The sequence below is a fragment of the Carcharodon carcharias genome, chromosome 1 (genome assembly GCF_017639515.1).
Source record: "Carcharodon carcharias isolate sCarCar2 chromosome 1, sCarCar2.pri, whole genome shotgun sequence".
Taxonomy (NCBI): Eukaryota; Metazoa; Chordata; class Chondrichthyes; order Lamniformes; family Lamnidae; genus Carcharodon; species Carcharodon carcharias.
The window spans coordinates 97,024,196-97,140,377 of record NC_054467.1 but is presented as its reverse complement, the minus strand read 5'-3'; the positions used below and the strand labels follow the sequence as shown (position 1 = coordinate 97,140,377).

Here is a 116,182-nt window from a genome sequence, read left to right as displayed (position 1 = left end):
TGAGTCATCTGTTCTGTGTGTAACGCAACTGCCAAGCGCTAATAATCACCACTTTCTCTCCTAGGCACATCTGCCACATCACCCTCAGGCAACCTAGACCCCGATCCAGCGCCGAGAGCGCCTTGGATGAGGACCCTGAGGGCAGCAACCATGAAGACCCATCATGGCACCCACCCACACCCTCCATCATCGCAGCAACACACACCTCGATGGGAGCTAGATATAGAGCAGCCTCAGGATCATAATCTGGTGAACACAGCACACAATCTGTTCCACAGCAGTGGGAGGCAAGGACATCCTTTTTTTTATTCATTCATGTGATGTGGGCTTCGTTGGCTGGGCCAGCATTTATTGCCCACCCCTAGTTGCCTTTGAGAAGGTGGTGGAGCTGCCTTCTGGAACCGCTGCAGTCCATGTGGTGTAGATACACCCACAATGCTGTTAGGAAGGGAGTTCCAGGATTTTGACCTAGCGACAGTGGAACAGCGATATATTTCCAAGTCAGGATTGTGAGTGACTTGGAGGGGAACTTCCAGGTGGTGGTGTTCCTATCTATCTGCTGCCCTTGTCCTTCTGGATGGTAGTGATTGTAGTTTTAGAAGGTGCTGTCAAAGGAGCCTTGGTGAATTCCTGGTCCAAGGTACTTGGAGGACTGCAGGAGGCAAAGAATCTGCTGAGTCCGAGTAAGATGATGAGCCTCTGGACTCGGTTCTCAATTTGGGGGAGGCGGCATTGTCACTGGACTGGTGTTCCAGTCTTCTCTGGGGTCCCAGGCTTGAATCCAACCATGGCAGATGGTGAAATTTGAATTCATTGAAAGTCTGATGATGACCATGAAACCATTGCCGATTGTTGTAAAACCCATCTGGTTCACTAATGTCCTTTAGGGAAAGAAATCTGCCATCCTTATCTGGCCTGGCCTACATGTGATTCCAGAACCACAGCAATGTGGTTGACTCTTAAAAAATGCTCCCTGAACAAGGGCAATTAGGGATGGGCAATAAATGCTGATCTACTCAGCAACACCCACATCCCACGAATGAATAAAAAAAAGTTGGTGGAGCTGCAAAGTCAATCACAGGAACATCAGGAAGGGATGTCTGGTGCACTCCTCAGATTGCAAGGGACAATGGAGGAATCTGTCCACCTTCAGTCTGAGGTGATAGCACTGGCATGTTGATGCACTGAGGTCAACACTGGCAGGATGGCAGCTGCCATAGAGACCTTGGTCCAGAACATCGGTCCTGCACTGTTGCATAGGCTGAACTCCATCACTGATGCCATACTTGGCCTCCAATAGTGTCAACGCGAGAGGGCTGCAGGGCAGCTCGCTCTCACTCCAGCTTCCCTTTCTCCTCAGGAGTCAGCCAGGGGCTGTTGGACACCCATAGGGAGGTGGACCAGCAGCTAGACATCCCGGGGCCATCTACCCAGGTGATTCCGGGAATGTCTGGCCAATCTAAATCCTCTCTTCCTGTGATCCCATCTTCTCCAGCTCCACAGGCTGAGGAGGATGCACCTGGTCCACAGCAGGACACCCAAAGCAGGCCAGGGTCCTCCAGGTCTCAGCCCTCCAGAGGATGCCCGCCAAAGTCATCACAGGCAATAGGGCGTAGCAGTCAGAAGGCTGCCTCCACCTCCACTGTGGATGTCAAGGGACCACCAAGACATAGCAGCAAGGTTAGGAATGTTAAAATGTAACTCTTTTGTTATAAGATTTGAACCAACCTGGGGAGAGCCCAATGGATTTCAAAACCATCAATTTAACACAGGTGTTAATCGCTTGTACATAACATACACTATTGTAAATAAACTCCCAAGAATTTCTCCTTGTCTGTTTCTCCTTGTTATAATGAGCCATCTACATGTCTTTCAGATGTGAAACCCCATTGCCTGCACAAGATAAGGCAGGTGTCTCAGTCCAGGGCCTCTTCCCTGTGCAGTGTGTAACCATCAGAGCAAAGTGATGGTCCGGCTTCACATTCACTGGACACATCAGTGATGCCTGTACCTCCATGGTGCTTGCCACTGCTGCCAGAATATTGTGGGCAGGCATCACATAGTTCCATCATTCTTTCTGCGGCTCTCAGCACCTTTGAGGTGGAGCTGGCTCCCCATCTCTTCAGCATCTGTGCCCGCTTTATGTGTGTTCCTGAAGGGGACAGGTGCTAAAGGCTGCCAAAGGATAAGGTGTACTTAAAGTTTCACAGCTGTGTCTCCATGATGTGACCCTGATCACAGAGAGCAAGCGAGCAGCCCTCAGCCAGGCACGAGTCAGACATTCACAGAGGATCTATAAAGATCTATGGAGTGTCGCCACTGCAGATCATCATCATCCTCCTGGAATTTTGCAACTATTAGGGCCTTTGCTGTGCCTCCATGACAAGAGCCTGAGCACAATTAATATGCATGCTACCTGCCACACAGGAGTCAAAAGTTTACAGATGCAAGGTGAGGATGTCAGGATTGTCTTCATTGCATCTCGGCATCATCCTCCATGAATCTTGCAGGTATTGCACGCCTACCTCATTTGGCCTTTGAGGGCCTCATCACCCTCATCCACTTTGATGTCCTCTTCAAGTGAGGAGATATGCAGCTCTTCCATCTCCCCATTAGCTAGGTCCCCCCTCCAACCTGCCCCAACCGCCCCCCCCTCAACTGTTGCAGGTTGTGTGGCAGGTAGCAACTATGATGATGTGCAACATACTCTGGGGACTGTATTGCAGTGATCCACCACATATGTCAAGACACCAGAACTTAATTTTCAAGATGCCTATCATTTGCTCCACCAAAGTTCGAGTTGCAGCTTGAACCTCATTGTAACGTCTCTCTCTTGCAGTCTGAGGCTGCCACATGAGTGTCATCAGTGATGTCCTCTGGGTAGCCCTTGTCCCAGGACCCAACTATGCAGCCTTTGTGGACCCTGGAAGATGCCAGGGACCTGCCGCTGATGCATATGTCCATGACAGTATTAGTAGGAATGTCACCGCACATTCCTTGTGGAGATGAAGTCCCGCCTTCACATTGAGGATACCTCCATTGTGTTGTGTGGCACTGCCACTGTGCTAAATGGGATAGATTTCGAACAGATCTAGTGACTCAAGACTGGGCATCCATGAGGTGCCATGGGCCATCAACAGCAGCAGAATTTTTAATCAACCACAATCTGTAACCCCATGGCCCAGCATGTCCCACACTCTACCGTTACCACCAAGCCAGGGGATGGCTTGAAGAGTGCAGGAGGGCATGCAAGGAGCAGCACCAGGCAAACCTAAAAATGAGGTGTCGACCTGGTGAAGCTATAACACAGGACTGTTTGCATGCCAAACAGCATAAGCGCAAGTGATAGACAGAGCTAAGCGATTCCACAACCAACAGATCAGACCTAAGCTCTGCAATCCTGCAACATCCAGTCGTGAATAGCGGTGGACAAGGAAACAACTCACTGGAGGAGGAGGCTCCATAAGTATCCCCATCCTCAATTATAGAGGTGCTGAGTGGTTGATCCATTTCGGCCTCCTCCGAAAATCCCCAGCATCACAGATACCAGTTTTCACCCAACTCAATTCACTCTACATGATATCAAGAAATGGCTGAAGGCACTAGACACTGCAAAGGCTATGGTCCTGACAATATTCCGGCAATAGTACTGAAGGCTTGTGCTCCAGAACTTACCACGTCCTTAGCCAAGCTGCTCCAGTACAGCTACAACACTGGCATCTACCTGGTTATGTGGAATATTGCCCAAGCATGTCCTGCACACAAAAAGCAGGACAAATTCAACTGGACCAATTACCACCCCAACAGTCCACTCTCCATCATCAGCAAAGTGATGGAAGGGGTCATCAATAGTGCTATCAAGCAGTACTTGCTTTGCAATAACCTGCTCACTGACTCTCAGTTCGGGTTCTGCCAGGATAACTCAGCTTCTGACCTCATTTCAGCCTTGGATCAAATGTGGACAAAAGAGCTGAACTCCAGAGGTGAAGTGAGAGTGACAGCCCTCGACATTAAGGCATCATTTGACCATGTATCATCAAGGAGCCCTAGCAAAACTGGGGTCAGTGCAAATCAGGGGAAAACTCTCTGCTGGTTGGAGTCATACCTAGCACAAAGGAAGATGGTTGTGGCTGTTGGAGATCAATCATCTCTGTTCCAGGACATCACTGTAGGAGTTCCTCAGGGTAGTGTCCGAGGCACAACCATCTTAAGCTCCTTCATCAATAACCTTCCCTCCATCATAAGATCAGAAGTGGGCATATTCGATGAAGATTGCACAATGTTCAGCAGCATTTGTGACTCCTCAGATACTGAAGCAGTCCATGTCCAAATGCAGCAAGACCTGGACAATTCCAGGTTTGGGCTGACAAGTGGCAAGTAACATTCATGCCACACAAGTGCCAGGCAATGACTATCTCCAACAAGAGAGGTTATAACTATCGCCCCTTGACATTCAATGGCATTACCATCACTGAATCCCCCACTGTCAACATCCTGGGGGTTACCATTGACCAGAAACTGAACTGGACTAGCCATATAAATACTGTGGCTACAAGAACAGGTCAGAGGCTAGCAATTCTGTGGCGAGTAACTCACCTCCTTACTGCCCAAAGTCTGTCCACCATCTACAAGGCACAAGTCAGGAGTGTGATGGAATACTTCCCACTTGCCTGGATGAATGCAGCAACAACACTCAAGAAGCTTGACATCATCCAGGACAATTCAGCCTGGCTTGATTGGCACCCCTTCCACAAACATTCACTCCCTCCACCAACGACGAACAGTGGCAGCAGTGTGTACCATCTGCAGGATGCACTGCAGGAACTTACCATCGGGTGAGTGTCCCGCGATATTTAAGTAGGCGGGCGTGCGATGTTCTCAGATGCGCGCCCGCCATTAATTAATCAGGTACATAAGGCCCTTGAGGCAGCAATTGTCTGCAATTTTCTGGAGCCAGTACAATCTTCAGGACATAGCACAGGCACAACGGGCAGGCGAGTAGGAGACATTTGTATAATCCACAGACCGGATAAGAGGGGTGAGGGGGGTTTCAAGTGGTATCTGTTAGATATTTAATTGTGAAAGTTTCTGATACTTGCCTGTGTGAGCAGGAATACTTCAAAACTCAGACCAGCTGCTTGGACAGGAGTAATAACCTTCTGGTCAGGACTCTACAGTAAAGATCATTTTTGGGGCCTGCATGTTTCAGGAAGCCTTCCCTTAGCCTGGGGATGGGAGTTGTGCTTTCTACTGGAGGCACCTCCTCTGAGGATGAAGAGAGAGCCAGAAGAGGAAGGAGGCCAGGAGTGCACATTCAGCCTCCAGGGAGCCACCTTTGGGAGGAGAGTGGCAGGCACAAGGGCCGCAGGGCCAAGAGGTAATCCAGAGCGGAGGCTGCAGAAGACGCCACTATCCTGCTGCCAGGGTATGCAGGCGATGAAGCAGCTAGCTTAATATGTCTGAGGTACAGTGCCACAGGAGGCTTTGTCTCTCAAGGGAGACAGTGACCTCCATCTGTCAGATGATAAGCTCTGAGATCTGAGCCAACTGTGTGGGTGGACACCCCATGCCAGTGGCTCTGAAGGTCACAGCTGCCCTCAACTTCTATGCCTCCGGCTCTTTCCAGGGTATGGCAGGTGATCTTTGCGGAGCCTCCCAGTCAGCTTTCCACACTTGTGTCAAGCAGGTGACAGACACTCTGTTCAGGCGTGCTGTGACTTTCATCCACTACCGCTGGGACGAGGCCAGCCAGACAGAGCGAGCCAGAGGCTTCACGGCCATTGCTGGCTTCCCCCGTGTCCAGGGTACAATAGACTGCACACATGTGGCCATCAAGGCGCCAGTAGGTGAGCCCGGTGCCTTTATCAACACTCCATGAACGTGCAGATAGTGTGTGATCACAAGATGCAGATTCTGCAAGTCTGTGCAAGGTACCCAGGCAGGTCCCATGATGCTTACATCCCCAGACACTCCCAGGTGCTGAGGCTCTTCAGTCCTCCAGCCCGGATGGATGGCTGCTGGGTGACAAGGGCTATCCCCTCAAAAGGTGGCTCATGACGCCTTTCTGCCATCCAAGAACAGAAGCTGAGCAGCGGTACAATAGGAGCCACGCCTCCACAAGGGCTGTGGTGGAGAGAACCATCGGTCTTCTCAAGATGCGATTCTGATGCCTGGACCACTCAGGGGGCATACTTCGATACCACCCAGATCGTGTGTCACTGATAGTGGTTGCATGCTGCGCTCTCCACAATCTGGCGTGGGAAAGGGGGGACGCTGTGGAGGAAGAAGATGTAGACACAGTTGCTCCGGCTGCACACGACGAGTCCAGCAGTGAGTTTGAGGATGAGCTTGCACAGGAAAACACTGAGGGGGTAGACACTGACCCGGGCATACTCCAGGGGGGCAGGGACACCTGAGGGGTTTTAATCCAAAGAACCTTCAGCTAGCCCACCACAGATGGACCTCCAATGCAGCCAGGGCTGCAGGTTCCATACTCGATACCTAAGTGCTAAATCTGCCTGGATAGGAACATTAACTGAGGTCCTTGTCAATAAAGCTCAATGTCAAACAACTCACTCATAACATCACGGGTTCCCTTTCACCTGCAGAAATAAGGAATCACCCTGAGCCATACTTACATATCAAAACTTAATAATATAACAAAATGAACTTCATAAACCAAAAAGAAATGTTGCACATCACGCCAAGTCTTAATGAACTAATAGTGGGGCAACATTAAAGTATTAGTGAGAAACCCATGGTGTGCCTAAGTCCCTTAAATTTACACTTATGGTTGCTACGCCTACATGCTGTTCCCTCGCTGGCATTGGCATCGGAGACAGCCTGCTCACTGTGCTGTCCTGTTGGCTTCAATGACCTTGACGGATGTCCTCTGGCCCGTGGAACCTTTGATGGTCCTGCCTGGGAGGGAGCGGCCAGTTCCACAGTTGGCATCTCCCCAGTCACCGCAGCGTCATCGGATGCCACGGTCACTAGCAGAGGAGCAGAGTGGCTACTGCCCTCAACCGGAGCATCTTGAACGGAGCCCACAGAGATGACAGGTAGCTGCTGCGCTGACATGAGGTTGCTTCAGACCTCCCTGCTCACCGTAGATGAATCGGCACGGAGCTGGGATACATGGTGCCCAAACCATCTCCCATACTGACACTGAGCAGCTGAGGTCAATGCCGCCATGAGGGCTTGCAGGTCAAAGCGCAACCCCAGGAGGCCCAGATAGGTCTCCCGGAGGAGTCTCTCCGTGAGATTCCCCACTCTCTTCATGGAGGAAGCATGGCGCTTGGCCATGAGGCTTATTGCATCGGTGATGCTCCGCGTAGACTCCTCCAGCATGGGTACCATGCCGTGCACTGCCTCATGTATCTTCTCTAGATCCTCCCGTATATCCTGCTGCATTTGCTGGCTCATGGACGACTCCAGAGGCACATCATCAGTCACCGACTGAGCATGTGCCTGGTCCCCAGCAGTCCTCCGACTGCCGGCGCCCTGGGCACTCTCTGTCTTCACCCGCACCTCAAGCGGATGTGAAGTGCCCTCACTGCTGTGCCCCGGGACACTAGCCGAAGATCTAATTCCCACCGAGGTGCTAGTATCTGCGCTAGTGCCTGCCTGGCAGAGATGATGTGATGCTGGTGAGTCAATATGTGAGCCATATCTAACTCCTGCTTGAAAACTTACAATGTTTAGGCCTCAGCTATTTTCTGTGGTAGTGAATTCCACGGGCTCACCATTCTCTGGGTGAAGAAATTTCTCCTCATCTCAGTCCTAAATGGTCTACCCTGTATCCTAAGACTGTGACCCCTGGTTCTGGACTCCCCCACCATCGGGAACATCCTTCCTGCATCTACCCTGTCTAGACCTGTTAGAATTTTATAGGTTTCTATCAGATCCCTCCTCATTCTTCTGAGCTCCAGCGAATATAATCCTAACCAACTCAATCTCTCCTCATATGTCAGTCCCGCCATCCCAGGAATCAGTCTGGTATACGTTCGCTGCACCCCCACTATAGCAAGAACATCCTTCCTCAGATAAGGAGACCAAAACTGCACACAATATTCCAAATGTGGTCTCACCAAGGCCCTGTACAATTGCAGCAAGACATCCCTGCTCCGGTACTCGAATCCTCTGTCTATGAAGGCTAACATACCATTTGCTTCTTTACTGCCTGCTGCACCTGCATCTTTACCTTCAGCGACTGGTGTACGAGGACACCCAGGTCTCGTCTCACATTCCCCTCTCTCAATTTATAGGCATTCAGATAATAATCTGCCTTCCTGTTTTTGCTACCAAAGTTGGTAACCTCACATTTATCCACATTATATTGCATCTGCCATACATTTGCCCACTCACTCCGCTTGTCCAAATCATACTGAAGCATCTCTGCATCCTCCTCACAGCTCACCTTCCCACCCAGCTTTGTGTCATCTGCAAATTTGGAGATATTACATTTAATTCCGTCATCTAAATCATTAATATATATTGTAAGTAACTGGGGTCCCAGCACCGATCCCTGCGGTACCCCACTAGTCACTGCCTGCCATTCGGAAAAAGACCTGTTTATTTCTACTCTGTTTCCTGTCTGCCAACCAGTTTTCTATCCATCTCAATATACTACCCCCAATCCTATGCACTTTAATTTTACACACTAATCTCTTATGTTGGACATTGTCGAAAGCCTTCTGAAAGTCCAAATAAACCACATCCACTGGTTCTCCCTCATCAAATCTACTAGTTACATTCTCGAAAAATTCCAGTAGATTTGTCAAGCATGCTTTCCCTTTCGTAAATCCATGCTGACTCTGTCCGATTCTGTCACTGTTTTCCAAGTGCTCAGCTATTAAATCTTTTATAATGGACTCTAGAATTTTTGCCACTACCGACGTCAGGCTGACTGGTCTACAGTTCCCTCACATTGTGCATCAATGGTCAACCCACGTTGCAAACTTCAATCACTGAACATTCAGCAGTGGCATCGCTGCTGGAACACACATGGTGACCTCAGTGCTCGGCAAACATACTTCCCCTTGGCATCCCAGCCTCACTGCCTCCGATGGACCTGGGCGCATGGTATCTCTCCAGATCCATGGCCTGCTGTTCAAAAGGGGTCAAGGTGGCCAACTGGGCCTGGCTTCCGCCAGTCCACATCTGCTCGGCGAAATTGTGTGCAGCCTTCTCCTGAAAAGGAGAGAAGAGCATTGATTAACCCAGCCTGCACCTGAATTCCCATCGCATCCCTGCCAACCCAGCCAGAGTGGGACCTTGCAGGGCTCTAGTTCTTCGTCACCCCGTAGCTGCCAACCACTCACACAAAGAAGCCAGGGCTAAACCCCCCCTTGCCTAAATGCTGCCTCCATCATATTTGGCAGCACAAGGTGTAACATTGCAAAGCAAGGGGGCACAAGCACATGGAACACAAAAGCCAATGGATGGATTGGTGCCCCGCCACCTGGAAGCTCCCCTCTCAGCATGTTAGCACCCTGACTTTGACCTGTTACGCAGTTCCAGCACTGCGCCAAAGTGCAGATCCTTGGCTTTCACCCCCCATTCTATACTGTAGGTGTCAGTGTCACACATGCTGCAGATGCAAAACCCATCTCAGCACAACCCTCTTAGGGTCAACTATGCAAGGGCAATATCTGCTGGCCCACCGAGTGAGGGAAACATGCCATAAAGGGTTCAATGCTGTAACTGAACTCAGAGTTTGTGAGGGTGGGGGTATGTGGGTGGGTGGGTGGGTGGTGGAGGTGGTGCACTTTGGGGTAAAGGGTGAAGGCTGCATTAAGTGACCTCAGCCAACATGGTACTCACCCTTCCCAAGTGCAGGAGGCCATTGAATCTTTTGCGGCACTGGACCTATGTGTACCGCACCACATCATGGGAGCTCACACTCTCAGCCACCTCCTTTCACACACATTGGTAAGTTAGGCAGCCCTCCGCCTCCCATCCCTCAGAAGCAGGACCTCTCGCTGTGCTGCCACCTCCTCCAGGAGGGCAGCTGGGCACTCATCCGAGAAACAAGGGGCACACTGCCCCGCTGCCCTACCCTCCGATCTGGTCTGCTCTGCTGGCCTACCCTGCAGACTTGCCTTCTGGTGAGCCTTTCTCCCGGCCATTGTGAGCAGCCTTGCAAAAGCTGCCAGCGTTTCATTTAAACAGGCTGCCTGGTCGCCATTGGACCCAACGGTCAGTGCACTCCCACCACCGCCCATCCACTCCCGCTATCCTCGGGAGTTGAGAAATATGCTGGGCGGGCCTTGATTAGCCAACCCACGTTAAATGGCGGTGCGGATCTGATCGTGTGCGGCAATCAGGTCCATGCCCACCCAAGCTCGACCGCACCCTCTCCTGCTCAGCCCACCCGACATGGGGAAGTTTCTTGCCCAAAATTCTGGAAAGGTCCCAACTGATTGGAAAACCGCAAATGTAATATCATTATTCAAGAAAAGAGGGAGACAGAAAGCAGGAAACTATAGGCCAGTTCGTCTAACAACTGGAATGCTGGAATGCATCATTGAGGAGGGAGTAGCAGGACATTTAGAAAATCCCCATATAACCAGGAGAGTCAATAGGGTTTTGTGAAAGGGAAATTGTGTTTGGCAAATTTATTAGAGTCCTTTGAGGATGTAACAAGCAGGGTGGATAAAGGGGAACCAGTAGATGTAGTAAATGCCTTCCAAAAGGCATTTGATAAGGCTGCTACATGATGTTGAGGATGATATATTAGCATAGATAGAGGACTAGCTAATTAACAGGAATCAGAGAGTTGGATATATTTTAGGTTGGAAAATTGTGGAGTGCCACAGGGATCAGTGCTGGGGATGTAACTATTTATGGTCTATATTATTGACTTGGATGAATGGGCAGACTGTGTTGTAGCCAAATTTGCTGATGTACAAAGATAGGTAGAAAAGCAAAATGTCTGAAGTATACAAGAGTCTACAAAGGGGTATAGATCGGTTTAGTGAGTGGGCAGAAAATTGGCAGATGGAGTAAAATGTGGGAAAATGTGAGGTTATCAACTTTGGCAGGAAGAATAGAAACCAGAATATTATTTAAAGGGAGCGAAACTGCAGAATGCTGTTGTTCAGAGGAATCTGGATTTCCTTGTACATGAATCACAAAATGTTAGCATTCTGGTACAGCAAGTGATTAGGAAGACAAAAAGAATGTTGGCCTTTATTGTATGGGGGATGAAGTATAAAAATAGTGAAGTCCTGCTACAATTTTCTTTATTCTTCCATGGGACATGGGCGTCAATGGCGAGATCAGTACTTTTATTGCCTATCCCTGATTGCCCTTGAGAAGCTGCTTCCTTCTTGAATTGCTACAGTTCTTGTGGTGTAGGTACACTCACAGTACTGCTATGGAGGGAGTTCCAGGATTTTGAACCAGTGACAGTTGTACAGGGCATTGGTGAGACTACACTGAGAGTACGGTGTTCAGTTTTGGTCTCCTTACTTCTGGAGAGATAAACTTGTCTTAGAAGAAGTTCAGAGAAATTTCATTCAGCTAATTCCTGGGATGAAGGAGTTGCCTTATGAATAAAAGTTGAACATGTTGGGCCTATACTGATTGGAGTTTATAAGGAAGAGAGGCAATCTTACTGAAATACGTAAGATTCGGAGGGGGCTTGACAGGGTAGATCCTGAGAGAATGTTTCCTCTCGTGGGGGAATCTAAAACTAAGGAACATTATTAAAAATAAGGTGTCACCCAATTAGGACAGCGATGAAGAATTTCTTCACTCAAAAGGTTGTTATTCTTTCGAATTTTCTTTTACAGAGAGCAGTGAAGGCTTTTATTGCCCATTCCTAATTGCCATTGAGAAGGTGGTGGTGAAACACCTTGTTAAACTGCTGCAGTCAATGTGGTGTGGGTATACCGACAATGCTGTTAGGAAGGGAGTCCCAGGATTTTGACCCAGCCACAGTGAAGGAAGAGTGAAATAATTCCAAGTAAGGATGTCATGTGGCTTAGAGGGGAACTTGCAGTTAATGATGCCCATTTATCTGCTGACCTTGTCCTTCTAGGTGGTAGAGGTTACGGGCTTGGAAGTTTCTGTCGAAGGAGCCCTGATGAGTTGCTGCAGTGCATCTTGTTGATGGTGCACACTGCTGCCACTGCTGTGGATCAATAGTGGAGGTGGTGGATGGGGTGCCAATCAAGTGGGCTGCTTTGTCCTGAAAGGTGTCAGGCTTCTTGAATGTTGTTGGAAATGTGCTCATTCAGGCAAATGGAGAGTCTTCCATCACACTCCTGGCTTGTGCCTTATAGATGGTGGGCAGGCTTTGTGAAGCCAGGTGATGAGTTCCTCACCACATAATTCCCTGCTCTTGTAGCCACACTATTTATATGGTTGGTCCAGTTCAGTTTCTGGTCAATGGTAACCCCCAGGATGTTGATTCAATCAGCTATAGTAATTCTATTGAAAGCCAAGGGGTGATAATTAGATTATCTCTTGGAGATGGTCATTGCCTGGCACTTGGTGGCACAAATGTAACTTGCCACTTTTGGACACAGACTGCTTCTGAATCTGAAGAGTCAGGAATGGTCCTGCACATTGTTCAATCATCAGCGAACATCCCCACTTCTGACCTTATGATGGAGGGAAGGTCATTGATGAAGCAACTGTACATGATTGGGCCTAGGACACTATCCTGAGGAACTTCTGAAGCAAGATTAACCCCCAAGAACTACAACCATCTTCCTTTGTGTTAGGTGTGACTCCAATCAGCAGAGAGTTTTTCCCCTGATTCCCATTGACTCCAGTTTTGCTAGGGCTCCTTGATTCTGGGCTCGGTCAAATGCTGTCCTGATGTCAAGTGCAGTCACCCTCACCTTACCTCTTGAATTCAGCTGTTTTGTCCAATTTTGGACCAAAGCTGTAATTAGGTCAGGAGCTGAGTGGCCCTGGCGGAACCCAAACTGAGCACCAGTAAGCAGTTTATTGCTGAGTAAGTGCCATTTGATAGCACTGCTGATGACCTCTTCCATCACTTTTCTGATGATCAAGAGTAGATTGATGGTAAGGGGTGGTAATTGGTCAGTTTGGATTTGTCCTGCTTTTTGTGAACAGGACGTAGCTGGGCAATTTTCCACATTGGATGCCAATAATGTAGCTGGGGCACAGCTGGTTCTGGAGTACAAGTTTTCAGTGATATTTGAGGAAGATTGTCAGGGCCCATAGCCTTTGCAGCATCCAGTGTCTTTAGCTGTTTCTTGATAGCACGTGCAAACAAATGAATTGGCAGAAGACTGGCATCTGTGATGCTGGTGACCTCAGGTGGAGGCCAAGATGGGATCATGCACATCCACCCCTCTGGCTGAAACTATTGTAAATGCTTCAGCCTTGTCTTTTGCATTGATGTGCTGGGCTCCCCCATCATTGAAGATGGGAATGTTTTTGGAGCCACCTCCTCCAGTGGGTTGTTTAATTATCCACCACCATTCACAATTGGATGTGGCAGGACTGCAGTGCTTAAACCTGATCTGTTGGTGGTGAGATTTCTTAGCTCTATCTGTTGCATGCTGTTTGGCATCCTGTTTTGTAGTTTCACCAGGTTGACACCTCATTTTTAGGTATGCCAGGTGCTGCTCCTGACATGCCCTCCAGCACTTTTCATTGAACCAGGGATGATGCCCCAGCTTGATGGTAATGGTAGAGTGGGGGATATGCTGGGCCATGAGCTTACGGATTGTGGTTCTGTGTAATTCTGCTGCTGCTGATGGCCCACAGTACCTCATGGTGTTTTGAGTTGCTGGATCTTGAAATCTATCCAGTTTAGCACTTGATATTGCCACACAGTATAATGGGTAGTATCCTCAATGTGAAGGCAGGACTTTGCCTCCACAAGGACTATGCGCTGGTCACTGCTACCAATACTGTCGTGGACAGATGCATCAGCGACAGATAGATTGGTGAGGATGAGGTCAAGTAGGTTTTCCCTCCTTGTTGGTTCCCTCACTATCTGCTGCAGACCCAGTCTAGTAGCTGTGATGCTACCAAGCTACTCTTGGTGATGGACATTGAAGACCCCCACCCACAGTACATTCAGTGTCCTTGCTGCCACCCTCAGTGCTTCCTCCAGATAGCAGAGGAAGGAGGGGTACTGATTCATTAGCTTCGTGGAGGAGGGGTGTGTTGTGGTAGGTGATAATCAGCAGGAAGTTTTGTTGCCTATGTTTATCTTGAGACCATGAGACTTCATGGCATCCGGAGACAACGCTGAGGACATCCAGGGCAACTCCCTTCCGACTGTATAACACTGTGACACAATCTGTGCTGGGTCTGTCCTGTCAGTGGGAGGGACATACCCAGGGATGGCGATGATGGTATCTTGGACAATGTCTATAAGGTATGATTCCGTGAGTATTACTAAGTCAGGCTGCTGCTTGACTAGTCTGTGGGACAGTGCTCCCAATTTTGGCACAAGTCCCCAGATGTTAGCAAGAAGGACTTTGCAGGGTCGACAGGGCTGGGGGTGTCTTTGTCATTTCCAGTGCTTAGGTTGATGCTGGGTGATTATTGGGTTTTATTCCTTATCGACTTTTCTGTGGTGGTGTGGCTCGCTAGGCCATTTCAGAGGGGAGTTAAGAGTCAATCACATTGCTGTGGGTCTGGAATCACATGTAGGCCAGACCAGATAAGGGCAGCAGATTTCCTTCCCTAAAGGGCATTATTGAAGCAGATGGGTTTTACAAAAATTGACAATGGCTTCGTAGTAACTATTACTGAGACTAGTTTTTAATTATAGATTTATTAAATGAATATAAATTCCACCAGCTTCAATGGTGGGATTTGAATCTATATCCCCAGAGCATTAGCCTGGGCCTCTCCATTACTAGTCCAGTGACATTATCACTGCACCACTACCTCCTAGGTCATCCAATATTTTCAAATTTGAGTTAGTCAGATTTATGATCAACAAGGAAGTTAAGGGTGGCAGATAGGCAAGAATGGGGAGTTAATGCCACTATCAGATCAGCCATAATGTTATTGAATGGCAGAGCTCGATGGGCTGATTGGCCTACTCCTGCTCCTATTTCTTATGATCTATGATTTCAGATAGGGTGACAGTAAAGTTCCTATAATATAGTTTCAATGCCCCTTAAATGAGACGGGTAACCTGTCAAGGTTCAATTCTTGATAGCTATCCAAGACTCTTTTTGTAAAGGGCATTTATATGAACATTACTTAAGCACTGGATTTGCATTGGGTTTAGTTGTGTCTGTCTACGTTCTAGGTCCTTGTATCTTATGATTCTCATTAGCTATTTGAGGTAAATCAATAAAGTATTAAATTATTTTCTTGGGAGTCAATTTCAAACAGCTACTTTGATTTATGCCTCAATGATTGTGAAAGCCAGGGGAATGCATTTAACGTGCCCCTGCCGGGTGTGTTTTCGGCAGAGGGGTGGGATGTAAAATAGGGCGGGTGCCCACGGGTGCCCACCCCCCCACCTTCACACCCACCCCCGAGCTCACCCCCATAATACAGGGGTGGAAGGGTGCCAAAATCAGCAGCCCACTCACCCTATTTAAATAAGTAATCAAGGGTCAGTTGGCTTGGTAACAAGCTAATTGACACTGATAACACACGGTCCATGCCATAAAATGTGGGCAGTCAGGCAGGCAGCCTGATTTTTTTTTACATTACCTGTTCAAAGAATGGGAAGGAAGGGGGGTTCTGTTTTCAGGGGCTGCTCTTTGCGTATCAAGGGGTTGTACCCCCTAAGATGAAACCCCCCTCTTCCTACCTGCCCACAGCCTTAAATCCACCCCCGCCCCCCAGCACCCTCCTCCCTGACCTGCCCCAACCCTTACAGTCCAAGATGCCAGACTTACCTGTCTCCGGGGATCCATGGGCCTCCTTCTTCCTCCTCTTGCAGTCCTGGCAGCAGTCACTAACATGCTCTTGGTGCTGCTGGGCCTGATGGCAAGGCTCCCTCCCCAGTGAGGGATGGAAGTCCCACTTGTTTACCCTGCCTGCTGGGCATTATGACTGTGGGCCAGGCCAGTGTAAAGTGTGCCGGATTTTGTTTCCACGGGGGCGGGGGCGGTGGGGAGCTGTCAACCCCTGTATTATTCAGCCCAGGTTTCGCAGTTACTTTTATTCCAATAAACTGTTGTATATTTGGAGCCTTTTGCTTACTGTATTAAAACATCTACTGTGCCCTTTCATCTCTAGAATTTGAGTTCAACACTTTTCAAGACAAAGGGAATAACAGCTTATTCTGTTCAATAGAGCAGTAAGGGGCTGCAAGTGCTAAGTTTGTGAAACCTCAATCCAGTTCCCAGTAGATATGAAATTACAGCTTAAAACTATTTTCAAATTTTGCATTCCTGGGAATGAGCAATCTCGCACTTAGCATCCATTGCTACCATTGACAAGGAGATAAAAAATCAGATCAGCTGTGCCAGCGCAGCCTCTTACAAACTATGACAGAGTGTTTGACAATAAAAGCATTCACAAGTCACCAAAAGTCCTTGAGTACAGAGCAGTGTTGTCACCACACTCCCGTGCTGCAGTGAGACCTGAACTGTGTATCAGCGACACATAAGGGTGCTAGAGAAATTCCATTAGTAATGCCACTGCCATGTCCTCCTAATACAATTGAAAAACCCATCAAACAAATGCTAGTGTCTTTCTTGAAGCCACTTCCATAAGCATTCAGACAAAATTCCTGAAAAATCAACTTCAATGGACCTGACACTGTGTCCCAAATGTTGAAAAGAGTCTCCCTTGCCAGGTCCTATTTTCTCAACTTTCAAATGGCCAACGTTCTGGGGAAGTCAAAGGAAGCACTTCAGAGACACTCCGAAGCTCCCCTTGAATGATGTCAGTATTAACATTAATGACTGGGAGAAGGTTACTATCAATCCTTCAGTCACAGTGTCTTAATGATGAGGAGAGTGGCGGCAGAGAGGAAAACAAAAGGAAGCAAACTGGGAGAAGGTTGCTATCAATCCTTCATTCACAATGTCTTAATGGTGAGGAGAGCGGCGGCAGAGAGGAAAACAAAAGGAAGCAAACCATGCACTCCAGATACCACTGCCTAGTGGGACACCCAAAACCCATGTGTACAAAGATTTGTTGATTGAGAATCGGCCTGTTCAGTCACATGAGGACCCAAGGCAGAAAGTTGTGACCCTGATTAGATATAATCCTCCAAAGGAGGGACAGCCAATGACATCCATATGGACAATGAGTGGGTGGAGGGATAGAAATATCATGATGTTATTAAAACTTTCTCTTCAGAAGTTTAAGTTAAACTGCATTGTTCATCTTTCACTTTTCCAATCACAAACCGCACATCTCAAGTTCAACTTCAGCATTATTCTACGTTGTGGTTTTTCTTATAAAATCTTCCTTTGTCCTCAATTTAACTGTCTTTAATTGTTTAAAAATTTATCTTTGGGTATTAAGATAAACAGATTTTTGTTTGCCACAAACCTCGTGTCTCAATGTTTTTAGCAAAATGAATGTTGTCTACTATACAAGCTGAATCTTTCCAAATAAAGATAGATATAATAAGGAAATAATGCACAGAGCTTTCATTTGAAATGTATTTGTTACTTGTTTCTTTATTAAGATAAAACAGAGATGTTACAAAGCAAAATATGAAAAGTGCCGTTGAACAGAACTAAAGTTGGCATAACTTTGAAGTAAAGATATCTCCAAACAAAGCAAATCATTAATAGTTAATAGCTATGATTCTGAAGAAGCAAATTGGTTATAATTAGTTTAGCAGCTTACTAAAGATATGCTGCTACAGATTAATTTTTAATTTCAAAATGAACGCTAGAATACCTATGAATTATTATAAAGTGGTCAACACCAATCAGTAGGTGTACACCTGATTACTTTACCATGTTTGACATGGCAAAATATGATAGGCAAAATTTTATCAGCATGAGTACACTATAATACCATCTTATGTAATTTATTGCTTTCCACAACTCTCACATGATCTGGAGACTCACTGAAATGGATATAGTTCTTCTACTCTACACGAAGACTGTATGCATCTCAGGTCTTAGGACAAAAAAATTAAGGCAAACAGCTTTTTAACATTTAGTTGTGGTATAACAATTTATGTAGTTCTCACTCTATCAGGTACATTTTATCCCACGTTTATTGACCTTTACATATCAGTTGATCATTAGTACAAGTCCAATACTGACTATATTATTGTAAAATGATCAATAGGGGACTCATTGTATGAGGCTGAAGATGTTGGATAAAGACATTGGATTTGCAATGACAATGACTGGCCTTTACTAGCATAGGGATTGAACGAAAAATTGGAGAAAAGACATTTGACTATCCAGATGGTAATTTTCACCATCTGTATGCAATGATAAGATTATAGAAAGCAAAATCAAGTCTAATAGTTAAATGATGGATAATGTAACTGATAAATTTTGCTAATCTAAAAATAACAAATGGCATACACAACACTACCTGTGGTTTATATCTAATTCCAGGCAACAATTTCTACACTCCCCTATTTAGATCAATCCTAAAATGGGAACACTTTACAGCAGAACTCCCAGAGTCAGAGATTAGAGTAAATAAAAGATCTGAACATTAAACTCCATTCTGTAATCTGATTTAACATCCTTCAGAGGAAGCAGAAACCAATCTGTCTGTTATCACACTTGTAAAACTGAGCAATTTAGATACAATATTGTGGATTATTGCTAGACAATTAATTGTTATTTATTTCATTCTAATTAAATATTATATAAACTCATCTATTCTCTACATTAAAGTCTAAGTGGAACCATTAATTTGTTCATCTGTTTAATGGCTGTCTAATTTCCTGTTCCGCAGAGTTTAAGCAAAGTAGTCCCGTAATCTCCAGAAGTTTCATCCTAAAGCCAAAAATAGACAGTAAGATATAATTTAGTTATAAATTTAAAATCAGTGTTAAAACAGTTAAAATATACTCACCAAAACTTATTTAATAGTTAAATGCAAAATTAAAACCCTGCACATAAAAGCCCTTCCTTTTTTGCTGTTTTTCTTTCATAAGAGTATATTACCCTCCTAAATCTCAATTCCATTTATATTGTTCAAAGAATTACCTTTATGAGCCGAGTGAGAGCAAGTTCAGGCTGGAGAGGGAAATGCAGAGTTCCACAGTGGGTTGTGAAGAGTGAATGGAACTGGAGGTGAATATTTGGGGTACATGATGGAAGGAGAGAACAGACAGCTGGACCTGGGAGGTAAGCCCAGCACCACAGTAGTGGCTGATGTAGGAATGATATGAAGTAGAGTTTAATTCTCCTTAATTTAAGCTTACGGCTTGTAGAAGTCAAGGCATCTCTACATCAGCATGTCGTAAAGGGAGTTGCAAGTTTGTGCAGATAATTTCACTGCAAATTTCACTGCAGTTTTATTCCTTAGACCAAATGAAATAACAATCATCAAAAACCACAATATTTAAAATGACACTATTATTAATAGCTTTCCTCGCAATTTAAGCTATGTTAGCAGCTATGTCTCAAAGAAAGTTTACTATGCTGCATGAAATTTGGTAAGCAAAAAATGTGTTTGGGGAGAAACTTGAAATGAGAAGGAAAATTTTGCATAACTTGATTGCCTATTTTTACCTTTTCCTTATTCATCAATTAGAAAAGCACAGAAACTTAATTAATGAACACTGACTGAAGGCTCAATGATCACAACACAGATGCCAGATCCAACTTACATGTCAGGTAAAAGCAATTTCATGATGAAGACACAATATTAAACTCAGATATCTTGCAGCCCTAGTAGTCAGGCTCATTCAATAAGCTGGATTTTACAGCTCCTACCGGCTTTTTTTGGTGGGGTACACATAGAATATGATGGGTGGGTAACTCACCGCCTTCCTGCCCACCCCAACCCAGTCCCCAATATATAGTGTGTGGGTAAGATGTCCAGTAGGCTCATCGCTCTTAGGCATATTGAGGCCCTTACTGGACACTTAAGGATCTCAATCCGCCTCCACTGCCATAATACGCAGGGCTGTGGAGGTAGGTGAAAGAAGGAAGGCTGTTTTTCACCAAAATTAGTAGAAGGTTGGAAGGAACAAGGGGGAGGGGTACATCTGTTTTTGGGTGCCCTGTGCGCATTGAGAGTGCCCTCCCCTCAGATCGTAATCCCTCTTTGTGCCTTCCCACCTGGCCTCCAGTGAAGCACTTCACTGAGAGAACAGGATCACTGAATAATTCTATACAGAGAATTTTAGTTATTTTTGACCCATCTGAGTGTTGTCATTGCTGTTGCTATGTGAAACTCAATGAGATATATTTTCTGAGTAGGCTCCAATAACAAGCCAACACCGATGTGTATTTCAAAAGGTTTAGGCTTATATCTTGGTATGATGATGTTTACATTGAGAATTTAACGATTAAGAGGTTATTGTCCGTCGTCGTTATGGAACAATTTATAGCTGATTGCCGAGAAATCAATGGCAAATACATTGTACATTGATCTGTAAATAAACAAAGTAATAAAATAAATTCTATCCTGAATAATATTGCTCAGTTTTGTCCCAAATTATTAAACATCAAGGGTTTGAATTCATACTTTTTACATGATCATCAATAAATACATTACGTTACTCATGAGGGAGCAGGAATGTGAAAATTAATATTAGCAACAATAGATCATACTGTTCTATTGTGTATGTGTAACTGATCAATAAGCCTTTTTGAGTTTTCAGTTAATGTGAGCAGTAACAAATATTGATGTACTGAACTTTCAATAGGAACTATTTCCCTTATTCAAGTAGCATGAAAACTCTAAAAAAAAAATGCTTCCTGGTAAAATATGTGCATATTTTCCATCTATGCTCCTCTTTCTTCAGAGTTCTGTCATTATCTCCACTCTCTGTGTAAAGTAGCTTATTGACACCAATAAGGGCTCCCTATGAGTAGCTCTACAGGATCCATGGGGTTTCCTGTGGAATTACTCATCGATCAGCTTCAATGCAATTTTTTTGTGCAGTGACCTCCTGTAAACAGGTGAAAATTGAAATAGGGAAGAGAAGTTGGAAAAATGGTGAATACTTCTCATCAAATCTTCTTTACCACAGTGTTTAAATGAGGGAAGATTTTTTATACTGAAAGCAATTTCCCCCACAAACACAAGTAATTTCCTTCTCTAAGGAATGAGCTAAAAACAGAGGAAAGCCAAGAAACTTGAAAAAATCATGTAAGAGGATGAAGAAAAGAAAAATAATGGAATAGATTTAATTAAGCTGAGAGCAAAGAGAAAAGCAATTAAAGGAAAGAATGAAATTAACTTCATCTATTTGAATTACGTTAATGCTAATACTATATAATAAGGACAGTTATATGTAGTTGTATGGTCAGGTGCAAGCAAACTCAGGGAGAGGGGGTTCCACCCTGCAGCCAGGTGATGCTTTAAAAAAGGACTTTTACTCATTTCATACATTACTGTGAGATAGGTGCTGAGGCCTGGCAGAAGACATAACCTAGTGCTCCAGTTAAGTAATTCCTCAGTGGAAGGAAGAAATTTGGTAGCATTTTGAACTGTATTCTTGAATGATGATGCTCTTGGTTGTAAAAAAGGCAGCCCTCCTTGGCAGCAATTTCTTGGGCGAAATCATCCCAGATTTGCATTAAGTGCCGTAGAGCGTGAGAAAAAAGACGTTTTACCCGCCAGCCGCAGTGGTGGCTTTTCACACCATTCCCTTCTCATTAACTATGCATTCCCAGGAAACACGCCGGGGGCAGCATCTGATTCACCTGCCCCACCGTCATCTTGGGCCTTCAGTAAACCATAGTAAAAGGCCATCCCTGCACAGAGCTGGCACTCTTCAAGGGATAGGAAGCTGCTGGGAACTGATGGCTGCCAAAGAGAGGAGACATGCTGGCCCCAGAATTAGCGATGCTTCCTTCGAGTGCCAACTGGACACAGTGGAGGCCCGCCACAAAGTCCTCCACTCACACTGTGGGCGAAGACCAGCAAGCAAGATCACCAATTCAGCGGGAGGTCAGCGCCAACACCCTGCAAAAGAGAACAGCCACCCAGTGCAGAAAGAGGACGGATGGTCTCATCCGTTCTGCCAGGGTAAGTCATTCTTCTCATCACTCTCAACTCACACTGAAACCCATCACACATCCACAGGGATCTCACACCTCAAGGGATAACACCACTAACTCTCACACACACCTTCATATCTCCATCAGGCTCCTATCCGCTGGAGCTCGCATCCTCATCCTGTCCATGGCTCACCACACAAACATTCCAAGCAGTGCCTTGTGTCCTGCTCACACTCTCTCCATCTGTTTTCATGTAGGAGAAGCTGGCTCACAACAGCAGGGAGAGATCCCAGAACAGGGGTGAAGTGCCCTACATTCAACCCCTCGCTTAGAGGAGTGTGCCATCGCACTGACTTGTGAGGACGTGGACCCTGCCTGCGGTGATGGTGAGGTTGGTGGAGAACACCTACGTGAGGATCCTGCACCACATCATCCCTCTCTTAATGCAACTGTGAGTGCTCTCTCTCCTGCTTTTGACTCTGCTGCTATGCATTAATTGTCACTTCTTTGGTTCACAGGGAGCTCTGCCAAGCAATCAACACCCTCATCCAGCCAGTCCCTCAGCTCCATCCAGGTCTGCACCCCCAGCCAAGAGGATACCTCCTCCATTGAAGAGCTGGAAATAAGCAGCCTGGAAGACCAGTCACAGTACTTAGCCACAACCTCCAACAGCAGAGACACACACCTTGGTGGGACCTTGATCTAGAGCAGGCTCGGGTTCACAATCTGGTTGTCACCGCTCTGACACGTGACAGCAGGAGGAGGCAGGTTCAGCCGAGCTCCCCAAAGTTCGGAGGACTGCTGGGAAAGAAGCATCTGTGAGGTCCGAGTCAGATGACAAACCTCTGGATTTGGCCCTCCAACACATCATGGAGAATCAGCAGAAGGCGGGGTAACATCACGAAGCCTTTAACAGACTGGAAGTTAGAGGAGTGCATCCGCCTGTACTGTGATGAAATAGTGCCCACATGTGCATGTATGGATGTCTCCATGGGAAGGGTAGCGGATGCCATGGAGACCCTGGTCCAGGAGAATGTGGAGACGCATGCAGACCTGCACTCCATCGTTGAAGCCATGAGTGAGTCCCTGCAGTAGCAATGTGAGAGGGAATCAGGAACCTTGGCATTCCTCCGGGCGCGCTCCTTCCCTGTAAGGAATCAAGTCGGGGCCCTTGGAGGGAGGAGCGGCAGCTGGACACCCCTGGGTCATCCACTTAGGAATCTCAGAGGCTGTCCTTTCCCTCTGAGTCCCCTCTGCCTGTGGCCCCCTCAACCTCATCCTCTGTCACCGCAGAGGGAGCAGGTGGCCCACAGGATGAAAGCTGAATCAAGCCGGGGCCATTTAGACCTCGGTTCTCCAGAGACCCACACTGACGTCATCAGAGGCAACAGGGCCAACCATTGCACAGGCTGCCTCCACTCTGCTGTGAAGGTCAGGGCAACACCTAGAAGTGGTAGACCTAGGAAAGTTAAGAAATTCTGATCACAAGTTGTTGCGTGGGTGAACACATTTTGAAACTTTATAATCTGGAAATGTATTCACTTTCACTGATGATGTGTAATGTTGTCTTAAAGTATCATTTACAGGCTTTGTGAGTCTTCTCTTTCTGCATTCCTCACCACTAGCAGTTCAGCAGCACACAGCCGGACCAGAAGTGATTCTAGAGGGAGAATTGCATGTGTGGCAGGGTCTTTCAGAGTCTCATGCACACATTCTCCCATGGAGGCTTCCTCCTTCACACCCATTTCAATGTCCCAAGCATTTGCAATGCTGCCTGCTGGTGCTCTCTTTAAGTTGTCTGTTGCTGTCCACCCATTGAGCGCACTCCCCTGCAGCACCTGTGCCACCCAACACAAGGCTCCTCTCACTTTGATTTCAGAAGTATGGTTGTTATAAAGTTGTTGTTTTCAGCTCCCCATCCTTTCCCCTCCCCCAGTCACCCATGTTCTTTCCACCTTCACTGTTGAACCCTTGGCATCCCCTTCCCCACTGTCATCTGCCAGCCTGAACCCTGTTCTTTTCAGGAAGTCCAGATGAATGTGCATGTTCTCTATCTGCCCAAGAATCCCAACCCCATCCACATTTTCTTCCCCGACATCCTCCTTCCCACCCCCAACGTCAGTGTGTCCCCACCAAACACCTTTGCCATCCCTTCTACCACTGCCGTCGCATCATAACCCTCCTACCCTACTGGCTCACTTTGCCCTCTCTCATACTCACCCATTCCCTCCTACCACACCCACCCTCAGTTCGCTCCGCAGGAGGCAGTCATTGACTCCACAGACCTCTCCGTTGCATGTTCACCTGGAAATCCCCCCCTTACTCCCTCCTCCATCCTTACTCCCTCCTCCCCCTGGACACCTCCCCCTGAACTCTCTCCTCCCACTGGACTCTTTCCTCCCCCTGATGTCATACCGCCCTCCAAACTTCTTCCCTTACACCTTCCTCCTCCCTTCATCCACCTCCTCAGTTTCTGCCTTTTCCCCCATTACACTGTCCTCCTCTGTATTCCTCCCCTACCCTGAGTACACCTTCCTCTCCCAGTCAAACCTAGACCTACCTCTTCACCCCCTCGACAATTATCCACAACAGCCCATAGCCAAGACCTTGATGTCCCAAAGCAGACCCCAGACATCAACAATGACCTTCCATGAGCTGCCTTGTGGGGAAGTCATGTCCATGAAAATCCACCTAGCATGCGTTACACATATCCCGCCAGGGTCTGGTAGTTCTAAAGCTTCAGCATCTTCTGCTCCACAAATGTCTCCGATGTGAGCAAGGCCCTATGGCAAGTCCTGACTTTTGCACGTCTGCAATGTCAAGATGTGTTCTGGGCCAGTGTGCCCGGATGATCCAGCATGGGGGTGGTTCATTCTGACAAGCAGGGCTTATAATTATGTGCACATATATTAAAATGACATTCACAACGTGCGGCGGCAGGAAAGGCGGCCTGCCATTGACGGATGGAGCGGCCATTTGCAAACTGATTTCATGAATTTTTAGCCTTCTCGCCATATTGTCCGCTCATGCCCTCCATGACGCCTGACACCAATGGAGATGCAAAATTCCAGCCTTTGATTTGAATCCCTAGAGCTGTATTTTCAAAAGGATCTGTCCTGCTCTTTTTCCTTCTTGCTGCTATCCTGACCTCCTGTTTGTAAATGTTTTAAATTGGCAATGTGCAGCTCAGCATTAATTGTGAACAGCAACCCTTTGAGAGCTGCCAACTTGCCAAATATTATGTACACACACTCAATGCACCTCCTATTTATCAATCATTTTACACCTGCAATATGTATGGTGAGCAACCTTGCAAGAGCATGCAATGTCATCTTTCACTCAGCTTGTGTGCTGTATGCGAAACTGGCATGATGGGATCATATAATTAGCCTCAATATGAATGTATCTTTAAATGTATTTTTAAATTTATTAACCATGTGATCATGTAAAAATAAATCAGAGTTTATGCCCTACTCAAATCCATCATCAAATTCTGAACTGAATGAAATTATGTTAGGAACTGTAATTCTCAGTAAAGTAATAAACAGCATTTAACTCTGAAGTAAGTTAATCCTGGCATGCACTTACAGCAGTTTGCTGTTGGCTATCTGAAGCACTCATTGTGAGCTATAAAAGACTCAATGATTATTTACAATTTAAACAGAAAGGACCAACATTGTAGCATATTTACATTCATGTCCCAGAATTATTGTGAGTGATAATGAATCATTCTAAAGTTTTATTCAGTTTATTCAATTGCTCATCTTAGAGAACTCTAAAGCCCCATTGTATCAGCTGAAGCACATGGAAGCTAAACAGGAGGCTTCGAAGGCAGAGACTGAGAAGGAAAACAGTTGAAAAAGAGCTATATTTACCGTGAATGATTGCAGACCTACCTTGATAGTAGCGTACAAGGATCTGCCATACAGTTTCAAATACTCGTCTTGAATATCCAAGAGGTCAATTTCTGACCTGCTGACCATGATTCTTGAGAGAGCATTCTCATCAGTGCCAAGACCCTGTAAAAGAATTTCATGCTCTTACTTTATCAGCGTCACTGGTTGCATTACAATGTGAATGTTAGTTAGATACATGGGATATTTGCATGTACTGCTTTTGTACAAGCACACCATGCATCCTTTGTTGATCACCATTGATCTTGTCTGAATGCTGGAATTTGCAATTTTAAATTCACCACATTAAAATCATGGTGTCTTTTAGTTCAACATCATTCAGCATGGTATAAATGAGGACGTATGCTAGAAAATGGTGTGGATTGACTTAATTGCTCTTTTCCCACTGACTGCCCAGGCATCCATTTCTCCCCTAAGGTCCACTCTCAGTAGTCCGAGGGTCCATGTGGCTTAGCTATTTCAATATTCAAATTGGTGTCCTATGACATAAACAGGACTGCTGGTGCTAGTTTAAGGCAGTGTATACTGTGTATTGTGCACCTGCCAACTCATATCAATTGGTCCAGTTGAAGGTGAGCCCAGATGATACATCTTCATTTATTTTCCTGGGGCTGGAGGAGCAGGGGTACTCCTCCTGGCTCCACAAAAAACAATCTGATCCACTGCCACACTGGGTCCACCCTTTCCTAAGAACAAACTCCACTCCCACCTCTCTTCCCTCACCTATCTTTTTTGACTTGAGTCAGCCTCAGGGTCACCCGATTTTCAGCTCACCAGCTGAATGGAAATGAGGCCTGTCCACTGGGCCTCCTATCAGGATGCATTATCTGTCCATCTGTCCACATGGTCTGTATTACTGCAAAGTAGTTTTCATCTTGTAGTGATTCAAGATAAACAGCAGAATTGTAGCTGGGCTTACATTAGTTAAACATTTTGTGGAGGAAGTAGGTTTGCACCACTTCAGGTCTCCAGTTTCAAACAGCATGAGCCAATTTTTTAAACTTTAAGATTAAAGCATCTTTAATCTCCAGCATTAGTGAATACCAGCTTGCATCTTTGGCTCTTCTCTTTTTTAGAGTTCAAGTTGATCTTGGGCTTTAGTGCAAAATGAGTGCTCACAAATTGGACACATACTTTACGCCCTGATAGATATTTGTTCCTTTATTGAAACCAATGGAAAGGAATACCCAGTGGGATTTAAAACTGACTTGCTGATTTGCATCTGTCCATGCTGTGCTATTTCCCAAGATCACAGGGATTCCCTTTATTTTTGGAATTTTTGAATTAGATAGTAATAGTTACAACGCATGAGCATAATGAATACAAACAAAAAAAAAAATAAATTAAACTGAATTATGAAAAGATTAATATGACATTATAGTAGTGGCAGCAAGTATGATATACTTGGGCACACACACTGCATTATTTTCAAATGACCACATATATATTGAAAATTGCTGTTGACATGTTTCCGAATGGAAATTTAGAGGGCTGCTGTCAAATTCCTCTCTCCTCAATAAATGGAGGCAGTACTCCATTTTAGATAAATAGATTAATGTCTCTGTTCAGTTGTAGAGAGAAGAATTTCATGTGTACATGTTAACAATCATAAGATGACACTGCCAACAGAAATTTCCCAGCTCATATATATATATATAGCAAAATGGCAGTAATCCAATAATAACAAACTTAATTTTGTGTGACTAACAATCAAATGCTTGAAGTATGATTAAAACAATCAACACTAATATCAAAATCATTTAAGCTAAACCAAAATGCATTGACTTCAGAGTGTAAACAATGAATAAACCCAAGAATCTTAGAAGCCCTCTTGCAGATTGTATTCCAAGGGTGGGCCAGAAGAGCAAGGGAAAAATCACTTCAAAAAAGCATGAAACAATAACTTGGGACAGAGAATGAACATTGCACAGGGAGGGACATAAGAGTCAAGTGCACTTAGACAAGTGATTGCGACAGGTACAAGAATGCGTGAAGCATTCAAAATAAGATAAAACGAATGATGGCACAAATAGATCTAAATGGTTCAGATCTAAGCACCATTAGAGAGATATGGTCATGGTTACAAGGTTGGAAAATAAATATTGCAGTGCACATAACATGTTGAAGGGGCGCGAGAGGAGACAGACTACTACACCGGACTGAGCCGGAGACTGAGTGAGTAGCGAATTAGGCTCCCATGGTAATTCGGTGTGCGGGGAAAGAGGTATGGTAGATACAGGAATTATTCTAAATCAGGAACAGGAGCAGCTGAGCAGAAATGGCCCTGGGCGTAAACCTCAACTTTGGCGCTATGTTTGAAAAAAAAACATCGAACAGTGACATCACAGGAAAACCGTAAGTTCATTGGTTGTTAAGAAACTGTTCTTAGAGAGTGTCTTTAAATAACTGTAAATTAGAAAAGTGTATTATTTTTAAAGAAGTAGCTACTTGGATTTGAGTAAGAAACACTAGGAATAAAAGGAAGTTAGGGCCAGTAATGTGAAGTAATATAAGTAAGCCAAAGTAAAATAAAGTTAATGAAAGGGAAGTAAAGTTAATACATGGCAGAGCAGCTGGGTCATGTAGAATGCATGTCCTGTAATATGTGGGAAGTCATGGGCTACTGGTTACCTAGATGACCACATGCAGCAAGCGCTGGCAGCTGCAGAAACTTGAGCTCCGGGTTTCGGAACTTGAACGGTGGCTGGAGTCACTGTGGCGCATCTGTGAGGCTGAAAGCTCTGTGGATAGCATGTTCAGAGAGGTGGTCACATCACAGGTTAGGAGCATGGAGAGAATGGGTGACCACCACAGAGTCCAAGGGAACCAGGCAGGTAATGCAGGAGTCCCCTGCGGCTCCACTTGCTAATCAGTTTTCCATTTTAGATACTGGTCGAGGGTGTTGGTTCTTCAGAGGAATGCAGCCAGAGCCAAGTTGGTGGCACCACGAGTGGCTCAGCTATACAGGAGGGGAGGAAGAAGAAAGGAAGCGTAATTGTGATAGGATGTTCAGTAGTTAGGGGAATAGACAGGCATTTCTGCAGATGTAGACGTGACTCCAGGATGGTATCTTGCCTCCCTGGCGCCAGGGTCAAGGATATTACCAAGCGGCTACAGGACATTCCTTAGGGGAGGATGAACAGCCAGAGGTCGTGGTCCACATTTGTACCAATGACTTAGGTAGGAAGGGGGATGAAGTCCTGCAGACAGAATTTAGGGAGCTAGGTAGAAAATTAGCAAGCAGGACCTCAGACGTAATAATGTCCGGATTATTCCCAGTGCCACATGCAAGTGAGTACAGAAATAGTAGGATAAGGCAGATGAATGCGTGGCTGGAAAGATGGTGCAGGAGGGCGGGGCTTTTGATTCCTGGGACACTGGGACTAGCTTTAGAGGAGACGGCACCTCTACAAGCCGGACAGGTTGCACCTGAACAGAGCCAAGACTGAGTTCCTTGTGGGACATTTTGCTAGTGTTGTTGCGGGGGTGTGGGAACCAGGAGAGAATATTAGAGAGAAACACCCAGGTGCACAAAATACTGGGAGAGACAGATAGCAATAGAATAGCAAATAGTAAATTAATAGGCGGAGTCAGAGTAAGGGAGAAAGTAATGCAGTCTAAATCACGGTTATGCTGCATGTATGTGAATGCACAGAATTTAGTAAATAAGATTGGTGAGTTACAGGCACAGATTACCATGCAGATTTATGATGTCATGACAATTACAGAGACTTGGCTCAAGGAATGGCAGGACTGGGTGTTAAATATTCCTGGATATTAGGTGTTCAGGAAAGATAGGCCAGGAAGAAAAAGATAAAAGATGGCTGTATTGGTTAATGGGAGCAATGCAGTGCAGGAGAAAGAGGATGTCCCAGAGGGTTCAAGGACAGAATCAATTTGGCTAAAGCTAAGGAACAAAAAGTGTGCAATTACATTGCTCGGTGTAGTCCATAGGCCACCAGCTAGTGGGAAGGATGTAGAGAAACAAATCTGCTGGTAAATTACAGAGTAATTACAATGGGGGACTTGAATTACCTGAATATAGATTAGGATAAAGATAGCGTAAAGGGCAGAGAGGGGCAAGAGTTCCTAGATTGTGTTCAGGAGAATTTTCTACAGCAGTGTGTGTCCAGTCCAACAAAAAAGGAGGCACTGCTAGACCTGGTTCTTGGAAATGAGGTGGGCCAAGTAGATCAAGGCCAGGATGTTACTAATGTCGGGTGGGCTGGGTGGGAGTGGGAGTAGGCGCAGGCGTGGAGCCGGTCGCTGCCTGCAATCGGCTCCACGCCTCCATTTTGCGCAGGCGGGCCAATTAAGGCCCACCCAATGTAAATTGCGGCTCCCGAGATCAGCGGGAAGGGGCGGGCCGCAGCAGGAGGCCAATGACCACCAGGTCTAAGGGCGAACCGGCAGCCCATTCAAAAATGGCGCAGGTAGCCGCCCATAGGCTGGCACTGATGCTGGACAGGAGGATGTCGGATAGCATTCTCAGAGAGCAGGCCAGGCAAAAGGGCAGGTCAGCGGGGCAGTTGGCCCCGAGGTTTTCAGATGAATGTCTTGTTGCCCTCCTCGAGGAGGTGGCAGCATGCCGCAAGATCTTTGTGCCAAGGGACGGGAGGAGGAGGCCCCCTCCCAAATAACAAAACTTGCCTGGGAGGAGGTGGCAGAAAGGGTCAGCTCTCACGATATGGTGCGACATACCTGGGTGCAGTGCCGCAAGCGGTTTAATGACCTCTTGCAATCGGGAAGGGTGAGTACCATGTTGGCATGGTTCACTTAGGTTGCCCCCTCCAACCCACCCCCAGCACCCCCCCAACTCAGAATTTTGTTCTTGTATTCATTCATTCACTGGATGTGGCCTTCACTGGGTAGGCCAGCATTTAGTGCCCATGCGCTGCATGTGGTACAGGTACACCCACAGTAATGTTTGGGGGTGAGCTCCAGGATTTTGACCTAGCAACAGTGGTGGAGCACCGAAACATTTCAAAGTCAGGATGCTGAGTTACTTGGGGGGGAACTTCCAGGTGGCGGTGTACCCACCTATCTGCTGCCCTTGTCCTTCTAGGTGGTAGTGCTCGTGTGTTTGGAAGGTCTTAGAGTGTGAATGGCAAATGTGATGGAGGCAGCATCTGGGCAAGGGGGTCAGCCCTGGCTACTTGGAATGAGTGTATGGTGGCTCCAGGGTCACGAATCGGATGAGCCCTGCAATGTTTCACTCAAGTGGGGGTGGCAGGGCTGCAATGGCAATGGAGGTACAGGGTGGGCTAATCAATGCTCCTCTCTCCTTTCAGGAGAAGACAGTGCACAATAATGCAGAGCGACTGTAGACTGACAGAGGGTAGCCCCACCTTCTCATCATGACCAGATACAACGGCTGTCGAGCTGGAGAGGCGCCATACACCCAGGTCAACCGGCCGCGGTGAGGTCACAATGTCTGTCAGTGCAAACATTCACTGTTGTCTGTACATTGATTTCAGCATCCGACATGGGTTGCCCATTGATAATGGAAGGAGGAGCGCATTCTGATCCGGGTGCCAGACATGCACATTAACAGTGTAACGACTTCTACTAATCAAATGTCCTTGTTCTTCCTTTCAGCCTCACTGGAGGGACTTCCGGACTCAGGAGTCTGAGGGACTGCCGCTGACCCCTGAGGGTCCAGAAGATATAAATGCACCAGCATCACACCCTCTCAGCCAGGCAGGCACCAGCGCAGATACCAGCACCTTAGTGGGGATGAGATCGTTGGCTAGTATCTAGGTGCACATCGGTGAGGGCACTTCACACTCTGTTGAGGTGCGGGTGGAGGCAGAGAGTGCCCAAGGCAATGGCAGTCAGAGGAATGCTGGGGACCAGGAACATGCTCAGTCGGTGGCTGATGATGGGCCTCTGGAGTCGTCCCTGAGGCAGCAGATGCTGGAAGTCCAGCAGGGTCTGTGGAAGGATCTGGCGGAAGTACAAGAGGGAATGCGTGCCATGGTCTCCGTGATGGAGGAGTCCATGCGGATCATGAGCAATGCAATGACCCTCATGGCCAAGCGCAATGCCTCCTCTATGGAGAGAGTGGTGACTCTCATGAAGAAGGTCCTCCAGGAGAACAATCAGGGCTTCCTGGGGATGCGCTCCGACCAGCAAGCCCTCATGGTGGCATTGACCTCAGGTGGTCAGTGTCGGTGGAAGATGGATTGGGCACCCAGTGTCCCAGCTTGGTGTCCATCCATCAATTGTGAGCAGGGAGGTCCAAAATGACCTCACGCTGGCGCACGAGCTGCCTGTCATCTCTGTGGGCTCCTCTCAGGGCATTCCGGATGATGGCTGCAGCTCCTGTGCCCCTCTGCCATTGACTGTGGCATCTGATGAGGCTGTGGCGACTGGGGAGATGCCAGCCATGCCCCTGGGTGCTCCCTCCCAGTTGGGGCCAGCACAGGCTCCATGGGCCAAAGGATGGCCACCAAGGTCATCAAGGCCAACAGGACAGCAGAGTGAGCAGGCTGTCTCAAATGCCGTTGCCAGCGAGGGGGGAACACCTAGATATAGCACCCGCAAACATAAACGTAAATCACCTTAGGCACACCATGGGCTTATAACTGGTGGTTTTCTTTTGCACCCCCCCCCCCAGGTTTCAGTTGTTTTTCAGTAAGTGTGCTGTTCAATGCCTTTTAAAAGACTTTGATTTCTGTATGCAAGTTGGAAATCATTAAATGTTTTGGTTCTCAACAAGCTTCTGGGTTCTTCATTAATTCTGCAGGTGTAGGGGAACCTATGATGTAATGAGTGACTTGTTTGTCATTGAGCTTTATTGACAAGGCACATAGTTAATGTTCCTGACCAGGCAAACGTTACTCATAGGTATCGAGTATGGAGCCTGCGGCCCTGTTATGTGTTGGTGGTTCATCTTTGGTAGGCTAACTGAAGGAGTGTTGGATCAAAGCCTCCCAGGTGTCCTTGCCTCACTGGAGGTTTCTCAGGTCAGCGTCTATCCCCTCAGCGTTTAATCCTGTGCATGCTCATCCTTGGACTCACTACTGGACTCATCAACTGCAGCCAGAGCATCTGCGTCTACATCTTCTTCCTCCACAGCATCCGCCCTTTCCAGCACCAGATTGTGGAGAGCATGCAACTACTATCCGTGAAACACCATCTGGGGGGTATTGGACTGCGCCCCTGAACGGTACAGGCATTGGAAGCACATCTTGAGAAGACTGATGGTTCTCTCTACCATGGCCCTCGTGCAGGCATGGCTCCTATTGTACCGTTGCTCAGCCTCTGTTCTTGGATGGCGGAGAGGCTTCATGAGCCGCCTTTTGGGGGGATAGCCCTTGTCACCCAGCAGCCATCCATCCAACCGGGCTGGAGCACTGAAGAGCCCCAGCACCTGGGATTGTCTCCGGATGTATACGTCATGGGAACTGCCTGGGTACCTTGCACAGACTTGCAGAATCTGCATCCTGTGGTCACACACTATCTGCACATTCATGGAGTGAAATCCCTTTGTGTTGACGAAGGCACCCGGCTGACCCGCTGACGCCTTGATGGCCACGTGTTCAGGCGATTGCACTCTGGATGCGGGGGAAGCCAGCAATCGCTGTAAAGCCTCTGGCTCGCTCTGCCTGGCTGGCCTCTTTCGAGCGGTAGTGAATGAAAGTCAATGCACGCCTGAACAGAGAGTCTGTGACTAGCTTGACATAACTGTGGACAGCTGCCTGGGAGACTTCACCTGCTGACCCCTGGAAAGCGCCAGAGGCATAGAAGTTGAGGGCGCCGCTGGCATGGGGTATCCGCCCACACTGCTGGAGCTGATCTCAGGGCCGATCACCTGACAGATGGAGGTCACTGTCTCCCTTGAGAGACGGAGCCTCCTTCCGCACTGCACCTCAGACATATTGAGGTAGCTGCTTCACCGCCTGTATACCCTGGCAGCAGGATAGAGGCGTCTTCTGCAGCCCCTTCTGCCTTGGATTTCCTGTTGGCCCTGCACCCCTTGTGCCTGTGCCTGTCCTCCCACAAGTGGCTCTCCTGGAGGCTGAATATGGATTCCTGGTCTCCTCCCCCTTCTGGCCCTCCCTTCCTCCTCAGAGGAGATGCTTTCAGCGGAGACCACAATCCTCATTCCTAAGGTAAGGGAAAGCTGTCTGATACCTGCAAGGCCCCAAGTACTATGATTCCTTCAGAGTCCTCAACTGAAGCCTGTTATTTCTGTCAAAGCAGCTCTGAAGAGAATTGAAGTTGCCCTGTTCACACAATCAAGTTGCAATAAGTTTAAAAACGAAAGTACTAACAACTTGCATCAATAAGCCCATTCACCCCTCTTATCCCGCCCGTGGGTGAGGCTTTTAAAAATCTGGCCTACCCATCTGCCCATTGTGCCCGTGCAACGTACTGAAAATCACATGGGGTGCGAAAAATCATTGTCAATTGCTGCATCAAGGACCTTAACTGGCCATTAATTAATGGCGGGCATGCCTTGCAACTCACACAATTGAGAACCAAGCAGAAGGCTCAGAGGAGAGGTGAGGAAGCATGCAAGAGAAGCAAAGAAGGATTATGAGAAAAAACTGGCAGCCAACATAAAGGGGAATCACAAAGTCTTCTATAGGCACATAAATAGTAAAAGAGTGGTGAAAGGAGGGGAATAGACCCAATTAGGTATCGATCTCCCTCAGCTGATGAATCAGTGCTCCTCCATGTTGAACATCACTTGGAGGAAGCACAGAGGGTTGCAAGGGCACAGAATGTTCTCTGGGTGGGGGCCTTCAATGTCCATCACCAAAAGTGGCTCGTTAGCAGCACTATTGACCGAGCTGGCCAAGTCCCAAATGACATAGCTGCTAGACTGGGTGTGCGGCAGATGGTGAGGGAACCATCAAGAAGGAAAAACATACTTGACCTCATCTTCACCAACCTGCCTGCTGCAGATGCATCTGTCCATGACAGTATCAGTTGGAAATATCAGTTGGAGTGACCGTCGCACAGTCATTGAGGAGACGAAGTCCTGCCTTCACATTGAGGATACTCGCTATCATGTTGTATTGCACTACCACCGTGCTAAATGGGATAGATTTCGAACAGATCTAGCAACTCAAGACTGGGCATCCATGAGGTACTTTGGGCCATCAGCAGCAGCAGAACTGTACTCAAATACAATCTGTAACTTCATGACCCAGCATATTCCCTCACTCTACCATTATCATCAAGCCAGGAGATCAACCCTGGTTCAATGAAGAGTGCAGGAGGGCATGCCAGGAGCAGCACCAGGCATACCTAAAATTGAGGTGTCAACCTGGTGAAGCTATTAACTGGACTGCTTGCATGCCAAACAGCATAAGCAGAAGGGATAGACAGAGCTAAGCAATCCCACAACCAACGGATCAGATATAAGCTCTGCAGTCCTGCCATATCCATCATGAATGGTGGTGGACAATTAAACAACTTACTGGAGGAGGTGGCTCCACAAATAAGTCCACCCTCAATGATGGAGGAGCCCAGCACAGCAGGGCAAAAGATAAGGCTGAAGCATTTGCAACAATCTTCAGCCAGAAATGCTGAGTGGATGATCCATCTCAGCCTCCTCCAGAGCTCCCCAGCCTTCATCCAATTTGATTCACTCCACGTGATATCAAGAAACGGCTGAAGGCACTGGATACTGCAAAAGCTATAGGCCCCGACAACATTCCAGCAATAGTATTGAAGACTTGTGCTCCAGAACTTGCTGCGCCCCTAGCCAAGCTGTTCCAGTATAGCTACAACACTGGCATCTACCCGATTATACGGAAAATTGCCCAGATACGTCCTGTACACAAAAAGCAGGGCAAATCCAACCCGGCCAATTACCACCCCGTCAGTCTACTCTCAATCATCAGTAAAGTAATGGAAGGGTCATCAACAGTGCTATCAAGCTGAACCTGCTTAGCAATGACCTGCTCACTAATGCCCAGTTTGGGTTCTGCCAGGGCCACTTAGCTCCTGACCTCATTACAGCCTTGGTTCAAACATGGACAAAAAAGTTGAACTCCTGAGGTGAGGTGAGAGTGACTGCCCTTGACATCAAGCCAGCAATTGACAGAGTGTGGCATCAAGGAGCCCAAGCAAAACTGGAGTCAATGGGAATCAGGGGGAAAACTCTCCGCTGGTTGCAATCATACCTAACACAAAGGAAGATGGTTGTGGTTTTTGGAGTTTAGTCATCTCAGCTGCAGGACATCACTTCAGGCATTCCTCAGGGTAGTGTCCTAGGCACAACCATCTTAAGCTGCTTCATCAATGATCTTCCTTACATCATAAGGTCAGAAATGGGGATGTTCACTGATGATTGCACAATGTTCAGCACCATTCGCAACTCCTCAGATACTGAAGCAGTCCACGTCCAAAAGCAGCAAGACCTGGACAATATCCAGGCTTGGGCTGACAAGTGGCAAGTAACATTCATGCCACACAAGTGTCAGATAATGACCTTCTCCAACAAGAGAGAATCCAATCATCACCCCTTGATGTTCAATGGCATTACCATCACTAAGTCCCCCACTATTAATATCTTGGGGGTTACCATTGACCAGAAACTGAACTGGACTAGCCATATAAATACTGTGGCTACAAGAGCAAGTCAAAGGCTAGGAGTCGTGCAATGGGTAACTCACCACCTAACTCCCCAAACCTGGCCGCCATCTACAAGGCACAAGTCAGGAATGTGATGGATTACTCCCTACTTGCCTGGATGAGTGCAGCTCCTACAATACTGAAGAAGCTGGGCACCATCTAGGACAATGCAGTCCGCTTGATTGGCATCACATCCACAAATATTCACTCCCTCCGCCACCGCGCACAGTAGCATCAGTGTGTACCATCTACAAGATGCACTGCAGGAATTCAACAAGGGTCCTTTGACAGCACCTTCCAAACCCACGACCACTACCACCTAGAAGGACAAGGGCAGCAGAAAGATGGGAACACCATCACCTGGAAGTCCCCTCCAAGCCACTCACCATCCTGACTTGGAAATATATCGCTGTTCCTTCACTGTCGGCACATGTTTTTAATTCAAGTGTAAGAATTTTATTTTATTTTTATTTGCTTTAGGAAACCTCATTCCGCCCATGGATGAGGTTTCCTGAAAAATGCAAAGGCCACTTAGCCTTATCGCCTGCCCGTCAACTGTTAGGTTGAATGGGCAGTGAAAAATTCAGCTCAATTGGTAACTTAATGGCCTTAATAAGCCTTTTAATTGTTGGCAGGCACGCAGCCAGCACCTGCTGACCGAACTATCATGAGAGTGCACACTGACGTTGGCACACTCAGCCTTGTCAATACACTTTATTTCACGCTCGGGCATGTCAGGCGTGCGCCTGCACACCAAGGGAAAAATCCTGCCCTTAAAGTTGACAAGGCACCAGGACTAGATGAGGTGCATCCAAGGATATTGAAGGATGTAAGGGTAGAAATTGCAGGGGCACTGGCCATAATCTTTCAGTCTTTCAGGGGAGGTGCCAGTGGGCCGGAGAATTGCCAACATTATGCCCTTGTTCAAAAAAGGTTGTAAGGATAAGCTCAGCAATTACTGACCAGTCAGTTTAACTTCAGTGGTGAGGAAGGTTCTATTAACAATTATTCTGGATAGAATTAGTAGTCACATGGAAATATGTGGTTGATTAGGAACAGCCAGCATGGATTTCTTAAGGGGATCTCATGTTTAACTAACTTGCTGGGGTTTTTTGAAGAGGTAACAGAGAGGGTTGGTAAGTGTAAAGCTGTTGATGTGGTGTCCATGGACTTCCAAAAGGCATTCAATACAATTTTGCATAACAGACTTATGAAAAAAGTTACAGCTGATGGAATAAAAGGGACAGTAGCAATGTGGATACAAAATTGACCGAGTAATAGGAAACAGCTAGCAATGATTAATGGACATTTTTCAGGCTGGAGGAAAGTTTATAGTGGAGTTCCCAGGGTTTGGTATTGGGACTCATGCTTTTCCTGATGTATATTAATGACCTAGACCTTGGTATGCAGGGGACAATTTCAAAGTTTCTGGATGATACGAAACTTGGAAGCATTGTAACATGTGAGGAGGACAGTGTAGAACTTCAAAAGAGCATAGACAAATTGGTGGAATGGGCAAAAAGGCAGCAGATGAAGTTCAATGCAGTAAAGTGTGAGGTGATTCATTTTGGTAGTAAAAACATGGAATGCCAATACAAAATAAGGGATACAATTCTAAAGCGTGTGCAGGAGCAGAGGGACCTGGGTGTATATGTGCATAAGTCAGTAAAGGTGGAAAGACAAGTGGAGAGAGCAGTTAATAAAGCATTCACTATCCTAGGCTTTATTAATAGGGGCATAGAGTACAAGAGCAAGGAGGTTATACAGAATTTGTATAGGACACTAGTTTGACCTCAGCTGGAGTATTGTGTACAGTTCTAGGAGGCCACACAATAGGACAGATGTGAAAGCAATGGAGACAGTGCAGAAGAGGTTTATAAAAATGGTTCCAGCGTTGAGAAACTTCAGTTATGAAGATAGATTGGAGAACTTGGTGAGGAGAAAGCAAAGAGGAGAGGTGTTCAAAATCATGAGCGGGCTGGACAGAATAGATAGGGAGAAACTGTTTCCGCTCATAAAAGGATTGAGAACGAGGGCACAGATTAAAGTGATTTGCAAAAGAAGCAAATGCGATGTGAGAAAAATCTTTTTCACACAGCAAATGGTTCAGGTCTGGAACGCACTGCCTGGAAGTGTGGTGGAGGCAGGTTCAATTGAGGTATTCAAGAGGGCATCAGATGATTATTTAAATAGAACCAATGCGCAGGGTTATGGGGAAAAGGCAAAGAAAATGGCACTGAGTCATAATGCTCATTTGGAGAGCCAGTGCAGACACAATGGGCCAAATGGCCTTCTTCAGCACCATAACAATTTTATGATTCTGTGAACAGATGGACAGAATGGAAAAGGAAGAGGAGTAATCCTGATAGTAAAGGGTGACATCAGGACTAGCGAGAAAGGATCTTGGCTCTAAAGATCACAAAGTAGAATCAGTTTGAGTGGAGATTAGGAATAACAACGGTCAGATGCTGAAGGGTGTAGTTTATAGGACCCGAGCAATAGTTATACTGTTGGACAGACCATTAAGCAAGAAATAATTGGAGCTTGTAAGAAAGGCAATGTAATAATAGTGGGGGAATTTAATTTTCATATAAACTGGACAAATCAAGTTGGCAAAGGGAGTCTGGGAGATGAGTTTGCAGAAAGCTTTCATGACGGTTTCCTGTTACAATACTTGTGGAACTAACTAGAGATAAAGCTATTTTAGATCTAGTGTTGTGTAATGAGACAGGATCAATTCATAATTTCATAATAAAAGATTCTCTGGGAAAAGTGGTCATAATATAATTGCATTCCATATTAAGTTTGAAAGCAACATACTTCAGTCCGAAACAAGAACCTTAAACCTAAGCAAAGCCAATTACATTGATATGCGACAAAAGCTGGCTAAAGTTGATTTGGATAAAGAGATTAAAAGGTATAGCAGCAAAAAAACTAGCCGGAAATATTTAAAGAAATGTTCACCAAAAATATATTTCATTAAAAAACAACTCAGCAAGAGATATCCATCCTTGGCTTACTAGGGAAGTTAAGGATAGTATTAGATTAAAAGAAGAGACTTAAAATGGTGGAAATGTTTTAGAAACCAGCAATGGGTGACCAAAAGTTGATAAAAAGGGGAAACAAATAGAACATGAAAGTAAATTAGCCAAGTATGTAAAAAAGGATTGTAAGAGCTTGTACAGGGAGATAAAAAAAGAGTAGCTAAAGAAAACATTGGTCCATTAAAAGCAGAAATAGGATGACTTATTATAGGAAATGAAATGACAAAGATATTGAAGAAATATTTTGTGTCTGCTTTCATGGCTAAGCACGCAAATTACATACCAAAAATAGAGGGTAACCAAGGGACTGATAAGAGTGTCTTAAGATAATTAACATCAGCAGAGAAAAAGTATTGGATAAACTTAAGGGACTAAACACCAACAAATTCCTAGGATCTGATGGGCTACAAGACCCTAGATTTCTAAATGAGATAGCCACAGAGATAGCACTGGTTACGATTTTTCCAAATTCCGTAGATTCTAGAACAGTCCCAGAAGATTGGATGTTAGCAAATGTAATGCCGCTGTTGAAGAAAGTAGGGAGAAAGAAAACAGCAAGTTAAGGTATGACATCAGCTTTCCTCTCGTATCTATGTAATTGGCTTTTTTTAGGTTCAAGGTTCTTCTTTAGGACTGAAGTATGTTGCTTTCAAACTTAAAATGGAATGCAATTATTTGCTTGCTGGAATCTATTATTAAAGATGTCTTAAAAGTGCACTTAGAAAATCATAGTACAATCAGACAGAGTGAACATAGAAATTGTGTTTGACAAATTGTGATGGCCATGTCCTTTGGGGGAAAAAAATATTTCATCTTGAGGTGATGGAACCTTTAAGAACTAGCTCTGAATTTTCTGGCTGGTGGGGGTTGGAGCGGAAGTGGGTGCACCACCATTTTACGCGGGCGGACCAATTAAGGCCCGCCTAGCATGAATCGCGGCTCCTGAACTCAGCCAGAGTGGGCAGGCCGTGGCAGGTCTGCAATGACCACTGGGTTCAGTGATGACCCGACGATCTGTTTTAAAAAGTTGCTGCAGCCTTTCCAAGGCTGCGAATTATGGCCAATGGAAGGGCTCCCCAGAGTGCTGCTGATGATCAGGCCAGACAGGAGGGTAGGGCATGGGGCACTATGCCCCTCATTTTTCTGATGATTGCCTTGCTGCCCTTCTCGAGGAGGTGGCAGCATGGCGGGAGTTCCTGGTACCCCAGGATAGGAGGAGGAGGCCCCCCCCACATGACCAAACGTGCTTGGGAGGAAGTGGCAGAGGTGGTGAGCTCCCGCGACGTGGTGTGGCGCACCTGAGTCCAGTGTCGCAAGCACTTCAACAACCTGTTGCGCTCAGGAAGGGTGAGCACCATGGTGGCAATGGTCACTTAACCCAGCAGGAAGGCTTTCTCCCCTGGTGACCCCCCCACCCCCCACCCCTCTGAAGTCTGAGTATAGTGACTGCATTGAATCATTGACGGCATGTGTCTTTCACTGGGTGGGCCGGCAGATATTGCCCATACTGAGGTCACCCTGAGAGGGTGATGAAGAGATGGGTTCTGCCCCAGCAGCCATTGGTACACTGTGATCCACATGATTGTTTTGGGGGCAACCTGGAGGAGCTGCACCTAGGTGCAGTGCTGGAACTCCAGAGCATGTCAAAGTCAGGGTGATGACATGCTGGGAGGGGAGCTTCAAGGTGGCGTGGCACTGATCAATCTGCTGCCCTCTGCGCTCCACGTGCTTGCGCCTCCTTGCTATGGAAGGTTAGACCGTGTGGTGCTTAATGTGATGTAGGCAGCATTTGGCCAAGGGGGTGGGTGGGGGGGGGAAGGCCTGGCATCTTTGTGTGAGTGTTCAGCAGCAGTGTGGTGTGAAGACACTGGAGCACTGTAATGTCCCACTCTGGTTGGGGTAGGCCATCCACGAAAGGATCCAGGTACAATTAGCACTAATCAATGCTCTTCCCACCTTTTCAGGAGAAGAATGCACATAATGCCGCCGAGCAGGTGAGGACTGGCGGAGGGCTGGCCCTGATAGCGATTCTCAGCCGCTTTGAGCAGGAGGCTCTAGATTTGGAGAGGTGCCATGTGCCCAGGTCCACCGATGTCAGGGTTTCACGGGCAGGTATGTTTGCCCAGCAGTGAGGTCACCATTGTTCTCCCAACAGCCATGGTAGTGCTGAACGTTCAGTGATTGAAGTTTGCAACATAGCTTGACTATTGCTTATGGAAGCATGAGTGCATAATGATCCGGGGACAGGGATACACATTGACATTGTCTCCACGTTAACTGATCCAATGTCCTTGTTCTTCCTTTCAGCATCAGCAGAGCAGGGCCAGGAGGAGGAGCAGCACAGGGGCCCCCTCTCACACCTGAGGGGCCTGAAGTCACAGACTCACCAGCATCACACCATCTCTGCCAGGCAGGCAACTGCGCAGATACTAGCACCTCGGTGGGAATTAGAACATTGGCGAGTGTCCTGGAGCACAGCGGTGAGGGCACCTCACAGTCACTTGAGGAGGTGGCAGAGACAGAGAGTGCCCAAGGCGGAGGACTGCAGGGGACCAGACAGATCCTCAGTCGGAGCCTGATGATGTGCCTCTGGAGTCGTCCACAATGCAGCAAGCGCAGGAAATGCATCTGGGTGTGCGGGAGCATCTGGAGGAGATACATGAGCCTATTCTTGGCTTGGTGTCCATGGTGGAGGAGTCTGCGCCGACTATCACTGAAGCAATAAGCCTCATGTCCGAGTGCCACGCGTCCTCCATGGAGAGAGTGGTGACTCTCGTGGAGAGGCTCCTCCAGGAGACTCATCCGGGCTTCCTGGGGATGCACTCAGACCAGTAAGCCCTCACATTGGCATTGACCTCAGCTGATCAGTGCCAGTGTGGGAGATGGTCTGGGCAGCAAGTTTCCCAGCTCAGTGCCCATCCATCTATGGTGAGCAGGGAGGCCCGAAGCAACCTCACGTCGGCATAGCAGGTGCCTGGCGTCTCTGCGGGATCCTGTCAGGGCGCTCCGGATGAGGGCAGAAGCTCCTCCGCCACTTGTTGCATCCGGTCAGGCTGCGACCACTGGGGAGATGCCAGCTGTGGAACTGGCAGCTCCCTCCCAGGCGGGGCCAGCACAGGCTCCATGGGCTAGAGGACGACCGACAAGGTCATCGAGGCCAACAGGACAGCAGTGTCTCAGATGCCACTCCCAGTGAGGGGGCAGCACCAAAATGTAGCACATGAAAGCATAAACAAAAGGCACCTTAGGCATACCACAGGTTTATCATTGGTGCTTTTATGTTGGCCCGCAATGAGGTCTTTATGAGTTGGTGTGATTTTTAAGACATTTTGTTTCACTAAGTTTCTTTGGTTGCAATATTAAATTCAGGGATAACCTTGTTGGAAGTAGGCAGAAGACCCAAGAAATTTCAAACCTTATACAAATCTTAAAAGCAACACTGAGACCAAGCGGTTAATCTTCCAATTTGGATAAGTATTTGACTTGAGTTTATTGGAGGAGTAGAAGGAAATCAAATTTAAGGAGTTCAGTTTAAATTATAAGTAACTGGGTTCATTGTACTTGTAATGTCTTTTACTGCAGAGATAGTAACTTGCTGCTTAAGATAAAGCGTAGTTAGCAGCGTTCATGTTCTTTGATTTTTGTGCAGTAATTTTTAAAGTTTAAACTGTAAACCTTATGACTTCATTCTGGGTTTTCAGATTTTAAAAAATAATAAACCTGTTACCGAGATCATCAAAAAAACTAAAGTATTTTGAGGGTTTAACTAATAGGGTAGACAAAGGGGAGCCAGTAGATGCAGTAAACCTGGACATCCAAAAGATATTTAATAAGCTGCTACACAAAAGGTGAGTAAGAATGATAAAGATTCATGGAGTTGGAGGATTGGTTAATGGACAGAGAGCAGAGTGTAGGGATAGATGGGGCATTTTAAAGTTCATTGGTTGTAACTAACGGATTGCCGCAAGGATCAGTGCTGGCATCTCAGCCATTTACAACATACATTAATGACATAGACGAAGAGACCAAAGAGTAAAGTATCCAAGTTTGCAGATGCTACAAAGCTAGGTGGGAATTTAAGCTATGAGGATAACACAAAAAGGCTGCAAAGAGATATAGGGTGGAATTTTATGGCCGTGTTGAGGCGGTGGCAGGGCCAGAAAATACGGCAAGCAGTTCAAAATTCCATTGACTTCGGCAGGTCCAGAAGATCCCACCGGTGGGAGAGGCTGTAATATTCCACCCATAGACAGGTTAAGCGAATGGGTAATAAAGTGGCAGATGGAGTATAATGTGGAGAAATGTGAGTTTTCACAATGGTCTTAAGAATAGAAAAGCAGAATATTTTTAAAAGGTATGGAACTTCAAAATTTTGACGTTCAGGAAGATTTTGGTGTACTTGTAAAAGGAACACAGCAAGTTAGCATACAGATACATCAAGCAATGAGGAAAGTAAATGGCATGATGGTCTTTATTGCAAGGGAAATGCAGTATAAAATAAGGACATGTTGCTACAATTATATTGGGCTTTTGCGAGATTACACTAAGAGCAGTTTGCCCAGTCTTCATCTCTCGTATTTAAGGAATGATACTTGCATTGGCAGCAGTATAGCAAAGATTCACTGGACTGGTTCCTGGGATGAGAGATTATCCTATGATGACAGGCTGAGTAAATTGGATCTATATTATCAAGAGTTCAGAAGAATCAGAGGTGATCTTATTGAAACATAAAAGATTCTGAAGGGATAAGAGCAAAATGTTGCAGATGCTGAAAATCTGGAATAAAAATAAAAAATGCTAGAAAAACTCAGCCGGTCTGGCAGCATCTGTGGAGAGAGAAACAGAGTTAACGTTTCGAGTCCATATGACCCCAGATGGCTCTGAAGGGTCATACCGACTCGAAAGATTTGATGGGCTTTGAAAGGGTAGGCATTAAGTGGTTGTTTCCCCTGGCTAGAGAGTCTAAACCACAGGGGCACAGCCTCAGGATAAGGGATCGATCATTTAGGACTGAGATGAGGAGAAATATCTTCACTCAGGAAGTTGTGAATCTTTGAAATTGTCTACCTACAAGACCAGTGGGACCTAATGTCAGAGGAGCACCCTAACTGCATCAACATTACATTTGGAGGACAGGTGGCAGTGGCCACTTCTGCAAGGATGTCAAAGTGCTACTCAGCTTTAATTAGTAGTGAAAGTTAGGATAAAAAAAAAAGAATGCTGTTACTTGTTCACATTAGAAATTGATCATTTAATCCCCCTCTCCCGCTATGCCTTTTTAGGCAACTAGGGAACATAAAAACTGACTGTAAAAGTTTCTACAGGTATGTGAAGAGAAAAAGATTGGTGAAGACAAATGTAGATCCCTCACAGTCAGAAACAGGGGAATTTATAATGGGGAACAAAGAAATGGCTAACCAACTAAACACATACTTTGGTTCTGTCTTCACAAAGGAGGACACTAATAACAAAGCTGAAATGTTGGGGAATTCAGGGTTTAGTGAGAGGAAGGAACTGAAATAAATCAGAATTAGTAGGGAAATGGAGTTGGGGAAATTGATGGGATTGAAGGCTAATAAATCCCTGGGGCCAGATAATCTACATCCCAGAGTACTTATGGAAGTGGCCCTAGAAATAGTGGATGTATTGGTGGTCATCTTCCGAGATTCTGTAGACTCTGAAACAGTTCCTACAGATTGGAAGATAGCTAATGTAACCCCACCATTTAAAAATGAAGGCAGAGAGAAAACAGGGAATTATAGACCAGTCAGCCTGACGTCAGTGGTGGGGAAAATTCTAGAGTCCATTATAAAAGATTTAATAGCTGAGCACATGGAAAACAGTGGCAGAATCAGACAGAGTCAGCATGGATTTATGAAAGAGAAATCATGCTTGACAAATCTACTGGAATTTTTCGAGGATGTAACTAGTAGATTTGATAAGGGGGAGCCAGTGGATGTGGTTTATTTGGACTTTCAGAAGGCTTTCGACAAAGTCCCACATAAGAGATTGGTGTGTAAAATTAAAGCGCATGGGATAGGGGGTAGTGTATAGAGATGGATAGAAAACTGGTTGGCAGACAGGAAACAAAGAGTAGGAATAAACGTGTCTTTTTCCAAATGGCAGGCAGTGACTAATGGGGTGCCACAGGGATCGGTGCTGGGACCCCAGTTATTCACAATATATATTAATGATTTAGATGAGGGAATTAAATGTAATATCTCCAAATTTGCAGATGACACAAAGCTGGGTGAGAAGGTGAGCTGTGAGGAGGATGCAGAGATGCTTCAGTGTGATTTGGACAAGCTGAGTGAGTGGGCAAATGCATGGCAGATGCAGTATAATGTGGATAAATGTGAGGTTATCCATTTTGGTAGCAAAAACAGGAAGGCAGATTATTATCTGAATGGCTATAAATTGAGAGAGGGGAATGTGCAACAAGACCTGGGTGTCCTTTTACACCAGTCACTGAAGGTAAGCATGCAGGAGTAGCAGGCGGTAAAGAAGGCAAATGGTATGTTGGCCTTCATAGCCAGAGGATCCAAGTACAGGAAACGGGATGCTTTGCTGCAATTGTTAGTGAGACCACACATATTGTGTGCAGTTTTGGTCTCCTTATCTGAGGAGGGATGTGCTTGCTATAGAGGGAGTGCAGCGAAGGTTTAACCAACTGATTCCTGGGATGGCGGGACTGACATTATATTCGCTGGAGTTCAGAAGAATGAGGGGGGATCTCATAGAAACCTATAAAATTCTAACAGACTAGATAGGATAGATGTAGGAAGGATGTTCCCGATGGTGGGGAAGTCCAGAACCAGAGGTCACAGTCTAAGGATATGGGGTAGACCATTTCGGACTGAGGTGAGGTGAAATTTCTTCACCCAGAGAGTGATGAGCCTGTGGAATTCATTACCACAGAAAGTAGTTGAGACCAAAACATTGTATGCTTTCAGGGAGGAGTTAGATATAGCTCTTGGGGTGAAAGGGCTCAAAGGGTATGGGGAGAAAGCAGGAGCAGGTTATTGAGTTGGATGATCAGTCATAATCATAATGAATGGCAGAGCAGGCTCGAAGGGCCGAATGGCCTACTCCTGCTCCTAGTTTCTATAGGCAGAATTTTGCCCTCAGATGGCAGGCGGACAGCCGACCCCCGCCTCCGAAACGGGGCCCGCCTCCATGTTGAGTGAGCGGGCCAATTAAGGCCCGCCCAGCTGCCGGCCCGACAGGAAGCTTCATCTGTCAAAGACTGCTCCCTGAGGCAAAGTCCTGTCTCAGGGAGATTAGTGACAGGTAAGAAAAGTCAAAAAATAGAAAAATTAAAAAATTATTAACATGTCTCCCTCATGTGACAATGTCACACTTGATGGGACATGTTAATAAAAATGACATAAACTTTATTAGACTTTTTAGAAACGGACATGAAACCTCATCCCGCCAATGGATGAGGTTTCATGCTTTATCAGAAGCCCGCTGGGGCTCGTGGCCTGCCCGTCCTACCTTAAGGCTGACAGGCAGGTCTTTAATTATCTTGATTAGCCTGTCAATGGCCTCAATTGGCCATTGACAGGTCAGCAGGCAGACAGCTGATTTCGCTGTCCGCCCGCCTTCCTAAAAATATAAAGGGACCGGGATGACATCGCGGGTTCCTCCTGACATCATCCCGCGTCATTTTCCCGTCAGCGAGTGGGCTCCCACCCAACTCGCCGACGGGAAAATTCAGGCCTATGTTTCTATGTTAACCTTTATTCTGCAGGTGTGAAAACATTTTCCTGTTCAGTGCTCTCTCAAATGTTTAGATTAGCGTGTGGCAGATATTAAATAGCTTAAAAAAATTCAGCCCAAAATTTGTAAATTTTATCTGTTTTATTTGTTTTCGTTAAAATGTCTGCATGAGCAAACATGAATACTGGGTACTTAAAAGAAATCCAAATCAAAAACAATGCAGGAGTGATGAGTAAACTAACTGAACAAAAGGTTTCTTCAACCCATTTTGCAATTCCAGTGACAACATATGTTCATATAGCACCATTGACCTAGTAAAACATCACCAGGGGCTTCACAGGAGCTTTACAAGACAAAATTTGGCACCGAGTCACATAAGGAGATATTCTGTTAGATAGCCAAAAGCTTGATCAAAAGGATTGGTTTTAAGTTGTGTGTTAAAGGAGGGAAGCGAGGTAGAGAGGTGGAGACATTCAAGGAGAGTATTCCAGTGCTTAGTCCCAAGGCAGCTGAAGGCATGACCATCAGTGGTAGAGTGTTTAAAATCAGGGATGTCCAACAGGACAGATGTAGATGAGTGCAGATACCTCAGAGGTTTGTCTGGCTGAAGAAGATTACAGAGAAAGGGACAGGTGAGTCAATTAGATGGATTTAAAAACATAAATAACAATTTCAAAATCAAAATAGCTTAATCAAAAGCCTATGTAGGTCAGCTGGCATAGGGGAGATGGGTGAACCTGATGCAAGTTTGAATACAGGCAGCAGGGAATCTTAAGATTACAGAGGATATAACAATTCCAACATACCTTAACACTTTGGTGGATTCTTTCTGCAAAGTAGGCAGGTGTAGACTTCGAACAACTAACTAAAACAAAGTAAATAAAAACAATCATTTAAGATAATATCAAAACCCTGTTTAGTGATCTCCTTTTCCCACTATACACTGGTCCATTTACCAGCCCAGCCAAAAACTAATAAACCAATGAGGCATGTTAGTTCTTATGGTGGAAATACAAGAACTACAATCAAACTCTTCTGCTAGAGAGCCAAACTTCCTTTTACATGTGCTTCTGCACAACTAGAGAATAAATTGATTCCAGATTCCCACCTCTGCTTGTAGAAGCACTCCATAATTAAAGATGCAAACCCTGACCTAAACCCTTGGAATGGGATTGTTATCTTAGTTGAAGCACATTGCCTGTACCTGCAAGAAGGTACAAAACATGAACACGTCAACAGCCGTATGAATGGTACTGAGTGGTGTCATGCCACTCAGAAGGAAGAGGACACTGAAGACTAAATAAAAGAATTGACAAAATAAAAGAAGTTATAACCTTCAGGAAAGATTTAACAGAATGGGACTCTTTTCTCTAGAAAAGAAAAGGCTGAGAGGAGACCTAATAGAGGTATTTAAAATTATGGAAGAGTTTAATAGGCATATTCATAGACAAAATATTCCACTTGTATATAAATCCAAAACTAGGGGTATAAATAGAAGTTAGTCACTAATAAATCCGATAGAGAATTCAAGAGAAACTTATGGAGAGTGGTTAGAATTTGGAACTCGCTACCATAAGAAGTAATTGAGGTGAATAACATAGATGCATGCAAAGGAAAGCTAATTAAGCACATGAGGGAGAAAGAATGGAAAGGTATGATATTAAAGTTAGATTAAATAGGGTGGGAGGAGGCTCATGTAGAGCATAAACCCTGGCATTATAACCCTGGCATTGTCCAGCTGAGCTGAATTGCTTGCTTCTGTGCTTTACGTTCAATGCAATGCTACGTAATTCATTCCCTCCAGGATCAGCACGGACAGACTCTGGAGCATTCCTAAGAACCTCAATGAAAGTCACACACGTCTTAGCTGCCAGCTGTTCCATATCATGAATTGGGCAGTATTGGGTAGAATTCTTGATTGTAGTCTAGGAACGCCAGTGGAGACAACAAATTGATGTACAGACAGGAAGCTTTCAGTAGGTCTTCACAGAAGATAATTGATCCCTGGGAAACAAACTGCCAGATCATGCAGTGAGTGTGGATTGGCTAAACAAGAGATGTGCATCTTGGTCACTGTGGTCTCCTGGAACTCATTTTAATCATTTTTGGGGATAAAATGGTAAAACTATTACCTCTACTAAATTGACTCTTTTAAAAATCTGTTTTTGTACCCTTTCTGGAAAATTTTTTGTTGCTGGGTCAGAGCATTGCAAGTCATCATACTTAGTTGCAACATGACTGTCTGATTCAGGTTTGCTGAATCAATCATATGTTTATATGTCTACCCTGCCATGCACAACCTCATCCCCCAACAGGAATTTATTGGTGAGGACAGGGTTGGAACTACTCCAGCAGAACCAAGTTCCATTTGCAGTTCCAAGTCCCAGGTGGGGAACTGAACCTTTCCACATATTCTCCGACTACCACAATTTTGGGTCCTACTTTTCCTTTTGTCCCTTTAAAAAATTACTATATTTATCATGAACACATAAATCCTGTACTGCAGCTTTTAAGTTCATCAGATAGACTTAGTTTCATACAAAAATATTAAACTACTGTACCACAATGAATTAAATTAGCTGTTCATTATTCATTACACACAATGGACAAATACTATGCCTCTTTACTACAACTAATACCACTCGCTTTGTCTTTTGTTCCATGACGTATTTGTCATCTAATCTGTGCCATCCTCCACCCTATCCCAGACTTTCCCTTTTGTTCTTCCTCCTCCTCCCTCCTTTCAATGGCATAAAACTCATCATATTTCTAACATCCTTCAGTTCTGAAGAAGAGTCATATTCAACTCGAAATGTTAAGAACAGAAGAAATAGGAGCAGGAGTAGGCCATTTGGCCCCTCAAGCCTGACCCACCATTCAATCTGCCCCAACCCTCAACTCCTCTTTCATGCCTGCTTCTCATTGCCCTTAACTCCTCAATATTTCAAAAATCTATCTACCTCTTATTTAAATACTTTCAGTGATCTAGCCTCCACAACTCTCCGGGGTAGAGAATTCCAGACGTTTACTATCCTCTGAGAGAAGTAAGTCCTTCACATCTCAGTTTTAAATCCGTGTCCCCTTATTCTGTAACTATATCCCCTAGTTCGAGATTCCCCCACTGGTCGAAACATCTTCTCAACATCTACACTGTCAAGCCCCCTCAGAATCTTCTACATTTCAATAAGATCACCCCTCATTCTTCTAAACTCCAATGAATAAAGGCCTAACCTGTTTAGCCGTTCTTGATAAGGCAACCCCTTAATTCCAGGAATCAGCCTAGTGAATCTCTTTTGAACCAGTATATCCTTTTTTAAATACAGGAACCAAAACTGTACACAGCACTCCAGGTGCTCACTAACACTCTGTGCAATTGTAACAAGACTTCCTTATTTTTAAACTCCAACCCCCTAGCAGTACAGGCCAAAATTCCATTTGCCTTCTTAATTACTTGCTGCACCTGTTTTGTGTTTCATGTACAAGAACACCCAGATCCCTCTGTGCTGCACATTTTTGGAGTCTCTCTCCATTTAAATAATAGTCTGCCTTTTGATTCTTCCTACCAAAGTGCGTGACCTTACCCTTTCCTACATTAAACCCCATCTGCCAAGCTTTTGCCCACTCATTCAACCTATCTATATCCCCTTGCAGATTCCTTAAGTCCTCATCACAACATGCCCTCCCACCTATTTTTGTATCGTCAGTAAATCTGGATACATTACACTCTGCCCCTTCCTCTAAGTCATTAATATAGATGGTTAATAATTGAGGCCCTAGGACTGATCCTTGTGGCACTCCACTAGTTATGTTTTTCCAACCTGAAAAAGACCCATTAATCCTGACTCTCTGTCTTCTGTGTGTCAACCAATCCTCAATCCATAATATATAACCCCCAATACCGTGAGCTCTTATCTTGCGCAATAACATTTTATGTGGCACCTTATCGAATGCCTTCTGGAAATCCAAATACATTATATCTACCGGTTCCCCTTTATCAACTCTACTTGTTATATCCTCAAAGAGCTCTAGCAAATTTGTCAAACATGATTTCCCCTTCACAAAACCATGCTGACTTTGTTTGATTGTGTTAAGCTTTTCCAAATGTCCTATTTCTTACTTAATAATGGCCTTTAGTATTTCCCCAATGATAGGTTTTAGGCTGACTGGCCTATAGTTTCCTGCTTTTTGTCTCCCTACCTTAATAGAACAAAGAACAGCACAGAAACAGGCCCTTTGGCCCTCCAAGCCTGTGCTGATCATATTGCCCATCAACTAAAACATTTTGCACTTCTGGGGTCCGTATCCCTCTATTCCCATCCTAATCATGTATTTGACACCACTTCTTAAACACCACTATCATACCTGCTTCCACCACCTCCTCTGGCAGCGAATTCCAGACACTCACTACCCTCTGCGTAAAAAAAACTTGCCCCACACATCTCTATAGTTTTCTCCTCTCACCTTAAATCTATGTCCCCTAGTAATTGACTCTTCCACCCTGGGAAAAAGCTTCTGACTATCTACTCTGTCTATGCCACTCATTATTTTGTAAACTTCTATCAAGTCGCCCCTCAATCTCTGTCGCTCTAGTGAGAACAATCTGAGTTTCTCCAACCTCTCCTCATAGCTAATAACCTCCAGACCAGGCAGCATCCTGGTAAACCTCCTCTGCACCTTCTCCAAAGCCTCCATATCCTTCTGGTAATGTGGCAACCAGAATTGCATGCAATATTCCAAGTATGGCCTAACCAAGGTTCTATACAGCTGCAGCATGACTTCATAACTTTTATACTCAATACTCCTGCCAATGAAGGCAAGCATGCCATATGCCTTCCTGACAACCTTATCCACCTGTGTTGCCACTTTCAGTGACCTGTGGACCTGTATATCCAGATCCCTCTGCCCGTTGATTCACTTAAGGGTTCTGCCATTTACTGTATAATTCCTGCCCGTATTAGACCTTCCAAAATGCATTACCTCGCATTTGTCCGGATTAAACTCCATCCGCCATTTCTCGCCCAAGTCTTAATCTATTTATATCCCGTTGTATCCTTTGACAATCTTCGTCACTATCTGTGACTCCTCCAACCTTAGTGTCATCTGCAAACTTACTAATTAGCCCAGTTTCTTGAACAGGGGCATCACATTAGCATTTTTCCAATCCGCTGGGACCCTCCCGGAATCCAGTGAGTTTTGGAATATTTTGACCAATACCTCCACTGTCTCGGCAACCACTTCCTTTAAAACCCTTGGATGCAGGCCATCAGGTCCTGGCGACTTGTCTGCCTTTAGTCCCATTAATTTGTCAAATACTTGGCCCCTCATGGTAGAGACTTTTACAAGATCTTTCCTCCCATTAGCTCCGTGCTTTGGAATGTTTATAGTGTCCTCCACCTTGAAGACTGATGCAAAATATTGATTTAAATTATCTGACATTTCCCTGTTCCCCTTTATCAATTCTCAAGTTTCAACCTCCAAGGGTCTCACGCTCATTTTAACTACTCTCTTTTTATATAACTGTAGAAGCTGTTGCTGTTTGTTTTTATATATCTTGCCAATTTACTTTCATAATCAATTTTCTCTCCCTTTGCTAGCTTTCTAGTCATCCGCTGCTGGTTCCTAAACAATTCCCAATCCTCTGGCCTACCACTAGTTTTCAGAGCTTTGTATGCCTTAGTTTTTGATTGGATACTCTCCTTGACCATGTTTGTTAACCATAGGTGGTTCATCCTTCTCATCGAGTCCTTCTTTTTGACTGGTATAAATTTTTGTTGAATGTTATGAAATATCTGTTTAAATGTCTGCCACTACTCATTCATTGACCTTCCACTTAGTCTATTTTCCCAGCCTGTTTTAGACAACTCTTTCTTCATACCTCTGTAATTGCCCTTATTTAAGTTGAGGGCACCGGTTTGAGATCCGAGTTGCTTGCCCTCAAACCGAATTTCAAATTCTATTGTGTTGTAATCGCAACCCCCTAGAGAATCCTTAACTATGAGATCTCTTATTAATCCTACCTCATTACACATCTGTTTCTCTCTCCATTGATACTGCCAGAGCTGCTGAGCATTTCCAGCACTTTCTGTTTTTATTTCAGATTTCCAGCATCCACAGTATTTTGCTTTAATTGAATCAAATCATCTTTAGTTTAATCTTTGAAAATTACTCCTGCCCTTTTGCCCCATTCCGGATCTGTGAAAAATGCACAGCATGTTGTGGCACTGAGCTACACTGAAGGTTTCTCAACCAGGGGCAGCTCTGGCAAAACATGTTGTCTGCAGAGTTCCCGGCTTTAAAGAGGAAAAAAAAATGATCCTGTGAGCTTCTGATCACTATCCATCAATCCATTTGAAGTATCTGGTGATACTCAATAAATACTAAATTGGATCAGCCATATGGTCAAACACTCACCATTACTCACTACCAGGCTTAGAAATGAAACATAGACACTTAAGTAAGGTGGTACAACCAAGCAACAACAACAATGATTGGCATTTACATAGCAGCTGTAACGATGAAAAGCTTTCAAAGAGGCAGCTTCATCTTTAGGAGTAGGAAAATAAGAAAATCAGAGGGGAAAGCGAATGAGAAACACATAACCACAATTCATTTAATTTAAGAAAGGTGCCTTTAAAAACAAATTGTTTATAAAACTGTAATTTTTTCCAACACAATCCAATGGCAGGCAGTAAGAGAGGGAGAGATCCCTGGTCAGCCATGTGATGGAAAGAATATTGGAGCCTCTACCATCACTATCCATAGCTCCAGATTACAACATGCACGTAAAAAGTGCATATTGCTACAGCTGGGACTCCAAGTGAATTCTGACACACCACCACCTAACATTCAAATGATTAAATATGCCATTCCACTTACCCATTGTCAACATCAAATTCTTCAGATCCCCAGACATTTCGCTTTTAATGCTGTCTTCTATGCTTCTGTTGGTAACTGCTTTGTACTCTTCAAATGCTAACAAAAAAAAATGCTAATACATTCATTCTTTCTGTTCAAATTTTGAAGGGAAATAAAAAACAGTTTCAAACAATTGTCTCACTTATTTGTAACTGAGCAGGGCTCCTTAAGCACAGGACTTCTATAAATTTAGCTTCGTCTGTCCCTAGTCTCTTCTCACCAGCCTTGTAAAGAGCCTAAAGGAAAAAATAGAACAGTTACATAAACAACCTCAGTTGCAGTAGCTACTAATGTGGGTAAGAGTCCAACCCCTATGTGGAAATTGTGTATGTTGGAAACAGCAGCCTTCCTGAAATGCATGGTTTTTTGTCATTTCATATTTATCATCAAGGGAACAGCAAAAGTTTTATTTGGATTGAGCTCCAAGGATAAATTTGTCTTCTGATGAAAACTGACATTGCATATTTTATTTATATAATTAATAACTTGTTAATTAAATGGTGGGAAGAAATGGGTTTGAAGGATATAATTTCTGAGAATGAAATTGCATTGCTATTAATTACAGAGAGAAAAATCATCAAATATCTATACAATATTATTTGTGAGCAAAACACAAGGCAAGCAAATTGAGGTGGTTGCAGAGATGTGAAACTGACCAGGAGAACAAGGCTGAGGCAGAGCTTGTCTATTTTAGATTTTGTGTGATTGCTTTTACAATACTGCTGTCTGCTAGCTGAAGATATCACCTATCTTAATTCAGTTTGTGCATTATACTGACATGTCCCCTTATTTGGAAAAAAGAAGTACATATTAGCTTTGATAAATCAAGAATGATTAGCTGAGGAGAATGATTAACAGTTTGAGGAGCTAATTGACATGGGCATTCCCTGCTGTTGGCGTCATCATCATCATATCATAAAAGTACAAAACACACACCCTCTGTTTCTAAATTCCATACCAGGTGCCGAGATTATACTTCTTAAGTGAGAAAATTTATGCATTCCTGGAAGATTGATAAGTATAACACCAAATGTCTTCATATATTATGGAACTTAGCAATTAGCATAATGAGAGAGGGATATAATTAAAGGATGATTTCAAATCAACATTTGGATTTTTAAAAAGGACTGTTTTTGAACTCTAAAATTTCAATATTAACTGAACTTAAAGATATAAGTTGAAATTAAATTATAAAAATCAGTTCCATGGAGAAATAGGAGCTGGTCTGCTTTTCATAAAATAATCCTGGGTAAATTTCTTGGTCTTAGATATAGGTGCATTATAGAAACTAATATCAATTTCATTACAATTTCTTTGAAGGCTGTGGTCAATGGTTTTTGATCCAGTTTATGACCAAATTACAAATCAGGATTTTATAAAAGCTGCCTCTATATCTAATTAATTATTTGATATAATCACAAAACTTCCCAATTCCAATCTCAGTTTAAATAAAGGAATAACATTTGTTTTTGTTCAACTGTTAACTTAAGTGCTAAATTTCCATGGTCTGATCTTTTAACTGCAATATTGTATACAGCAAAAAATATTTGCAATGTGCAAAAAAGTTCAGTTTGTGTGTTGTAGAGGTATAGCATGGCTCCAACCACAAGGGTGCGATTTTCCACACCCACCCATCACCGCGATTGTCCAGTTCCGTCGCAAGTCAATGGACTTTTGGCTGGGGCGCCGCCTCACCCACAGTGGATCCCACCCGCGGTGGGGCCAGAAAATCCCAGCCGATGGCTGACTGACTGCTAGAAGCTCCATTGCCTGTGCATTCCTTTTGGAGAATGTGCCAACACAGCTTAGTAATTATGGCTCCAGGGAGTACTTTGGCAGCATATTCAATAATAATTACCCATCACCATATCAGGCTTAATTAAAAAACATACCTGGGCATCGCTTCTAAAAAGCCTTTCATCCACAACCTGACAGTTTTCATCCCTCCTTGCCTAGTAATAAACAAAATAATTAAAAGTTCACAGAACATGTGCATGACACTTAGGGCTAGATATTACAATTAGTGCTGGTCACATTTCAATGCTTAATAGACTCATACCAAGTTCCTCTTCATGCTATCTTAATGCAAGCATTTAATTCTCTTATTCTGTCGCTCAGTCCTGTAAAATGCTTCGTTCTCTTTCAATTCTGATCAGGCTACTAACACCAAAAAATTAACCTGCATTTTTTTTAGATGCTGATAGATTTCTAGGATTTTTACATTAGCAATTAATTATCTAGAAAACCCAAAGTATTGAAGCAAGTGTGGGTTTTTGACCATAGGTTTCCTAGCCCATGGCACAGTACAATATCATGCTATTAAAAACTGGGTTAGCATGCTCAGCCTTTAAAATAACAAAGTATGACTGCGCAATACCCTCAAGTTGACATAACAGTGAATGCACTTCAAAGTAATCCAAATTTGTAAAGTACTTTGAACATCCTGAGGATAAGCTAAAGTGTTATACATAAATATCTCATTTGTTCCCAAGTCATCCATGTTGCACGAGCAGATTGTCCATTTTTGATGAGGTGCATATGACATATTCAAAAGGAAAAAGACATTCAATGCCTGGGATAACGATTCAAGATGAATTTAAATGTATAGAAAGAATTATTTGATGAGATACCTCTAGCAAAATGAGTAAAGCCCTTCTAAAATCCCCAGATGTTTCTGCAGCAATATCCTTTGCCAAGTCCCCTTTAAATTCTAGAAAGAAAATAATTATGAAGAAAAATGTGAATATTTTGCTCCTAATAATTACAGAAAAAAATAATGTACTTTAAATTAAGCTTAGGTACTAATGATAGGGCTAGTACACCCAGAAATTATGAGATCACTAAATCACAATACAATTGAATTATTTTAAAATAAAAACTTCAAATCAATTAAGGAGAACAACAAACTAAAGAGAATTAAAATAGCATATCTAATTGATGTGAAGTTGCTTACCCTTTAAACATTAATAATTACCGTAACTAGATTAATGTTGTAGATTGGCCGAGTTGTACTATTAATAATAAAGTCGATCTGCAGACACTTCTTGGGTGGAAACATTATTTACAATATACTCAGCAGCAACTACATGTATGCTTTCAACTCTAACTCCATCTCCACACTGATTGCTGAGGTAGCCCATGCTACTGTCCTATTGGTTACTATAGATCATGTGATCTTCCTTAACAAGTATTATTCTTAAAGGTACATTACACACTAAAGAAAACCATAATTACTACATTCCTCGATCTTTAGCTCAGTTATACATATATTCACAAGTGCATATTTTTCAACACAACATAATATTTACACTGGGTGAGGAATTTATAAGTTCAGTCTTTCAGGTAGCTTCCTGGTATGTATGGTACATCGCAGCTCTACAACTTCAGATTCTTTGTCAGGGACCTCCTTTTCGGAGCTACCTGAACATCAGCTTGGGAACTTGCAGTTCTGTATCCTCACTTATTTCATTTGGTAACCACTAACCACTATGGTCCCACCCCGAAGTTTTTCACGTATACCGGCTCTCCCACAGTAAAGTTTCTATCAGGACTATGCCAGTCGTGTCTGGTTTTCTGGCTTCCCTGACTCTTTCCCCACCTTCCCCTCTAATTTCTCCATTAAGCGCAATCTCATCCTGAGAGGGCGTTTGAACAATAACTCCGCAAGTGTGACACCTGTTGTTGTGTGAGGGGTAGCCATGTAATGAAAAAGAAAGCATGCTAGCTTTGTTGCCAAGGAATCACCAGTTAGCCTTTTCATGCCTGCCTTGAACGTTTGAACTGCCCTTTCGGCCAGTCTGTTTGAGGAAAGGTGGTATGGTGCAGTTTTCACGAGTGATACGGTTGATACTGATAAACCATTGAAACTCAGCTCTCGTAAATATCATGCCGTTATCAGAAATTACCACTTCTGGTAGTCCGTGAATACCAAGGCTCTGACATAGTTTCTCAATTGTAGTGGCTGACTTTGGTGATTTCACCTCATAGATGTCCAGCCATTTTGAATGGGCATTGACAATGAGCAGAAACATTGTTTGCCAGGAAAGGTCCAACATAGTCAATGTGTAACCACACCCAGGGTCTACCTGGCCACTCCCATGGGTGTAATGGAGCTGTCGTTTGCAACTTTTGTAGTTGCTGACATTGCACACAATGCTATACTAAGCTCTCCATTTCGCCATCCATCACAGACCAGCATAGATAGCTGCGTCAACAAGAAAAACAAAAAGTGTTGGAAAAACTCAGCAGGTCTGACAGCATCTGTGGAAAGACAGAGTTAACATTTTGAGTCTGGACTCACCTTGTCTTGAACTCTGTCAAATAACAGGGTTTCTTTGGGTTCCTTCTGCTGTTCTTCCAGGGTTTGACTTAAGACAGCTTGCATTTCTTACGGATTGTTGAGTCCTCATACACTCCTTTTTCAAAGCAGGAATGCTTCCAGCTTCCTTTTGGAATCTCAGAAGTCAATCCATGTTGATTTCCCTTAGCCAACTTTGCCCAAGAAGTCCTCTGCCTCTCAATACTAACACTGGTAGCTTGACTGATTGGCTTCCATAGTGGACAGTTACTCTGCTTATGCCTTTTACTTGAATGTCTTCACCCGTATATGTTTTTAGTTTGGCAGCTGCTTCTTCTAAACTTAATTGATGTTCAAATTATTCAAATATCTGAAGGTATGTTCACCAATTACTGTAGTGGAAGCTCCCATGTCCACTTCCATTCTAACAGGTTTGCCATTTACTTTCACTGTGACAAATGTTGGCTCTGTCTTTCCAACTTTCAGATTAAATAACAAGTAAATATCTGAATTTAAAACAAAAACAGAAATACCTGGAAAAACTCAGCAGGTCTGGCAGCATTGGCGGAGAAGAGTACAGTTGACGTTTGAGTCCTCATGACCCTTCAACAGAACTAAGTAAAATTAGGAAAGGGGTGAAATATAAGCATTTATGTAAGCTTATATTTCACCCCTTTCCTAATTTTATTTAGTTCTGTTGAAGGGTCATGAGGACTCAAAACGTCAACTGTACTTTTCTCCGCCGATGCTGTCAGACCTGCTGAGTTTTTCCAGGTGTTTCTGTTTCTGTTTTTGTTTTGGATTTCCAGCATTCGCAGTTTTTTGTTTTTATTTTTGTTTTTATAAATATCTGAATTTGTTGTTTCAGGCTCTTCTACATAGTAGTGTTAATTGGACCTCTTCTTTTGTTTACAAGCCTGCTTGAATCTTTCCTTTCATTGCCTCATCATATGTCCATTTCTATGACAATAGTAGCATTCAATTTTTTTAAACTGCCAATTGCTAAAAAAACTGATTGTTTCCAACTTGGTTTAAATTATTCTTCAATTTCGCTGCTAAGTTATTTTTCTTTATTCAACTAGCAGGGGCTGTTTCCTGCTGCTCAGCGGAGCCTCACTTTTTCTCACCTCTTTCAGCTGAGGTTTCCTGCCCGATGTGGAGAACGGTGCCATTATGCGCATCCTGTATTGCTTTTCAATCTCTTACAGTGTTTTGCATGGCCAGCACTATCTCTAGCACCTTCTTGAAATCTAGACTCACTTCAGACAATAATCTTTTCTGAATAGTGTCCTCTCTCACGCCACACACTAAACAAACTTTGAGCATGTCGTTCAGAGTCGTAGCAAACTCACAATGTTCCATTAGCTGCTTCAGATTTGCCATGTAGCATGCAATTGTCTCACCCGGGGCTCTGTTTTGCGACTTAAACCTGAACCTCTGCATCATGACTGAGGGCTTGGGTAGAAAATGACCCTTCATGAGGTCCATCAATTCATCGAAATTCTTCGAACCTGAGGCACTGGGTGCCATCAAACGTCGAATCAGACTGTCGGTTTTACTCCCACATGTACTCAAGAGGATCACTCGCCTCTTCTCTTTCCCCGTAGTCTTGCTTACTTGAAAACAGAATGTGAGGCATTCTATATATTGAGACCAATCATCTGTGGCAGGTTCAAAAGGATCAATTCTCTTAAATTGTGGCATTTTGAGAGGGGATAACTTATCCAATTCTAACGGAGCTTGCTACTTACAATCACTGAGTGACACACAGTGCCGATTTCTTTTTAACTTAATTTCTTCAGTTCATTCCTGCTTTATCCTCATCGCCAGTTTGTTGTAGGCTGGCTGAGTTGTACTATTAATGATAGAGTTGATCTGCTGATGCTTCTTGGGTGAAAATATTAAGTTTATTTACGATATTCTCAGCAGCAACTACACTTGGGCTTTCAACTCTTAACTCTATCTCTACACTGACTGCTGAGGTAGCCTGCGCTATTCTATTGGTTACTACAGATCATATGATCTTCCTTAACAAGTATTATTCTTAAAGGTACATTACACAATAAATAAAATCATAATTTCTACAATGGTCTCATAAACAATGTGCACTCCTTTCAAGAAGAGGGAATTACATGTGATTTTTTTTAAGTTAAGTCACAAAATCAAAGCTTATGGTGTTGGAGTTAACATATTAGTATTGATAATGGATTGGTTAACTAACAGGAAGCAGAGGAGGGACAAATCTTTCATTTTTGGGTTTGCAAGCTGTAACTAGTGGAGTGCCACAGCAATCAGTGCTGGGGCCTCATCTATTTGCAATCTGTGTCAATGACTAGGATGAAAGCACTGAATATACCATAGCTAAATTTGCTGATGACACAAAGATAGGCAGAAAAGTAAGTGATCAAGAGGACTTAAAGAGCCTACAAAAGGAATTTAGATAGTTTAAGTAGTGGGTAAAATTTTGGTAGATGAAATAATATACCTTGGCAGGAAGAATAGAAAAGCACTATTTGAATGGAGAAAGACTGCAGAATCCTATGGTATAGAAGGATCTAGATGTCCTGGTTCATGATTCACAAAAAGTTAGTATGCAGGTACAGCAAGTCATTAGGAAAGCAAATGGAATGTTGGCACTTATTGCAAGGGGAATGAAACATAAAAGTATGCAAATATTGTTACAGTTGTATAGGGCATCAGTTAAACTTCATGTGGAGTACTGTATACAGTTTTGGTCTCCTTACTTAAGAAAGGATATAATTGCATTAGAACCAATTAGAGGAAGGTTCACTCAACTGATTCCTGTGTGAAAGGGTTATCTTATGAGTCAAGGTTGTGCAGGTTGGACCTGTACCCATTGGAGTTTAAAATAATGAGAGGTGATCTTTTTGAAACATAAGATCCTGAGGGGACTTAGCAGGGTGGATGCTGAGACAATGTTTCCCATTGTTGGGGAGTCTAGAACTAGGGGACACAATTTACAAATTAAGGTTCTCCTATTTAAGACTGAGAAAAGGAGAAAATATTTCTCTCAGAGGGTTATTAGTCTGTGGAATTCTCTTGCCCAGGAAACAGTGGTCATTGAATATATTCAAGGCTGAGTTAGATTTTTGATCAACAATGGTATCAAGGGTTATGGGGGCAGACAGGAAAGTGGAGTTGGGGCCACGATTAGATCACCCAAGATCTAATTGAATGGCAGAGCAAGTTCGAGGGCCAAATGGCCTACTCCTGCTCCTAATTCTTGTGTTCACTTAGGGGAAGCATCAAGTGTAGGACTAGGGTTGAAAAAAGTACAGGGCAAAGTAAATCTGAAAATAGTGACAGGTGATGTCAAGCTTAAGTGTTAAAAGCTTGAAGATTACAGGATGCAGAGACCAAGAGAGGTAACAAGTTCCACAGCTCAGTGGTCCCTGGAAAGAAGTTAGGAGTGCAGAATTGCATGATTTTAATACAGTGAGAATAAAGGGGGAAAGAGAAGGTAGAATGACATATTTTCAGTTTAAGAGAGACACAAAAAGTAAGTTAAAAGGAGTTTCAGTTAAAAGATAAAGAATTCGGGACTGGAAGTAGGCAACATAGAAATATTAAAATGGGGGCATCTCAAGCTTCTTCTGCCACTCTATTAGATCTCTGCTGATTTATATCTCAAATCCACTCATCTCCCTCTACTCCCACTCATCTCCTTCAATACCTTTACCTAGCAAAAATGTATTGATTTCAGTCTTGAAAATGTAATTTATCCCAGCATCTCCAGCCTTTTGGGGGCAGAGAGTTCCAGACTTCCACCACCCTGTGAGTAAGGGTAAGATAAATGATCAGATAACATGCTTCTTATATCCCGTCCAATGGTGTAAAATGTATGTGTTCAGGAGTGTGAAAACAGCATATCTACACAAATATGGGGGCAGTATTCAAATTTTGGATGGATTTGCCGAAAGAAATGAGACATTTGGAACAGAAAAGGAAATTGAGATTCTTCTAGGCGTGGAAGGTTTATTTTAGATCAGAGGAGAGAGGGAAGCCAAGACTAAACAGAGGAAGGATGAAGAAAGCAGTTATTGAGTTATTTTTGTCTCACAGATATAGCTTGGTAGCAATGTAAAAGTAACAGTATAACTCTAAGTCACATCCCAATGTGAACATACAATACATCAGTTCTAGGGTAAAAGTGCGGGTTTGTCACTTCCTGGAGTAAAGTATAACCTGATGCTGCTTTTAAAAATATATTGGAAAATGGACATTCTACACTGTGCTCTCAAGCCACTTAAAATTTACCAATCGGTAGTGAGGTTCTGCACATTTGTGTAAATACGTGTGTACTTGTGTTGAATTCCCTCATGGCAACAGGCATGTAAAACTGCAGCCCATCTTATGCTAAACTAGTGCATATAACTGCAGCCTAATTGGAGACAAATGTAACATTGTACCAGTTGGCTGGGCTTATGACAGATGTGAAAAACTGTAGAATAGATTTTGTGAGCCTCCGCTCCCAGCATGGAAACTTACTTGGTGTTAGTACAGATCTGTGAATCTGGCATGGATGTAATACACCCAACTCAATACTCTCCTAAACTTCTGGCCATTAATTTTAATTACTGGATAATCAGAAATTCTGTGAATCAATTATGCAATCAGTGCTACTGTGAAGTGAGGCTCCATAATGGAAATCTTATCTCATAAAATTTAACCTTGTGGTTTTAAGCAATCGAGAAAAGTAAGATCATAAAGAATGGATGAAATCAAGATTTAATGATTCAACCACTGAACTATGGGAGAAATGGAGGTTGTGTTTACTGAGGACCTATGGTCTGAAACCAGTCAATGATCGTAGGGTGGAGTCATCAGCACAAAATTTAAGTGTTGGATGATGAGTGGAGGACACTATTAATTCTTTGCATACATTTGTTTGAAAAGTGTGTCCTGATGTAGTAGCACAGTGTGTTGGCCCATCAATGTATGGTATTGTGTCAGTTGGAAAAGGAATACCGAGGTTTGATGTTTTAAAAATTCATTCACAGGTTGTGGGCTTCACTGGCTGGGCCAGCATTTATTGCCCGTCTCTAGCTGCCCTTGAGAAGGTGGTGGTGAGCTGCCTTCTTGAACCGCTGCAGTCCATGAGGTGTAGGTACACCCACAGTGTTGTTAGGGAGAGAGTTCCAGGATTTTGATCCAGCGACAGTGAAGGAACAGCAATATATTTCCAAGTCAGGGTGGTGAGTGATTTGGAGGGGAATCTCCAGGTGGTGGTGTTCCCATCCATCTGCTGCCCTTGTCCTTCTAGGTGGTAGTGTTTGTGGGTTTGGGAGGTGCTGTCTAAGGAACCTTGGTGAATTCCTGCAGTTCATCTTGTAGATGGTACACACTGCTACTACTGTGCATTGGTGGTGGAGGGAGTAAATGTTTGTGGATGTGGTGCCAATCAAGCTGACTGCTTTGTCCTGAACACTGTCAAGCTTCTTCAGTGTTGTTGGAGCTGCACTCATTCATGCAAGTGGGGAGTATTCCATCACACTCTTAACTTATGCCTTGTAGGTGGTAGACAGTCTTTGGGAAGTCCCCCACATTGTTTAATTATGGACTGAAGAGCTATTATGCAGATTACATATGTCTCCCAGGCGGCTATTGTAGAGCAGCATCAGTGGAGACCTCTCAGATTAAGCAGTGCTCATCCAATTTTGAGTAAGGAACTTCAACGTGGAATAAGGTGTGGAAAACTAAAGGTTGATTTTAATGTGTGACAGTGAAAGAGTTATCAGATCTTAACTTTATGATGAGCTGAACTGTTACATGTTTACTGAAGTATCTGTAGCATTGACAACATTTACTGAGATTGATTCAAGCTTCCCTCACACTCATGGTTCTAAAGTAATTCCTCCCAATTTGAATGCAGATAACATCAGTGTAATAATGTTTAAGCAAAAATGCTCCCGATGTTTATGGCCAGAATTCTTACCTTGATGGGTAGGCAGGCCCCACCGGCTCGGCAGCGGGCGGGCAGCCAAACTCTGCTGCCGAAACAAGGTCCGCTGCCATTTTGAGTGGGCGGGCCAGTAAAGGCCCACCAAGCAGCCTGCCCGACAGGAAGCGCTATGTGCCTCCTGTGTGGGGAGTGGAGGGATTCCCCATCTGTCAAAGTGCGCTCTTTAGCGTATGCACGCAAAAGAATGCACAGCTCCCTGAGACTAAGTGGAGATCACTGACAGTGTAAAAAACATTAAAAATAGGAAAATATAAACGTTATTAACATGTCCCCCTCATGTGACAATGTCACACGAGATGGGACATGTTAATAAAAAGGACATAAACTTTGTTAAACTTTTTAAAAACGGACATGAAACCTCATCCCACCAGTGGATGAGTTTTCATGTATTATCAGGAGCCCACTGGGGCTCCTAGCCTGCCTGCCAACCTTAAGGTTGGATGGGTAGGTTCTTTAATGACCTTAGTTAGCCTGTCAATGGCCTTAATTGGCCATTGACAGGTCGGCGGGCGGACAGCTAATTTCACTGTCGGCCCGCCTTCCTCAATATTTAAATAGACCAGGATGACATTGGAGGTTCCTATCTATGTCATCCCGCGTCAATTTCCCATCGGCGAGTGGGCCCGGCCCCCAAATCGCTGACAGAAAAATTCTGGCCTACAAGTATTTTCATTCTTTTTAAATATGAGTATTAATTATGATGCTTTTATTAGTAAAGGTTCTAGGACTCTCATGTCCTATTAGATTTATTTGCTATGCTAGGGAATGCTGGAGACACATTGCTCCTAAGTGACTTTTTATTCGCTTATTTCATGCATTTTCCAATTTTTGGAATAGATATAATCGTGAATCACCTACCAGAACTCCTTCTCCCTTTTCTACCATTTCAATCTCCCTGAGAGCCATGCTTTGGAAATTCTGCCCATCTGCTACCCTTCCTATATTCTGATTTGCCAATCTTAAATATTCAAATCTTACAAGTACAGATAATTAGGAATGGGCAATAATGCCAGTGATGCCCACATCCTATGAATGAATAAAAAATGTCGCTGACTACATATTTAACATGAGGGCTAATACAAAAGATTTCTGTAGCATTGTCACTGATGTCATTGCAAGTTCCTGGTGTGAACAGTATGGAAGATCCTTTTGAGGTAGGTGGGTGGGCATGTGAGTAACAATCCTCATTATTACATAAGGATAGCTTGTTTTCAAATATGGCCATGATTATGGAAGGGTGAGATATTAGATTGGCATAACCAAATCCATCCATATTGGCTTTTCCCTTCATTAAAATTCAGAAAATAACTATAAGTATGCATTTTCAGAAGTATCTCTTTGAGGGTTTCTCTGACTGTGGATTCAGCAAATATTCTTCTGATCCACACACAGCAGGCTTGTTCAAGGTTCAGTCTCTTGTCTGAGAACAGAGAAGCCTATAGTGTTAAACTTTCAGATTTAACCAATAAAGCACCACCAAGCAGAGGACTTGTGATGATTTTTATTCCTAAAACCAGAAAGCCTGAGTATCACTCAAAGCTGCTAGTAAGGATGTTACAGGTGCTGAAGGCATTTTTATATTGCTGTGCTGATTTTGGAGGACTAGCGCCAATTTGCTCTCTTGGCACTGATCTACCCAGATTACATTTACAGTAGACACAAGTGGAATCACCAATTCTAGCAACACTCAATAAGAACCATGAAAAGTAGGTCATTTCGTTCATTGCAGCAAGGCATATCAGGCAATTTTTATTTCTAAGTGCAAGAAATAGAGAGAAAACCACACATTTGTTGTTGACGGCTGTTTTTACATGTGAAGCCCCATTCGTAGCATTGATGGTCAGTACATCATTAAACCTTGTCTCTCCTGATGCCATTTTGTGCAAGTGTTTAATTATTCCCAGTACACTATTGTAGAAACAAATACTTTTCAATTTTACTCTGGTGTTTTTATGAGTCCAAGAAAGATTGGCAAGAAAACAATAGTATAAATACCTGGCTGAATTCAAACAAGAATTACTGTGCAGGAATTCTTATGTATTGCAAGCACTCAAAATGTGTCTGTTGATTGAATGATTTGTAAAGTTCCTACCATTCACAATTACCAGTACATTCATCACTTCTCAATTGTTTCAGTAGTTAAAGCAGAAATGAAAAGCTGAATATTAGAGCCAAGTGGTGAGATTTTGGAACTTGCTACAATGGGGAGCGGTTGAAGCAAATAGCATGGACGCAAATAAAAGGAAGCTGGACAAGCATATGAGGAAGAAAGGAATAGAGGATTATAACAGTAGATTTAGATGATGAAAGATGGGAGATGGATCGAGTGGAGCATAAACATCGGCACGGACTGGTTGGGCCGAATGGCCTGTTTCTATGTGGTATATCCTATGAAATCCTCTGTAATATTGGCCTGAGGGAATGCAGCATAGCTTTACCAGAATAATACCTAGAGCAGAATGTTATGCCCCTCTACACAGCAGAGGTGAGTTCAGAGGTGGGGGGACCGTTTGATTGGGCAGATGGTGGAGACCCGCCATTTTCCAGACTAATACTGATCAATCTGCAGGTGGGAAAGGAGGAGGGTGGTCTTCCCACCTGGAGGTCAATTGAGACTTTTGCTTAACTTACAGGTTAACTTAAACCTAACTTACTTCACTTAAAGGGTTTCATCCCGCTGCCATGCAGAACAACTGTTCATAAAAACTTGTCAGGTATGCCTGCATCCTAATACGGGGGTGTGGGGGGCTGTGCAGTAGTGGGGTGGGAGAGAAGTGGGTGATCCCTCAGACTCAGGTATGCTGTACCTTACCAAGGGACCTGGCATTGAGAAGGGCCAGGGGCTGCTGGAAGCCAGGACTCTAAAGGATTAAATTATGAAGAGAGATTACACAAATTAGGATTGTATTCCCTGTTTAGTCTTGAAAATTAGGAGTGACTGGATTGAAGTTTCAGATACTAAGGGGGACTGACAGAGTAGATGGCGAGAAACTATTTCTGTTAATTGGGAGTCTGGGACAAGGAGGCATAGCCTAAGAATTAGAGACAGGCCTTTTGGGAGTGAAGTTAGAAAACACTGGGGAGAATTTTTTTCCTGTTAGGGGGGTTGTGCGGGGGTGGGCGCGGACCCAATTGGCACCCCCGATTGGGTCCGCGCCGCCATTTTACATGGATGGGCCAATTAAGGCCTGCCCAGTGTGACGACTGAACGGAAGCACTGAGCACTCCCTCTGCAGGCGGGGGAGGGTTCCCTGAGTTGGGGCCCACGCCGTTTCACGCATGCAAACAAAAGAGCGCAGAATTCTCCCTGAGGCACCCCCGCTCACCGAGCCGAAAATTCTGGTCACTTGTATGCACAGAGAGTGGCAAAAATTTGGAACTCTTTATCACAAATGGAAATCGATATTAGTTCAATTGTTAATTTAAATCTGAGATTGATAGATTTTTGTTAACCAAAGGCATAAGGGATATGGGGAAAAGGCAGGTATATGAAGTTAGGTCACAGAGCAGCCATAGTGCAGAATTCTCCCCCCATCGGCGGGGGGAAGTTGAAGAGCGGGTGCGTGGAGGCACGCCTCCGATCGGCGCTCCCGATTGGGGGTGCACCGCCATTTTACATGGGCGGGCCAATTAAGGCCCGCCCAGTGTGACATCCGAACGGAAGTGCTATGCGCTTCTTGTGTGTGCGGCGGGGGGGAGATTCCCTAAACCCGAAAGTGTGCTCTTTCGCGCATGCGCACGAAAGAGCGCCCTCATCTCCCTGAGGCAAAGTGCTGTCTCAGGGAGATTGGTTGTACATTTAAAAATATTAATAATAGAAAAAAAATTCCCTGACATGTCCCCTCATGTGACACTGTCACATGAGTTGGGACAGGTCCATAACTTTTAAAAACACTTTAATTAATTTTTAAAAAACTGACATGAAACCTCATCCTGCCCATGGATGAGGTTTCATGCTTTTCCTAATGCCCGCCAGGGCTTCTGGCCTGCCTGCCAACCTTAAGGTTGGACAGGCAGGTCCATTAATTACTTAAATGATTCTGTCAATGGCCTCAATTGGCCATTGACAGGTCAGCGGGCACACAGCTGATTTTGCTGAGCCCCGACTACCTGAAAATTTAAATGGGGGCACGGTGACATCAGGAGTTCTGCCCGATGTCACCACGTGTCATTTTACGTGTTGGTGAGCGGTCCCTGACCCCTGTTCGCCGACGGGAAAATCCTGGCCATGATCTCACTGAATGGCTGCTAAACAGAATGAAGGTGCTAAATGTCTTGCTCCTGTTCCTGCGTGTGTTCAGGTCAGAGTAGAGTTTTTGTTAATGATCTTGGAGCTCTGCAGAACATCCATTTTATCTGTTAATCTGTAAACAGTGAACCTACTGGATCTCCATAAGTTAACAATATGCCTTTCAATACTGTTTTCAGACTGATTAATCATAGGTTACCTTTAAAGTAATCTGCATTGATTACTTTCAAAATCTTATCAAATAATATTGAAAAATAGATGTGCCTGTAATTATTCCAGCACATTTTCCAATTAGCAACTTGTACAAGACTAACAGCTCCAAATTCATTTTTGAGCATTAAATTCAGCCAAGGGTGTCAGAAAGCCCAGCTCTTTTGCAATCATCAAACAACGTGAAAGACTCCCTACATATAGATACATGTACCTGAATGGTAGGCTTCCTTTATTTCTTTTAATTGTTGATTGCTCCTTGTAGCAAGAATTTCAATCAGCGTATTTTCATCTGTACCAGGTCCCTAAAGAAATCAAAGAAAATTTCAGAGCAAAGCAATATTAAAGTAAAAACAAAAACAGAAATACCTGGAAAAAATCAGCAGGTCTGGCAGTATCGGTGGAGAAGAGCACAGTTGACGTTTCGAGTCCTCATGACCATTCAACAGAACTAAGTAGAAATAGGAAAGGGGTGAAATATAAGCTGGTTTAAGGCAGTGGGGGGGTGGGGGGGGGGGGTTGTTGTTGGGACAAGCAAGCAGTGATAGGAGGAGATAACTAAAAGATGTCACAGACAAAAGAACAAAGAGGTGTTGAAGGTGATGATATTATCTAAAAGAATGTGTTAATTAAGAGTGGAGAACAGGACAAGCAAGGTAGCTCTAGTGGGGGTGGGGTGAAATAAATGATGGGTGGAATACATTTAAAAATAACGGAAATAGGTGGGAAAAGAAAAATCTATATAAATTATTGGAAAAAACAAAAGGGAGGGGGAAGAAACGGAAAGCGGGTGGGGATGGAGGAGGGAGTTCAAGATCTAAAGTTGTTGAACTCAATATTCAGTCAGGAAGACTGTAAAGTGCCTAGTCGGAAGATGAGGTGCTGTTCCTCCCGTTTGCGTTGAGCTTCACTGGAACAATGCAGCAGGCCAAGGACAGACATGTGGGCAAGAGAGCAAGGTGGAGTGTTAAAATGGCAAGCAACAGGGAAGTCTGGGTCATGCTTGCAGACAGACCGAAGGTATTCTTATTAAAGTAAGATTTGTTTTCATTTCTTACTGCTCTCTCCCCATTGTCCCCACTCTCTAGATGAGAAAGTTCACAAGGCTCTGCAAAAATTTCCACTGCTGTGTAATCCTGTCTGGAAGACTGACCAGAGCAGGCACAAATACAAGCAGTAATACCAGACTGCTGTTATGTACTCTTCTCCTCTGGAGCAGCATTTCATTTTTATTTTGATTTTTTATGACCAATGAAATTCAGGTATTGTAAATAACCAAACTCAACTTCAACAACATGGGAGCAGGGAAGAGTGAGATGATTCAGTGAGTTATGTTGCCAGACCGGTTGAGTTTTTCCAGGTTTTTTTTATATTTTTGTTTTGGATTTCCAGCATCTGCAGTCTTTTGCTTTTATCTCAGTGAGTTAGCACGATGTGCTTTCATTTCTGAAACAAGACCTCAAATATGTGATGTATCTGATGTGTTGAGATGAAATTTAACAATGCTATGTGTGATGAGAGATGTATATTTTTATACCTGTGTGACTATGTTTTCTGTGTAGAAATGTGTGGGTGTGTATTTGTCCAGGGTTAATTAAACAGGGGGAAGGTTACTAGAGACAAGTTGTCTTTGAGGCCTAAGAGATGAAAGGTCAAAGGTGTTAGGTTTGTGCATTTGTAATGAGAGGTTATGGTGGGTTTGAGTTACAAGTAAATAGGTTGGATCTGAAATTTGCATTTTGAGATAAGTTGGGGAATTGATTTTTCAGCTGTTGAATTTCAACAGGGTGTTCAGAGGTGACAAGGCATCTTACAGAGGTTCCATGAGTAAACAGAAGAAGATATCTTAAATTTTATTGACTTGAAAGTAGAGGCAAAGTAGAAAACATGAAAGATTTATATATTTGGAGAAGTTGAGTTTCAAAGAGATGTTTGAGGACAGTGAAACCTGAGATGATAGGGGAAAAACATGTTTAACTATAGGGAGTTGCTGTGGGGGAACCCACTGAAGGCCAGTTTCTTTGTGTGTGAGCTGCTGAGAAGCTGTGAAAATTTTGAATGGGAAGCAATCACCCAATGTTAAGCCAGGGCAATCTTTGTTTCAGAAAACAGTTTGTTTCTGAATATCCTTTTGGAATTCCACAATAGAGTGGAAGTGTCTGAGAAGTCGTGAAGAATACCTTTATTAAAATGACAACAATTCCGCGACTTGGGTAATCCTTACTGGATTTTTATGGTTAAAAATGTATCAGGGGTCATTGCCAGAAAGGTAGTTTAATTGTGTACTTTTGACCAAGCATGTTTTTTGAGGTTTTTTTCTGTTTTAACTGTGTAACTTTTATCTTGTGTGCTTAGGTTTCTTTTCTTTTTTTAAATAAATCTTTTCATTTTAAAAATTCTAACGGTCTTATTGGAGTTCTGTATTTTTGAGGTCAGTCGCTCTTTCCCCTCATTTTCAAAATATAAAAAAAAGATTGACAATCAGTGAGACAGACTTCACTCTGGTGTCTGGCTTCCTCAGCAATAACATCAGCTGTGGTCGTTACATGTGCAATTAAATCAACAATGTCAGAAATCAGAACTTCATTATGTTACCAAACTTTTAAAATATGTGGCAAGAACATTTCAGCTGGAGCCCAAGTTAGCAAATGTGGAAAGGGTGAATCTGGGTATGGCTTTAACAGAGACAGTATAAAGAAAGACAGGGAGGTAAATTTACTGGTTCTTGTTTCTATGCATATTGAATTATCTGAATGTAGTGAATAAGAGAAAAATAATATGAGCAGAATTGCATGTCCCAGTTTTGTGTCCATTTAACAGAAAAGAAAGACAGGCACGCTCCCTTTTTGATTTTTTTAGGATCAGATAACAGTGGCAAGGCTGTTATCTATTGCCTAATCCTAATAGCCTTGAAGGAATTAATGGTCAACCAAATAATGTGTTACTGGAGTAACATGTCAGCTTGTTTCTCTGAAGGACATTACTAAACCAATTACTAAGCCAGCTCTTAATGCCAACCTTTATGGCCGTTTGGATCCACTGGTTGTGGGATTGCTTAGCCCTGTCTATCTATAGCTTGCTTCTCTTGCTGTTCAGCATGCATGTAGTCAGGTACTGTATTATAGCCTCATTAAGTTGGCACCTCGCTTTTAGGTGTGCCTGGTGCTGATCCTGGCATGCCCTTCTACACCTTTAATTAAACCAGGATTAGTCTACTAGCTTCGTGGTAATCGTAGAGTGAGGGATATGCTGGGCCATGAGGTTACAGATTGTGGTTGAATACAATTCTGCTGCTGCTGCTGATGGCCCACAGTATTTCATGGCTGCCCAGTTTTGAGCTTTTTCTGTTCTGAATCTAACTCATTTAGCATGGTGTTAATGTTCATAACCCCACGGAGAGTTTCCTCAGCGTGAATATGGGAATTAGTTGCCACAATGACTGTATGATGGTCACTTCTCCAATACTGTCATGGACAGATGCATCTGCAACAGCTAGATTAGTGAGGATAAGTCAAAGTAGTCATTCCCTCTTATTGGTTCTCTCACCTCCTGCTGTAGGCCCTGTCTGGCAGATATGTCCTTCAGCTCAGCAATCGTGGTGCTATTGAGCCACTCTTGGTGATGTACCTAATATCCCCTGGTCAGAGTACATCCTGTGCCCTTGCTATTCTCAGTGCTTCTTCCAGGTGGTATTCAACATGGAGGAGTACTAATTCATCAGTTGAGGGTATGTGATAATCAGCATGTGGTTTTCTTGCCCATGTTTGACCTGATGCTATGAGACTTCAGGGGGTCCGGCCTCAATGTTGAAGGCTCCCGGGGCTACTGCCTCCCCACTGTGTACCATTGTTTCGCCAACTCTTGTGCTTCTGTCCTGCCAGTAGGACAGGACATACATAGAGATTGTTGATTGGCAAGTCTTGGATATTGGCTGCAAGAAATGATTGGGTGGGTATTACCATGTCAGGCTGTTGATTGACTCATCTGTAGGAGACCTCTCTCAATTTTGGCACAGGCTCCCAGATATTAATGAGGAGGACTTTGTAAGGTCGACTGGGTAGGGTGTGCCTGCGTCATGTTTGGTGCCTGGGTCATTGCAGGATGGCTCATCTGGTTTTATTCCTCATATTAGGTCTTCATAGCACAAAGCAGTTTGATACATCTGAATGGCTTAGGTGACTTCAGAGGCCAGTTAAGAGTCAACGGCATTGCTGAGTCTGGAGTCACATAAAAATCAGATTCGGTAAGATTTCCTTCCTGAAAGGACATTAATAAACCAACTTACCTGGGTGAGATTTGAATTCACAACTTCCAGGTTGCCAGTCCAGTACCATAATCACTAGGCTACCATATATCATGAGCATGTAATATTCCCTGACAATGTTTGCTCTATGTGCTGTACTCAGGTGATCCAATATATTCAGGAATGGAAAATCTGCTACATTTTATTCGATTTTAAACTCAGATATGTTGATTTATTTAGACAACACCTGAATATCCTGTCTAAATTTCTTATGAGCATACATACTTTCATACATACTCAACACTTATTCTGTCTCTAGTTTGCTTCTCTTCCATCAAATACTCATTGCCTCTCTTCAAAAAAACTCTCTTTACTACAGAATTATCTGCAATTTGTTAGCCGCAGTATGTCTGTTATTGTGCCATCATTAAGATAATGATAAAGCATTTCCTCCACCAGAACATTAACTCATTCACTGCCAAGATCAATTTAAGAGCAATAATATACTGTAGCAGGACCTAACAGCATTTACTGTTAGATTTGCCCCTGCACCTTTCAGCTCAAGACTTTTTCCCTGTCAAATCACTGAAAGTGTGACTCCTATCTGGCCGAGGGCAGCTCACTTGCATTCTGTGATCAGGGTCATACCGTGGAGACGCACCTCGATGGTGCTTGTCATTGCTGTCAGAATGTCATGAGTAGGCAACAAAAAATTCTGCCATTCTCTGTGTGCTCTCAGCACCTTTAAGGTGAGCCTGACCCCCCATCTCGTCAACGTCTGTGACATGTGACGCTGTGCTCCTGAAGGCATTAGATGCTGAAGGCTGATAAAGGATTTTAAAGTTTCACAGCTGCATCTCCATGATATGACCCTGATCATAGAGCGCAAGTGAATGCCCTCGGCCAGACAAGAGTCAGACATTCCCAGAGGCCATGTGAAGATCTATGGAGCGTCCTCACTGCATGTCATCATCACCCTCCTGCAATCGAGCGACTATTAGGGTCTCCTCTGTGTCTCCGTGACAGGAGTCCTATCACAATGTGCGCTTCCATCAGCCAGACTGCCGTCAAGCTTTCATAGATGCAATATGAGGATCTAAGGTGTCTTCTTACTGTATGTCGTCATCATCCTCCACAAATTTAGCAGCTATGATGGCCTTCTGAGCACGCCTGCCTCATCTGGCCTTTGCGATGGTGTCATTGCTGTCATTATCGCCTTCGAGGACGTCCTCACCCTCATCCCCGTCAATGTCCTCCTCATTAGAGGAGACATCCAGCTCCTCCATCTCCTCCTCAGCCAGCTCCTCTCCCAATTGCAGCGCCAGGTTGCAAAGGGCGCAGCAGGCAATGACAATGTGTGATGCCCTCTGTGGACTATATTGCAGGGCTCCACCAGACCAATCCAGGCACCAGAACCTCATTTTCAGCATCCCGATGGCCTGCTCCTCCAAGTTGTGGGTTGCAGCATGAGCCTCATTATATCTTCGCTCTGCTGCACTGAGCCCACCGTGCAGGTGTCATCAGCATGTCCTCTGCCCTCGTCTCCGATTAGCCCTCGTCCCCAAGGAGCCATCCCTGCAGCTTCTGTGGACACTGGAAGGCGTCAAGGATCTGTGACTGACTGAGAATGTAGGAGTCATGGACACCCCCCCAGGAACCATACGCAGGCCTGCAGGATGCATTTGTGTTGGTCACACGTCAGCGAATGAATTCTTTGTGGTTGACATACTTGATCGCTTGTTGCGAAGGAGATCTGAGCGCCATGTGATGGCTCCCTGCACCCTGAACCTGAGATCTGAGCAAACCCCATCACTCTTGTATCCTGCCTTTCCTGGTCCCAGGTGAAATGCACAAAGTTGTGTGCCCTCGCGAAGGTGGCATCCGTGACCTCATGGATGCATTTGTGGGTGGAGACTTGCAATACCCCACAGAGGTCACCAGTGGAGCCCTGAAAGGACTCGTGTAAAAACTGAGTGCTCCGGTCATTTTCACAACCAACCCACGGGAAAATTTCTCCCCCCGTCGAGGAGGTTGTGCGGGGGGCGGGCACAAACCCGATTGGCGTACCAGATCGGGGATGCGCCGCCATTTTAAGTCCCACCCATTTTGATGCACGCCCGGAAGTACTGTGCGTGTTCGCTGTGCACGCGGGGGGTGGGGGAGGGGGAGTTCCCTGAGTGGTTCCCTGCGCTCTTTCACACATGTGCGAAAGAGTGCAGAGATCTTCCTGAGGTACCTCTGTGCCTCAGGGAGATCCATTTGACATTTGTAAGTTTAAATAAAGGAAGGAAAAATGTTTTGAAACATGTCCTGTCGTGTGACACTGTCACAGGAGCTGGGACATGTCAAAGAATTAATGTAAAATTTTTATTACATTTTAAAACACTTCATGAAACCTCATCTTGCCTGTGGATGAGGTTTCATGAAAAACACGAAGGCTGCCTGGGCTCTTTGCCTGCCCACCAACCTTAAGGTTGGACGGGCAGCTCATTTAGTTGAGTTAATGGCTATTTAAATGGCCTTAATGGGCCTTTGACAGTTTGGCAGGTGTGCATCCGACTTGGCTGCGCTCCCACCGAACTGATAATCTAAATGACGCCTGGTGAAGTCGGGACGCACGCCCAACATCACTGCATGTCATTTTACGTGTCAGCGAGTGGGCCCCACCCCGCCAACTGGAGAATTCTGCCCCATTTCTCTATGGCGCCAAATCCTGCAGTAGCTGGCAGATGTGACCGACCACTTCCCTAGACATGTGCAGTCTTCAGTAGCACTAGTTCTCGGTCATTTGCAGGCATGAAAGGCAGTGTCGATAGACCCTGGGTTAAGTTAGGCGCCAAACAGTAACGGCTTGCTGTGGCTCTTCAGCGACTTATGCAGGAGCCCCAACCACCCCTTCTTCCTGAGGGTGTTGCTCCTCCCTCTGCCCAGCCAAGCACCACTGTCACTCTCTTCTCCTTTGTCGCCACTCTCTGTAAGCCATGAAGCATACAGCTAGGTCACCAGGCTCCATGATTCTGATGTACTCCTCCTGCAAGGTGAAAGAGAGAGACACATGGGTTAGCTTGGGTGTTCTAAGTACCTCTCTTGGTTAAGTCTGAAGGTCCCTTAACGCATCCCGGAGAGTGCTGGCCACCACTTGGATGGCCAGAGTTTGCTACACTGCATGGGTTTCCGAGATCCCACCCACCTCCACCTCATTCCACGCGACCAATTGGCAGCAGCTTTGCCCACTGGACTTCATGCTGTGCTCTCAGCTCAGGCGCAAGCATTTTTACTAACCCACATTGCAAGACTGCACTGTTAGCTTGAACCATAAGGGTGCCTGGCCCAAATTTGAATGACGGCACTGCAAGGATCTGTGAGCACCTCCGCCAATGACTGCTCCCTGGCCAGCTTTAGCAAGCAGATTGTACAATGTGCCCAGTCGTCCAACTGTTCTGCAGTGTACTAAAACGCTCATTAGTTTGCAGTTTGTGCCCGAGACATGAAAAATTCAGGAGCATTTGGTGGCAATTTCATGCCTTTGCGTTGCTTGAGTGAGCAGAAAAGCTAAAGACCTGACTCCAAGCATATCAATGTGGCTGCATCTGAACTGCCTCAGCTGCAGAGGAATGGACATTTTATACAAGGTTTCTCTAATGCATGGCTGCTTCCCTCCCCTCGGCCCTGCAGATGCTTGTGCAGTACCATCAACCTTGTGTAGTCCTTGATCACCCCAACCACAGTGCAGCCCTTCATCCCTGAAGCTGCCTCAACAGCAGTGCAACCCTTGTCCCCCCAACTTACCTCAACCGCAGGGCAGCCCTAGCCCCAGCACCACACTGTCAGCCAGCCGGGAAAAGGTGACTTGCCTGTGCCCTCTCCTGAATGCGTGGCGCCTCAACCTTGAAGCCCAACAGAGGACCCCATAAAAGTGTTGCGCAACGTTACACTGCACTCACCTCCAAGTTCCCTTCGTAGTGCAGCCCGCCAAGTGCAGGCCTTACATATGCTGTTGTGAAACACGTTGGGGTGCAATCACACTGATGTGCTCAGATGATCCAACATTGGGGAATGATTCCGGCACGCTGGGCTGATGCAGATGTATTACGTTGAGGTTCCTGATGTCCGATTGTGGGAAATGAGGCCCACCATTGACAGGCAAAGCGGACGGATGCAAACAGGTTTCACAACGTTGTGAAACTGATTTTTGACCTTCTCACCACATTGTCTGCTCATGCTGTCAAACATGGCTGACGCCAGTGGGCATGGAAAACTCCACCTAGCAACTTCCACTTGTACTGGCAAGATTTAATTCTCTGTGCCAAGTTTAATGGACGAATAGAGCAAGTGCCTGAATAAATAGACCAGGCTGAGATGACATTTTTGAGAAGTTAATGATGGAGCTGTGCAACTAGGCCAACAAAAGTTTTTGGATATTTATATTTAGTCGTGCATCTGCTCATCGTCTAAATTTGCTGTACCATAAACAATGCTGAACACCACTGGCCTAGCCATTACTTTAAACAGAAAATTCTGATCCATTATTTATTTCATGGTTTTCAACACAATACTGATTCTGACCTTGATCTGTATGTTCACAGCTCTCTAACCTCAGAGTTTTGTGGCATTTAATTGGTTAAGTGATGGAGTCAGAATCTAAGTATCTTGGATTGGAACTCTGACAGGATTTACTTAACATTTTATCCTTTCAATTTGGATAAAACAGACCTTGAACTAGGAGAAAGCATGAGATTACACAGTGTTTGCTCTACACTCTTAATAACTGCCCATGTTCACTCCTGACTGTACATAGGATTAGGGTATTCAGCCTCTCAAACCTGTTCTAAAATTCAGTTAAATGATGGCTGATCAACTCCATCTAGCTACCTTCAATAATTTCCCTTCATATGTTTATCTAATAAAACATCATCAAGGCAAATTACTGCAGATGCTAAAAATCGAAATATAGGCAGAAAATAGTGGAAATACTCAGCAGGTCAGGCAAAGTCTGTGGACAGAGAAACTGAGCTAACATTAAAGGCTGGTGACCTTTTGTAAGGACTGGAAAATATTACAGATGTGGCAGGCATTACATAGCTTCAGGAGCAAGGAAGAGAAGAAAAGAATGAAAGGAAACGTCTGTGATAGGGTAGAAGGCAAGAGCAAAGACAAAGCTGGAGACAGTTGCCAAGGAAGGAGATGTGCCTGTGAAGGCAGGTTTTAGTGGATAACTGATCAAACATGAGCAGTTATACTGAAAACAATTAAGTTAAACAAGTAAACAGGACGAAATTCTGTCGGAGAGAAGAGGAGGACATCTTCAAAATGTCTCCACAGACGCTGCCTGGCCCTTTTATAATGCTTGCCCCATTTTCCCATTTATGTTTCAGATTTCCATCATCACCAATGTAATAATGTTGAATTCACTGTTACTTTTCTTCTAGCAATGCCCATATTGGAATATTGTGTACAATTGTGAGCACCATACTTCAGGAAGGATGTCAAGGCCTTGGAGAAGACGTTTACCCCACAGGGATGAGGAACTTCAATTGTATGGAGAGATTGAAAAAGATTGGATTGTTCTCCTTAGAGCAGAGAAGGATAAGGGGAATCCGATTGAAGGCATTCAAAATTATGAGGGGTGTTGATTGAACAAGTAAGAAGAAACTTGTGCCCCTAACCAAAGGTCATAGGTTTAATTTAACTGGTGAAAGAACCAGAGGGGAAGTAACAAAAAATTTTCACACAGAGGGTTGGTAAGATCCGGAATACACCACCTGAAAGAGTGGTGGAATCAGATTGGGCATGTACTTGAAGAGGACTCATTTGCTGTTATGGGGAAAAGGCTGGTGGGTGGGGCTAAACTGGACAATTCTTTCAAAGAGCTGGCGGGGGCATGAAGGGCCAAACAGCCTCCTGCTGTGCTGTAAGAATCTGTGGGTGTAAAATGCTCTTGTGTACCACCAAGGCCTGGTGCCATTTACCAAGGGCATGCAGCACTGCCAGCAGCTTCTGGTGCAGTCCATACGTTGAGGTCTGCTCAAATCGACACCCATTCGCACATTCCCAGCATGCATGGACACCTGAGAAGCAGCGCTATCCACACAACCTAACTGGCTGACACGATGCCAGGACCATAAACTTGAGCATTGCTAATACTGGCAACGTATTCATCCAGCACTTTGCAAAGACCTAGTGGAAGGCTGCAATATGGGCTCTGCACTAGCTTCCCCTATAGGGCCAGGCAAAATGCAGATCAAGTGATTTTTGACAACTTTTTCTATTGTGATTGACTGGAAGTATTCTGGAGTGTTTCGGGGCATCTTTTGTGTTGAGTTCCTGAATTTTCTGGGAGATGTTGTTACATAAATGTAAATTTAACGTCTGCAGTAAGTCACACAGAGTTACATCAAAAACATAAACTAGCACATAAAAGTCAAATCATTCACCAGGCCTTGTCGGAGAAGCACAGTTGTGCATGCTCGTGTGCATGCACGCACGCACGCACACACAAACACACACACACACACCTGTGCCTTAAAATAACTTTAAGAAAGCCTACTAAATACTGATATTTTTACCAGCATGCCTTGCTGGTGGGGAGTCTCACTGGCTACTGCAATTTATAACGGCAGTGCAAATACAGGCAATGCAAATTGGAAATTTGGCACACATTGCCTGCAATTCCCCAAACATGAGGGAAGAGACCAGTAGCAGCATCTCCACTACTGGTGAATGAGGCTCCCATGGCAGTTGGACTATGACTCCTAGCATTCACACAACTCAACTCAATTCAATGCCTCTTTCCCTTATCGCAAGAGTGCAGAATAATATTAAAACTCTTCATACATGGAGAACTGAACTGCATAATTTTTTTAAAAATTATATTTTCAAGAATTTACGTTCATATGCATATTTTATGCAGCTGTAAGCATCTTAATTGCCTTGTTTGCAACCCAACACTAACACATGAAATATTACTTTTTGGTGACTAGCTGTTTTCACAGTATTGTGTAAACAAGATACCTCCATCTATATACAGATATACAATCAGTAACCTTGCAAAACAAATGTCAGAGAAGGTTAATTGAAAAACAAATGACAGATATTTCATTTTATATTTTTCTGGGATTTTCCCCGGACGTTCATCTGATCGGTTGCTGGAAGTACAGCAGAAGCTTGACCGACATCCTGTTTATGCACATAAATGGAATTTCCACAGATTGTCTAAAGTTACAGTGGTTAAGTTGAGCTTCTTTGTGGGTTCTCCCTATGTCAGTGCAGAGCAATTTTACTTTTACATAGGTGGGGAAATCTTAACTTGCCTAGCCATGTGGATGGCTGTACGTACAGCTGGTTAATAGAGTAAAAATATCAGTGTGTCAGGAAGCAGGTAGGGACCCACTGAATATCTCATCTAACAGGAGCATATTTGGTAACGCCTGGGAAACCTCCCTGGGACACGAAAGTCTAACATCTAAATATGATAAAAGGCAATTGACTAGAATTTTAATCCTGGATTCTGCCTTTGACTTTCAGTGCATGGGTTTCTTTGGGTATCTGAAACTTGCTGGGTAAAACAAGGCAAGAGGATAGTGGACATTGATGAAATTCAGCAATTGAGAGGCTAGAAAGCCTTTAAATAAAGCAGCTGCTTCTTTGTCTGAGTGAAAGTTTGCTCATAAGATTTGTTCTCACAGTGTGCTTTCACTGCTTTGGAGATGATTTTCAATATTTCAAAGGTCAATTCTGCTGCCTTGGAGTTAGGTCCTTTGATCTGCACTTCCCAGTTGGGGGACCTGTAAAGTTTCCTGGCTGGCCTTTCCGCCACCCTCCTTCAAGGGCCTCATTTCCATTTCAGGTGCCACACCCCCTCCCCACTTCCCTGAAACAAGGTCTGGAACCCCCCCTCCCACCCCAACCCCGGCCTCTCCATCAAGAAACCAACCACCATCTCTCCCACCACCACTCTTAAGTCTCGCCTCACTGCCCACCAACTCCCCCCAACACACACACACCTCCACCCCCCCACCACCCCCCACACCCCCACCCCCGCCAACCGCCACCCCAAACACTCACCTGATCCTGGATTTCAGGTCTTTGAATCTGGGGACTGCTTGTCGTCCCAGTGCTGGTCACTGTTGCCACTGGTGCTGCTGGGGCTACAGAGCTGCCGGCCAGTCAGATTAACTGGCAGCTCCCTAAGGTTGGCCTTCCATCCGAGTGAGGGGTAGAAGTCCCACCTCCAGACAATTAACCCTCCATGGACTGTTAAATGATTATGGGGCTGTCGTGATAGGTGGGTATGCATTCCTTTGCTAACTAGTTATGCCTCATCTGGAACACTGCATCCAGTTCTGGGCGCCATACTTGAGGAAGGATGTGAAGACATTGGAGAGAGTACAGAGGAGATTTACAAGAATGATTCCAGAAATAAAGAACTGTAGCTATGAAGATCAGTTGGAGAGGTTGGGACTGTTTTCCTTGGAGAAAAGAAGGCTGAAAGAGCACTTGATTGAGGTATCAAAGATCCTGAGGGGTATGTACGGGGAAATAGTGAGAAACTGTTCCCACTCAAGAGCACTTCAAGAATTAGAGGACACAGATTCAAAATAATTGGCAAAAGGAATAAAAGTGATGCAAGGAAACAGTTTTTACTCAGAGGGTGGTTGGAGCCTGAAAGAACTTCCTGAGAGAGTGGTGGAGGCATCAAGATATTCAAAAGGGAATTGGATTGCTATCTGAAAAGAGACAGGCCAATATTTTTCCCTCGTCAGGTGTGCTCAGCGGGAGCGGGCGGGGCAGTCGGGAAGCTGACTGCTGCCCACAATCAGCTCCTCACCACGATTTCACGTGGGTGGTCCAATTAAGGCCTGCCCTGTGTGCACCACAAGGGGCAGCACTGAGCACTACCTGTGCGGACGGGGGGAGAAAGGAGAGCAGGCCTGGCATGCAGTTTGCGCATGCACGCGATAGAGTGCTTCAATCTCCCTAAGGCATGGAGCTGCCTCAGGGAAATTGAAGCACCTTCTAAAAAAATTAATAAAGACAATAAAAATTTTATGAAACATGTCTCCTCATGTTAAAGTTTTTATTTAATTTGTATTAGCTTTAGGAAACCTCATCCCACTCATGTAAAAATTGTAAAGGCTGCTTGGCCTTTTAGCCTGCCCACCAACCATAAGGTTGGACGGGCAGTGTAAATTTCAAGTTAATTTAGCTTGTTAATGCCCTTAATAGGCCTTTCAATTATCGGCAGGCGTGCCAGCGACTCTGGCGTGTACCCATCAAATGAAATATTGCGCAAGTGCATGATGTCTTTGGGATGAACGCCCAATGTAATCACACGTCATATTACGGTCATGCATGTCGGGCACGCACCCGCACACTAAATGTAAAATTCTGACCATAATGTGCAGGGTTATGGAGATAAGGCAGGGGAGTGAGACTAGGTAGAATGCTCTTTCAGAGATCCAGTGAAGACATAATGGCTGAATGGTCTCCACTATTTTAAAGATTCTCTGAACTCTTTGGGTGGCAAGGAAGGAAATCCACCCTCTGAAAAATTTTGCTGATCGGGTATACAGAAAGAGGATTAACTTTCTGGATTTGACTGAACACCAGTGCATCAAGAGGCTCAGACTTTCCTCAGCAGACCTCTTCATACCCAAGGTCTTACAGACAGAGCTAGTTATTAGCCATCTTCAAAAAGCCCTATCTTTACTGCTCACAGCCTACCAGGAGGCAGCCTCAGAACTTTGCCTTTCTCCTCTAATCAGCCTGCCAAGCCACACAAACCCTTATTAAAAGCCTCATAGTCACACAAGTATCCAACCGAGATACTGGTTCATGACTTAATGTATTGTATGCTAAGATATAAAACATTTAGTAAAGGAGCTGTATGCTGCTGTGAGCTAAATGTTTGCTTATTTCACCTATAATCTGAACAAAACTGGATCAAACTGGAAGAACCATACAAACTAGAATTAGCAAATCTTCAGGAATTCATGCTTTTTTAAGTCTACAGCATGAACTTCATAATTCAGTACAACCATGTTCTTGTGATGCAAAGAATTTAGTGCAAAAAAAAATTCATTATTGTCGATAAGCTGACAATCCACTTCCCAACATATAAAAGAACAAACTCGAAAGTAACAGAAAAACAAGCTCACCCGCATTGCTCTTTCTAGCTCCTTTGCATCAAATACTGCTGGCGGCAACACCAGAGCAGTGATCACTTTTTTAAAGTCACCAGAAAGGTCACCTTTTAAATCATCAATTAGCTTCTGAAACAGAAAAGCACATCAACCAATTCAAATTTAATAACAATGTCAAACAAAACTATTTAGTCATTTTGCACAAAATTTTTCAGCAATGACTTATTCTGGTGCCCTACACAGTGATCTCTAAAGCATCCTGACGTTCCATCTGACATTTATATAGTATAGGTCACATCCTCAACACAGCCCAAAGCATTACACATACATACAATTTGTAGTGTAATCACTTGAAATGTAGGCAATTACAACAGCCAATTTGCACACAGCAAGGCCCCATTGACAGCAGTGAAATAGAAACTAGTTAAGCAACTCTGGGGTGTTGTTTGAGGAAAGAAGGTCAGATAGGACATCAGGAAGGCACCCCTATTCCTCAGGGATCTTTTGCATCTACTTGACCAGACAGACAAAGTTGCAGTTAAAATTTAGTCTGAAAGGCAAACCAATGGAAATGAAAATCAGGCAGTCCCTATATACACGTTGTCAGTCCACAATGCCGGTTTTATATGGAGATAACAATAAAAGTCTGTCTAGTGACTCTGTTTGTAGAGTGGGTCTTGTAAATATAACCATCTAAAGCAAAAGTGATGCCACTGACCACATTGGCATTTTGATGAGGTTAGCTTTTCTTTGCTCCTGATAGAGAAACCTTATGTTACCTGCTCTTCAATTATAACAGCCTCAATCTTAACCTCACCCGTGTTTAATTAATGAGTATATTAATTAATCATATTATCTTACAATTGGCCTCTTCATAAACAAAATCCTCTGATAACTTATTTAAGAAAGTGTCCTGTTATAACATGTTAAGAGTAGAAAATAGCTAATTTTAATTTCATCTCTAACACTCCCTGGTCTTTTCTAACAAATGTAAATATACTGTGGCTTTCACTACTGGCATGCTCATGCTCTACCCCACAGTTGGTATAGGCTTGTGTCAATCATGATGACTTTATGCAATTGAATAGCAGTAGGGGAAGTTATAAAGTGCCGCTTTAGGATCTGCTCCTTTTGAGACTAATCAGAAAATTTTAAATTGCCCAATCTATTTATGAATTTCATTAGCATTGATGGGTTCCACTTGTTAACAAGATTTATTTGACAACAATCTCAATAACACTCCTGCTTTTATATTGCTGTTGTTGAATATCTCAAAGAAGATAAAGTTAAGAACAGAACATGCATTTGTCTTTCTGAGTCCTTTAGGAACTAGTAGCTACACACTGCTGATTCTGACAGGACTGTATTTCTTTTATGTCCCCCATTATTTAGTGTATTTTGCTACTTTCACATTTTCAAGGATTCTCTGGAAGGAGATTTTGGGCAGAAAATTTGTTCCCAGACAATTGTGTTCTGTATTTAGGCAGTGGGACATGTGGCACTAATTATTTTCATGCTTCCTTATAATACAAGTCCCCGTCTTATAATTGGCAATTTCCCAGAGAACTGCTGATAAGTGTATAAATCTTCCTCCATTTGCTAATGTGAATGATAACATTGTTGGCAACTAGAGGGAAATATATTCATAAAGCAGGAAGTTGACGTGAAGGAACTACGTTTACATTGAAAAAGGTAGTATTTCCTTTAACAATATAATTAGATCTTAAGTGACTAAACAAGATCCATAAGGGATGGCATGGTTCACTCAATTTGGAGGTACGGTATTTGCAATTAACATGGAATTTGTGCCCATATCCATGATCCACCATTACAGTGAGTTCCAATCTTAGCTATACTGCTGTAACCAAGTCTTGAGTGGAAATCAGATAATTACCAATAATAATTATGAAGAAAAAGGCAACAAAATAGGACAATCATCTTAGGTCATTGCTGGGGACACCCTATGCTTATTTTTTTTTTAGTTATTAATTGGTTTATTAACTTATCACACATACCTTGACCAAGTTTAAATGAAAAGAAATCTGTGTTGCTGCGAGGTGATCACTTTAAACATGACAGTATTACATAGATATTATAGATAGAAAAAAGCAATAATAGAATGCATCAGCTCCTGGACAATGAGCCAGTGCCACCATTGCTTCATTCAATTTCCACCTCCAAAGAAATTAAACCGTTCTTGCTCTTGTTGTCGTATGATGTGATTCACCATGGACAGGCTAACAAATACCATCACAATGCAGATTACGATGGCAAGGATGCTCAGCACTGTGGCTGCAATGTTGCGTGATCGGGCTGTAGATGCATAATGTTGAGCTCCTTCTGCATCTCCCAGGGATTTCCGATCTCTAGATTTGACCGAGAAGACCAGCGCCACGAATCCGAGGCAGTGGAATTGATATAGGTGATGAATGGGATTATATAGTTTAAGAGTGAGGGGGGCAGGGGGAGAAAAAAACTCTTGAAATTAAGTTCTGTTTATTTCAGAGACACAATAATTTGAGCAATGCGTGTAGCAACAATTTTATCTGCATGCATTAAATTCAAGGCAAAAATCCATTCTATAGAGACCAAAATTATCTTTCTTGACAGAATATCTTAACAGCTTGAATTTTAGTACGCACACGTCCAACGGCCCCTTTATATTCTTTAGAGATCTGTTGACGTTGCCAGTTGCTTCTGTGTGTCAGAATTTCAATAATTGCTTGTTCATTAGTGCCTAAAATTAAATTAAAAACGGATATCAGCTTCTCAGTAAGGGTACGTGTAACATTGTAAGTTTGGACAGGAGTTAAAGAACATATGATTTTAGGTACATATCCTTAAAGCATCTTTTTGTATATTGCAATAAAAATAAATAACAAAACAAAATACATCTTTATCAATGATACATTTCTTTCCCTACCGGCACATCCTAGGGAAAAGCATAACTAATAATATTTTTGATAATTAAGGGTAAAGACTTATAGTGTATCTCCTAAGTACTTGCTGAACCAGAGTTGTAAAATTAGTTCAGAATTCTGGCTGTATGTCCTGAAAAAACTGGGTATGTTCTGGAGACATGCACTGTTGACATTGGAAGCTACTGAATTTACCATTGGTTCTGCAATTGTTGGAACCTTTCCTAAATTTACAATATTTCCAAACTGTTTTAGGATGACAGAAATCCTCAAGTGAAGCCTGTAACTGTCTATAGGTAAGGTATATTATTTACCCAACTACTGTTACAATTCCAGAGAAACTCAACTTTCCTTCTCTAGCTTAATAGATTGTTCAGTTATTCATAGTCTTACTTGAAATAGACCAGCTCAGGTTCTAAATGATACTTCCCATTTAGAACCCCTCAATAATGGCAATCTTTCTGCCAGATTCTAAACATGATCTTTAAAATTTGACTAAAGAGCTGGAAAAATTTCAAGATTCTTATTGGTCTTTCCTGTCAATTATCCACAACTGATAAAAGAATGTAAATTGCAGAAAAGCAGACAGTAGTATCAATAGTGAAAGTCAAAACCTTTCAGATAGTTAGTTGAATCAGATGGCCAACCTTTGGGCTGATCCATCACAAACTAAAGTTGTCAGGCATGTTTACTAAAGTCTTGTCACCAAAATTAGGGTATGGCAATTCTGAAAGGGAGTCCAAGACATGAATCTTTGTTAAGTCAGAAGGGCTCTGAGCCTTAGCAAAAATGGTGCTGGAGCCCGGAATCCGGGAACCCTGTCCATGAACCCAGCACCCACCATTTTTGCTGGGGTTGCTAGTTGGGGGGCAGGGGGGTGAGATGGGAGTGGTGGTGGTTGGGGTTGGGTATGGGGGTGGACCAGGGCAGGAGATATATCGCACATCGGAGGTTCATGGAGACAGCAGCATGTTTAAAAGTCCAGCTGCCTTCAAACAGAGCAAGTTTTGTCATTAAAGTTTCTTAAACACAACTTGTGGGCTTTAGACATTTGAGGAAAAGGTCTAAGCCTAGCAGAGGCTTTGGAGAGATTTGGTACTCTTTTGGAGAGGTAAGGCACCCCTTTTGGAGAGGTCGGGCACCCTTTGAGAGAAGTCAGTTACTCTTTGAGAGAGATAAAAGCTAAAACTGCGGATGCTAGAAATCCAAAATAAAAATAAAAATACCTGGGAAATCTCAGCAGATCTGACAGCATCTGCAGAGAGGAACACAGTTAATGTTTTGAGTCCGTATGTCTCTTCAACAGAACTAAGGAAAAATAGAAAAGAGGTGAAATATAAGCTGGTTTAAGGGGTGGTGGGACAAGTAGAGCTGGATAGAGGGCCAGTGATAAGTGGAGATAGCCAAAAGATGTCATAGACAAAAGGACAAAGAGGTGTTGAAGGTGGTGATATTATCTAAGGAATGTGCTACCTTGCTCATCCTGCTTTCTACCCTTAATGTAACCTATTAGCACATTCCTTAGATAATATCACCACCTTCAACACCTCTTTGTCCTTTTGTCTATGACATCTTTTGGCTATCTCCACATTTCACTGGCCCTCTATCCAGCTCTACTTGTCCCAACACCCCTTAAACCAGCTTATATTTCACCTCTTTTCTATTTTTTCCTTAGTTCTGTTGAAGAGTCATATGGACTTGAAACGTTAACTGTGTTCCTCTCCGCAGATGCTGTTGGACCTGCTGAGTTTTTCCAGGTAGTTTTATTTTTACCCTTTGAGAGAGGTCAGTTACCCCTTTGGAGGAGGCCAGGTCCCCTCTGGGATTATTCAGACAATGTCACAAATGTGCATGAAAAGCGGATATGCTCTGTGGAACTGTCAAGTTGTCAAATCATTTAAGACTCCTGCCTTTTAACTGTTTAAAAAATCAGCTTGTTGTGACTCTCAGTTGAAAAAAAAATCAGTGCTTGCAATTGCAAGAGATATTTGTTAACATAAGCCTGGGGATTATCATTACAAGATTAATGCTGCTTGACTGCTTCCACAACTTAATATTATCACAGTGGAGGTGGGGGGGGGGGGGGGGGTGGGGGGTGGTAAAATGACTGTTTGATTGACAGCTCCAAGTGGTTATAGAGATCAGCTGTCTTTGAAGTGGGATGATGAATACAAATGTTTGTTTTATAAGGGATTCAGTATTGGGGTGGAATGATTGTTTTCATTAGGTATTAAGCACTTAGGGGGATTTAAATGTACTGAATGGTCTTTCATCAATGAGAGTGTTTTTTTGTGACATAGTGAAGTCTGTAATAGATAGAAATTTATTTTATTTTATCTCGCCATAGCTCTTGAGGTCTGTCCATGGTGGATACTGGATGAGTTGGAATAAAGGGGGCGAGGGTAAAGTGTGATGAATGGGAGGACATGTGTTAACATGAGTAGGTGCTACCTTGGCATATTGGCTCCAAAGGGCTATGAGGATGAGTGAGGGGTCATGGGTTGGTATGAGTTGGCACTCAGTTGGCATAAGCACTATAAAGGGTTATGGGAATGAATGAGGGGTCATGGGTTGGCATGAGTTGCTGTTAAGTTGGCATATGGGCTATAAAGGGCCATGTGGTCAGGCAGATGGGCATAGGTTAGCATGGAGGGTATGAGGGGCCATGGGGAGGTTGGGTGGGGCATGACATGGCATAACTGGATACAGATGGAGCCTGGAGCGTGTGTGGGGGGTGAGGGGGTGTGTAAGGTGATGGCTAGAGGGCTTTTTTTGTTTTTATTTTAGTGTAACTGGAACAAAATCCCAGAGCACCAAGGCAAGCATTGTTTCTGGGGGCAGCATGCCCAACTTCAATTAACAACTGGCCCCCCGGAACGAAAATCAAACCATTCAGGGCACTTTCTCTCCAGTTGGGTTTGTAGAGTTGAGAATGTTACCGACACTACTCTCCTGACTTGGAAGCAAAAATTTGGGCCCAAGTTAGAAACTTGATATAGCAGTTAAGCAGAGCCAAGGGTATGAAAGAGTTTCTTTTGCTGTGTTTTGATGTTAATGTGTGATTTCTATATTTGTGCTGCTTTAAGACTTCTTTTAAGAATTGCACTGGCAATGTTGAAACCTCAGGACACCTCCTAAAATTGTTTGGCCAATTGAATACCCTCAGTGGATAACTGCCTCTTGGAATAAGTTAACAGGAAAGGCCAAATAAATCTGGCCAGATAAATAGGTTCAATTTACCAACAATTAGATGTGTTTCCAGAAAAGGGAGGTGTAAATAGAATGTGGGGATAGATTTCTCTGATCTCCCATTGTGCACTCAGTGGAAGATTGGTGGAATCCCCACCGAGAAATATCATACCTGGCTATTTACATTATTTCTCTGGGGTTTCCACTGAAGTTACGCCAGGAAACTTCTGGTGAAGGTGAAAAGGTGAGTAAATATGGTTAAGTATGGCTACCAAAAGAAGATATAATATGTTGGACCTAAAGAATGTTCCTGTTCGGAAAGATTCCACCATCCCTTTGGTGTTTCAGTAGATCTTCCGCAGAGTTACAGCAGGAGATCAGAACCCCTCTGAAAATTCCAGGCTGTATACTCATTCTAAACAAAAACAGAATTACCTGGAAAAACTCAGCAGGTCTGGCAGCATCGGCGGAGAAGAAAAGAGTTGACGTTTCGAGTCCTCATGACCCTTCGACCGAACTGAGTGAATCCAAGAAAGGGGTGAAATATAAGCTGGTTTAAGGTTGGCGGCGGGGGGGGGGGGAGAGAGAGAGAGAGAGAGAGAGAGAGAGAGAGAGAAGTGGAGGGGGTTGGTGTGGTTGTAGGGACAAACAAGCAGTGATAGAAGCAGATCATCAAAGAATGTCACAGACAACAGAACAAAAGAACACATAGGTGTTAAAGTTGGTGATATTATCTAAACGAATGTGCTAATTAAGAATGGATGGTAGGGCACTCAAGGTATAGCTCTAGTGGGGGTGGGGGGAGCATAAAAGATTTTAAAATATTTAAAAATAATGGAAATAGGTGGGAAAAGAAAAATCTATATAATTTATTGGAAAAAACAAAAGGAAGGCGGAAGAAACAGAAAGGGGGTGGGGATGGAGGAGGGAGCTCAAGACCTAAAGTTGTTGAATTCAGTATTCAGTCCGGAAGGCTGTAAAGTGCCTAGTCGGAAGATGAGGTGTTGTTCCTCCAGTTTGCGTTGGGCTTCACTGGAACAATGCAGCAAGCCAAAGACAGACATGTGGGCAAGAGAGCAGGGTGGAGTGTTAAAATGGCAAGCGACAGGGAGGTTTGGGTCATTCTTGCGGACAGACCGCAGGTGTTCTGCAAAGCGGTCGCCCAGTTTACGTTTGGTCTCTCCAATGTAGAGAAGACCGTATTGGGAGCAACGAATGCAGTAGACTAAGTTGGGGGAAATGCAAATGAAATGCTGCTTCACTTGAAAGGAGTGTTTGGGCCCTTGGACAGTGAGGAGAGAGGAAGTGAAGGGGCAGGTGTTACATCTTTTGCGTGGGCATGGGGTGGTGCCATAGGAGGGGGTTGAGGAGTAGGGGGTGATGGAGGAGTGGACCAGGGTGTCCCGGAGGGAACGATCCCTACAGAATGCCGATAGGAGGGGTGAAGGGAAGATGTGTTTGGTGGTGGCATCATGCTGGAGTTGGCGGAAATGGCGGAGGATGATCCTTTGAATGCGGAGGCTGGTGGGGTGATAAGTGAGGACAAGGGGGACCCTATCATTTTTCTGGGAGGGAGAAGAAGGTGTGAGGGCGGATGTGCGGGAGATGGGCCGGACACGGTTGAGGGCCCTGTCAACGACCGTGGGTGGAAAACCTCGGTTAAGGAAGAAGGAGGACATGTCAGAGGAACTGTTTTTGAAGGTAGCATCATCGGAACAGATGCGACGGAGGCAAAGGAACTGAGAGAATGGGATGGAGTCCTTACAGGAAGCGGGGTGTGAGGAGCTGTAGTCAAGGTAGCTGTGGGAGGCGGTAGGTTAGTAATGGATATTGGTGGACAGTCTATCACCAGAGATTGAGACAGAGAGGTCAAGGAAGGGAAGGGAAGTGTCAGAGATGGACCACGTGAAAATGATGGAGAGGTGGAGATTGAAAGCAAAATTAATACATTTTTCCAAGTCCTGACGAGAGCATAAAGCAGCACCGAAGTAATCATCGATGTACCGGAGAAAGAGTTGTGGAAGGAGGCCGGAGTAGGACTGGAACAAGGAATGTTCCACATACCCCATAAAGAGACAGGCATAGCTGGGGCCCATGCGGGTACCCATAGCCACACCTTTTATTTGGAGGAAGTGAGAGGAGTATTCTGTTGGGCTGTGCCCATATTCTGTTGAGTCCATAAGATCAGAAGACCATAAGACGTAGGAGCAGAAATAGGTCATTTGGCCCATCGAGTCTGCTCCGCCATTCAATGAGATCATGACTGACTTGATAATCCTCAAATCCACTTTCCTGCCTTTTACCCGTAACCCTTGATTCCCTTACTAATTAAAAATCTGTCCATCTCCACCTTGAATATACTTAATGACCCAGCCTCCACAGCCCTCTGCGGTAAAGAATTCCACAGATTCACTACCCTCAGAGAAGAAGTTCCTCCTCATCTCTGTCTTAAATGGGCTCCCTCTTACTCTGAAATTTTGCCCTCTGGTCCTACACTCTCCCACAAGGGGAAACAACCTCTCAGCATCTACCCCTAAGAATCTTATATGTTTCAAAAAGGTTGCCTCTCATTGTTCAAACTCCAATGAGTACATTGGAACCTACTTCACCTCGCCTCATAGGGAAATCCCTCCATACCCAGGGTCAACATAGTGAACCTTCTCTGGACTGCCTCCAATGCCAATATATCTTTCCTTATATAAGGGTACCAAAATTGTTCACAGTGTTCTAGGTGTGGTCTAATTAGTGCCCTGTATAGTTTTAGCAAGACTTCCCATTTTTATACTCCCTTCCCTTTGAAATAAAGACCAACATTCCATTTGCCTTCCCAATTACCTAGTGAACCTGTATGCTAGCTTTTTGTGATCCATGCATGAGGACGCCTAAATCTCTCTGTGCTGTAGCTTTCTGCAATCATTCTTCATTTAAATAATACTCAACTTCTCTATTCTTCCTGCAAAAATGCATAACCTCATATTTTCCCACATTATATTCCATCTATCAAGTTTATGCCAACTCACTTAACCTGTCTATACCCTGTAGACTCTTTGGGCAGAATTTTCTGCCTGTCGAGCGGGCGGGCCCGACTGAATCTCCGGCAGGGAGCCGATCCCCGCCGGAGAAGCAGGCCCTGCCGCCATTTTACGTGGGCGGGCCAATTAAGGCCTGCCCAGTGCGACGTCTGCTGGGAAGCGCTATGTGCTTCCTGTGTGGGCTGGGGTGGATTCCCCAAAAGTGAGAGTGCGCTCTTTCGCACATGCGCACATCTTTCTGAGGCTAAGTGCTGCCTCAGGGAGATCGCTGACAGTTCTAAAAACATTAAAAATAGAACAAAAAATATCCTTAACATGTCCCCGTCTTGTGCCAATGTCACATGAGATGGAACATGTTCATAATCTACAGTAAAACTTTATTAAACTTTTAAAATCACTACATGAAACTTCATCCCGTCGGTGAATGAGGTTTCATGTTTTTTCTATTCCCTACCAGGCTCCTGGCCTACCTGCCAACCTTAAGGTTGGATGGGCAGGTCCTTTAACTGTTTTAATGATCTTGTCAATGGCCTCAATTAGCCATTGACAGGTCGGCAGGCCCGCAGGTGATTTTGCTGCGGGCCGCCTTCATAGAAATTTAAATGGGGTGGGTTGACGTCAGGGGTTTCCCCGACGTCATCCCGCGTCATTTTGCACGTTGGTGAGTGGGCCCCACCCCCTGCTTGCCAACAGAAAAATTCAGCCCTTTGTGTCATCCTGACTACTTGCCTTCCCACCTATTTTTGTGTCATCTGTAAACTTGGTGATAGTACATTCACTTCCTTCATCCAAGTCATTAACACATGTTGTAAATAATTGTGGCCCCAGCACTGATCCCTGTGGCACTCCACTAATTTCAGGTTGCCATTCTGAAAATGTCCCCATTATCCCAACCTTCATTGTCAATTAGTTAGCCAATCTTCTAGCAATGCTAATATACTACCCCAACACCATGAGCTCTTGTCTTATTAAGTAGCCTTATGTGTGGTTCCTTATTGAACACTTTTTGGAAATCCAAATATATTACATCTACTGGTTCTTCTTTATCTATCCTGCTTGTTACCCTTTCAAAGAATTCTAATAAATTTGTCAGGCATGATTTCCCCTTCACGAAGCCATGCTGATTCTGCATGATTATATTATACATTTTTAGACTAATTTGCAGAGCCGTAAATATAAAATCTCCCGTGGACCAGTGCAAATGTGCGGCTTTTCGAACCTTTAGAGAAGTAACCTGATGCAGTGTTATTAATGCACTGAAAATGGGTTTGTCACAAAAAAGTCACCAATTTTAATAAGTGTTTTAATTAATGAGAAACCTGATTTCAAATCACTGAAAAAGAATTTTAAAAAGCTACACTGGTGTATAGTTATCAGTTTCTTAACACGTTTAGATGAGCATTTGAAACGCCATGGCATACAGGGCTACGGGCCAAGTGCTGGAAAAAGGGATTAGAATAAATAGATATTTGATGGCCAGCATGGACACAATGGGCCGATGGGCCTGTTTCTGTGCTGTATAACTCTATGACTCTAAATGCCCTATTATTACATCCTCTCTCATAGACTCTAACACTTTCCCAATGACAGAAGTTAAGCTAACTGGCCTATAGTTACCTGTTATTTGTCTCTCTCACTTTTTGAATAAGGGTGGTACATTGGTAGTTTTTTAATCCTTTTGGACTTTTCCAGAATCTAAGGATTCTTGGAAGATTACTACCAGTACATCCACTATCTCTGCAGCTACTTCCTTTAATATCCTAGGATGCAACCCATCAGGTCCAGGGGATCTATCAACCTTTAGCCCCATTTGTTTTCCTAGTACTTTTTCTCTAGTGATAGTAAATGTATTTATTTCCTCATCCCCCCACTTTTGCCCCTTGATTATGTAGTAATTTTGGAATGTTATTAGTGTCTTCTACCATGAAGATTGATGCAAAGTATTTATTCAACTCCTCTGTTATTTCCTGGTTCCCCATTATTATTTCCCCTGCCTCATTTTCCAAGGGGCCTATGTTTACTTTGGCCTCTCTCTTCCTCTTTATATATTTAAAGAAGTTCTTACTGTCCATTTTTATATTACTTGCTAGTTTACCCTCAAAGTTTATTTTCTCCCTCTATTATTTTTTGATCACCTTTTGTTGGTATTCAAACCTTTCCCAATCTTTTGGCTTACCACTAACCTTTGCCACATTGTATGTTTTTTCTTTCAATTTATACTATCCTTAATTTTCATGGTTGGTTTATCCCTTTCCTTGAATCCTCCTTCCTCACTGGGATTTTTTTGTTGAGTCATGAACTATTTTCTTAAACGTCTACCATTGTTCATCAACTGTCTTTTCTGCTAAACCCCAGAGTCATATAGACCAGGAAGAAAGTGTAAAAAAGTGTAAAACTGCCTTTTCTGCAAAACGTTGAATTACATAAAATTATATAGCAAAGAAACAGGTGATCTGCTCCAACAGGTTTACGCTGGTGTTTATGTCCCACTTGAATCTCCTCCTACCTTACTTCATTTTACCATATCAACATATTCTATTTATTTCTCTCTGATGTGCTTATCTAGCTTTCTCTTTAATGTGTCTATTCTTTCACTTTAACCACATCATGTGGTGTAGAGTTTTACATAGTCACCACTCTACAACAGAGTAAATAATTAAGATCACTTTTCATGAAGACTTATCTAGACAAATATGGTTTTATAATATATAGTATATGTACTTAATTAATATCTCATTGTTATTTTCAAACAACTTATTACAAAGCAGCTTTATAAAGTAAAAATCATTAATAGGCATGTTTAACATGATCTCTTCCAAAACAATAGTGCAAATAATTACTGTTAGAAGTTACATACAGAAATGATTGGAGCCGTATTTTAAAATGCAAGTCCAGATTTAACATATGCTTACCTAATCCTACTATTGCCTTGCGAAGATTATCAACATCTCTACCGACATTGAAACAGGTGCAATCTTTCACGGTCCCACGGCTTCCAAGCTAAATGAAATTATTAGAAGAGTATATTACAAATGACATTTGCATAACATGTTCAGTTACTTTAATGGCATTCATTAAAGGTAATTACTATTGATAATTACTATGACAAACTTTATTTGTAATAAACCCAGGCTTGGTACTGATCAAAATAGAAATATTCTGCTTTAATGTATCTGTGTGTAATGGCGCTAGGGTGGGGACTGGGTGGTTGCCACAGATTAGTTTGTCATTCCAATGCATAAAGAGAGGATAACAGCATAAATGTCCTGTTGGAATTCATTACACTTTCATTCACTTGTAATATGGGCAAAAAGTATTCCAACAAAACTAAGGCCTGGAGTTGTGCTATTTTCTCAGCACAATGCGATGACAATTAGCCAGTCCAAGAATTTCAGGCGCAAATTATATCCAGCGTAAATCAAGTTTCTGCAATCTTTTAGACTAGTTTAAACAACATTGTGCTAGAAGCTGCTCTTCTTGCCCTCAACACTGACCATGCCCCCAGATCAAATTGATCACCACTGGGAGATTCTGCTAACTGTGCCTGTTTGCAGCCCTTCATGGCCTTCAGCCTGTGCCATTAAAAGGGCGCATGGTTTCTGCATGGATTCCCTTCACCGATGCTTTTAATCATTCATAGGATGTGGGCTTTGCTGACTGGGTCAGCATTTATTTCGCGTCACTAATTGCCCTTGAGAAGATGCTGGTGAGCTGCCTTCTTGAACTGCTGCAGTCCATGTGGTGTAGGTATACCCACAGTGCTGCTAGGAAGGGAGTTCCAGGATGACAGCGATATACTTTCAAGTCAGGATGGTGAGTGACTTGGAGAATTGCCAGGTGGTGGTGTTCCCATCTATCTGCTGCCCTTGTCCTTCTAGATGGTAGTGGTCACAGGTTTGAAAGATGCTGTCTAAGGAGCCTTGGTGAATTCCTGCAGTGCATCTTGTAGATTGTACACACTGCTGCTACTGTGCGTCGATGGTGGAGGGAGTGAGTGTGGTACCAATCAAGCGGGCTGCTTTGTCCTGGACGGTGTCAAGCTTCTTGAGTGTTGTTGGAGCTGCACTCATCCAGGCCAGTGGGGAGTATTCCATCACACTCCTGACTTGTGCCTTGTAGAAGATGGACAGGCTTTGGGGGGTCAGGTGGTGAATTACTCATCACAGGATTCCTAGCCTCTGACCTGCTTGTATAGCCATAGTATTTATATGGCTCGTCCAATTTAGTTTCTGGTCAATGGTAACCCCCAGGATGTTGATAATAGGGGATTCAGTGATGGTAATGCCATTGAATGTCAAGGGATGGTGGTTAGATTCTCTCTTGTTGTCACTTGTATGGCATGAATGTTACTTGCCACTTGTCAGCCCAAGCTTGGAGATTGTTCAGGTCTTGCTGCATTTGAACATGGACTGCTTCAGTATCTGAGGAGGCGTGAATGGTGCTGAACATTATGCAACCATCAGCGAATGTCCCCATTTCTGACCTTATGATGGAAGGAAGGTCATTGGTGAAGTAGTTGAAGAAGGTTGGGCCAAGGACACTACCCTGAGGAAATCCTGCAGTGATGTCCTGGAGCTGAGATGACTGACCTCCAACAATCACAACCATCTTCCTTTGTGCTAGGTATGACTCCAGCCAGTGAGTGTTTTCCCCCTGATTCCCATTGCTAGGGCTCCTTGATGCCACACACGGTCAAATGCGGCCTTGATGTCAAGGACAGTCACTCTCACTTTACCTCGGGAGTTCAACTCTTTTGCCCATGTTTAAACCAAGGCTGTGATGAGGTCAGGAGCTGAGTGGCCCTGACGGAACCCAAACTAGGCATAAGTGAGCAGGTTATTGCTAAGCAAGTGATGACCCCTTTCATTACTTTACTGATGATTGAGAATAAATTGATGGGGCAGTTATTGGTCGGGTTAGATTTGTCCTGCTTTTTGTGTCCAGGACATAGCTGGGCAGCAGATAGATGGGAACACAACCACCTGGAAATTCCTTTCCAAGTCACTCACTATCCTGACTTGGAAATATACCACTGTTCCTTCACTGTCGCTGAATCAAAATCCTGGTATGCCCTCCCTAACAGCACTGTGGGTGTACCTACATGACATGGACTGCAGTGGTTCAAGAAGACAGTTCACCACCATCTTCTCAAGGGCAATTAATGATGGGTAATAAATGCTGGCGAAGCCCACATCCCCTGAATGAATCAAAAAAAAAATCACATTGCTGGGTAAATGCCAGTGTTGTAGCTGTATTGGAACAGCTTGGCTAGGGGTGCAACAAGTTCTGGAACACAAATCTTCAGCACTATTGCCTCCATGGTTTCCTGCACTGAGGGAGTTCTGCAGGATCCTCCAATGGAAGATTGCCCAGAACAATCAGAGGAAGGTAAGTGTGTATTTTTTTGTCGTCTTATCTGGGTTGGAAATAGGGTTTCGAAATCTGAACTGAGGGTTTGGACCATTATGCTAAAGGCACTATATAAATATAAGTTATATAGATATAAGTTTTTCTGGTTGTCATGATATACTTGAGCAACCTTTTACACTGCCAGATAGATGTCATTGTCATAGTTGTACTACTACAACAGGCAGCATTTTTGAGGAGAGAAATAGAGTGGTTTGCAGGTGTTATTCATCAGTTATGAATTACTTGGGTAAGTATGGAGTTGTAATTTTATTTTTTTATTTGTTAATTAGCATGTTTTGATGAAAGATCTTTTCCTGAAACATTAACATATTTTTCTTTCATATGCTGGTGAACATACCATGCAATTTCAGCATAAAAAATGACATCACTAAGGAAGACTGAAATACACTCACAAAAGCACCAGTGGGAACTGGAGTCAGATCTCCTCCGGGTGTAAGTTGCTCACCAACACCACCACAGCCTACAGGAGCGTATCCACCATTAGGCCACCAGGAATCACATGCCCCACCAGTAGACTGTCAGTAAGAAGAAAGATAAAGAATAATTTGCAAATTAAGTACTTTAAAAAAAATCACATACACTCTATGAAAGATTGGAGACCCCCTTCCATGTCCCCAACCAATGCCCACTCCCAATTTCACCAAATAATATGGCTTGTAATTGCTGCTTTGTCACAGAGGGCATTTTTAGTGGATGCGGTTCTGCATGTGAAAAAGGAAAAAAGGAATCGATTTTTATGATTCATGGGACATGAGCATCGTTGGCTAGGCCAACACTTGAGAAGACAATGGTGCGCTGCCTTATTGAGTCACTGCTGTACATGTAATGCAGGCACACCCACAGTGTTGTTTGGAAGGAGGTTCCATGTTTTTGACCCATCGACAGTGAAGGAACAGTGATGAAGTTTCAAGTCAGGATGGTGTATGGCTTGGAGGGAAACTTGCAGGGACTGGCGTTCTCATGGATCTGTAGCACTTGTTCCTTCTCAGTGGTAGAAGTCGCTGTTTTGGAAGGTACTGTTGAAAGAGACTTGATGAGTTACAGCAGTGCATCTTATAGATGGCATACCCTGTTGCTACAGTGTGCCTTTGGTGGTGGGAGTGAATATTTAAGGTGGTGATAGGATACCGATCAAGTGGGCTGGTTTGTTCTGTGTGGTGTTGAGCTTTTTGAGTGTTGTTGGAACTGCATTAATCCAGGCAAGTGGAGATTATTCCATCACACTCCTGACTTGTGCCTTGTAGATGGTGGACAGGCTTTGGGGAGTCAGGAGATGAGTTGTTCGCCAAGAATTACCAGTCTCTGACCTATTCTTGTCGGCACAGTATTTATGTGGCTTTATCCAGTTAGGTTTTTGGTCAATAGTGACCTCCAGGATGTTGACAGTTGAGAATTCAGTGAATTCATTGAATGTCAAGGTTAGACTATCTCTTGTGGAGATGGTCATTGCCTTACACTTGCATGGTGTGAATGTTATTTGCCAGTTATCAGCCCAAGGCTAAATGTTCTCTTGGTCCTGCAGCATGTAGGCTTTAACTACTTCATTATTTGAGGAGTTGCAAATTGAATCAAGCATTGTGCAATCATCAGTGAACATCCCCCGTTCTGATATCATGATAAATGGAAGGTCATTGATGAAGCAGCTGAAGATGGTTGAGCCTAGAATACGGCTATGATGTCCTGGGGCTGAGTTAATTGGCCTCCACCAATTACAATCATCTTCCTTTGTGTTAGGTATGACTCCAACTAGTGAAGAGCTTTCCCCCTGATTCCCATTGACTTCAATTTTGTTAAGACTGCTTGATACGGCATCAAATGTTACCTTGATGTAAAGGGCAGTCACTCTCACCTCACCTCTTTTGTCTATGTTTGGACCAAGGCTACAATGAGGTCTGAAGCCAAGTAACACTGATGGAACCCAAACTGAACATTGGTGAGCAGATTGTTGCTGAGCAAGTGCTGCTTGAAAGCAAAGTCAGTGACACCTTCTATCACTTTGTTGATGATTGAGAGTAAACTAATGTGATGTTAATGGTCAGATTGTATTTGTTTTGCTTTTTGTGGGCGATTTTCCACATTGTTGGGTAGATTCCAGTATTATAGTTTCACTAGAGCTACTTGGCTAGAAATGCAACTAGGTCTTGAGCATAGGTTTTCAGAACTAAAACCAGGATGTTGTCAGGGCCTGTAGCCTTTACTGTATCCAAAGTATTCAGCTATTTCTTGATCTCACGCTGTAAATTAAATTTCTGAAGACTGGCATCTGTGTTGCTGGGTACTTCAGGAGGAGAGCAAAATGGATAATCTACTTAGCACTTCTGGCTGAAGATGGTTGACAATGCTTCAAATTTGTCTTTTGCACTGATGTGCTGGGCTTACCCATAATTGAAGGGGATGTTTGTGGAGCCTCCTCTTTCAGTTAGGTGGTTAATTGTTCACTGCCATTCACAATTGGATTTGGCATGCCTGCAGAGATTTAATGTGATCTATTGGTTGTGAGATCACTTAGCTCTGTCTATTGCGTGCTGCTTCTGTTGTTTAGCATGCATGTAGTTTCACGTTGTATCTTCACTAGGTTGGTACCTCATTTTTAGGTAAGCCTGGTGCTGCTCCTGGCATGCTCTCCTACGCTCTTCATTGCATCAGGGTTGATCCTTCAGCTTGATGGTAATGGCAGAGTGAGGGATATGCCAGGCCGTGAGGTTACAGATTGCAGTTGAATACAATTCTGTTGCTGCTGATGGCCCACAGCTTCTCATGGATGCCCTGTTTTGAGCTGCTGGATCTGTTCTGAATCTATCCCATTTAGCACAGTAGTAGTGCTAAACAACACAAAGGAGGGTGTCTTCAGTTTGAAGATGGGACTTTGTCTCCACAAGGGCTGTGCGGTGGTCACTCCTGCCGATACTGCCATGGACAGATGCATCTGCAACAGGTAGATTGGTGAGGACGGGCTCAAGTAGGTGTTTTCCTCTTGTTGGTTATCTCACCACCTGCTGCAGGCCCAGTCCTTCAGCACTCAGCCAGCCCAATCACTACCAGTTGCTACAAAGCCACTTTTGATGATGGACATTAAAATTCCCTATCCGGAGTGTATTCTGTGCCCTTGCTACCCTCCATGCTTCTTCCAAGTGGTGCTCAACATGGAGGCATTCTAATTTATCAGCTGAGGGAGGGCAGATAATAAATAGGAAGTTTCCTTGCCAATGTTTGACCTGATGCCATGAGATTTCACAGGATCCAGAGTCAAAATTGAGGATTCCCAGTGTATACCACTGTGCCACCACCTATGTTGGGTTTATCCTGCCAGTGGGTCAGGAAAGACCCAGGGATGGTGATGAAGGAGTCTGGGACATTGGCTATAAGAAATGATTATGTGAGTATGACTATATCAGGCTATTGCTTGACTAGTCTGTGGTTAGTCAGTTGGCTAGTCAATTCTCCAGATGTTCATGAGATCTTTTGTAGGGTTTCATTCTTTAGCAACTTTTTGTAGCAATTTGGTACAACTAAGTTAAAGGGTAATTAAAAGTCAACCACATTGCTGTGGGTCTGGAATCACATGTAGGCCAGACTAGATAAGGATAGGGCATTTTACCCTAATCCAGTTGTTCCAGATTATTAATTGAGAGTTGAATTTAAATTCCCTGGTGGGATTTGAACTCCAGAGCATTAGCCCAGTTCTCTGGATTATTATTCCAGTAATATTACCACTACACCACTGTCCAATGATAGAGGCTATTTCTAACAACCCAACAAGTTTACAGTGCTGGCCCTACAGCCCTGACTTTGGTAGCAACACCACAATATGAATGAAACAGTGTTACAACGCTAAACTATACAAAGCACACAGAATAAACTGCTGACCAACTGTTTATACAAGTATAAGTATTTGTATGGACAGAACAAAAATAATAAAACACTCCTGAACTAGAAAGACAAAGGGCAGGATTTTCTGGCCCCACCCATCGCCTGGATGGTCTCGTCCCACCAAAAGTCAATGGATTTTTGGCTGGGCCACCGTATCCTCCACCATGGGTCCCACTATGATGGGTGTGGAAAATCCCAGCCAAAGATTTGGACAAGAAACATACAATGTGAAACGTACAGTCTGTATCTTTAACCAGTATAAATAAAGAACAAATAACCCATAGTTTCCATTAATGATTCTCTCTCAATGTTAGGAGAGGATAATTCTGAAAAATTGGTCCCATGTTCTCTCAGAAAACACTGAGCCCTTTAAAGTGAAGCCATATTATTAAATACTTAGATGTATCTGATCTGAGGGCAGTACACTCTCCCACATCCAGTATTTGAATGCCACATAATTACCCACTTTGCTGAAGTGCATCTGCACTCCTGTAATTTCTGAGATCCCAGAAAGCTTTCCTAAATATAGTTCAAAGAATTTAGATTCAGATGATTGCTATATATTTACGATTAGATGGAATCATAATATTTTTCAGCACAGGAGGAGGTCATTTACCCAGTCACCTCTTTGCCAGCTGTCCTGAGAAAAGCTGATTTATTTAATCTAATCCTCTGTCCTTTTCTTATACCATTATTTTCTATTTACAAGTTTTTATCCACTTTCCTTCTCAAACTTTTATTCTGCCTCTACCACTGTCTTTGATCCTAACATTGTGATGTTAAAAAAAATCTTCTGATTCCTCCTTCTAATCTTTTGGTGATGCCTTTTAGGTCAGTACTGATCAGTAAAAATAGTTTTTCTCCAAATTATGTTCTAATTTTGAAAATCTCGATTAAATATTACTCCTTAACTTCTCTTCTTGTGGAAAGAGTCCCAGATTTGCTGGTCCCTACTCATTATTAAAACCTTTAATTTCCCTTCATCATCCTTTCAACCTGCTCCATGGCTTTGACATTTTTCTTGGACACAATATTCTAACCAACGATTGTATAGATTTAACGTTACCTCAGCTTTTGTAAATTGAAAAGTTGTCTCCACAAATTTTCTAAACAAATCCCGCTCTTTGACTTCCATCTCTAATTAACACATAAGGTTAATCCTGCCAGGAATAACAAATTGATATGAAGCAGCATCAATAACAAATTTTAAAGAATCATCAACTACTCAGGCTGCTTCAGTTCCTGGAAAGATCAAGAACAGGCAGATGAAAAATTAACTGTTATTGGAACCAGTATTGGCCAACAAGCAGATCAGCACAACAGGAAATGTAATATTGTTTGTAGCAAGGACTTTGGTAATGTAGCTTCTTCAAGCCCATGCTAATTCTTTTGACTATTTCAAAATAATTGTGGAAGTCGGTTACATTACATTAATGATGTTATCTTGTCAACAAGTGATGCAATTCTTGTTGCATGTTCCTACAAATATTACTGAAAAAGTGTGCAAAGGTACCAGTTTAAATCATACACCTGTAATTCAGAGGTCTCTATTTGGACAACTAGCACCTCCTCCCCTCAACATCCTGGGAGGATGTATTTTTCAACACTAATCTAAACTGGCGGATCTTTCCTCCTTGGATAGACTTCATATTGAATGTTACTTGTAATTTACCCATGTGGACGACATTTTCTTCTTCAGTTAAGAATGTTGTTAAGGATGTGTGCTCTGCAAAACAAAAAAAAGTTAAATAAATGAGTTACATGCTGTAGCAGAGGATCTAAAATTATCTGTAATATATGCATATAATAAATAGACACCCAAAGTTGGACAGATTATGATCCTGGCACTTACACTGAGATCGTATATACTAATAGTAACCCTGCAGTGTACAGGGACAGAGCATCCAACTGGTATGAAACTGGCTACCGTGTTAGCAGTGGTGCATCTAGGGCACATCCCAACTTCCAAATCTGCTGAGAGATCCAGTATCACTGGGTGGTTATTGGACCCTTGCCCCAGAAACATGTAAAATTGATTCCTTTATAAAAGAACCTATTAGGCAAAAGAAAATTAACTTCTGAAGACCTTCAGGAATAGAGGACACTGTCTTGGCCTGGATTCACTTGTGCCACCAAAAAAGCTTGTCCATCTCTTTTTGCCAAAACAACACACATTCCTTGAGTGGTTGAAGACAAGAGAATTCCCAGCATAAAGCATTCCTGTCTTTCGATCTTTTTCAGGAACAAAGGAGAGTCTGCTCCTAACAAAACCTCACCAATACTGGTAATGCAGTACGGTACCTGGCATATTCAGCTTCCTGACAGTTTTCCAATTCCTCTACTGCACTCCTGCCAAAGTTGTGGTGGGAATGCATTGGAAGGACTGTGGTTTCCATGCCCTATGTAATTTTTCACATCCAAAAAAAAAACTTGGTGCTTTTGTTTGCTGCAGAAACAGTCCTAAATAATAAATGTGTTTCAGAATAATAGCTGGAAAGTTCCATTTTTTACTGACAGTCTATTCTCCAACTTTGGAGAGCTTAAAAGCCATATGCTTATGCACTTCCCAGTTTGGAGATGATGCATACAGTATTAGGAGGACCACAGGCCTATGTAGAATTAGTTGACCCTTTGCAATGGCAGTTCTACAATTGACCTCAATGGTCACAGGTTGAGGTGGGAAAAGGCAAAAATCAGGAGCAACACCTGGCCAACTCTTACCTTCTCCAGCCTCAGGATATTGCTTTCAACTAGAATCATAGAATCTTGCAGCACAAAAGGAGGTAATTTAACTGATTGTACCAATGCCGTCTCTTTGAAAGAATGATCCAATTAGTCCCACTTGCCTCCTCTTCTCCCATAACCTTGCATTTTTTTCTCCTTTTCATGTTTATATCCAACTATTGTAATTTCAACCAGACCAAGGATTGTGCTTGGCACTGTTTTTCTCTCTGCATTTGATTGTATGTATATATACCCACTGCACCAGAGAACATGAAGGATTTTAATAACATTTAAATATAGGTCTGTATTTGCATGAGGGTTACACCCAGGACATTCTTGCAATTAGACTGATTTATAACCCAGTGTATCTCACTAAAGCTTAAATAAAAGTACAAATTTCTTTAGCTAGTTGTTAGAAATGCTTTTTCTTTCGTCAAAGGATCGTTATGTTCTAGGTACTACTGAGACATGTCATTCCATGGTCAGGACATTCTTTCAACCAAAGCGCCACTCAAAGGTTTGATATGATAACATCTTGCGCTTGATATAATTATAAGAGAGTACATAATGCAGTCAATCACAGACAAACAAGTAATAAGAGACAACTCCAACAGTATAATCAACTGCAACCCAAATACAAGGTTGTTTGAATTTTTTAAAAAATCACTCAGTGTCTCATTTTCAAAAGTAGGACATATAAAACAGAGGAAATGTATAAATTTTAAACACATTATAATGGACTCAGTTATAGAGTGAGGCAACTGGATCTTTGTTGTGGAGTTTGCCATCTTTGGAAGCATTTGTTCCAGCAGGCACATCATGATAACTCACGAAAATCTTAGCTGCTATGGGTATGGTTACAAAGTGAGTGAATGTACTCAGACAAAGTGCTTCACATTTCTGACCCTCAGAAAGAAAGAGCTTGCATTGATTCTTGCAGAATATCCCAAAGTACTTTATGGAGAACTAATTGCTTTTAAGTGCAGTTGCTGCTGGTTTGTAGGCAAAGCAGCAGCCAAATTGATGTTCATCAATCAGCAAAGTTAAACATTTTTATTTGGTGCTGTTGATTGAGGAAAGAATATTGACCAGGCTACCTGCCTTGCTGTTCTTCAAATCATATCATGAGTTTTTTAACATCTTTTTAAATAGAAAAGATAAATAAGACATCATAGTAACATTTAATCTAAAAGGTGGCACCTCAGACATTGCCTCACCCTTTCATTATCACACACAGCCATTAAGTAATGATTGGTAGATTAGATGGTCTTGCAAACTATGATATGCTCATATGAAGTGATTTCAAACTTCCCAAATCTTATCTAGAATTATTGGTACCAATGGCCAAGCTGGCAATCTTATGCAACTGGCCTGATAGGGAAGGTGAGAAATTGGGCATCGACTATGTGGAGCCAGCTGACAATCTAAGCTGATGAGGGGGGAGTGGGTTTGCATACAGGCAGAAATATTTTTGTTGGCCCAGGAGGAGTATTCTGGCCTCACAAGATTAAAAGATGAAAAAAAATTTAGGCCTCAATCTTGCATTCCAAGGTCGGATGCGGACCCAACCCAAGCGTACGTAAAATTGCGCAAAAAGACGTCAGGCGTGTTGCCCGTGCAATTTTTAGCTCATCGCATGGGCAAAAATGATGGGCAGCATTCACATTTTATTCATTTCCTCATCCACGGGTGGGATGAAATCTCCGTTAGGATATAGAATAAAAAGAAATATCTGGGGACAGCATTTTTATGAGGTATACTTTCAGGTGCTTGATTGTGCTACATGGATGTTTTTGCAGCATTTTTGCGCTTTTTTTATTATTTGTAGGTCTGCAGCTCCCTGAGCATTTGCCTGCCTTGAGGGAGTACAGTGGAAGCACTCACCAGCACGCACGGTGACATCAGCTAAAGGGTGGCACCTCAGACACCGCTTCCTGCCCCCACCAGCAGTGTTGAGCCTCTCTCAGGGCATGCCAGGGGCCCGTTTCCCATCCGCTCTGGGGCCTGTCAGTCGCGCGCGCCCAACGAATGCAAAATTCAGTCCTTAGTCTGTGTCAGCCTTGACTCATTTGGTAGCACTCTTGCTACAAGGTTCGGGGTTTAAGCCCCATTCCAGGACTTGACAACAATCAAGCCTAACACTCTGATGAGGTACTGAGTGAGTGCTGATTTATTCAAGGTGCTAATTTTCAGATGAGACATTAAACCGAGGCCCCCATGCGCCTGCTTGTATGGATGGGAAAGACCCCATGTCACTATTTCAAAGAAGACGAGCAGTGGAGTTATCCACAGTGCCCTGGCAAATTTTTATCCCTCAATCAATATCACAAAAAATAGATTTCCTGATCATTATCAAACTGCTTTTGATGAGAGTTTGCTGTGTGCAAATTGGTTTCCATGTTTCTTGCATTACAACAGTACTATGCTTCATATCTGTTCTGTGAATCTGATAGGTGTGAACTTTTGCTTGACATGGTGCAAGTCAAAATTGCTTCACTGGATGTAAAACACTTTGAGACATCCAGCATTCATAAATGCCAGCCTTTCTTTTTTGTTTCTATTCTTTGAGCTGTCTCCAACAGTCCCTTTAATGACCATTCTTTAGGCTTCTTAACACCACTACAAATGGGCAGAATATATGCTGTACGTCTGCTGATTTGTATTTCAAAATGTGCAGCAAATGTGGACATTTACCTAAATGTTATGAAGGAGCCCAAGAGTAGGGTAGAAAAATACAAAAAAGAACAATGTTAAGATATCGAGGAAATTTTCACTTGCAGTGCTGGGAGGAAAACAGGCTGCAGTCAATTGACCACCCGCTTTTTATTGTGAATGGGAGTTCGATCCATCACCGTCCATTTGCAGTCCAACAATAAAAATGAAAATTCAACCCAACATTTTTACAAATTAAATTAGAGAAAATGGCAGCAATAATTTTTCAAATATTAATTTGAAATCATTAGAGAAAAGGCTTTTCAGAAAGCTAAGGATAGATAACATTGTATGTTTGCAAATGTCCATAAACCATGCACTAATGTGGCTTGGCTTAATCTTTAATTCTACTTCTCTTTTTTCTCCTAAGCTATTGAAGATATTACCATATGTAGAAACACAGATATAAACCCAAGTCCTACCCTTTTTAATGTAACACAACAGTACACTCTATCAGTGAAGGTATCCTTTTAGCTGTAATACTTCATTCAGTATGTTATCATCAGTGTGAGTAAACTGAAAGAAATAAAACTTAATTAGAAGAATATTTACCAAAAACATCCCATGGCTTTGCTTGCTTACATCTGATGATTTTGTCTTTGAAGTATTAGATGCATTTACAGCTAAAAAAATCTGAAGATTCTTTCAAATGATCTGATTGGTGTTACTGCTAAATTACTAAATTTTCTTCGATATACTTAAAGCTCAGCATTTAATGTCAGTTAGAATGTTCTGTTATTTCCGCCAACAGCAGGAATTGTGGCAGGCAGGGGCGTTTAATTTGGCATGATTGAATAGGTCAGTTTGTTCTCCTGACTTTGATGGCAGGTTAAAGGTGGGTTGAGTTTCCTGATGCGCAATGTTGGGAAATCCATTTGCATTCTTTTGCATTTCGTGCAAAAGGCCATCTCGCTGGAATTAATTTGTCCTCCAAATTAAGTTCCCCACCAGCGAGAATTTAGAATGTTCAGTTTTACAATTGTATATAAGCGGCATGCACATGGTGAGCTTCAGCTCTGCCACAACTTTGAGGTCATCAGATGTTGCTTTTACCTTCTTAGGGACCTCGCATAACTTCACTTGAGTGCCATTAGCAAGTGGTGCGCCAAGGCTGGAGAAGGGAGGCAAGCGGAGGCTGGAGGGGAGGGGTAGGGTGGAGCGAAGTTTGGACAGGAGAGGCAGGCTTATTGGGGAAGGGGATGGAGAGTGTCTGGGGAAGGTTGTGGGGAGCAGTATCTTAGAGGGCAGCTTTGGTGGTGTTGACAGTGGGGTCCTGGGAGGCTGAAACAAGGTACTGGTGATAGGAGGGAACAGTTACAGTCAGTGGGAGATTAGGATGTGGTAGGGTGGCAGGACCCATGTGAGAGTGTGATAAGTGAAGGTCGCATTGGTGTGGGTACTATAGAGGGAGACTGCACAGGTGACTTGGGAAACAGGAGGGGGCAGATTCAGGGTGGGCATGGGGATAATAGTGGGTGTCAGCTCTGAGGGGAGGGAAGGCCTTTGGAGATGGATCATGATCGGGTCCAGGAAGGAGGTTCAAAAGTGACAGAGGAGAGAGGAATAGTGATATTGGGTGGGTCTAGGGTGATGGCTGACCTTGAACATGCAGTTAGTTAGTCAGCGAGATCTCCCGAGGAGCTGCTGTTCATTCTGTGCCATTTGCCATTGGCTGCAGAGGCAGCAGGGGAGGGAGGGAGGTGGATGCCTTCAATGGCTAGTGGCAGGCAGCAAACTCCTGACTCCAAACCTCCATCCTCCCAGGTGAATAGGCGTGGCTGATGAGGGCTCATCTGGTTAGTCTTTTCATGCTGCCCAGGGAAGTAACGATGTAGTGATATTGACGCTGGACTAGTAATCCAGAGACCCAGGGTAATGCTCTGGGGGCAAAAACAGAAAATGCTGGAAAAACTCACAGGTCTAACAGCAGATCTGTAAAGAGAAAAACAGAGTTAATGTTTTGAATCCATATGACTTCTTCAGAGCTAAAGAAATGTAAAAATGTGATTAAATTTATACTGTTTAAGGAGGATGGAGCAGGTGAAGCTGGATGGAAGGCCAGTGATAGGTGGGGACAAAAGAGAGATTGACAAAAATGTCATGGACAAAAGGACAAAGGAGGTGTTACTGGTGGTGGTAAGGGCTAAAGTTGGTGCTGATAGTGGCATTAAGGTAAGAAAAGCAGAATGTGATAATAGCAGGAAAAGGGTTAGCGCTCTGAAAAGAACAACATAAACAAGTGACGGATGGCCCTTGTGGGGGTGGGGTGGGGGAGGGGACAGTGATGGGGAAAAAAAGATCGAAAATAGGATGAAAGTTGGGGATAAAACAATGAATAAATGAATAAAAATGAAAATAAATTAAAAATAAAAATAAGTGGAGACTGCATTTGCTGCTCCCAATGCGGCCTCCTCTACATTGGAGAGACCAAGCACAGACTGGGTGACTGCTTTGCGGAACACCTTTCGGTCTGTCCACAAGCATGACCCAGACCTTCCTGCGCTTGCCATTTCAACACACCACCCTGCTCTCATGCCCACATATTTGTCCTTGGCCTGCTGCAATGTTCCAGTGAATCCCAACACAAACTGGAGGAACAGTGCCTCATCTTCTGATTAGGCACTTTACAGCCTTCCGGACTTAACATTGAGTTCAACAACGTCAGATCATGAAATCGCTCCTCTATCTTCAGCCCTTTTTTTATCCCGTTTTCAATATTCATTTTTATTTTTTTATTTTAATTTTTTATTTTTTATCCACTTATTTTTATTTATTTTCATTTTTATTCATTTATTCATTGTTTTATCCCCACCTTTTATCCTATTTTCAATATTTTTCCCCACCACTATCCTCTCCCCGCCCCCACCCTACCCCCACAAAGGCCATCTGTAACTTGTTCATGTTATTCTTTTCAGAATGCTTACCCTTGTCCTGCTATTACCACATTCTGCTTTCTTTCCTTAATGCCACTATCAGCACCTTCGTTAGTCCTTACCACCACCAGTAACACTTCCTTTGTCCTTTTGTTCATGACATCTTTGTCAATCTCTCCTTTGCTCCCACCTATCGCTGGCCTTCTATCCAGCTTCACTTGCTCCACTCCCCTTAAACAGTATAAATTTCATCACATTTTTACTTCTCTTTAGCTCTGAAGAAGAGTCATACAGACTCGAAACATTAACTCTATTTTTCTCTCCACGGGTGCTGTTAGACCTGCTGAGTTTTTCCAGCATTTTCTGTTTTTGTTTCAGATTTCCAGCATCCACAGTATTTTGCTTTTATCTTAATGTTCTGGGGACCCAGATATAAATCCCGCCATGACAAATGATGGAATTTGACTTCAATAAAAACCTGGAATTAAAAGTCTAATAATGACCATAAAACCATTGTCGATTGTTGTAAAAACCGATCTGGTTCCTTAATGTCGTTTAGAGAAGGAAATCTGCTGTCCTTACCTGGTCTGGCCTCGGAACAAGGGCAATTAGGGATGGGCAATAAGTGCTGGCCTGGCCTAGCTGTGGGATGCCCACATCCCATGAAACAATAAAAAAAAGGAATGGTCTCTCTATAGACTCTCAAGGGTAGTGGAAACAAGCAGAATAGTGTCAGAGGGAGGCTTCTTGCACATGGCTCTCATCAAAGAGCAATGTCTCCATATGCAGTCATGTATGAATGGGAGAAACACCTATCTCTGGTCCTCCAGGATGTTTGCCATGTCTTGACGGAGGGAAACCTGTAAGGGACATGCTCACTTCAATTTGTTCACACATCCACTGGGGCTGCAGGTAACACTGCCTTGGTAATGGCTCTCATCCAGATGAGGAGAGGGAAGGCCCATCACCAATTGGCACACAGCCAAGAGGAGCAAGGGCCTGAGCAACAAGAGACGGCGGGGCCTCTAGAAGGTCAAGGTGAACATGGATCATTGCAACGGTGAACATTGGCCCGACTGTGTGTTTATTGCCGGAAGTGCTCTTATCTAGAAGTGAGCGAATCGCAATGCCCAAAGCTTTGTACATGCCTGCATGTACACACCTGCCAGCTTCTCCCATATGAGCTGCGACCACAAGGACAATGGAGGAGTAGTGCGGAGCTCCTGGCCTGCACTGAGTGAATGTCTGTCTGAGTACATTTTAAATATGGCACAAGGACCTTCGACCCCATGAGGTGACAGCAGGGCAGGCGACTTCCTTCCCACCCTGCCATAAGATTCCCTGAGCTCCTCACAGATGCATAATTAATAAGCTGACCAGCGGAAGATCATGCATGTTCAGTCACCCCCCCCACCGAGCGGAAATCAAACCAACTTTCCTGCCCCCCACCAGACTTAGTCTCCAGAATGGAAAACTCTGTCTGCAATGATTCTTGTTCTTGTTATCAGTATATCACAATGAAGTCTAACCATATAAGCAATTGTTTCAAACATGTCCATCTAGGTATAGAAGTCCAATCTCCCATCATTAATATGCAAACCATTATATTCAATATTCTGATGAAAAGTCATTGATCTGAAACATTAACTCTGTTTCTCTCTCCACAGGTGCAGCTTGAATACATTCCATCCAGGTAACAGGTCCTGAAAACTGGAATACCCTATGGTGCAGAGTGAAATGAATAATAGTTACTGGGCTTACCCCCATCTTATTCTTCTGTACCCCCCACTGTGCAAGCTGGGAATGAAAGCCCATATAGCCTTCAGTCAGGTCCTTCCTGATCAAAATGAGGGAAATTGCAGGCAGGAACCTAATTGCCATCACCTAATGCAGCTTATCCTGTGCTTGGATGTAATTTTCTGTACTTATTTGTCCAGACTTCAAAACAAAATTTAAGCTAGAGGTGTCAGCTTTCTTCATATTTTCAATATTTGTGTAATTTCACAGGTGTGTCCAGGTTGAGAGGCCATCCCATTAGGGTAACTAATCCACCAAACCCAGTTGTCCATTATCTGATTTCTTATTTAGGTTCTATATGAGTATTTCCAGTATTTACTGTTTTCATTTCAGTATATTAAACAGCCTGGTACAAAAAAACTGCAATGTTTACAGTAGAAATGCTTTACAATTTTTGAGTCTAACAGGTAAAGGATTTAGTTTAATAATTATACCATGGGACTTGCCAGAATATAATTCCATTTGATCGGCAACTGTGAGGAAATCCGCTGGTTATTTTATGGCTTCACCTACCTACACTCGTACTTTCAGGCAAATGTCAATTTGAACCCTGTTCATCAATATCCATCATTGTCAATCTATTGATTATAGAATCGTATTCCTTGGCCCAATATTTATGGGAAGGTGGAGAGGGAGAGGGTAGTGGGGGCAAGGGACCATAACAGCTGGGTAACCCAGCAATGTGGGTACTACTTAACCTAATGGCAGGACAACGTTTCAATCTTTTCTCCATTTCTCATCCAGCCAGGTTGAGAGGTTGGTAGGGCTGTGAGTTGAGATCCTAAAAGCTGGAGCAGACTGGAGATTGTAAAGATTGGGGGTAGATCATAAAAACCAGCAAGGGACGTTGGTTGTGGAGCTTGTGAAGTTGGGTGCAGTGGGAAAGAAATCATAAAGATTGCTGGGGGCTTTGGGAACATCATGAAGGCTAGGAGAGTGGGGCGAGGGGGTTGAGAATGGTGGCATAGATCATAAGAGTGGGGAAGGGGGTGGAAAATAGCTCAAAAAGGTTGGGGGGAAGGGTGATCAGAATGTCCTGGGCACGGTGGTTAGGGACTGGAAAGACTGGGCCAGGAACGGGGAGGGGAACGGAGATTGGAAAGGCCTCATTAAAATATTTGAATCACACAGCTGCCTCTGGGGAGAAAGTTATTTGCCTGCTCCCAAACTGGTTTTTGAAATTTTAACCTCCATCTCCACCCGACACTCATGTACCCTAATTTGTTATTTCTCATTGATCAACCATCTTTCTATTCAAGTTGCATTAAAAATCACATTCTTAAAACCCACATAAACTATATATATGGTGTTCTCTTTATGTATGGTGTGCTGAGGTAGTGAAAGGTGCTATATAAATGTAAATCTTTCTCTTTAAAAATTTCAGATTCATTTCAATCTCTATCTATCCATAGAACTGTTTTTGATGCACCCCGTTTCTGTCTTCTGCGAAGATATTTACTTTGTCTTCTATGCATCTTATATTTGAAAACCCTACTGCTGAACTGTCTATTTATTTGTTAACCTTTCTGTCCTATCAACTGAGTTAGATGCATCTCCGTCTCTTCAAATTTCTGCCTTTTTCCAGTCTATCATGCTAATGCTTGACCCGTCATTATGTATTGTTATTCTCACATTGAACATATCATGTTCACTTTGCTCTTCTGCCCTCTCATGAATGCTTGTGCATTTCATTTCCGGGAACTAAAATTGAACAATGCTTCTTTTCATATTGCTATATGAACATAGTGATTTAGGAAGCAGTCATGAATACTTTCCACAAAATATGATCACATGCATTATCTTAATACCAGTTTGCCCTGCAAAAGTTGAAATCCCCAATATTATTCTTTGCTGCTTCTACACATCTCTCCAAACTGTATGAAAATTTAATCGCAATTCTTCTGTGGGCTGTAACACACACACCGAGTTGCACCAATTCTTTTCCATTTCTAACTAACCATGCGAGTTCTGACTTGACACAACTCCCTCGGACACATTTCCTTTCTAGCACAATGGCAGAATCCTTTACTAACACTGCGATCTCACTCCTCCATAGACTGGCTTACTGTACTGAGGCAGTACACTTAGTAAAGTAATGAATTCTCTCAAAAAGTATTGTTTTTAATGTACAGTATACAAGTTATATTTTTCCACTGTCTAATTATTAATATTTAATAAAAATACATTCAAACATAAATGAATATATTAACTAATTTATAAGCTTACTTAAAAACATTTATCCATGTCAGCCAATCTGTTGCTCTGTAATGGGAAACTATATAATGGACAAAATTTTGCAGTCAGTGGCAAAGGAACATTACTTGTCGCTGACCTCAAAAAAAGCTGTCAACAAAGGTATAGTGGTGCCTATTGTGTCAATTGCCTCATTCCCGAGATCATTTGAATCTGGCGCCAAGTCAAGGGGATCTCTAGGTGTCCAGCAACAGTAATGCCATCAAGCAGGGATAGATAAATAGCTAATCACGTTGAAAAATGTGCGCAATAAGAAAACCAGGAAATGTAAACCATTGACTTCCTTCACTTTTAATCTTAAAGATTAAATTTTATAGATACTGAAATAAATTATTTGGACATACACATAGGGGAGAATTTTCTCCCTGTTGGAAGGGGGGGGCGTGGGAAGCGCAGGAGTAGATGCAGGCAGGCACGCCACCATTTTACGTGGGCGGGCCAATTAAGGCCCGCTCAGCGTGACGTCCGCCAGGAAGCGCTGTGCGCTCCCTGTGCGGTGGGGGGGAGGTGGTGGGGGGTTGGGATTCCCTTAGCCAAGAGTGTGCTCTTTTGTGCATGCCCGCAAAAGAGCGCACTGATCTCCCTGAGGCTAAGTGCTGCCTCAGGGAGATCGGCTCCAAATGTAAAAATGGTGAAGGGGCAAAAATAAAATTTCCCTGACATGTCCCCTCATGTGACACTGTCACATTAAATCAAACATTTATTAAATTTTAAAAAACCCTCATGAAACCTCATCCCGCCCATGGATTAGGTTTCATGCTTTTTCTGAAGCCCGCCAGGGCTCTCGGCCTGCCCACCAACCCTAAGGTTGGACGGGCAGGCCCATTAATAAGGTTCATGATTTTGTCAATGGCCTCAATAGGCTGTTGATAGGTCGGCGGGCGCACAGCTGATTTGGCTGTGCCCCCGCCCACCTGAAAATTGAAATGACGCAGGGTGACGTTGGGAGTTCCACCTGATGTCATGCTGCGTCATTTTATGCGTCAGCAAGTGGGCCCCGCCCCCCCCCCCACTTCCCAACTTCAAGATCCTATCTATGGATTAAGGTAGAAGCTAAAATATTTTAAACAATTTTCATTAAAAATTTCAAAATATGTAGAATTCTTATTATCATAATGGAGGAATTTGACATTCACCAAATATAAAATTATTCCTTCAGGGCCAATGAGGCTGGTTAGTAGTAACTATGGAATTAGGACACTGTTAAAAACCCAGCAACGTCTCATTCAACAAGGTGCAACTTTCTCAATGGTTTTTATAGCAAGGCCAATGGCGCAAGAGTAAAATTCTCACCAATTCAATAATTTCTAATTGATTTTGGGGACTTCAATAATGTGTCCTTGGAGAAATGTAGAATCACTGACAGCAACCTCTGGATTTCTGTGTTATTCAGCACATGTGGGGACTTCAGAACTTGCTGTCAGGTTCAGAGGAGGAATGGCAATGAATGCTTATAATTTCACTGACAAATATTTCTATGTTTACAGCAGTAATCCAGGGTTTATTTAATTTAGATAAATTGTGATTTAACATTTAAGTTCTCAATATTTTCTTTGCATGTGTCAACAAAGGAAAACATTAAAAAGTGCAACAATTTTGTAATTTTACAAATACACATATTTATAGAACGAGAGAGAGACCTCAAAACACAGTACAACAATTTATTTTTTACCTTAATATTTGTGTAACCTTTCACCCTTTGTTGCAGCAGCCTGCAGAAGTGTTCTGGAACTCAAATTGACCAGTTCGCTCTGAGTCTGCTTTATATACACAATAACTGGGAGGAAGTGATGCAATTTGGGCATTACAGTGTGTTTTTGTGGTTCTCCATGAAGAGCTATCGAATTGCCTGCTTTCACTTCAATTACAGGCTTATTTCATAGCCACACCAAAGAGGAGGGATGTTCGCCACAATCTGCAATTCTAGGGACTCCACAAAATCACACTCTTTACTGTGGTTCAGCCTCTAACTAAAGTAGAAATGTTCTCCTTTGGT

The 116,182-nt window shown here is 43.6% G+C and overlaps 1 protein-coding gene across 2 annotated transcripts; it reads right to left on the bottom strand.

Annotated features, from left to right (window-relative positions):
• Positions 1 to 17,582: 17,582 nt before the first annotated feature.
• On the bottom strand, positions 17,583 to 115,944 carry anxa3a (annexin A3a). Of its 2 annotated transcripts, XM_041198478.1 has the most exons (15): positions 115,859 to 115,944; positions 103,500 to 103,553; positions 102,894 to 102,987; positions 98,350 to 98,472; positions 95,440 to 95,527; positions 86,031 to 86,125; positions 83,404 to 83,517; positions 69,218 to 69,308; positions 56,895 to 56,974; positions 56,157 to 56,216; positions 54,407 to 54,500; positions 54,226 to 54,321; positions 48,156 to 48,214; positions 25,973 to 26,095; positions 17,583 to 18,893 (listed from the first exon to the last, which is right to left on the bottom strand). In XM_041198478.1, exons 3-15 carry the CDS (start codon positions 102,960 to 102,962, stop codon positions 18,834 to 18,836), a joined length of 1,152 nt encoding a protein of 383 aa, XP_041054412.1. In that variant the 5' UTR covers positions 102,963 to 102,987; positions 103,500 to 103,553; positions 115,859 to 115,944; the 3' UTR covers positions 17,583 to 18,833. The 2 variants fall into 2 exon arrangements, with proteins under 2 accessions (XP_041054412.1, XP_041054420.1); XM_041198486.1 differs by lacking the exon at positions 102,894 to 102,987 and having other exon boundaries at positions 115,859 to 115,939.
• Positions 115,945 to 116,182: the final 238 nt, after the last annotated feature.

Excerpts from the sequence above, each read along its gene's own strand:
- anxa3a (XM_041198478.1), bottom strand. The coding sequence starts at position 102,962 with ATGGAAGTCAAAGAGCGGGATTTGTTTAGAAAATTTGTGGAGACAACT. Across the intron at positions 98,473-102,893 it reads TTCAATTTACAAAAGCTGAG|TCTACTGGTGGGGCATGTGA; the intron begins GTAACGTTAAAT and ends TCTTACTGACAG. Across the intron at positions 26,096-48,155 it reads GAATCCACCAAAGTGTTAAG|GGTCTTGGCACTGATGAGAA; the intron begins GTATGTTGGAAT and ends ATTCTTTTACAG.